Source organism: Hibiscus syriacus, unplaced genomic scaffold, assembly GCF_006381635.1.
Source record: "Hibiscus syriacus cultivar Baekdansim isolate YM2019G1 unplaced genomic scaffold, ASM638163v2 tig00008013_pilon, whole genome shotgun sequence".
NCBI classification, from domain to species: Eukaryota; Viridiplantae; Streptophyta; class Magnoliopsida; order Malvales; family Malvaceae; genus Hibiscus; species Hibiscus syriacus.
In genome coordinates this window covers 1,052,157-1,175,710 of record NW_024062150.1, presented here as the reverse complement: position 1 = coordinate 1,175,710, position 123,554 = coordinate 1,052,157, and the positions used below count along the sequence as shown (strand labels likewise).

Below are 123,554 nucleotides of genomic sequence, written 5' to 3'. Positions count from 1 at the left end.
ACATCACAATTGAAGAGGGAGGAATTCGATCGTTACTACCTGAGTTCGAGGCCTCCATTGCGTGAGATTTGTCGCCGGTTTCGTCTGGCTTTAAGGGAACATCCAACCACCTAAAGGTAATAATTTTAATGTTCATCCGAGGGTTTTGTTAGGTGTCAAGGGTTGTATCTTCGGGGCTAGGTTGGGATATAGGGCTAGATGGTGTCCTGTTGGCTATTTAGGTAAATCTTACACGGATTTAGACCCTCGTCGGAGCTTCTAGGTGGTGGTCGTTCGTTTTGGTTGAGGGCTAGAGAAGGAGAAGACATGGTGGCTTGGGTTCTTCAAGGTGGTCGCGTAGTTTGTTTTGAGTTGGGGTTTTCACTTGTATTTCTTTAGGAACCTTAACTCTTCGTTGGAGCGGTTATAGGGCGGAGGTCACGGTGGCCTTGTGTGGTCGCCGGTTCGAAGAAGTAAAGGGCAAAGGAGAAGAGAGATATGCGGCTGATAGAGATGAAGTAAGCTAGGTTTAGTTTTCACATGAAATTACATATATATTAGCGAATTAAAACAGTGTCGTTTAGGGGATTTAGGGTTTCATGTTTCTGCGTGGTTTATTCTTAATATGGGTCATCTAGATTTTCAATTTCATGTAGTTTCGTCCTTAAATCAATGTTTTCATATTTCTAATTTTATCTCTGTATTTTACTCGTATTTAATTTCAGTCCTAAATGGTAATGTATTTAGTTTCTGCTTGTTTATATATTTGACTTGTACTTTTACGCACGTTATATTTTAGTCCTCAGGCTGTTTTCTTTTGGGTTTCTGTTCGTGTCCTCTAGGTTTATGTATTTCCTTTTTTCGTCCTAGATTAGGTTGTCTTTGATTCTATTTTGCTTTTACATTTAAGCTGTAATTTTGTGAATTTGTATTTTAGTCCTGGAGCAAAGTTATTTTGGGTTGTGTATGAATTTCCGTATTTAACCTTTAGTTTTATTTCTTGTGTATTTTAGTCTTTTGAGCATGACTTGTTGCTGTTTTATAATTTCATTTTTTATTACTCGTTTTTTATATATAGGTTCGTTCTAGCCTTAAATGTTCATAGTTTCTTCTTTTTAATAGTAATGCCTATATTTTTTTAAATAGTTGATTTTAGGCCATAATATTTTGCTTCATTTCATGTTAGTAACCTCTAATTTTTTGTTATGTTTTTTTTAGCCATTACATTGTTTTCTTTAGTTTGTATGTGATTTATCTTGGTTGTATTTTGGTGTGTTAAGCACGATTGTGGCATGTTATTAAATTAATTGGTCTAGGAAGTGTTTATGTAAGCATGCTTGATCATACACATATAGTTAGATGCCATTAATTTTTACATGACATACACTTTTTGCATAATTTGTATGATAGTCTCATTTGCATAACTCGACATATTACATAATTGGATTAAGGGTAATATGCTTTTAATTTAAAATTGTTTTAAGTGGGATGTCATAACTGATTTGAAGTCCGCTTTTAATGATTTTAAATTAAAAGTGTATCCAGAAAGTGAAACAAAAAAATTGATTCGTCACCTAAAATTTGGGAACGAGAGAAAAAGAAATGTTCGTTTATTTAAATATATCGAGAAAAGGTTGTTATATCTTTAAGATCTGGTCTCGATATTTGTAAATAATCGAACATTCTTTATCTTTCTAAAACGACTTGGTAATTTAATTTGTTTGAGTGCTTTTGAATGTTTTTAAATTTACATCATTGTTTTATGAGATAAAAAATTAAATTAAGTTCGAATTTGTAAAGTTCATTGCAAAGACGTTAATTAATCGATTAGGTACCGATCTAGGGCGTTGTGGGGGTGCTAATCCTTCCCCACAAGTAACCGACTCCCGAACTCGGATTTTGGTAACGCAGACCTCAATTTATTATTTTAATTAAAATTAATTTTTATTTAAAATGATAAAGTATTTTTGGGGTACCCAATCACACCCTAATCAAAGATTGGTGGCGACTCTTCGAACCGTATTTTTCGATCTTAAAAGAAATCCAAAAAATTTTTGAAAAGAGAGGTCTTTTAAATCGCATTTGTTTTTAAATTAAAAAGAGATAATTAAGAATTAATGTGGTTTTTAAAATCTCACCTTTTTTTTCACCCTTAAAGGAAAAATCGTTTCGACAGCTTGGCGACTCCACTGGAGACTTTTTTTAGAGAGTCAGGCCGATAGTCAATTAATTAATTGTCTTTGCAATTGAAAATTACAAATTCGTTTTAATTTTATTTTTGATCCATTGTTTGGTTTTTAATAATTTTTGTTTGTTTGTATTTTGATTTCTTTAATTTAATTCGATTGATAATTAAATAGTTGTACTAATCTGTTTGCTAATGGTTTCAGAATAATTGTTTGTTTTAGAAATTGATTTTGAGTGTTTTTATTGTTTGTTTTTTCGCTTTTCCTCACATACTGCACAGCTGCATTATCATAACATGAGCTAAAACCCCGCTCCGTCCTATTTAAGTAGGAGTGAGAGACTATGCCCTCGTGTGGTTTTCACCTCCGCATGGGATAGTGGATCGCTCCTGGAGCTCACGCCTTATGGTCCTCATGATGGTAATCACCTCCGCATGGACATAAGGAGGTGTGTTCCCTCGAAATTGAACTCGATCCCCTAAAGCCTGTGATGGGCCAGGATTGAGGGTTCGGCAGCCCAAGGAGGCACCGGCAAGGACAATTCGAGAACCTATTACTTTAGAACCTAACCCGGCATATAGTGAACGTAGAGCCCGAACTTAGGTTGAGCTAAACCCGAACCTTAAGAATCCCGTGAGGAGGGTACACAAGGAAAAGTTTTTTTGAGTCATTTATTTTCGTTTTTTTTCGAATAAATGCATGCGAACTAGATATCATGCGGTTATGTTTATTTTTTGAACAAGCATACGAATTAGATATCATGCGGTTAGGATTTATTTTTGTGAATAACAAAGCATGGGGGTAGATATCATGTTGGGTAGGATCTGATAAAGCATGATTGGGTAGCCAGCATGTGTGGGTAGGATTATTGAATAAATTATTATCCCGACTTAATTGCTTTATGATTGGGTAACCCAAGTTGGTATCCACATGTGGCTGCTCAGAATAACTTCTTTGCCAACTTTCCTGGCTTGAATTCTCAACAGAAATCACAATCACCAACTCAAATGGGTTTCTCCAATGGCCGGTCCACTTTCAGGACCAAGTGTCCATTGTATGGTTAAGTACCAGTATTATACAGAAATACTTAATAGATCTATTAACTTCCAAAATTGCAAGAAGGCCTTCGTTGCCTTTGATTCAGGTGTTGTTCCACTGGGAAGTAACATGTGTCAGCCAATCTTTCCCCAACAAGGAGTTACTCAGAATCAGGGTGCTTGCAAAGTTGATCAACGGTCTCAAAGGAGTTTTACTACCGAGCATGTTTTACAGCCTTTACTCCAAATGCAGTTCGTGCTTCTGAGGCTGGAACGAGAAAGGTAAATGATAAAAGTGTTGCGGAAGACGGCTATCGGATAGAGCAAAATCGCAACTGATAATTTGAGAAAATAAAAATGAAGATAAAAGAGACACAAAATTTATGTGGAAAATCTCTAAGAAATATAGGGTAAAAACCACGGGCAACGGTAGAAGAATTTCACTATGAGAAAATAGGAATTACAACCTCTCTCGATCTACCAATGAGAAAACAATGATAATTCTCTCTAGATAAAAAGGAGAAAACAACTCTCAAGAAACTCTCTAAAATCTCTCTAGTATTGGAAGAAAGCTAGAATGCTTTGGGATGGTTTTGAAGCTAAATGAGCTAAGGTATTTATAATTGAGGCTTTAAGGACTAATTTGTAAATACCTTAAATTACAATGACTAATTGCATAGTTTTATCATCCAAAATTTTCAACAATTTGGTGGCCAAATTTGACCAATTTTACCACCCCATTAATGCCACCAAATTGCCACCCATAATGTTGACAATTGATGCAATTTAGTGTGCCAATTTTCAACAATCTCCCACTTGAAGATTTGATTGGAACAATCATATTTTCACACTATTCTTTCTATTTTGTACCTTTCATGTTGCTTACGTTTCTGACAGGCCACAGGAGGATCGACACCAGGTAAATTTATCAGCATTGATTGCCTTCGTCATGAAATCTACTATGTTGTCTTTGGTATGGATCTTCTGCATATCTACCGTTCCTTCTTCCACCTTTTCACAAATGAAATGGTACTGAACTCGTATGTGCTTAGTCCTTGAATGAAATGCTGGATTCCTTGCTAGATGCAAGGCGCTTTGACTATCACAAAACAGAGAGACATACTCTTGATTGTGCCCAAGCTCCTCCAATAGCATCTTCAACCAAATTGCTTCTTTACTGGCTTGTGTAGCTGCTACATATTCTGCCTCTGTTGTGGACGTAGCCACAACTGACTGCAATTTTGAAACCCAGCTTACAGCTCCACCAGCAACTTTAAACACATATCCTGTAGTAGATTTGCTTTTATCCAAATCCCATGCATAGTCAAAATCTACATACCCATTGATTAGTAAGTTTGATCCTCCGTAACATAATGCAACATTTGAGGTCCCTTTGATGTATCTTAGGATCCTCTTTACAATATTCCAATGCTTTTTGCCTGGATTCGCCATGTACCGGCTAACCACTCCCACTGCTTGTGCAATGTCTGGTCTTGTGCATATCATAGCGAACATTAAACTTCCCAATGCTGATGCATACGGTACTCGAGACATCTCCATCCTCACTTCTTTACTGCTAGGACTCATACTGGAGGATAATTTGAAGTTAATAGGAAGAGGGGTAAAAATTGGCTTACAATCTTGCATGCTAAATCGTGACAAGATTTTCTTCAAGTAATTCTTTTGTGAAAGCCAAATCTTCCTATTACTTCTGTCTTGGTGAATTTGCATCCCTAGAATCTTGTTTGCTGATCCCAAGTCCTTCATTTCAAATTCCCTAGTCAGTTGTGCCTTCAATTATTCAATATGATCTTTGTTGGGTCCTGCAACCAACATGTCATCCACATACAACATCAATATAACAAAATCGTTATCACCAGACCTCTTGAAATAAGCACAAGGGTCTGCATTAAGTATGTTGTATCCAAGGCACATAATGAAGGAATCAAATCTCTTATACCAACACCTCGGTGCCTGCTTTAGACCGTACAGAGATTTTTTCAACCTGCAAACCAAGTTCTTCTTTTCGTGTTTTTCAAAACCAGGCTGGAGCATATAAATCTCTTCTTCAAGATTTCCATGAAGAAAAACTGTTTTAACATCTAGCTGTTCCAAATGTAAATTCAATGTAGCACACATTGCCAAGACTACTCAAACTGTTGTTAGTCGAACCACAGGAGAAAAAATTTCATTGAAATAAATACCTTCTTTCTGAGCATATCCTTTGACCACCAGTCTTGCACGATACCTTTCCACTTGATCGTCACCATTTCGCTTGATTTTGAAAACCCATTTGTTACCAATTGGCTTCCTTCATTGTGGTAGTGGCACAAGGTCCCATGTATTATTTTTATGAACGGCTTCGATTTCTTCTTTCATCGCCATCATCCACAATGAAGCATCTGAGCTGTTTATTGCCTCCTGGTATGTTGATGGCTCACCGTCCTCTGTTAAAAGGCAATATGCAATATTACCTTCTATAACATAATCTGAGTGCCAATTGGGACGTCTTCTCACACGATCTAATTGACGAGTTGTTGGAGCTTCAGAACTCTCTGGTTCTTGTTCATCATGTGCTGGTCTGCTTCAGAAGAATCTCCTTCTTCAAACTCTTTTTCCACATGTATCTGAGTAGTCTCTGACTTTTCAGCGCTATCATCGTCTTCTTTTCTTTGTAGTTTATCTTCTACAAAGATAACATCCCTGCTAATGATCACTTTGCGGGCAGTGGGATCCCACAAGCGATACCTCTTTACTCCATTAACATACCCCAAGAATTTGCATTTCCTGGATTTTGGATCCAACTTTGAAATTTCTTGGGCGTTGTACATCACGTACACAATACTTCCAAATACATGGAGGTTTGAATAATCAACTGGTTTACCAGTCCACAACTCTATTGGTGTCTTCAGCTCTATTTCAGTTGATGGAGCTCGATTCACCAAATAACAGGCGGTATTAACTGCTTCTGCCCAGAATGATTTTTCTAGGCCTGCGTCCCTCAACATTGCTCTTGTTCTTTCTAACAAGGTTCTGTTCATCCGCTCTGCCACTCTATTTTGTTGAGGAGTGATCGCCACTGTGAACTGTCTTTTGATGCCTTCTTTCTTGCAAAATTCATCAAATTCTTCGCTTGTGTATTCTCCTCCATTATCTGTTCTGAAACACTTGATCTTATTTCCAGAATCAAGTTCCACCCGCGCTTTGATGTTTTTGAAGTTGAAAACACGTCTGACTTCTTCTTAATAGGGTGCACCCAACATCTCCTGGAGTAGTCATCAATAAATGAGACAAAGTATTTTGCTCCACCTAGGGACGTTACTAGTGCTTGCCATACGTCAGAGTGAACCAATTCTAGAACACTTTTGCCTCTAGAATTTGATGTGTTGAATTTCAACCGGTGTTGCTTACTTGTTATGCAATGCTCACACAAAGGAAGTGATACCTTTGTTAAGCTTGGAAGCAGCTTTTCCTCCACAAGGACTTTCATTCCTTGTTCTGACATGTGTCCAAGTTTCTGATGTCATACCATTGCCGAATCTGAACTACATGAGGCAACAGAGGCTTTTGCTTCTACCAAAGTCTCTCCCTTCAGCATGTACAAGTTTGTAGCTATTATTTCGCCTTTTAGTACCACAAGCACTCCACGGAACACTTTCATGATTTCTTTCCGTGTTTCAATCTTGCTTGCATTATTATCCAACAATCCGTAGGATAATAAATTTTTCTTCAGGCCTTTCACGTGCCGCACATCTCGAACAACTTTAATTGTTCCGTCATACATCTTCAATTTGATGGTTCCCACGCCAACGATCTCTAAGGCATGATCATTGCAACTATAAACAGATCCTCCTGAGACAGGTTCATAATGATGGAACCATTCTCTTCTTGAGGTCATGTGATATGTTGCTCCCGAATCAATGAGCCATATATCTGCAAATCGTTTTCTTCCTTCCACGGTAGTTGACGCTTCACAACATAGAGCATCTCCATCATCTGAAGTGTTTGCGATATTGCCTTGTGGATTGGAGATTTTATTTAGACTCCAACAATCCTTCTTCAAATGACCCTTCTTTCCACAGTTGTAACACTTTAAATTCTTCTTGCTCCTCGACTTCGATCTACCATGTTTGTGACTGCTGCTTTGGCCACGTTCTGTTGATCTCTCTCTCATTGTTGTCAACGCTTCTGCTTGTTACAGATTTACTTGTCTGTCTTCCTTGTTCTTGCACCGATTTTCTTCTTGTAGAACAGCAGCAGCAACATCATCAAAGACTACACAAGTGACATTATTGTTTGTCAAGTTGATGATGAGTTGATCATACGAATCCGGTAGACTTTGAAGTAAAAGTTCAACACGTTCTTGTTCTTCTATTTTACAACTTAAGGATGTAAACTGAGAAAATAAAGTATTCAGTGTATTTAAGTGCTCCGTCACTGAAGTGGATTCTGGCATACAGAGAGTGTACAATTTTCTCTTAAGGAAAATTTTATTGTGCAGCGATGTGGCCTCGTACAGTTTGGTGAGATGATCCCATATCTCCTTAGCTGTCTTTTTCTCCTCGATGCTTGACAATACTTTATCTGCTAATGCTAGATGAAAGTTTGCCATAACATTCCTGTCCATTTCGATCCATTTGTTGTCATCTGTGAAATCTACCGGCCTTTCACTGATAGATGCTAGACACCCGTCTTTCCTCAGGATGGCCTTCATCTTCAATTTCCACAATGAGAAATTTCTCCCATTGATTTTTCAATATCAAATTTCGTTGTCATAGCTTCTTTTACGGATAGGTCCCACTATTTCACTATCGTGAATAGTTCTCTGGAACCTTCAAATAATGGGTAATACATTCTTATTTTCTTATGTTGGAGGAGCCACCTTTTGGTGGCAACCACAAAGACAATAACCAGTTATTACACACTCTAATCTAGCTCTAATACCAATTATTGCGGAAGACGGCTATCGGATAGAGCAAAATCGCAACTGATAATTTGAGAAAATAAAAATAAAGATATAAGAGACACAAAATTCACGTGGAAAACCCCTAAAAAATATAAGGTAAAAACCACGGGTAACGGTAGAAGAATTTCACTATGAGAAAATAGGAATTACAACCTCTCTCGATCTACCAAGGAGAAAACAATGATAATTCTCTCTAGATAAAAAGGAGAAAACAACTCTCAAGAAACTCTCTAAAATCTTTTTAGTATTGGAAGAAAGCTAGAATGCTTTGGGATGGTTTTGAAGCTAAATGAACTAGGGTATTTATAGTTGAAGCTTTAAGGACTAATTTGTAAATACCCTAAATTACAATGATTAATTGCATAGTTTTACCATCCAAAATTTTCAACAATTTGGTGGCCAAATTTGACCAATTTTGCCACCACATTAATGCCACCAAATTGCCACCCATAATGTTGACAATTGATGCAATTTGGTGTGCCAATTTTCAACAAAAAGAGGAAGGAAGCAAACTATAGAATCCTGTAAAAGCAGTAACGAGTGTGATGAGGATATTGTTATTGAAGGTAATGGTGATCTTATGGCTAGAAAGAAGTTCAATTCTCAAGTTGAGCAGAATGTGTGGAGATCTGGTTAGCAAAAGCAACATGTTTCATATACAAGGACAATTTAAATGACGAGGAGGACATGGTTAGTCTTCCGAAAAAGGAGAAAATAAGTGGATCACCGTGTGCAAATGATGAGATTGAAGAAATTCCAAATGAAGACGTCTAAACATGAAAGTCGAGCTGGTAAAGTGAAAGAAGATAAGAAAGCAATGAACCATAGAGAAGGTAAAAGTTTTGGGGCAAACTTTGTGAAGGAAAGAGCTGAAGGGGATGTTCTTAAGAAACCTGGGAAAGTTTATGCTGACGGCCTTAAGGAAAACTTAAACCCCATTGTTGATGATTCTGTGTCAGATACGAGCTTCAAAGAAATAAAAGAGCCCCTGCTCTTTGCATACCCAGACCCGGAGTTTTATGACTTTGACAATGCGAAGAAAGAAAGCTATTTTTCAGTCGGTCAGATTTGGGTTTTGTATGATACATTGGATGCCATGCCTAGATTCTATGCTCTGATCAGAAAAATATTCTCTTCTGTTCAAAGTGAACCTATACTACTACTTTGAAAAAAACAAAAGGTGATTTTTGGACAACTTCGAAGCTAAATTTGGTACAGGTTTTTAAGGGAGTATCGATACTACCTAAAAGAATATCGATACTACATGTATGGTATCAGTACTAAGGTTATTTTGGAGACTTTTGAGGTTATTTTTGGTACTGATACTCGGGGAGAGTATCCATACTCTAGAGTAGGTATTGATACTCATGTAAAGGTACCAATACCATCTATGATGATTGTTTAGTCAAATTCGAGACATCGAGTATACTCCAGAGTGAGAAATTTAGTAGCGGTTGAGATCGAACATTTAACTTGAGTGTGAGAAATTACTAAATGCCCTTAGAGGGGATGAAAATACTAAACTGTTCTTATGGGCCTAAGCAAATGAAATAACCCATGCTAGTAAAAGTTAGGGTTGCAAAGTGATTGAATGATAGTACGAGACTTGAGTGAGAAACCTAGAAACATTATGATTAATTAATAACAAGAAGAATAATAATATTTCAACAGCAATACTGATGGCTGTTAATAGAATGGTAAATGATGTGTGATGAGACATTTAATTTCATAACGAGAGTTTGATAATGAAGAATCCATATTTAAAATTTGACGACAGAGAATAATAAATCAAATGATGCGTAAGCCATCGATCAAGTCGATAGTGTTTGGCCTAGGGGCACTAATGTGTGTTGTGGTTGCACTGATGATGATTGTTGGATATTCATGACAATTGACTTGACGATTATTGTGACACCGAGTCAATGTTATGTTATTAAACAAGAATTATATCGAGACTATGGTGAGATCGAGTTCTCCTCCATGATCTATATTTGATGATTATGTTGAAAAAAAAGATCATAATATTGATTTGGTTGGAATTTTATCGAGGTATGTGTGACATCGGATTCCCCCATTTATGATTAGTATTTGAAGACTATAGTGACACCGAGTGTTATCATTGTGTTTGTGTAATGATTGTGTATTGTATATGGTGATGCATCGTTTTATGATATTGTGGTTAGGGATACAATATATTTATGTGTAGATGCTTAATTTGTCTGGGGCCTATATCATTTTCAAATGAAAGCAGTTCTGGGGAGTTAAAAACCAGAAAAAAAACGTGGGGGGGACACACAATCAGATAACAGAAAAAAAGAGACAAAGAAGGGGGAGAAGGGAATTAACCGAGTGGTCAAGGGAGAAAACACAAGGAGGAATTTTCAAAAAAAAAAAGGGAGATCAACCATTATCAAAGGAGAGCATTGTAAACAGGGGTTGGGGATTATTGTAAAAGGAGTTTTTCCTTTCATGGATGAATAAAAAAACAGAAATCATTGAAGAATAATTCCATTGGAAATTCTTTCTCAACACAAACCTCACAGATCAACAAAATAGAGTAAAGTTAACAATCAAACAGAAACAAACAGTAAAAATCATCTTCAGTCATCGACATCACAATTGAAGAGGGAGGAATTCGATCGTTACTACCTGAGTTTGAGGCCTCCATTGCGTGAGATTTGTCGCCGGTTTCGTCTGGCTTTAAGGGAACATCCAACCACCTAAAGGTAATACTTTTAATGTTCAGCCGAGGGTTTTGTTAGGTGTCAAGGGTTGTATCTTCGGGGCTAGGTTGGGATATAGGGCTAGATGGTGTCCTGTTGGCTATTTAGGTAAATCTTACATGGATTTAGACCCTCGTCGGAGCTTCTAGGTGGTGGTCGTTCGTTTTGGTTGAGGGTTAGAGAAGGAGAAGACATGGTGGCTTGGGTTCTTCAAGGTGGTCACGTAGTTTGTTTTGAGTTGGGGTTTTCACTTGTATTTCTTTAGGAACCTTAACTCTTCGTTGGAGCGGCTATAGGGCGGAGGTCACGGTGGCCTTGTGTGGTCGCCGGTTCGAAGAAGTAGAGGGCAAAGGAGAAGAGAGATATGCGGCTGATAGAGATGAAGTAAGCTAGGTTTAGTTTTCATATGAAATTACATATATATTAGCGAATTAAAATGGTGTCGTTTAGGGGATTTAGGGTTTCCTATTTTTGCGTGGTTTATTCTTAATATGGGTCATCTAGATTTTCAATTTCATGTAGTTTCGTCCTTAAATCAATGTTTTCATATTTCTAATTTTGTCTCTGTATTTTATTCGTATTTAATTTCAGTCCTAAATGGTAATGTATTTAGTTTCTGCTTGTTTATATATTTGACTTGTACTTTTATGCACGTTATATTTAGTCCTCAGGCTGTTTTCTTTTGGGTTTCTGTTCGTGTCCTTTAGGTTTATGTATTTCATTTTTTCATCCTAGATTAGGTTGTCTTTGATTCTATTTTGTTTTTACATTTAAGCTGTAATTTTGTGAATTTGTATTTTAGTCATGGAGCAAAGTTATTTTGGGTTGTGTATGAATTTCCGTATTTAACTTTTAGTTTTATTTCTTGTGTATTTTAGTCTTTTGAGCATGACTTGTTGTTGTTTTATAATTTCATTTTTTATTACTCGTTTTTTATATATAGGTTCGTTCTGGCCTTAAATGTTCATAGTTTCTTTTTTTTAAATAGTAATGCCTATATTTTTTAAATAGTTGATTTTAGGCCATAATATTTTGCTTCATTTCATGTTAGTAACCTCTAATTTTTGTTATGTTTTTATTAGCCATTACATTGCTTTCTTTAGTTTGTATGTGATTTATCTTGGTTGTATTTTGGTGTGTTAAGCGCGATTGTGGCATGTTATTAAATTAATTGGTCTAGGAAGTGTTTATGTAAGCATGTTTGATCATACACATATAGTTAGATGCCATTAATTTTTACATGACATACACTTTTTGCATAATTTGTATGATAGTCTCATTTGCATAACTCGACATATTACATAATTGGATTAAGGGTAATATGCTTTTAATTTAAAATTGTTTTAAGTGGGATGTCATAACTGATTTGAAGTCCGCTTTTAATGATTTTAAATTAAAAGTGTATCCCGAAAGTGAAACAAAAAAATTGATTCGTCACCTAAAATTTGGGAACGAGAGAAAAAGAAATGTTCGTTTATTTAAATATATCGAGAAAAGGTTGTTATATCTTTAAGATCTGGTCTCGATATTTGTAAATAATCGAACATTCTTTATCTTTCTAAAACGACTTGGTAATTTAATTTGTTTGAGTGCTTTTGAATGTTTTTAAATTTACATCATTGTTTTATGAGATCAAAAATTAAATTAAGTTCGAATTTGTAAAGTTCATTGCAAAGACGTTAATTAATCGATTAGGTACCGATCTAGGGCGTTGTGGGGGTGCTAATCCTTCCCCACACGTAACCGACTCCCGAACTCGGATTTTGCTAACGCAGACCTCAATTTGTTAATTAAAATTAATTTTTATTTAAAATGAGAAAGCATTTTTGGGGTGCCCAATCACACCCTAATCAAAGATTGGTGGCGACTCTTCGAACCGTATTTTTCGATCGTAAAAGAAATCTAAAAATTTTCGAAAAGAGAGGTTTTTTAAATCGCATTTGTTTTTAAATTAAAAAGAGATAATTAAGAATTAATGTGGTTTTAAAATCTCACATTTTTTTCACCCTTCAAGGAAAAATCGTTTCGACAGCTTGGCGATTTCACTAGGGACTTTTTTTAGAGAGTCAGGCCGATAGTCAATTAATTAATTGTCTTTGCAATTGAAAATTACAAATTCGTTTTAATTTTATTTTTGATCCTTTGTTTGTATTTTGATTTCTTTAATTTAATTCGATTGACAATTAAATAGTTGTACTAATCTGTTTGCTAATGGTTTCAGAATAATTGTTTATTTTAGGAATTGATTTTGAGTGTTTTTATTGTTTGTTTTTTCGCTTTTCCTCACACACTGCACAGCTACATTATCATAACATGAGCTAAAACCCCGCTCCGTCCTATTTAAGTAGGAGTGAGAGACTATGCCCTCGTGTGATTTTCACCTCCGCATGGGATAGTGGATTGCTCCTGGAGCTCACGCCTTATGGTCCTCATGATGGTAATCACCTCCGCATGGACATAAGGAGGTGTGTTCCCTCGAAATTGAACTCGATCCCCTAAAGCCTGTGATGGGCCAGGATTGAGGGTTCGACAGCCCAAGGGGGCACCGGCAAGGACAATTCGAGAACCTATTACTTTAGAACCTAACCCGGCATATAGTGAACGTAGAGCCCGAACTTAGGTTGAGCTAAACCCGAACCTTAAGAATCCCGTGAGGAGGGTACACAAGGAAAAGTTTTTTTGAGTCATTTATTTTCGTTTTTTTTTCGAATAAATGCATGCGAACTAGATATCATGCGGTTAGGTTTATTTTTTGAACAAGCATGCGAATTAGATATCATGCGGTTAGGATTTATTTTTGTGAATAACAAAGCATGGAGGTAGATATCATGTTGGGTAGGATCTGATAAAGCATGATTGGGTAGCCAGTATGTGTGGGTAGGATTCTTGAATAAATTATTATCCCGACTTAATTGCTTTATGATTGGGTAACCCAAGTTGGTATCCACATGTGGCTGCTCAGAATAACTTCTGTGCCAACTTTCCTGGCTTGAATTCTCAACAGAAATCACAATCACAAACTCAAATGGGTTTCTCCAATGGCCGGTCCACTTTCTGGACCAAGTGTCCATTGTATTGTTAAGTACCAGTATTATACAGAAATACTTAATAGATCTATTAACTGCCAAAATTGCAAGAAGGCCTTCGTTGCATGTGATTCAGGTGTTGTTCCACTGGGAAGTAACATGTGTCAGCCAATCTTTCCCCAACAAGGAGTTGCTCAGAATCAGGGTGCTTGCAAAGTTGATCAACGGTCTCAAAGGAGTTTTACTACCGAGCATGTTTTTACAGCCTTTACTCCAAATGCAGTTCGTGCTTCTGAGGCTGGAACGAGAAAGGTAAATGATAAAAGTGTTGCGGAAGACGGCTATCGGATAGAGCAAAATCGCAACTGATAATTTGAGAAAATAAAAATGAAGATAAAAGAGACACAAAATTTACGTGGAAAATCTCTAAGAAATATAGGGTAAAAACCACGGGCAACGGTAGAAGAATTTCACTATGAGAAAATAGGAATTACAACCTCTCTCGATCTACCAAGGAGAAAACAATGATAATTCTCTCTAGATAAAAAGGAGAAAACAACTCACAAGAAACTCTCTAAAATCTCTCTAGTATTGGAAGAAAGCTAGAATGCTTTGGGATGGTTTTGAAGCTAAATGAGCTAGGGTATTTATAGTTGAGGCTTTAAGGACTAATTTGTAAATACCTTAAATTACAATGACTAATTGCATAGTTTTATCATCTAAAATTTTCAACATTTGGTGGCCAAATTTGACCAATTTTACCACCCTATTAATGCCACCAAATTGCCACCCATAATGTTGACAATTGATGCAATTTAGTGTGCCAATTTTCAATAATCTCCCACTTGAAGATTTGATTGGAACAATCATATCTTCACACTATTCTTTTTACTTTGTACCTTTCATGTTGCTTACGTTTCTGACAGGCCACAGGAGGATCGACACCAGGTAAATTTATCAGCATTGATTGCCTTCGTCATGAAATCTGCTATGTTATCTTTGGTATGGATCTTCTGCATATCTACCGTTCATTCTTCCACCTTTTCACGAATGAAATGGTACTGAACTCGTATGTGCTTAGTCCTTGAATGAAATGCTGGATTTCTTGCTAGATGCAAGGCGCTTTGACTATCACAAAACAGAGAGACATACTCTTGATTGTGCCCAAGCTCCTCCAATAGCATCTTCAACCAAATTGCTTCTTTACTGGCTTGTGTAGCTGCTACATATTCTGCCTCTGTTGTGGAAATAGCCACAACTGACTGCAATTTTGAAACCCAGCTTACAGCTCCACCAGCAACTTTGAACACATATCCTGTAGTAGATTTGCTTTTATCCAAATCCCATGCATAGTCAAAATCTACATACCCATTGATTAGTAAGTTTGATCCTCCGTAACATAATGCAATATTTGAGGTCCCTTTGATGTATCTTAGGATCCTCTTTACAATATTCCAATGCTCTTTGCCTGGATTCGTCATGTACCGACTAACCACTCCCATTGCTTGTGCAATGTCTGGTCTTGTGCATATCATAGCGAACATTAAACTTCCCACTGCTGATGCATACGGTACTCGAGACATCTCCATCCTCTCTTCTTTACTGCTAGGACTCATACTGGAGGATAATTTGAAGTTAATACGAAGAGGGGTAGAAATTGGCTTACAATCTTGCATGCTAAATCGTGACAAGATTTTCTTCAAGTAATTCTTTTGTGAAAGCCAAATATTCCTATTACTTCTGTCTCGGTGAATTTGCATCCCTAGAATCTTGTTTGCTGATCCCAAGTCCTTCATTTCAAATTCCCTAGTCAGTTGTGCCTTCAATTATTCAATATGATCTTTGTTGGGTCCTGCAACCAACATGTCATCCACATACAACATCAATATAACAAAATCGTTATCACCAAACCTCTTGAAATAAGCACAAGGGTCTACATTAAGTCTGTTGTATCCAAGGCACATAATGAAGGAATCAAATCTCTTATACCAACACCTCGGTGCCTGCTTTAGACCGTACAGATATTTGTTCAACCTGCAAACCAAGTTCTTCTTTTCGTCTTTTTCAAAACCAGGCTGGAGCATATAAATCTCTTCTTCAAGATTTCCATGAAGAAAAACTGTTTTAACATCTAGCTGTTCCAAATGTAAATTCAATGTAGCACACATTGCCAAGACTACTCAAACTGTTGTTAGTCGAACCACAGGAGAAAAAATTTCATTGAAATAAATACCTTCTTTCTGAGCATATCCTTTGACCACCAGTCTTGCACGATACCTCTCCACTTGATCGTCACAATTTCGCTTGATTTTAAAAACCCATTTGTTACCAATTGGCTTCCTTCATTGTGGTAGTGGCACAAGGTCCCATGTATTATTTTTATGAAGGGCTTCGATTTCTTCTTTCATCGCCATCATCCACAGTGAAGCATCTGAGTTGTTTATTGTCTCCTGGTATGTTGATGGCTCACCGTCCTCTGTTAAAAGGCAGTATTCAATATTACCTTCTATAACATAATCTGAGTGCCAATTGGGACGTCTTCTCACACGATCTGATTGACGAGTTGTTGGAGCTTCAGAACTCTCTGGTTCTTGTTCATCATGTGCTAGTTCTGCTTCAGAAGAATCTCCTTCTTCAAACTCTTTTTCCACATGTATCTGAGTAGTCTCTGACTTTTCAGCGCTATCATCGTCTTCTTTTCTTTGTAGTTTATCTTCTACAAAGATAACATCCCTGCTAATGATCACTTTGCGGGCAGTGGGATCCCACAAGCGATACCCCTTTACTCCATCAACATACCCCAAGAATTTGCATTTCCTGGATTTTGGATCCAACTTTGAAATTTCTTGGGCGTTGTACATCACGTACACAATACTTCCAAATACATGGAGGTTTGAATAATCAACTGGTTTACCAGTCCACATCTCTATTGGTGTCTTCAGCTCTATTGCAGTTGATGGAGCTCGATTCACCAAATAACAGGCGGTATTGACTGCTTCTGCCCAGAATGATTTTTCTAGGCCTGCGTCCCTCAACATTGCTATTGTTCTTTCTAACAAGGTTCGGTTCATCCGCTCTGCCACTCCATTTTGTTGAGGAGTGTTCGCCACTGTGAACTGTCTTTTGATGCCTTATTTCTTGCAAAAGTCATCAAATTCTTCGCTTGTGTATTCTCCTCCATTATCTGTTCTGAAACACTTGATCTTATTTCCAGAATCAAGTTCCACCAGCGCTTTGAAGTTTTTGAAAGTTGAAAACACGTCTGACTTCTTCTTAATAGGGTGCACCCAACATCTCCTGGAGTAGTCATCAATAAATGAGACAAAGTATTTTGCTCCACCTAGGGACGCTACTGGTGCTTGCCATACGTCAGAGTGAACCAATTCTAGAACACTTTTGCCTATAGAATTTGATGTGTTGAATTTCAACCGGTGTTGCTTACTTGTTATGCAATGCTCACACAAAGGAAGTGATACATTTGTTAAGCCTGGAAGTAGCTTTTGCTCCACAAGGACTTTCATTCCTTGTTCTGACATGTATCCAAGTTTCTGATGTCATAGCATTGCTGAATCTGAACTACATGAGGCAACAGAGGTTTCTGCTTCTACCAAAGTCTCTCCCTTCAGCATGTACAAGTTTGCAACTATTATTTCGCCTTTCAGTACCACAAGCACTCCACGGAACACTTTCATGATTTCTTTCCGTGTTTCAATCTTTCTTGCATTATTATCCAACAATCCGTAGGATAATAAATTTTTCTTCAGGCCTTTCACGTGCCGCACATCTCGAACAACTTTTAATTGTTCCGTCAGACATCTTCAATTTGATGGTTCTCACGCCAACGATCTCTAAGGCATGATCATTGCAACTATAAACAGATCCTCCTGAGACAGGTTCATAATGATGGAACCATTCTCTTCTTGAGGTCATGTGATATGTTGCTCCCGAATCAATGAGCCATATATCTGTAAATCGTTTTCTTCCTTCCACGGTGGTTGTCGCTTCACAACATAGAGCATCTCCATCATCTGAAGTGTTTGCAGTATTACCTTATGGATTGGAGATTTTATTTAGACTCCAACAATCCTTCTTCAAATGACCCTTCTTTCCACAGTTGTAACACTTTAAATTCTTCTTGCTCATTGACTTCGATCTACCATGTTTGTGACTGCTGCTTTGGCCACGTTCTGTTGATCTCCCTCTCATCGTTGTCAACGCTTCTGCTTGTTACAGATTTACTTGTCTGTCTTCCTTGTTCTTGCGCCGATTTTCTTCTTGTAGAACAGCAGCTGCAACATCATCAAAGACTAGACTAGTGACATTATTGTTTGTCAAGTTGATGATGAGTTGATCATACGAATCCGGTAGACTTTGAAGTAAAAGTTCAACACGTTCTTGTTCTTCTATTTTACAACTTAAGGATGTAAGCTGAGAAAATAAAGTATTCAGTGTATTTAAGTGCTCCGTCACTGAAGTGGATTCTGGCATACGGAGAGTGTACAATTTTCTCTTAAAGAAAATTTTATTGTGCAGCGATGTGGCCTCGTACAGTTTGGTGAGATGATCCCATATCTCCTTAGCTATCTTTTTTCTCCTCGATGCTTGACAATACTTCATCTGCTAATGCTAGATGAAAGTTTGCTATAGCATTCATGTCCATTTCGATCCATTTGTTGTCATCTGTGAAATCTACCGGCCTTTCACTGATAGATGCTAGACACCCGTCTTTCCTCAGGATGGCCTTCATCTTCAATTTCCACAATGAGAAATTTCTCCCATTGAATTTTTTAATATCAAATTTCGTTGTCATAGCTTCTTTTATGGATAGCTCCCACTATTTCACTATCGTGAATAGTTCTCTGGAACTTTCAAAGAATGAGTAATACATTCTTACTTTCTTATGTTGGAGGATCCACCTTTTGGTGGCAACCACAAAGACAATAACCAGATATTACACACTCTAATCTAGCTCTGATACCAATTATTGCGGAAGACGGCTATCGGATAGAGCAAAATCGCAACTGATAATTTGAGAAAATAAAAATGAAGATAAAAGAGACACAAAATTCACGTGGAAAACCCCTAAAAAATATAAGGTAAAAATCATGGGTAACGGTAGAAGAATTTCACTATGAGAAAATAGGAATTACAACCTCTCTCGATCTACCAAAGAGAAAACAATGATAATTCTCTCTAGATAAAAAGGAGAAAACAACTCTCAAGAAACTCTCTAAAATCTTTTTAGTATTGGAAGAAAGCTAGAATGCTTTGGGATGGTTTTGAAGCTAAATGAGCTAGGGTATTTATAGTTGAAGCTTTAAGGACTAATTTGTAAATACCCTAAATTACAATGATTAATTGCATAGTTTTACCATCCAAAATTTTCAACAATTTGGTGGCCAAATTTGACCAATTTTGCCACCCCATTAATGCCACCAAATTGCCACCCATAATGTTGACAATTGATGCAATTTGGTGTGCCAATTTTCAACAAAAAGAGGAAGGAAGCAAACTGTAGAATCCTGTAAAAGCAGTAACGAGTGTGATGAGGATATTGTTATTGAAGGCAATGGTGATCTTATGGCTAGAAAGAAGTTCAATTCTCAAGTTGAGCAGAATACGTGGAGATCTGGTTAGCAAAAGCAACATGTTTCATATACAAGGACAATTTAAATGATGAGGAGGACATGGTTAGTCTTCCGAAAAAGGAGAAAATAAGTGGATCACTGTGTGCAAATGATGAGATTGAAGAAATGCCAAATGAAGACGTCTAAACATGAAAGTCGAGCTGGTAAAGTGAAAGAAGATAAGAAAGCAATGAACCATAGAGAAGGTAAAAGTTTTGGGGCAAGCTTTGTGAAGGAAAGAGCTGAAGGGGATGTTCTTAAGAAACCTGGGAAAGTTTATGCTGACGGCCTTAAGGAAAACTTAAACCCCATTGTTGATGATTCTGTGTCAAATACGAGCTTCAAAGAAATAAAAGAGCCCCTGCTCTTTGCATACCCAGACCCGGAGTTTTATGACTTTGACAATGCGAAGAAAGAAAGTTGTTTTTCAGTCGGTCAGATTTGGGTTTTGTATGATACATTGGATGCCATGCCTAGATTCTATGCTCTGATCAGAAAAATATTCTCCTGTTCAAAGTGAACCTATACTACTACTTTGAAAAAAACAAAAGGTGATTTTTGGACAACTTCGAAGCTAAATTTGGTACAGGTATTCAAGGGAGTATCGATACTACCTAAAAGAATATCGATACTACATGTATGGTATCAGTACTAAGGTTATTTTGGAGACTTTTGAGGTTATTTTTGGTACTGATACTCGGGGAGAGTATCCATACTCTAGAGTAGGTATTGATACTCATGTAAAGGTACCAATACCATCCATGATGATTGTTTAGTCAAATTCGAGACATCGAGTAGACTCTAGAGTGAGAAATTTAGTAGCGGTTGAGATCGAACATTTAACTTGAGTGTGAGAAATTACTAAATGCCCTTAGAGGGGATGAAAATACTAAAATGTTCTTATGGGCCTAAGCAAATGAAATAACCTATACTAGTAAAAGTTAGGGTTGTAAAGTGATTGAATGATAGTACGAGACTTGAGTGAGAAACCTAGAAACATTATGATTAATTAATAACAAGAAGAATAATAATATTTCAACAGCAATACTGATGACTGTTAATAGAATGGTAAATGATGTGTGATGAGACATTTAATTTCATAACGAGAGTTTGATAATGAAGAATCCATATTTAAAATTTGACGACAGAGAATAATAAATCAAATGATGCGTAAGCCATCGATCAAGTCGATAGTGTTTGGCCTAGGGGCACTAATGTGTGTTGTGATTGCACTGATGATGATTGTTGGATATTCATGACAATTGACTTGACGATTATTGTGACACCGAGTCAATGTTATGTTATTAAGCAAGAATTATATCGAGACTATGGTGAGATCGAGTTCTCCTCCATGATCTATATTTGATGATTATGTTGAAAAAAAAGATCATAATATTGATTTGGCGGAAATTTTATCGAGGTATGTGTGATATCGGATTCCCCCATTTATGATTAGTATTTGAAGACTATAGTGACACCTAGTGCTATCATTGTGTTTGTGTAATGATTGTGTATTGTATATGGTGATGCATCGTTTTATGATATTGTGGTTAGGGATACAATATATTTATGTTCATGGTCAGACCCTTAGTTACGAATTAAGGGAAGCATGATACTTGTATCATTGTGATGGTATATGTACTTGGAATAGATGATTTTAACATTGCTGGTATTGTTAGCCTTGCTTCTTTAATTATATTGATTGACATATTTATGCCATAAATACATATAGTATAGTAGAGTTATTATATGTAAGAGTTTGTGATTTACCCCATTATTGCCGTCGACCATTTCTACTCACCACCGCCGAACATTTATCCGTAAGTCGTCGCTCACCTATTGGTAGGCGTCAACTCCAAACCCCTTAATTCTAAATGCTTAAAGTCTCTAATTTTAAACCAAAATATTATTTACCCCTTGCCTCGCTCGCCGTCCCTCGTTACCGCTCCTTTGCAAATCAAAATCACGGGCTCATGAACTATTGGTGCACATCACAGGAGATGCAAAAAATTGGCGCGCGCATGGACTGGTGGAAGGTGATAGATTTGCACATAGATAGTGAAGGGGGGATTTTGGGTATTTAGTTAAAAAAATTTATGGTTTTAAAATAATTTTTTTAATGTAAAATTTTAAAAAATATATATAAACGCGATACATGCTGGATAACGGTTTTTTAATGGTCATTACGAAGTAAGAACTTAAAATATAACTCTTATAACATTAGACACATATATTGATAGTTTAATTAGATATCAATTTATTTAAAGAATAATTAAAATATCTTTTTGTAAATTATATTAATATTATTACAAATATGGTTTTATTTTTTCTCATACTTCTATATAATCTTTAAAAAATAATTAGAAAATACTTTTAATTTTTTTAAAATAATCTGAGGTAATTATAAGATAATATTAGTTTGTGAAAAAAAATTACATACTAAAAACGCATGCATCCTAAGACCACTTGATAGGTTAAAAAATCTATAAACATTAGATTATTAAATGCATTGTGTAAATTTATTATCACTCTACTTGCATCTTGCAATATTACTTCAGTCCAAATTTGTACTTAAAAAATGAAATCGATTCTCTCAAACCTCGAACCAAAACACAATTGAAAATGGGATGAGAGTTCAAAATTTTAAAACTATTTAAGCGGCTAAGAATGCTTCGATTACACCCCAAAGAAATCGTCAACTTGCAGTTTGCAACCCCAATTCATGGAAGGTAAGGATCTGGACATGTTCCACCACCCGAATCAAGGTGCCGCGTTCGCCTATTATACCATTACACTTGCGTCTGTTTTCTCTCTATGGAAAATCCTACTGTTAATGTCGAAGCACGCCACTAATACGATTTATTATTAATTAAATTAAAACACGATAAACTGCAAATGATCATCAAATTATAATAAAATAGTATTTTTAATCATTCAACTTTTTAAAAGTTATAAAATAGGCATTAAACTTTAGATATTGTTAAAATATAAGCATCGATCTAACCATCATTAAAGGGTAATATGGAATTTTAAAATAATAAAAATATCTTCTTTGACACTTTAATTGTAACTAAAATTTTATTTTTGATATTTTTCAATATTTTTAAGTAAGAATTTCAAAAAAATTGAAAAAAATACATTTTTAAATTTATTAAACAAAGGTTAAATAATTGAATCGCATTGGTTAACAAAAAATGTCTTCGCTTTTTAATAATTTAAATTTGTTTGATCACAAAAATTACAAATAATGAATTTTACAAATTTAATCGTAACTAAGAAAAATTATTTATAAAATAATTTGATGAATTAACCATTCATGAAGTTATAGTTTTAAAAAATATTTATAATTTTAAAATTAAATTGTGAATTTCTATATATTTTTTAAAAAAAATATTTTTTTCAGAGTTATTACTTAGAATTGCTAAAAATTAATAAAAAAGTAAAAAAAAAATATAAGTTGCTGCTGGAAATGCTGATTCTACTCAAGCTTGAATTACGGTTCTAATGTCCCGAACAAAAGAAAATTGATGAGTATGTTATGAACATAAGAATTTTTTTCTCGTTAATAAGGTTTTGGAATTTAACTTTCAAACTTAAAATCATTCTGAAAAATAAGAATAAATTATTCCATTTCGAAATGTAAAAAAATGAAGAGAAAATTTTATGGATTTGTGTTTCATTAACAAAATTATTCAAATTAGATGAGAACCGACTTCAAACTACAACATGGCTATTGTCGATTGGTGGTTTACCCTGAGCATCGGGTAAGGGAGTTAGCTTTGGAATTTGCTACGCTCAAACAGTCCTTAACTTTAATTAGCATTCACGAAATCATCAAGTGATCTTGAAAAAAAAGTATTATTGTTTAGGTTGGAAAAGTTATGTCTGTATGGAATATGCGTCGTCAATAATTGAATTATTTTTAATAAATATTTGTAATCACACCAAACTATTAAAAGGTAACACATAAATTTTAATAATTAATTCGTATAGAGAACTTGTATCTAAAATAAGCCCCAACACTTAATTTATACCCACATAAACTTTCAATAGGAATTTATAAAATTAAAATATATATTTTTGATCGGATACGAAATTAAATATTTATATTTAAGTGCATTGAATCGAGGAAAAAGAAGTGGGAGTTGTTTTCTTCATTCCTGAATATTATATACAAATGCAAATAATTGATTAAAACTAAGATCCAGTTAATCGGTTTATATTTTAATAGAGTAAGATAATCAAGACAATGGGATTGGTCAATGAGGAATAAAAAAAGGTTAGATCTTTGAAAAAACCCTCGTGAAAAGCTTAAGTCGAGGTGATTTTACTATAATTATTGAACTCAAGACTTAGCTTAAACGTATTGATTTCCTTGTCTATATAAAGTCAATTATCTAGGGTTCTTAATCAACCACTGAATCTGCTATCAAAACACCATTGTCTTCTTAATTCTCTTGTTTCATTTTGATTCTGAACGCAGTGATGAAAATTAAGGGTTCTTATAGTATTTTCATTCTCGTTGTGTCTCTTATTTTGTTCGGTATCATCGATGTTTGTAATGCCCAGAACCTGAGCAAAAACTTCTACAAAAAAACTTGTCCCCGAGTTGAGAAGATCGTAAAAGAGATTATCCAGAATCGAACCCGGAGTAATCCGACTTTGGGCGCTAAGCTTATCAGGATGCAGTTTCATGACTGCTTTGTTAGGGTAATCAACTACATATTGACCCTTTTTTAGGTATCTTGGGAGCCAAGTTACACATATATTGATGTTCTTTTGTTGAATTTTATGTCAGGGATGCGATGGATCAGTGCTGGTGGATACAGTTAATAATTCGAAAGCTGAGAAAGAAGCAATACCGAATCTATCCTTGAGCGGTTTCGATGTGATCGACGAAATCAAGACCAGAATAGAAAGGGCTTGCCCTAAAGTCGTTTCATGTTCGGATGTTCTTGCCTTGGCGGCTCGTGATGCCGTTTCTGCACCTGTAAATAACACCATTGAAGCAACAAGTTTTCACTCTTCTCATTTCATATACATTAGAAGAAAACAACGTATTTATAGTTTTGAAATATATAGTTTTGATTGCAGTTTAAGAAGTCGCTGTGGGACGCTCAGCTCGGACGACGAGACGGTAGAGTTTCACTGGCAACTGAGACCAGTGGAAACATCCCTGGACCCTTTACGAACGTCAGTAGTTTGATTCAGTTATTTAACAGGAAAGGCCTTGATGTTAATGATCTTGTTGTTCTTTCAGGTATAACTTCCCTTTTTTTACTTTGGTTTACCGATGCTTGCATGTCATATATGTGATATCTCAATTTCTTTCTTATCTAAATATAGGGTAAAGTATAAAAATGGTATCTCGATTATAGAACATTGTTTTGTTGAGTCATTCGAGTATTAAAACTTACAAAATGATACCCGACTATAGGATATTATTTTGTTGAGCCCGTCGACTATTAAAAGTTACAAAATGATCACTCTACTATTTATATGTTTCAAACTTGTCCTTTGTTGTTAAAAAACTGATCCCAAAATCATTTGTGTTGTATTTGTGGATCGACTATCCATTTACATTTTTCCATCGAGCCAGCGCTTGAGAGCAACGATAGTGTCAATAGACGACATTAAATAATAGTTTTAATATATTTCAATCAGCATGTTAATGTCTAGCTCAGACGACCGCCAATTTTTTAATAGAAAATGATGAATTTAGAACATAGGAAAAGTCGAGGGACCATTTTGTAACTTTTAATAGTCGAAACAAAATAACACCCTATAATCAGGGGACTGTTTTATAAATTTTAATAATCAAGCGACTTAACAAGCGACCTATAGTTGAAGGAACATTTGTGTTCTTTATCTTTAAATATAATATAAAATTAAATATGAACACTTTAAAGAAAATAGAGTGAATACTAAGAAAAATGAAGTGTTTCTTTTCTTACTTCACAATCCTCAAAGATCAACAATTAATGCTTTCATGTGATATCATAGTTCTATATTTATATCCCAATATGTGTGGGATAGAAAACATTATATATGTATGCTCTAGGGGGGGAAACGTAGTTTTATACTTGTTCACAATTCTTTTACATCAATAATAAATGCTTGCACGTGATGTCGGATCAAATGCATGTCTAAATATATATTAGACATGCAATATGAGTAATGCAAATACTAGGACCTAAATTTGAAGAGTGGGTTAGTCATATGTAGGAAGTAGTTGAAGTCGATAGTTATTATTTGATAACTTTATTTCTTTAGTTTATTTCTCTAATTGAAACATACAATTCAATATATTTTTCTTTTCTTTTTCTCAAAAATATATTGCCAAAAGAATAACATAAACGAATTTTACTTTCTCATTTTCGGGTGCATGAAATTAAAAGAATTATGTTAACTTAGGGAACAATATTCACTTTCAAAATTATATCATTAATCCAAATCAAATTGACAAGATTTGAACATCATAATACTTGCATGTAATACTGAATTTTCATATCTATGTCCAAATATACGACAATAAAATTGGAATATACCTAAGATAATAATCGAGTTTAGGTTTGATTATCGGATGCGACAATGTGGCATTGATTTTCCCTGATCAAACAGGTGCGCACACCATTGGAGTTTCTCGATGTGGAGCATTCTCAAGAAGGCTTTACAACTTCACAGGCAAAGGCGATGCGGATCCGAGCTTGGATGGAGCTTACACCGAAACCCTGAGAAAAAAATGCCCGAACCCAGCAACTCCAACGACAACGGTGGAAATGGATCCCCAGAGTTCACTATCATTCGACAATCATTACTACGACATCTTATTACAAAACAAAGGGTTGTTCGTTTCTGATGCTGCACTTCTTACAGACAGGACTTCCAACAGTGCCGTGATCCGGTTACGAAGATCGCCTTCTTCGTTTTTCTCTGCATTCGCAAAATCCATGAAGAAAATGGCTGCCATCGACGTTCTCACTGGAAATGCTGGAGAAATCAGGCAAAACTGTCGTGTTGTTAATCCATTAAAATAAGAACGATTTGCATGCATTTTCTTATCAGAACAAAATAAGGTTTAATTATGCAAATAATGTTAAGTAATTTGAAGAATATTGTAAGCTTTCTCCTGGTTTTTATAATCAAGTTAATCATGCCTTGGATGTAATTGTAATAGATCGTCACTCAAATAAATGTTTACGTTTTTGAGCATTTGGTGAGTTTTATAAATGTTTCTTTCTGTTTTTTTATATTTAATCATCTGTATTAGACTTATGATTGACTAATCCAAATTAAATATATTATAAGGTTCATTATGAGACGGATTTTATCAATCTAATTTTCTTCATTTACAACATCAGTATTCCAATCTTCTTAATTTTGACCAAGTAATCTAACACCTCGTTTCACTAAGTTAAATTATAGTTAATTTTTTCTGCTTTTTACCTCCAAACAAAATTATTTTTTGATTTTGAGTAAAGAAACTAACGTCTCATCCTTATAAAACTAAGTAATAGTTTAAAAAATCTATTTTTTTTTACCACAAACAGTATTATTTATTTATTTATTTATTATTGTTGTTAATTTAAAAAGTAAGATAATATTTGTTCACATTTACATTTCAGGGATGTTTTTGAGAATATATTTTTATGATTAAAAAACTTTGTAGTCTCAGAGAGAATAATGTGGTTTAAACTGTGTCGACACCATTTTTCGCCCAGGTGGGGAAAAACTTAGTACGACTATGGGTTTTTTCTTTGAAAATTTTTTGAAATGTGAGGAGTCGCCATCGACCTTTTGAGTTAGGTAGGTCGAATACTCATAAATCATCTTTTAAAATAATTTTTAAGAAAACATCATTTTAAAAGATTCACCAATCTACGTGTAACCAGATATTCATTCTTTTTTTGTAATAAAAAAAGGGTTCAGAGATCGCTTACGTGTGGGAAAAGATAAGCACCCCCACAACGCCCAAAATTGGTACCCGTCAATTATAAATTGTTTCTAATAGTGAAAATCTAAGAATTAGAATATAAATTTAAGTTACGATCCTATTATTCCAAAATCAACCATTCAATGTTTATTGAAAGAAAAAATTCTAAAGAGGAATAAAAAATATTCAAATATTTCCAATCGAAGAGAAAATAATCTCTAAAATACTGTGGGACGAATATTCCTCTTTCCAACTGAAGTAAAAAAATATAATAATTTCTCCAAAGAATTCGAGATTAAAATAAATTGATTCGGCCAAATAAATAAATTAAGCCAATTAATCCAAATTATATACGATTAGAAAAGATAAGGGACATCCAATTATTTAAAAATATCGATAACTAATCCCTAATAAAATTAGGCGAATTATCTCGATAAGTTTAAATAAGTGAATATTTCATTTTCCCTTCAATCTTGATTAATTTTAGCATACTCAATTTTTAGGTTCTTTTATTAGGGTATTTATTTATTTTAAAATATCAAAATATGACATCTAGTTACTTTAAGACATGCATTTCTTAATATTTTAAAATAAATAAATACTACCTTTAATCCAATTATGAAATCAGTTGAGTTATGCTTTTGAGGCTTTCGTATATATATTCGAAATGTCTAGATCTATATGCACAAACAAATTGACATGGAAAAAGAGGGAAATTAAGTATTAGCAAATTAAATGTAATACTACAATATATCTACTATGAACATAACTAAAGTGAAATCATAATTTCTAAGTTTGATTCGAATGTTAATCTAATTTAAAACTAAAATCTAAGAATTAGAGCTATGGAAAAAACATTTAATAAATAAAATAAAATAATTAAAACAACAAATAAATATGAAAAATAAAAACAGTAAAAATAACATAAAATGAAAAATAAAATAAGTACAAGGACCTAATTGCAATAAAATCTAATTACATTGACTAAAATGCAAGAAAATAAAAGCTATTAGTTAAATCCGAAATTAAAAAGTGACTAAAAATGAATAAATTGTAAATATCACATCCAAATAATAATAAAATAAGAAGCAGAATCAAAACAGTGACTAAAATGAATAAACATAAAATTAGTGACTAAATTCGAAAGTTAATAAAAATCAATATGCATATTCGAAATAAATAACAAAGTACATGACCATAATGCAAAATAAGCTAAAATATGAGGAGCTTGAAGATAATTTTACCCATATAGTGACCAAATCGTAAAACATGTTGAAACTGGAGGATCTGGAATGCGATTTGACCTTGAAACACAAAGCAAAAAGGTTATAGAATCTGGGGACATGGTGAGTGATTTACCCATTTTCCATACACAAAATATCACCCCCCATGTTTACGTAAACTGTAGGAAGCTTACTAAAGCTTCAAACGACTCATACGGCCATCGCTCGCCGACCCTCCCAAGCAGAAAACAGGGACGGAAACCACCCTAAACCACCGGTGACCTCGGCCATGAACGGAGGAGAACCGACCAACTCCTAAAAGGCCGAGACTTCCCCCTCCTAACCTCACTCTCTCTCGTTCTTTCTCTTCCCTTTCTCCTCCCCATTCGGTGGCCGAGAGGGCTTAAAATCGAGCCCCAACGCCGGCCACCACTCTTGTATTCTCAACGTCGAACACTCAAACTCCGAAGCAAAGATCACGATGAAGGAAAAAAGAAAAAGCTAAAATAACAAAGAAGAAAGAAAGCAAAATGGAGAGCAAATACAAAGTCAAAGAAGATATATTTTCATTCCATATTTTTCGGGGAAAAGCCTCGTCCTTTTACAAGGGTTGGTTGGGGTATTAATAACCCCAACAACTACATTTTAATATTGTTTTTTTTTTCATAATAAAATAAAATAGAAATGGGAAAACATGGTGTTTACAAAGTGACAGGAATCCTAATCCATTGTTAAAATCAGATATCATTCTATAGAATCGTTGAAGATTGGAGCGTTTTGATGGTCTTCGGTGAAAATATATCTTAGCCTAAATTTTTTGATAAACTTTGGATGATTATATCCACTCTTGAGGTGGAACACATAATGAAGATGATATGATTAAATGTTGGAAGTGAGAGCTTTGAAGTTAGACCGGCGATGAGAACTCTTCATTGCTTGAAAAAAAATATACTAGGAAACCCTTTTTGGATATAGAGAAGCTTCAAATTGATGAAGCTATTAACGTTATTTAGTATCTACATTAAAAAAAAATCTTAACAATGAAAAATTATTAGATGAATTTGGTTTCACGCCATCTAAGATCCCAACTGAATCTTCACCATTTTTTTGCACGTAAATAAAAAATATATATTTATTTAAAAATTATTTTAAAATTTATAGATCTCATTCACTAAAATTATAAATAATGTAATGAGCCGAATCCAACAAATAATTTCTCCTTAACAACATACTTGGACTGTCAAGGAACACTGACACCTAGGAGAGGAAGAGTTTCGAGGAGGGAGGCTGACGAATGAACGAGTGTCAATCGGGTAGAGTTTTGGCAAAGATGAAATATTCAAAAATGGTAAATTAAAAATGTGTCCCTAAATTGATTTAGATTTACAAAAGACCTACAGTATTTTATCTAGAATTGAAGGGTTAAAAAATTATATAATAATATTTTAGATTTTTATCAGTTTAAATTCAAGTTAGATTAATTTTTGATTTAGATTTACAAAAGACCTACAATATTTTATCTAGAATTGAAGGGTTAAAAAATTATATAATAATATTTTAGATTTTTATCAGTTTAAATTCAAGTTAGATTAATTTTTGAAATTTTAAAATAAATCTTTATTATTTTAAATTTAAACAATTAACTCATCTGATATTCAATATTAATTCTATCCCTTTCTCCTTTCTCTCTTCCCCTAATTTCTATAAACATCGTACCAAATTAGATATTTATATATAGTATAATATTATCAAATTAATATTTATAAACTATCTCCGTAGTTAAAGAATAGATGATTGTTATCCCTAGAGGTCTCAGGTTCGAACACTAGAGACATTAAGGGCAATGAGCTTTCATTGTTAAATTATTGAGAATTTTTATAATTAATATGATTAATAAAAAAAAGGATATCTAAAATTTACAAAGTTAATAAATAGGAATTTGATCTAATTTTAATTGTAACACCCCGAATCTCAGATTAGTAATTCGGGTCAACCCGAGACCCAAAGTTGAGCCCAAAGGACCTTATAAAATTGCTAAACCAGTTTTATGTTAGTGAGCTTGTGTTGGGACCAAAAGATTTGGGTGATAGGTGATTAGTGTTTTATGTAAGAGAAAGTAGATGGGCTAATAGTGCAATTTTCCCTTATTGTTTTAAAGCTGAAAACCCTCCCCTTTTATGTCATGTCTACGTGAACTACCCCACCATTTTCTCACCAAACACTCCTCTCTTCTTCTTCATCATTTTCTCTTTTCTTCTTCCTTTCTTAAGTGCAAAGTTTTAAGGATTCAAACTTAGTTTGTTATAGCTAAGGTAAGAATGTTTCTCTCCATCCTTCAAGATTTGTTTTATGTTTCATTTTGTAAGTTTTAGAAATAGTTTTCAAAATGGGTTTTTCTTGAAGGTAGGGTGAATTCTAGTTGATTCAAGAAGTGTTTTAGCAGCCAAGGCAGTAAGGTAACACACTTATAACTTTCTCATACCATGTGTAGATTATGGAAAGTTAAGATATGTTAGAAAGTTAAGTTTAAAACATGTTTAGAAATTTCCATGGTAGATTGTTCATTTAATGTTATAAGCATAGTATAAAACTTTATTTATGCTCCTTGTGTTCACAAAACTTTAAGCATGTTTGGTGATCTCACTAAGGACTTTGGGATTGAAAAATAGAGTATTTCATACTTGTTTTATGTCTTCTGCAGGTAGAGTATCGATACTATAGGGATAATATAGATACTTGTTCTTCATTTTGGGCAAATTTGTGAGTTTATGGCAAGAGTGTCGATACTCTTTCAAGAGTATCTAAACTTTGGGTCATAGTTTCGAAACTTGGCAGAACATAATGTTTAAAAGTTTCTATATTTATATAAAGTATCGAAACTTTAGCAGGAGTATCGATACTTTCAGTCTTTTTTTAGCAGTAAAGGCATTTTTTTAGCGTTTTATACTCGAGGTACCCTAACACTTTAGTAATTCTTCAGATAAGACTACAATTAAGAACGTTAATGTTATTTTTCAAACGTAGAAACAAGTTAAAGTTAGGAGAAATAAAACTAGACTTGTTTGAATGCTCGGGAAAACGACCAGAACACTCGAGTTCCTTTAGAAAAACTAGCAGAGTCAACAGTGTAGATTCAGTCAGGATATCCTTAGGAATAGTCGATGCCCTTCTGACTAACTATGTTTGACGAGGCCTTAACACTCTTTAGAATAAAGGGTGGGTTAGTCAGGGGGTATGGTTTTTGATGTAGAGAATTATGGGGGCCATATTCAAGGTAGACTAGAGGGGTGTGTAAGCTCCGAGATGCAGAACCCTCAGCCGCACCATGATGTCTATCATAGCTTAGAGAGTGAGTATTCGAGAATACTCACTAAAACAGTTTTAAAGTATACTAGTTTGGGCGCAAGGTCTAACACTTAAGGAGTGAGCTAGTAGAACAGAACATATAGTAGAACATATTGCAGCAGACCTTATACCAGTAGGCATGATAGCTTGAGCTTTTCAGTGATACAGTTGGTATGTTTTAGCCATTAGTGTAGCGCTGAGCTACGGATGTTTCCGTGGGTAGGTTAGTAGATCAAGCAGTTGGGAAGCAGTAGATAGACCAAGGTCCAGACCAATCTAGTGCAAATCAGATGTACGTCTCGGCGTTTTTATTTGAGGATGTATATTTATAAACATTATGGTCTAGTTGAGTCGTATATTCAGTCAAATTGGCCTGTAATATTTTTGAAGTGTGAATATTTTATTTATGAGCTCCTCAGTGAAAAGATTTTTATTATATTTTAGTTTATTTTATAGTCGTTTTAAAGCATGAGAAAGTAATTTAAAGCTAGTTAGCCACTTCGGTGGTTTCATGTAGCACCTTAAATGGGTCGACTACGTGGTTTACCGAAGTAGGGTGTTACATTAATATTGTTTGTGGTATTATTTTTTTCACTAATAATAAATAGTTAATAGTAATATAAAAAAGTACATTTAAATAATTATTTTATTATTTAATTTGAGTATCATTATTATTTTGATTGAAATATGAGATTGAATGTTTAATATTATCTTCAAATGTCTGAGTTCATTAAATTAAATTAATTTTAAATTTTTTATATTTTTTAGTCAATATTACATAATTATCATTAAGATAATAATAAATTTTATATTTATATATTGAGTAAATTATATTTCAATTATAACAATATAAATACATAATTTATACATTTTGTATACATTGAAGAGCTACATTTATTACTAATTCATTAAAATAAATAAATGAATGAAAACTTGATTTTGCCACTTCCTCTTATAAACAATATAAATAAATGAATGAAGTAGGCACTATATAAAGAGATATGCAAAGGTTTCAAGGCTTCAAAGATTTATGATTTTACTTGTAACGTTGTTTGGTTATTACATACCATATATTTATGCTAAAGTTACATCATTTTTGCTTATATAAACTAACGACCATTGATGCGAAATGAAAACCAAAGGAAAAATTCTGTACACGGAATGAAATTCAAGCAGAAGAATTTGTTCAGTTTCTTGAGGACATGATCTGAAGAGCCTCTCTTTTTTGTCCGAGCACATTGAACACCGTTGCAGCGACGTGGGATGGTGTAAGACCGGCTTGTGCAAACTGGTCGGCTGGCGAGCCTTGGTCGATGTACTGATCCGGAAGAACCAATGGTCTCCACTGCAAATTCGAAAAAGAAAATGAATGCAAAGAAACAAGATATTCTATGGCTATATCGACTTTCTATTATGAGCATTCGAATTCATGAATTTCGATTCGCATACCTTTACTTTGCCTTCAAGAAGACCATCAAGAGCTAGGAACTGTGCCACATGAGAACCGAAGCCCCCGATAGATCCTTCTTCGACTGTGATCAGAACTTCATGTGATTTTGCCAGTCCCCGGATGAGGGAGTGATCCAATGGTTTACAAAATCGTGCGTCGGCGACAGTCGGCTTTAAGCCGTTGGATGCCAATAACGAAGCAGCTGCTAAGCAGCTTTGAACTGCAGTTCCATAGCCTAATAGTGCCACTCTTTCCCCTTCAATCAGTACCCTTCCTTTTCCAATCTGTAAGGATATTACACGATTTGTTAGTATGTTTCTTTGTTTCCTTATGAATAAATATGTAGATATTAAGTCGAAAGTTACCTTGAGAGGAACCCCTTTGTTCCCCGGTGGCAACTGAACTCCGATCCCATTTCCTCTCGGGTAACGGAAACAGCTAGGACGGTCGTCTATGGAAGCAGCTGTGGCAACCATATGAAAAAGCTCAGCCTCATCGGAAGGAGCCATCACCACCATGTTAGGTAGGCATGCCATGAAAGTGACATCAAAAGCCCCACAATGCGTCGGACCATCTGCACCAACGAGGCCTGCTCTATCCATTGCAAATCTTACAGGCAGCTTCTGCAGGTCAACATCATGTACGACCTGTTGCAGAAAATCAACGATTTAGTTATGAATTTGAAATGCAGATGCTTAACATACGAAGAACATTGATCTTTTACAATCCATAAAAACGAGTGGCAACTTCAGTAGCTTGCCTGGTCATAAGCCCTTTGCATGAATGATGAGTAGATTGCACAGAAAGGTTTCAAGCCTTCACAGGCCAATCCTGCAGCAAAGGTGACAGCATGTTGTTCGGCAATCCCAACATCGAAACATCTTTGTGGGAAGCGGCGGAGGAAGTGGTTTAATCCGGTTCCACCACCCATTGCAGCATGGATGGCAACAATATTTTTGTCTGCCTCGGCTTCTGCAATCAAAGCCTCAGCAAAATATGTAGTGTAGGACTGGGTAGCAGAACTGCCTTTGAATTGCTTTCCAGTTGCCGGATCGAACTTTACCACTCCTGAGAAAAGAAATCCAGATATGATTCATTCTCTTTTGTTCCCTAAACTAAGGTCATAAATTGAGATCGGTGAATTAAATCATATAAAATGACTTCTCTTCTAAAAATGGCTTATTGTGCAAGTTACCATGGTACTTGTCATCAGCTCTCTCTGCATATGGATAACCTCGCCCTTTCTCGGTGACAACATGGATCAAGACCGGACCCATTGTTTTAGTAGTCTTAACCTCTTTGAGAATAGAAACTAAATCATCGATGTTGTGGCCATCAACAGGTCCAATATAGTACAGTCCAAGTTCTTCAAAAAGTGTTGATCCGGAACCACTTATCATCCCACGAGCATACTCGTCAACTTTGGCGGCCAGTTCGTGCATCGGCCCTCCAATTTGCTTGGTAACTCCCTGCAATAAAACCACATTTAGTTGGAGTTAGTTTCAGTTTCCGTGTAAAATTATATTAGTTTCTCCGGTTCTGTTCCTTCCTATTTACCTTTGCAACGTCTCTAAGTTCTCTAAGAGGCCTGTTTGATTGCAGCCTACTGAGAGCACTGCTCAAAGCTCCCACAGGTGGTATAGGTCCATCAAGAGTGGCAGTTGGCAGAGAAACTTGTTTATTGTCATTAAGAATAACAATCATATCGGAATCCAGGTATCCGGCATTGTTCATTGCTTCGTAAGCTTGTCCGGCGGTCATAGCACCATCGCCTATGACAGCAACTACATGATTCCTTTCACCTTTCAGATCCCTTCCTACAGCCATTCCTGTCCACCCGAAACATAGAGAATTAAATCTCCAATGGGCAAGTGCAACTAGATTTGCACAACAGAACAAAAAAATAGAATTTCACCATACCGAAAGCTAAAAGTTTATCTCATATATACAGCAAAAAATCGCATGTCAGAAGATGAACAAGGTTTATACTAACCAACATCAAAAAGCAACATCAAAGAACTCAATAATGGTCCAATGATGGTTTGATAATAGTTATATTGTTTCAACCTTTTAACCTTACATATACAAGCAAAATGAATGCAAGAGTACTGGATTAATACCCAAGCCAGCAGAGATTGTGGTTGAACTGTGACCAGTCCCAAAGCAATCATATTCACTCTCCGATCGTTTCGAGAATCCGGCCAGTCCATTAGTTTGCCTCATAGTATGCATCTTATCTCTTCTCCCAGTCAAAATTTTGTGAGGGTAAGACTGCAAACCAAAAGAAGAATTATATCGAAACAAGGACCGATTCATATAGGAACACACAAGCACAAGCACATGAGAGCGCCTCCCTCCCCCCCCCCCCCCCCCCCCGGAAAACACACACACACACAAGACACCACGGCAAACAAAGCAAGAACCAAACCTGATGACCAACATCCCATAAAATCTTGTCTGTGGGGGCATTGAAGACATAATGAAGAGCCACAGTGAGTTCAACCACACCAAGACTGGACCCCAAGTGACCCCCAGTTTTTGAAACGTTGAAAATCACATCAGACCGCAGTTCATCAGCCAGTTGTTTCAGTTCCTGCAAGAAAAGTTCCAATATATATATCATATGTATATAAAAGAGATGAAGGTCTCATGATAATTGATAAAAAAGAAAGAGCAAAAACATGTTTTTTTGGACGTTTTTATACCTTGACAGAGAGATTTTTCATATGAATTGGATAGTTTATAGTGTCCAAGAGAGGCGTTTCTGGTCTTTGGGCGTGATATTCACCTCCTCCGGATAGTGATGCATAAACCCCACTTGGCCTTTTCTTCGCCTTCAACAAATCAAAACAAAAACAACAATTTTTTTAATTGTATTCAAATCAAAAGAAAATCCAAAACAAAGACTAAATAATATAAAATGAAAAAAAGGAGAGAAATTTAACAAACAAAGAGCAAATTTAGAATCTAACAAATAATAAACAATACCCAGTTTTTTTTTATTATTCAAATGAACCTGATTGAGCTTAAGCAATGGGTGGAAACCCAGATCCGAACCACCAAGAAAATGGGAAGCAAAAGGAGTCGACTTTTGCGGTTCTGAAGCAGCCCAGCTGATAATGGCAGGAAATGAATATGCACAAAGAGCCATAGCTAAAACACTAAACAATCTACAAAGAGAAATGCAGTGTTCTTTTAAAAAAAACTATTGGGTAAGAGGTCAAAATGAGAAGAACCCAGGAAAAAAAAAACCTCCACCATGAAGGTGCAAGAATGAGGGATGGTGGAACAAATGAAGAAGATTTATAGAGAAATTGGGTATTGACTGTGGCACTTGTCACTGTGTTTAGTGCTTGATGGAAAGTGGAGGACTAAGTTGAAAATCCACCTAAGATTACTAATGCGAATGTAAAATAGTAGGAAATAATATTATTGAGAATGTTGTATTTTTTGTTTGATTGGTTTGGTAAGAATGTAAGATTGTCGTGTTTGGTTAAAGGAATAAATATTTTTTTGAATGTATATTTAATCAAATTATTTTTATTATATATTTGTTTTTTTAATAAATTAAAAAATATTTATATATTTTATTTAAAAAATTAAATTCATAAAATTTATATAATTTTTTTATAAAATTAAAAATATAAAAAGGTTTAATGAAATGGTAAAATTTTATTTTAACCCTTAAATTTCATATAAAATTTTAATTATAGATTTTTTTATAAATCTAAAATAGTTTAAGGATAAATTTATAATTTAATCTTCGTAGAAATTTTATTATTTAATGATAGAAGAATGATATTTTTGAGAAATTTTTTTAAGGGTATTTTAATCTAAAACGCCAGTAATCCAACAATATTTAAAAAATAGATGTAATAACATTCTCGGTAATATATCTTAAAAAATCTACTATTGATAATAAAACATTACTGGAATAAGATTGCCGACCAATCAAATATGAGAACGTGGATTTTATTCACATGAAAATCTTATATTCCTTGAACCAAACATCTCCTACGAATCAAATTTTGGGGGAATAGGGAGACAGCAAGGGAAAAAAAATTCAATCGTTTTTACCAAGAACCCCAAAACAGACAAATCAACTTGTTTTCTGCATTTAAGCCTTTAAGGAACTGTTGCCGACCATCAAATATGAGAACGTGGATTTATTCACATGAAATCTTATATTCCTTGAACCAAACATCTCCTACGAATCAAATTTTGGGGGAATAGGGAGACAGCAAGGGAAAAAAAATTCAATCGTTTTTACCAAGAACCCCAAAACAGACAAATCAACTTGTTTTCTGCATTTAAGCCTTTAAGGAACTGGTTTTGATTATTACAGGCGAGGGGGCTGAAATGTTATAGGATTGAGGTTGAAGTGGCAGACCGTTTTTTTATTGGACCACGTCGATGAAAAATAACAATTGGATAGATGATAGGTTCTGTTAAGAAGATCCTTTCTAGGGTAAGCTACCTATTTGGTCACCACCTATTACTTAGTTTTTGATTTGGTTATTTAATTATTATTTTTTTCAAAAATCATATTTAATATTATATTTTTGTTATATTTTTGTCATTTGACATTAAATAATAATAATGATGTTAATATAATATTTTTTAAAAATAAAATTCAATACTGATATGTTATTATCTTATGGCAATATATCTATATCATCACAATATTTTTTTCTTTGTTTGAGAAAAAAATCTATATAACACGTTTAATCATTGTTGAAAATGTTTCTAATCTTTTTACTTAAAAAAAAAGTCAAATCTAATATATCTAAAACACTTTTGATCGGGCGCGAATAAACTTGCTTTGTTAAAAAAATTATTATTTTTTTTAGAAGTTATAGATTCAAACATAACAATTATAGTAAAATAATTAAACGTTAGTTATTAAATAATTAAAAGTATTTAAAATATATATTATTTTATAATAACTTTAAATTAATAAAAAACACTTTTAAGAATCATTTATTATTAAATTGGCTTAGCCCCATTTTTATTGATTTAAATTAATTCAGTTCATGAATTTTTTTCAATAAAAGCAAATCTTTTCTATAGCGTATTTTTTTATTTTTTTTAATAATCTAAGTTCTAAATTTATATTTGATTAAAATAAATCAAATTCAAATAATAATCATAGTGTCATAACTTTATAAATAAAAGATCGAATCAAACTTAACTAGGAACCAAAACAAAACGGAATTATATTTAGGGTAAACTACACGATTAGTATTCTAATATTTTAAATTTATTTAGTGATTTCATTGATAAAAAGATAATTATTCTCATAGAGATTTTGTATTTGAGTAATTACATGTACATGATGTGTGTGTGTGTCAATAAGTTAATAACATTATGAACATATATTACCTTGTAATCACCTCAGACTTTTTAAAAAAGTATCGCAACTATCACTTTTATTCCATTTTGATCACTCAACTATTTTTTTTTTCAAAATAATACATAACATTACGCTTTGATTTTATTTGGATCATTCGTCGTTAAAAAATCAATAAAATTATTAAAGTGACACTATAAAAAATCAGTAATGATGTGCCATTAGTTTATCGTGACACGTCAGCAACTCCATTGTTTTCTTAACCCAAAATGAAACTAAAACATAACCTTAGATATAGTCTTAAAACAAAAAATAACCGAATGACTTAAATAAAATAAAATAGATAATTGAGATACTAAATATGTAGTTTACTCTCGTATTTATTAATAACTAAATGGAATCAAATTATTTCCCCCCTCTTCGCTGGAAAAAAAAAGCAAACAAATGAAAAAGCAGAGAACCTTGCAAGACTGCAACCCCATAAGTCAAGGATCAGATAAGAATCCTTTTGTCCTTTTCAATCTGCACTTGGTTTTCTACTATTCTAAAGCTTAAGTTAACTATCCATATGATAAAGTTGCGAATTAAGATGATAAATAAAGATAATAGATCATAAATTTATTGAATGATACCTCACTGGTAAATAAAAATATAATACAATTTAGATAATTCGAATTTAAACAATGTATAGACATTAAATATCTTAAATTATTTTAAAATAATAATAAAACACAATTTATTTAAATACACATTGTCAAGTCTAAGCCTTTTAAGTCAAAGCCGACTGCAACCGGTGGGAAGATGGCATTAAAGATGAATTCTTCAACAATCGCCAGTCCATAATAACAATCAATTATACATGACCGGAGTTATTATAGACCAAGACTCTTATATTTGTTCGGGTTTACTTGAGTACTCCATTTTTTCTTACACCATTGTCATAATTCGGTTAAAACTGAATTACCCGACCGAATCGAAATTTCAATCAGTTAATCGGTCAGTTAATTTTGGGTTCGGTTTATTAATGGTTAATAGTTTTTTTTTAAACTTCGGTTTTCAATTAATTCGATTCGAAGTCGGTTAATTAACCGAAATTATTAAATATTTAATGTGTTATCTATATTATTTATACTTTATTTTGCTTTAGGGGTGTCTAAACTTCGGTTTTAACCGAATTAAGCCAAAAATATTTGCTATTTAATATATATTATTTATAAATTTTGATTAATTTGGTTAACCGACCAATTAACCGAATTTAGTTCGGTTCGATTAATTTTTTTTAAAAAAAAATTAAGTTCAGTTAACGGTTAAAGGAAGAAAATTTTGGTTAATGGATTTTGAGTAATCCGGTTCGATATATTAACCAAATTAACCGATTAAACACCCCTACAATTATCTATTTTTTGAACCAGGATTTAATTTTCCCAACATGAGACAAATCAAGTCATCGAGTATATGAAATGATAAAAGACTTGATTGAAGAATTCGATTCCTGGAAAACATAAAGTAAACAACGTATGCAATAAGGTAATTGCAGGCATCGGATTTTGTCCAATTCGTTGTTATTTCGAAATAATTCTTGATCAATTGCAGGGCACAGATAATCGACTGAAACCACCCACTACCTACATACAACAACAACAACAACAAAACCAATTCCCATATGTATGGGGTACATAACCCTAAACCTATACATACATTTGGGGGAAGGCGTACTCAAAAACCAATGGGACCTTTTGACAATGTAATGACCCATTTTCGAACGGACTCTCTTTTTGAAAAACCAACGCCTAAATGAAACACCAAAAAGATGATAATAAAGTCAAATAGTCTAAGCCCAATCACATAAATAAAAAAATCAATGCCAAAATTAATTTGAATATCTCAGGCAATTGAAACAACATGCCTGCTTTCGATCAGGTTGTCCCTAAATTTATCAAAGTCCAAAGACAACAAGAAGTTTAGAAGATCAACAAACCCATTATATACCCTACTGACACTCAAAGCCCTACGTGATATGTCGTTTAAGACCATTATTTTTTTCGATTAATTTGAAATAAATATAAGATAGTATCTGTTCAGAGACAACTCTTAACTATTTGACATTGAACGCTTACACTCCTTACATTCCTAATGGTCAAATCCAAAACTTTAAAAAATAATAACAATTTCTTTATCACCAAGCTCCATTAACCTCTCGCGCATGCAGCACATACACAACCTTTAAGCACATTCACACATGCCGGAGCAAGGGTGTTAGTTGTTACATCACCACACCTGCCACGTCATTAGATGAGAAATGGTCTCCTCGCCGCCTTTGGGATTCCAGCCAAGCCTACACTTGCCAGTCAACCATCAAGTGCCACATCATCACCAGCAACAACGGGACAACTTCTCATTGGTGCATATGCCTATCATGCGTTCATACAAGGGTTGAAGCAAAGCAAATTCCATAATGCATATGGATCTCCATTGACAAAGGATAAAAAGGGTCTTCTTTTTCACTCTGGCTCCCTTGTAGGATCGATCTCTCATTGGATAAGGATAAATATAAAAATCATTAAAGTAAAAAAAAAATTAGTAAAACGAGATATTGAATTAAAAGAAAAAGAGAAAAGATAAAAGCATAATTTTCCCATCTAGAGAAATCAAATCTGATTCCTATTGAATTTATTGCATTTCGACGTGAGATTTTAGGAGTGAAAAGCTTCAGGGTGACCTCATTCACCCCATTCCTTCATCCTTTCTCCCTTCCCATCTCCCTCGTACTTCTCATGAAACTCTAGCCCCCTAAGCTTAGAAGGAAATTATTTTTTCATCTCAATGATCATCAATCTGGGTTGAAGAAGATAGGAGTATGAAAATCTATTTCAAAAGCTTTAAAATGAATCCATTATCTTCCATTGATGATGCAAAATGAGGATAACCTTCAAAAGCTTGAGGGGATAAGAAAGTTGTGCGAGCAAAACAATGAGGTTCCTTTGGTGATTTTAGTAAGGTGGAATACTTAAAACTTGAAATACTTCATGATTTTCATAATATAGTGTCTTGTGTTGGTACGTCGCATGTTGAGTGTTTAGTGTGTTTTTAATAATTTTAGGAACGGTTCGACGTTAAAAATGTTAAAAATTATGTTAGATGACGCCTTAGCAATCAATATGAGCCTTAAGAATCATGTAGGGCTTTAACCCAAGTGTTTAGAAGTGTTTTGGAGTGATTTTTTTTAGTCTTATTCCCAGTTTTTTGTTGTATTATACAATATTGATACCATATGAATTTAGACTTAATATGAGTAGGCCTGTAAATGAACTGAACGTTCAGCGAACCGTTCATGAACCGTGCGGCGGGAAGTTCGTTTATGTGTGTTTATTTATTAAATGAACGAACATGAACAAGATTTTGTGTTTGTTTAATTAAATGAACGACATGAACATAGGTCTCGTTCGTTCATTTACGTTCGTGAATGTTCGGTTATGTTCGTTAATGTTCGTTCAGTTATATTCGTTTATGTTCGTTTATGTTCATTCATTTATGTTTAACCCAATCTTCTTAAATCAATTTTGGTGACCAATTTGTAAGTATCTTAAAAATATTAATTAATCTGATATTCTGATGACCAACTCCATGATTAACCTAATTTTATTTGGAGATTAAATACAATATGTTAACCCGTGAGGCACCTCACACCTATATTCATTTTCCCTTTTTTTCCCAAACCCTAGTGTTCACTAGAGAGTGGAGACGATCGATGAAAGCTTCAAAACAAGTTATATTATAGTACAATCTGAAGTTTTACAGGTCTGTTTTCATCTCTTTCTCTGTTTTATTTGGCTTAATAGTTTATATGTAAAGTTATTGCGAGTATCTTCACGTCTAAAACTCAAGAAAACATCATACTTCTTTCTAGAAATAGATGGGAAGATAAAGGTAACAATCGGAAGTATATGAGCATCAGTAAAGAGAAAAATATATAGAATTTGCCAGAAAACAAAACAAAGGTTTCTATGCAATTTCTGAAAATGAGTGTAATAGCGGAAGTAATGAGTTTTCTAAGAAGAACCCATTAATAAGTAGAAAATACATTTTGATAATGAACTTTTGTTTTCATAGTTTTTGTGCGACCTTTAGTTGTGGAGTAGACTTTAGGTACGTTAAAATTTTGAATGGTGGTTTAGCAATAATATCAGTTACGATATGTAGTATCGAAGGGATTTCGAATATATGTTATTGCATTGTAGTCTAATTTGTACTGTTCGAAATCTTCATGCTGTTAAATTTTCTACTCTGCGAACGGAAATGACCATTATTAACAAACCTCACTAAAGTCTGACATTGATGTCATAAAACTTTTAGCAGGCGAATTTATTAGAATAACGTAGTGGAAAATGATTGTTCATATGTAATCATGGACCACTAAGATAAATGTTATAGCGTTAAATTAAAGTCGTGTGAATCATTTAATATCTTTAAAAGATCGATCTAAATATTTGATATCTTCAAACATTTCATCACTGCTAATTAGCTCTTACGCTATTTATCACTGTAGATTTGGTTGATTTGCATTGTCGACTATTTTTCATGAAAGAACAATAGAAGTTAGGGTCTCCAACGTTTATGTTCGTGTTCGTTTATGTTCGTGTTCGTTTATATTCGTTTATTTATTAAATGAACGAACATGAACAAGTTATATTCCTTAATAAACGAACATGAACAAAAAAATTTTGTTCGTTTATGTTCGTGTTCGTTTATGTTCGTTTATTTTTTAAATAAACGAACATGAACATACCTCCGTTCGTATGCGTTCGGTTCGTTTACAGGCCTAAATCTGAGTATCAAAAAAATAAATAAATTTCAATCATCAAAAATTAAAAAAATTATAAGATCTAATTTAGATGTGTTACAATAAGGAGCATGAAAAACATAAAAAGGAAAAGGATCAAAACATGAAGTATTCATATTTAACTCTACTTGCTCGTTTTCTGGACCCCAAAGCGGTCTAAAGAGGATATATTATAGAAAAATGACAATAGAGGTGGATTTGGAGATTCATTTGGATTTGTGAGGTTTCAAAATTGTGAATATTGTCATAGACGATATCCAAGTAAATATTATAAGAGGATTGATATATATTATAAATACAGATATACGAGGCACCAATTAATTCATAACCTTCTAGTTGAACTCTGACATAGACTCAAAGTTCAATACAAGCACCTTTTGTCACGACTCAAATTCAGGGTCTTGTAATTTTGAGGATCAAATTAAATTTTTTATTTTTTTCTCTTTTATGAACTATGAGAAGTTCAATGACCTTTAAGGTGATTAAACCATTCTTTTTAACCTTACAAAAATAAGAAGAAAAAACGTACGATTGTACAACCAAATGGATTCATTCCCGTGCTAAACCCATCTAATAAAAATAACGAAGGAATTGTTGTAATTCCCATGCTAAACCCATTTAATAATATTAAAAATATTAAACTAAATTATAATATGTTAAACAAAAATAAAGATTAATTTATCTAATATAATAGTCAATATGAATCAATAAATTTTGGTGGTAAAGAAATTGTTATTATTCGTTGAGGTCTCGAGTTTGAGCACTAAAAATGTCAAAGATATAAATGTTCAATATCAAATGGTTGAGAATTATCTTTAAACATATACTATTAGGGGTGAGCGTTCGATCGAATAGAGTTGAGTAAAATTTTTTTGAGTTATTCGAGTTGACGAGTCATATTTTATGACTCGAATTTGATTTGAAATTTTTTCGAGTCGAGTCAATTTTTCGAGTTTCTTTTTAAATTTAATTGTAAATATTTATAAGATTATTTTATTCCAATTTAAGAGATTTCTATAACCATATATATAATACAAATATAGTTTTCAATTTTTTTCACATGTGATATATTTATATCATACAAAGTCTAAAGACTCGACTCAAACTTGAAAATAAATCTACTAATTACTAAAAATTTCGAGTTATTCGAGTTACATTTTACAACTCGATTTGAACTTGAAATTTTTTCGAGACAAGTCAAGTTTTTGAAATTAGAACTCGAAGTCGATTCGAGTTGAGTTTTTTCGAGTCAAATCGAGTCAAAAAATTCAGTTTTTCAAGTCAATTTGAGTTTTACTCACCCCTAGTTACTACCTTTGTACTTACCTTACATTAAGAAAAATAAGATATAATATTTATTAATCTAAGTCATAAAATATTAAATAAAAATAATGATCGATTTCAATATAACTATATCTTTTAGAGACCGAATCCATCACAAATATTATAATACAAAAAATATTCAATTAAGTTATAAAATGTGAACAAAAGTAAGAATCAATTTAGAATTAAATATCAAGAACAGAAGTAGACCTTCAAACATTGCGCTCCCAGTTTACATGGCATACGCGACTGAAATGAATATTATTTCCAAAAATAATGTTATTTTCGTAATTATATTTGAAATGGGTATTATTCCAGTAAAATTACCGTATAAATATCTTGAAAAGTTACTTAAATAATTCATGTTCTTCATGAAGCAACCTCAGAAGGCTTAAACAGATGTAACTAAACACAACAGTCTTCTATTCTATATGCAAAAACAGTACGCACTGGATGCATATTAAAGACAACAGTTTCCCTTATTTCATCTTTTGTTCAGTGAAAAGAACATGGCGATTTACCCGGGGATCGTACTTGCGGAACTCGAGTTTCTCAGCCACTTTCTTAGCACTTTTCCTCTTCACATAGAAGAATCCAGTCCCAGCAGCCGAGACAAGGCGGATAAACATAAAAGTCTTCTTCTTCTTGTCACCCATTTCTAAATATACACGAGAAAACACAATCAAATCAGTAGAGATGAAGGCTTTTTTACAAAATACAAACGATCTTTTCAAAAAAGATGAACAAAACATGGATCCTTCCATTCTGTATATACATATGAATAAAACTGTACTTAATATATTTTGCCCATACAGTTTTTGATGCACACGATTTAAACACGCTTGTTCCAAATACATACCACGAACATCAAATAGGTCCAATGGTGACACCAAAAGCAAAAGAAACCACTACATCATGCAGCACTCAGAACATATAATTAGTCTCTATGAGATTGGTGGCCCCTCAAGGCCAACAAATCCAGTCAATTAGTGCCGGGCCTGAACAATTTCTTTCACTGAGCTCCGCTCACCTTCAATGACTAATAGATTCATAAACAATGAAGTTTCTTAACTTAGAAACTTTGCAGGAATGGGGAAGGCAATGAGATTCTGGTGTTTTTCCCCTCATTAATATCTTAGTTCTTTCTTCAATTTCTACAGTATTACCTTGTAATGAAGGGTCAAACTGCAATACTCGGTAAATTTTTCCCAACAGAGCCTTTAGTTTCCCACGTGTTCCTTCACTGTCGATAATCTTTGGCTCTTATGCCAATTTTTTAGTTTCCTATACATGGATTGAGTCACTGATCGATGCACAATTAAATCACACTGCAATGAGGGTTAGTGCCCTCATTCTACTTTCTTGAGCGACTTATCTTGTAGGAAGCTTCAACTCACCAAAGGCATGTTGATGCCCTAGACCTGATTAAGTGAGAGCTTCAATCTCATAGGTTTTAGAATAATTATTTCTTATTTCATCAATAAGAAATTAGCTCTCTTAAATAGAGGTTTATAATGTTTATACTAAGAAATTACGAAAAATAGGAAATACTACACATTCATAGGGATATTAATACTTAAACTTTAAAGAAGAAACCTTATTTAACTAATATTCTATTTAAGCTAAGTTCCAGCTAATTTCTTCACTTGCCATAGTCTTCCACTAAAAACGTCCATAACATATATATAATTAAGATAATAAACTCCAAAGAGTGAACAAATTTACCTACAAAACATGCAAATTTACCCTTCTCTTTTATTGACAAAACGAAAAAATCCTAATGATCCCATGTTTGATGTTAATACTAAAGTATGAAGAAGCGTATCATCCTTTTCTTACTAGTAACGGCACAACTAATAGAAAGAGTTAAAAGTAAAAACAAAAGAGATAAAAAAAGAACTTCTGCTGCATGGTTCTTAGGCACAATTCCTTGACAACACTGAATCTCGGAGATAAAGTCATAGTGGATAATCACCCTATTGCTAATCAATTATCATTTTGCAAGTTTACTAGCTTCAGCTAATTAAGTCTAGAATGCAAAGGACATTGCTCGATAATCAGGCCTTTACTTCATTATATCCACCCCCACCCCCAACAACTTAAGTGATAGTCAATCCTGACATCCTACCCATTTCAGAACAAAAATGGGTTAACCTATCACCAAATCCTCAGGCTTACTGGCATCGCCTAAATAAGGTGAGGGAGAGCAAAGTACATTGCTTGAAATTCAGGGTTCTCTTTCTTATTTCCAAAACCACCCTAGCCAAACAAATTAAGTGGATTATTGATGCCATACATCGAGGGATTTAAATTGTGGTTGCGGTTCCATTTTTGGATGTGTTTATCGCAATTGTGGACATGGCGGATGCTATTACATCATTGTGGGTATTGTGGTCATGCAATAATGGTTTTGTACAGCTACTTTATCTTATCCATTACAGAAGAAAAAATGGGTCTGCACAGTAATTCTGAACATGAAGCCGAAAACATATACAGTCATATGATTTATCCAAATATATATATATAGTCGTAAGTAGAACAGAGAACGGTCACTCCAATAGGAGTGAATAAAAATGGGGCAAAGGAAAACTTCCTTTACATCAATGAAGTGGAAAAGAAAAATGAAACATTTTTTTCCGAGTTCAAACGCTTGACATGTCCAGTCTAAAATCAATTAGAAGATCTCTAAAAAATTTCAGTAAATTCAACACTATCTCCATAACAAAACCATAAGAAACATATTAAAAAAACTAGTCAAAGAAGTAGCTTTAGTATTAAATCAGAACAAAAAACATTTAACTTACCGCTAAAGTGTCTCGGGAAAAGGCTACTTTGATGTTTGGCTGAAGAGAAAAAGAAAAGAAAGAGCAAAGAAACTGGAGAAAGCAAGGGTTCTGGGGCTAAGGGTAGTTAGGAACATAAAACGTGGAACGACGAAAATACCCTTCAAAGAAAATGGAATTACGAACCTGCACCTGTTTAAGCAAAAAGTCTTCACTGCCACTACAAAATCCCCCATCTCTCTCTCTCCCCCTCTCTCGCACTGTTTAAGCCAAAACCCACTGATTTATTTGGGTACAAGATTAATTCTAATAATTTTTCTCTTTCTTTGTATCTGTAAGTGTTGAAAATTTGATCTTTTTAGTGTTTTCTTTATTGGTACAGAAAGAAGCGATATTTATTCAGAGTTCGGCAGCGGAAAATGGCGACGAAAGTGGTGGATGCGGCGGGGGAACCGATCCCGACATCATCTGTGCTGATGTCAGCCGCGAAGCACATTGAAATCAAATGTATGTCCGAAAACGTGGAGTTCATCAAGTGTAAGAAGAAAGATCCGAACCCTGAGAAATGTCTCGATAAGGGCCGCCAAGCTACTCGATGTGCGCTTAGAGTGTAAGCTTTTTAATTTTCAGCTCCTTTCTTGAGTTTTATAGCTTAATTGTTTCGTATAAGATAATGTTGGAATTGGAAAGGAATTAAACTGGAATATGATGATAATTAGCGTCAGGGTTTCAAATTTCTTCAATGGAAATGTAGCATTGTTAGAGAATTTGGAATTGGTTATCTTTTTGGAGGTTTTATGCTATGCAATTGTGGCTAGAAGTAAGGGGTTCAGTGCTTTTTTTTTTGTAAAAGTATCGATTTCAGACATATATTTGGATGTAGGTACTGGAATATGATTATCCAATACATGAAAATGCATTTTAAAAATTGAGTATATTCGAATCCAGACTCGCACCTGAATACAGGAAACATAGGTCTAAACTCCAGTCTCTTCGGTTGTGGAAATGATCATCACTCATTTAGGTCAAACGGCTAAAATGTGATGCTTTGCTGAATTTAACTTTGGTGTCACGTTGATTGATCTAAATTTGTTTTATGATTAGCAGTCGAAACTTAAAACAAGTCCATGTTAGGCTCCGCGTGATTAAGCAAAATAGTTTCAAGTTTAGCCAAGCCATAGAATCGGATGTTTCTTCTTCCTTTTTATGTTAGTTTGAATCTGATTTAGATCTACTACTCACGGAAAAACATCACAGTTGTATTAGGTTTTGGCCTCTTCTTTGTCTTTGATTATTACAATGGGGCTTCCCAGTTTGTAGGATACCAGCAATTTGCCACTTTCTCTTACTATGGATATCTGCATTTTGTAGCTTAAAACAAAGCCCTGAAAGCTAAATATTTTGCAGTTCTTATTCTATGCCACTCAAACTCGAGTGTGAGCATCGGATATTTGTATTGTCATATGTTCTTCTATGATTTTCAATGTATTTGGAGTAACTTTGGAGGGCTATATCTTTGTACCTTCGTACGAATATGCATCAGAAATAGGTACTTTTAGACAATTGATGCTTCAAGAAAAGCAAAGATTCAAACAAGGTTTTATGGTAAACTACGTTTTCCATATTCACACATGAAACTAGTAGCTACAATTTGTATTACTATAATGATTTTCTATTTTAATTTTAGCTGAGTTATGGAATGTTGGACTGAGTGTGGTGCAGGCTAAAAGATCTGTATGAGAGATGCAAAGATCCCATGGAAGCTTATGTTGGATGCATGTACTACCACACAAATGAGTTTGATTTGTGTCGCAAAGAGCAGCAAGCCTTTGAGAAAGCTTGCCCTTTGGATTGACTTTGGCTGTAGGCGTTCGGCGTAGATCGAACAATCTTGCCTTCCATGGTTGAATAATTAATAAGTCAGGTCCTGTTTGCATCGAACAGAAACTGTCCCATTCAATGCATTCAGCATTGCCTCCCTTTTGTATGGATAAGAGACTGGTTATGTAAAACTTAATTCATGATGAGTTATTAATTCATGCGCTTTTCCTTTCTTCAAAGTTGGTTTTATAATTCAATTTTAGTATATTTAGTAAAATTAATTTATTTATAATGTCATAAATGACCTTCAAAGTTTATCAAATTTGTCAATAATATCTTTACTTTTTGATGTCACATATGAATTTGCCGAGTTCCGATTCTATTCAATACGGTAAAATCGGATTCTTTTGGAATTGGGTTTTAAAAAGAATATGGATGTTGAGGTTAGGGGTGTAGCTCTATATTTGACCCTGTTGGTCAAATGAATGTAGTCCAGTGGACTAAAGTCAATATTTGACTCGAGGCAAATTGGTTATGTTGTTGTTGTAACCGTACCCCATTTGTGTTGCAACCATAGTCCATTCACATGTTACTGCTCTCTGATAAAGGGAAAATGGGCTATAAAAAGGTCTTTCTGATAAGGCCTTTAGTACATTCTCTTTCTCTATAGATGTTCAGAGGTATCCTCCGTAATGTGTCTCGTTTTCTTATGTACATTAATATTCAGTAACTGCCTGCGTTGTTATAATCATTGCATTCTTTACTTTGTTGGGCGATCCCATTGTTATACTTGTTTCCTTCTCTATTTATATTTATCTTCTTCTTCTGGTGTTCAAAGAGTCTACATATGAAAGAAGTAAATCAACATGATATAAGAGCCTTTCCGGTAGATGCTGTTAAGGTGATTTCGATGACCTAGAAGTGACCACAATGTCTCGTGACAATTCTTCAATGGCAGTTTCAGTTTCATCCAAAAGTACGGCAGGGCTTTCACGAATAAAAAAGTGAATATTATTTTCGATGATGACAATTTTAATAGATTTTGTTGTCTATTCATAACCATCGTCTTGGGAAACTTTTTGAAGCCAAGCTTCTTATTCCACCGCTAACGATTGAAATTGAAGCATATGAGCCGCTTTTTGTTTCTCAAGACAGTGCCACAACCTCATGACTCCTCTCTACAATTATCCCTCGCCTACTTGGAAAATGGTCAATAAATTTGTACGAAACCCAATCAACTCAACTCTACACGAATTTCACTTCAAAAAAGTTCAAATACAATTTTATTCATCAAACACAACTTGAATAACTCAATTTTTTATTTTTACTCATCCTTTTTTTAGTTTATGATATTTTTAAATTTTTATTCTAGTTTTACTATTACCGAAACATGTATAAGACATAAGGTCGAGTGCCAGGAACAAACCTATTAACTTTGGATCGTACTAGCTCATGACATAATTTATCATACATGCATCCTAATAGATATAAAATACTTGTGTCGTTATTGATATTTATAAATGTTTTAAATGAAGACAAATTCTATAAAATTACAGAACATACAAAAAGAACAAGGGGAAAGGAAAAGAAAGCAGAAGCCTGAAATACCATCAACCATTACGGCAGTACCGTATTTGTCCATTTTACGCCAGTTATCAATGTATTATCAATGGGAATCCTTTAATATAGAGGAACAGATTAAATATTATTTCTAATATTTAGAATAAAAAAATTCATTTTTAAAAAAAATAATAAACTTGGATTTCTTTAGACCACTGATGGAACAGTCGTTTAAGAAAACACAACCATTGACGATAACTTCTGTTAGATTCTTCAAGCCCTTAGATCAAAACCCAGTAAATAGAAAGAAAAAAAGCATTGAAAAAGATGCGTCAGAAACGGCAACTCCCATCAAGTGCGAATATGCTAAAGAGTATAGATAAATCCTTCCAACATTAAGAGGTAACCGCTAGACTTTGAACATGCCCATAATCTACCCACACTACCTCATAGTACTAATTGTACGGAAATATAAAGCACCAGACAAACACACTTACAATTTCCAGCAGTAACCACGTGCAAGACACCATGAGAAGGCACCATCATTTGCAAAGCTGCTAGCGAGGACTGGAGAAACAAAAAGCATACAAACCCTAACATCAATTGTTGCACAGGGCTTGGATTGAAAGTATCAAATCATATATGGCCTTTAGGCGTTCAAAAAATATGTCAATTTTGGAAAGAACATACCTCAAGGATCTTGAACGAGACCTTGAAGGACTGCAATTGACACGCCTTGGACTCTTTGGGCTGCTGCGCACATGACCTCTCTCATCATGTGGACTCTGGCCATTCTCCCTCGGACTTGGGGACCTCTGCTTGGTTCTGTATTCCCTGTCACCATGTGGAGAATGTGGAGAAAGAGACCGTGAAACAGATCTAGGTCGTCTGGAAGAGCGATAATCATCTTTTGCCCCACGATCCCTTGACATGGATCTGGCCTGACTGGGAGACCGATAGTCATCTCTCACAGCACGATCCTGTGAAACTGATCTAGACTGCCTGGGGGAGCGATGATAATCTCTCCCTCTCTGATCCCTATCTCCAGTTTCATGTGAAAAACAGAATGTGTGAGAAACTAATAATTAACACATGCAATGTGTACCAAGGCAAACAGATATTTCTGTTGACGTAACAAAATTAAAAGGCAAGTATAAAAGGAGTATTTCTTCTATTCTTCCTAAGCAAACCTTCTTCCAAGGACAATTTTTCTAGCATCCTCACACAAATCAACGGATTAAAATATTGACCTTTACCTGCACTGCTGCACATTTCCAGTATTCATGAACAAAATATATCATGGATCCAAAAAATGAGAATTAGGCTTTATAATGCTGTACTTGTTGATCAGCATCTGACAACTTCATAGCTCTCTTTGCCCCAACTTTATATACATCATATTATCTTTTTCTTGTACAATGCCATCAAATCTCTAGAAGTAAATACTTTGTTTGGCTTCCTTTGCTTTCTTTGACCAAATATAAGCTCTAATTTCTTTCTTAACTGGATAGTATATGAAAAGAAGACATCAAACTTAACAAATTTTCTCATGCAAGGAAGAAAAAGAAAAACACTAATTTGAAGCTCATATGCAAAAGAAAAAGATAAGATACTCCTGGGATACTAATCGTCTCACAAGCATTTTAGCTGGTCAGTTCATTCAATGGAACCACGCCTCATAAACCCAAAGTCCAAAAACAAGACCTCATGCAATTTGTGGTCAATATCCAGTGAAGGTGGGATTATAGATAATACTTATGGAGAAGCTTTGATAGAAAATCAAGTGTCCACTTTATGATCTCTTTAATCTTTATTAATCCATAAGTCTTTATCTTTTCACTTTACTATCTGCATAAACAAGGCCACCACAGCATATATTCACTGAAGAGTATCGCATCATGTCCAACTGACAGCTATGATTCGAATCGAAAGCAAGAACAATAGAAATTTATAGTCAACATTTTATGTCATTACATATGTAAATGAGTTGAGTCATGTAACAAGAAGAGCCACTAATTGCGCATTAAAAAGAGCACATAAAAAATCTGATACGTAAAAATTCAAACCTTGAATCATGCCTAGCAGGTGATGGTGAGCGAGAGTAAGCTGTGACCACAAGCAATAATTGATCTCACTTTAAAACAGAGAATTATCCTCCAAAGCCATTACTTAGTAATAGGATCTATTAAAAAGTTAAGATAAACAAAAGCAACATAATTCTTTTACTGACAGCGATATCGGCGTCTTGGGGACCTAGGTGGTGATCTCCTGCTTCCCCTGTCTCGACCACTTTAAACAAAAAAGAAAGAATAAACAATAATTGATCACATCAGCATTTTATTCCGATATTGAGAAAGAAAATAACCAGAGGAATGTATAACAGAGAAATGTGCTGTGGCACCTCACACGGGTAGTGACACGCATTTCTTGGGGTGTTTTCCTATTTTCCTCAGCAAAAACAATTCTTATCTCACGTCCACCAATAACTTGATGGTTCATTCGTTGTTTTGCTTCAGCTGCATCTTCACCATAACGAAACTTCACAAAGCCGAAGCCCCGTGGCTCCCTACATATTCAAATAATTATTACCTATAATTAACAAGTCGGATACCTTTCTATAAAAAAAACAAGTCGGATACCTTTATTGGTACTAAAAACAAAATATCAGCAGGCCATCAAGTGGATAGAAAGACAATTTCAGAAAAGGACATTATAATCTTATTGTGTTATATTCTAAGTAGTACAAACGTCAACAAAGAAACAACCAAAATTGAATGCTGAAACATCAAAGAACAAACACAGACATATGAACATAGTCGCCGAGCAATGGCGTACCCTGTGTAATAATTTTTCGGCAGATAAACATCCTTCACCGGACCATACCGCTCAAACGGAACCCTAAGATCTTCTGGCCTGCGGAAAAAAATAAAACTTTTCTGAATCTATTTCTCAATGAGGAAACTTCATACGACACAAATTTCAGTTAAAAAGACGTGAAAATAAAACAAATTTCAAATTCCCCCTCTTCTAACACGTACTCGTGAGAAAATAATTCGACTAAACAAAACCCTAAACAAAGTTACAGTTAAATAAAATCACTGTCAATAAGAATCAATGGATGGGGCCAGAGATATAAATACCTAGCGTCGAGAGGGAGATTGCGAATGAGCAAGCCGGAAGGAAGAGGGGATCGACGACGGTGATATCGGTGGCGATCGCGAGAGTCATCGTCATACCTCTTCCTTTCACGTGTAGGGGTCCGGCTACGACGGCGAGGACTGCAGCTTCTGCTCGGGCTCCGATGCCTCCCCATTCCTTGAACAATAGATAAAACCCTAGCGCAGCGCAGACAAAAACAAAATATGAAAAAAGAGGGGATTAAGGGCGTGTGTGGCGAATTTTTGGAGGAAGCATAGGAAGGGAGAAATATAAGAGAAAGCGAAGCAAGAGCAATAAATTTGAGGGTAAACTACATGTTTAATACTTAAATTATATCTTCTGTTTCGTTTTTGTACTTTAACTTTATTTTTTTAAATTATGCCTAACATTTAGTTTATATTTTATTTTGATACTCGTCGTTAAAAACTTAAGGCTTAAGGGTCACAGATACCCTTATAGTAGACCAAAATTATCAATTTCGCATCAATTTAGCCCTTGAATTTATTTAATTTAATCAATTTCTACCTTTGGCCGTATTGACTAACAGAAATGTTAGTTTCTGATGACGTGTCTGCTAACTGTTTTCACGTGGGATATCTTTGTTAATGTGTAAATCGATTGACATGACCAAAAAAAATAAAGTAAAGATTTACACTGGCTAAAAAAATAAAACCCTAATTTTATTCCTAGTCCCTAAAAACACGAAGAGAAAAAACAAATTCCCAAAATCACGATTGAATGAAAACTCCATAATCCATCTTCAACCCAAAAAACACAATTGAATACTCTCTCAAAATCATATTGGTACCCTAAAATCGAGAGAGAAAGCAAGACATCTGTTGAAAATATTTTGATATTTCGATATAACAAATTAAGTTAAATGAATTTTAAGATTTTCCAAATGATTTTCTAAGTATATTCGATATAACTATTCGAATATCAAAACATTACTCCAAATCTTTCAAAAATCATTTTTAATCCTTACTCAAGTGTAAAATTAAGTTTTAATCTTAAAACAATTTCAAAATAATTTTACAAAGTATTTCGAACCATTTAAAAGCCAAAAATTCCAGATTGCTCAGAGGGAACTGATTCCCCCCCAAGGGGGTACTGATTCCCCCTGAATGGTTTGGCTCCGAGAATTCCAGTATGCTCGGAGGGAACCGATTCCCCCCAGGGGGTACCGATTCCCCCTTGTATAACGGTCGAAATATTTGAATTTTACACTTAGGGAACCGATTCCCCATAGGGGGTACCGATTCCCCCCACGCTCCAAGTTGTTTTATTAATTGTTTTCACACTAAAACGGCTATATTATCTTCTCTAATCATCCCCAACGTTCAGAAGTGATTCAAGGTGTATTTAAGCAAGCTTAGAAGCCATTGATCAACAACAAGAAACATCAAGCAATTAGAATCAAGAGTGAATCAAAGAGAAAGCATCAAACCTCAAGTTTGAGCATTTTCAAGCCTATTTTTCATTCAATATTCATTTTGCTTTCAAGAACACTTATTGTGCTCAATTGTATTTATTCTTGAGTGTTCTTTCTTTGTTCTAGAATTGTGCAAACATATTTGCCTTGTGAGGTTTTTCCTTGTAAGTTTGCAAATTTGTGTATTTCTCTTTGAAAAAGAGTGTGCTCAAGAATTTGGGGTATAATTCTTGAGGGAGTTGTAAGGTTACTCTTTGTCCTCAAAAGAAAGAACAAATTAGTGAATTTGTTGGAAAATCCTTAGTGTGGATAGCTAAGGTAGTGGACGTAGACTTTGGTTGAGAAAGTCGAACCACTCTAAATCGCTGTGCAATTACTTTCAATTTTCTCCAAAAGCTTCCACCAAAATTTTAATTGCCAATTCACCCCCTATTGGCCATATTCGTCAATCGATTAACTCAACAACATCTTTAACTAAAAGTAAGACATCTGCCAAAAAATTAAAAGCAAGCGAGATATAAGAAGTAGATTTGTGAATAATCAAAAGAGAAAGCTTGAGGGTTGTGTTAGAGCAACCAAGGAACAGTAAGTTTTAAGGTTTTAAGTAGTATTTCATTGTTTTGGATTTAGGTTTTGTTGATTTGAGATAGTTTTATATGTCTGAATTTTTTAATTGAACAGCAACAAAAAAATTTATTTTCTTTTGGTTGATATACACTTTAACATAATTTTCCATGGCCATTTTTTTTCTTTCTTTTTCCTGCCATGGTCCCATGCTTTTGACCCAAAAAGTATTGAAAATGTACTTAGATTCTTGCCATGGTCCCTATGCTTTTCCATTTAAAAAATACAAAGATTCCTTGTTTGTATTTGTTTAATAATTTAATTTAAGATGATTAAAACTTGATGCTATTATTAAATTGTTAATGTGTTTGTTAACATCGGGATTGTTGTGTTACATGATGGATACCGAACCAGAAATTTTTGTGTTACAATATTATAATGGAGGTAAATTTGTAGGTTCACTTAAATTTGAGTATATAAATAAAAAAGTTGAAAAGTTTCAAGTTGATCCCGATATATTGTGTTATTGGGATTTAATTAGGAATATGAAGGATCCAGGGTATGCCTCTGATTCACGGTTGTACTATAAGATACAAGATGTTACATTCAACAATAATGTATTGGTGATAGTGATAAATGATGAATTGATTAGGCAATGTTTAGGGATTCTGAACAGAAATGGTGTATTTAACTCTTATGTGGATCACACACAAAATTAAATGGTATGTGAAGCTTATAAAAGAAGTAAATAGGTAGTTGAGGGTATTGGTTCTTCTAGCCAAAAACAATGATGACATTGTTGAGGGTAATGGTAGAACTGAAGGTGTTGCCACTGTGCACATTAATGAACTTTGTCTTGAAGATGAAAAAGATGTAACTGATGAAGCTATTAACACTGTTGACACTGGTTTTGAAGAAGAAAATGTTGGAATGGAAAATATAAAAAATATGGTATGTAATGAAGTTGTAAACACCGCTGAAATTAAAGATATTATCAATGATGATGATGCAGACCTCTATAAAGTTGGTATTGCTGATGAAGAAACGTCAGAGGAGTCTCATAATTTTTTGTTGAATGTTGAAATAACTTCTGATGTAGATGAAGAAGTTGAATTAATTAGGGAAACATTGAAACACCGTGATAATACAAATAATAATAGTAATAGTGAAGACAATTATTATGATATAGCTGTTAAAAATAACGCAGTAGAAGCATATATAATGAAAGAGACAATTGGTAAATTAGAAGGTCATGAGAGTGATTACTTAGAGTCAGATGATCCAGGGGAGTATAATGATACATATAATGAGGAGGACAGAGTATGTGAAGCATACAATGAAATCATTAGAGTGGGAATGCATATGATGAGGCTTGTAAATTTCCTTTATGGGAAGTTGGACTTAGATTTACATATCACACTCAGTTCAAGAAAACAATGAGAAAATATGCTATTGTAAAGTTTGTTTCTTTAAGATTCATCAAAAGTGAACAAAAAAGAGTGAGAGTGATGTGCATGAAAAGTTTTCCTAGGTTATTATTTGCCAGCTTTAATCTTAGGTTTGATTGTCTTATTATGAAAACATATAATCCTATTCATGAGTGTTTTAAGACAAATAAGAACAAAATGGTAAATTCTAAGTTTATTGAGATGGGATTTCAAGACATGATTTTAGGTGACCCAAAAATAAAAGTTGATACTTTGAGAAAGATGTGTAAGAATGAGTTAGGTGCATATGCTAGCTATAACCAGTGTCAAAGAGCTAGAAAAATGGTGCTTTAAAATAAAAGGGGTTCTTACATTGATAAACATACGAACCTATGGGGGGTATGCTACTGAGTTGGTTCGAAGCAATCCTGAAAGTACAATCTCAATTCAAGTTCATAGAGATAACGAGAACAAGGCAATTTTTCATAGGATGTATATATGTTTTGTTGCTTTCATGAAAGGTATATATGGTTCACATTTACAATGTTAAATTACATTTGGTTCATATTTTTAAAATATATATTAATTTAACTTATTATGCTTTTTAGGTTGGAAAGAAGGGTGTAGACACTTTATTGGAGTTGATGGATGCTTTCTGAAATTAATGACTCAAGGTGAACTTCTTGTTGCAATTGGAAGTGATGATAATAACCAAATGTATCCAGTAACATGGGCAGTTGTGGAAGGTGAATGTAAGGAATCATGATGATTCCTCACCAAGCTAATGGATAACTTAAATCATCCAAATGGCGAAGGTTTGACATTAATGTCAAACCAACAAAAGGTATAACAAACAATTTGTTTTGTTTAATAATAATTATTACATTTGGATTAGATATATACTAATTATCATAATATTTTTGTTATAGGATTTGATTCCAATATTGAATAAGTATTTTCCTCACATGGAGTATAGGATGACAAGACACATTTATGCTAATTGGCATAAAAAATGAAAAGGTGTTAATAGGAAGATCCATTTTTAAAATTGTATTAGAGCTAGTTATTTTGAAGATTTTGATGACCAATTGAAAAAGCTTGAAGAAATGGGTAACAATTCAACTAATGATATTCTGGTTGTTCATGCATGTCATTGGAGTTGTGCATATTTCTCTAGAATGTCCAAGTGTGATACGATCGATAATAACATGAAAAAAGCCTTCAATGGATGGATTGTTGAGGTAATATATTATCCTATTATCAACATGCTTGAAGAAATCAGGAAAATGGTTACACAAAGAATGCATGTCAAGAGAATTTGGAAAGATAAGTGGCCAACAAATATTTCACCCAAGGCTATAGAGAAATTTGAGAGACATATGAACAAATCCACTGAGTATAGTTTGGTTTGGAATAGTGATAGGGATTCGAAGTGACTCATGATGCAGATCAACACACGGTGGATTTGAGAAACCATACATGTACCTACAGGGAATGAGAATTGACTGGAATTCCATGCTGTCATGTTATCTGTGCAATGTACCATTAATAAAAAGACCCTCACACCTACATATCTGAATGATACAACAAGGACAAATACACATAAAGTTACAGTCTAGTTCTACAACCAGTTAGGGGAAGAAAATTATGGCTAACAAGATTGGATGACCTAATTTACCCTCCTAAGTTGAAACCTATGTCAGGAAGATCAAAAAATAAAATGAGAAAGAGTAAGGATGAACCTACTGTAAAGAGAAAATTTGGCAAGTGGAATAGAGTTGGATTGTAAATGACATGTAGCATGTGTATGCAAATAAGCCATAGGAAGGTTAATTGTCCTAAAAAGGACTCTAACCAAACTGTTGGACATGTAGACAATATTTATTTATAATAAACAATCATTCATACATTTAAAATATTTTTCTTCACATTTAGGATACGACTGTCAATGAGGGAGAAAATTCCACTGAAATTGTGATGAGATCATGGCAACTTTCACAACCTCTTCCAGAAAACCGTCAGGTATAAACTAAATCTTAAATTCTTAATTACTTACAATACATATTATCCTCTAATTTATTTTAATTTTAGGATATCATTATCAATGATGGATCAAGTACCATCGAGACTGGAATGAGACTAGTTACACAATCACAACCTTCTCCAACAAACTGTCAGGTTTAAATAATTTTCACATTTAAATTTTTGTACCAATATTGTCATCTTATATTTGTTTAATTTCATATTAGGCTAACGACAATGATCCAATAACTAGAAACGTGAAAACAAATCTGATAAACAAAGATAAACACACTATTGCATACAATAAAAGAAACAAAGTGGTTGGCATATGCCTATTTACAAACTTTAGAACCGGAGAACTGGTGAAGAAATTTTAAATGTAAGTTACTTCATTCTCTGTGTTTCATATTTACATACAATAAACTACATATGATGGTTAATATTTATTTTTACAGCCTGGTTTACCAAATTAAAGAGTGCTTACACCTAGCTCTTTAAGAAAGATTGGGTCATCAACTTCTCAATACCAACATGTTTGGAAAGGTCCTGACTTAAAATGGAAGGGAAAACAAGAAATGACTACAAGACAACTGAAGCAGCAAAAATCTGATGAACTTAGGCAAAAGAAACAAAAGCAAATGGAAACAACAAAACTTCATTTGGGATAAAGCTTCAACATGCATTTGACCAGAAATTGATTATTTTGTTTTGAACTTATTAGTCAAACTTTATATTTTGTTATTGGCAAACTGATATTTTGTTACTGTCAAACACTAATATTAATTATTAGTCAAAACAATGGAAATATTTTATTTACAGTTGACATTTCAATCAATGGATGAAATACTTTTTTAGTGTTTTTAAGTTTTATCTAACTGTTGCATATATATTGTGTTCTTTGTTCAAATAATACTCAGCAACAACAAACTTGTAGAAAATACATTTTTTATTAAATTTCAGTGAAACATAATACATATTACCAACGACACACATACTATCCAAGATACTACCATCCCTTTGAAGTATATATCTATTTTCATCATCTCAATTTGTTTTTGCATTTCTTTTGTTTCTGTTAAACTTACTTCAACTGAATCATATTTATCTTTTCTATTCAACGACCTCTTCAATTCATTATTCTCTTTTTTTCAGCTCATAAATGACAAGCCTAACTATTTCTGGGAGTGGTTCATCACACCATCGAAAAAACCTACAATCATTTGTCCTAAAATTTGGGTAGCTTAAAAATATTCTTCCTATATTCTGATTACTCTTCCAAACAGTCCACATCAAGTATTTTAAACCACACTGACACAAGATATTTGCACGATCGTTCCCCCAATTTGTTGATGAACACACTTTACTCCGACTTCCAAACGACGAGTTACTCCGACAACCTCCACACAATGAGCGTGATGATGATGTCATATTATATGCACGATGACGAGCACAACCTCTTCAACAAACAACAACAATGTCGTTAAAAAGTGAAAATAATGGTGAATGAATGTAATTTAGGGTTTTTGATTTAAAAATATACATTTTCGAATCAGACAAAAAATGTTGAGTAATTAAAGAGTTTTCGAAATAAAAAAATAAAATAAAAAAGAAGAAGCAAAAAAACCCATTCAAGGACCTTTGGTTGCCTGCAGAAGACGATGAAGAAAGGGAGATGAAGGAAAAAAGATTGTCACGATGGAGGGGATCAGTTTTAGGGTTAGCTCTATAGCCGTGTAAATATTTACTTTGTTTTTTTTCTCCATGTCAGCCGGTTTACACATCAGCAAATATATCCCACGTGGAAATAGTTGGTTGCCACGTCATCAGAAGCTAACGGTTATGTTAGTCAAGACGGTGAAAGGTAGACATTGATTAAATTAAACAACTTAAAGGGCTAAATTGATGCGAAAATACGATAGGGGCGAAATTAATAATTTTGGTATACTACAGGGGCATCTATGACCCTTAAGCCAAAACTTAACAGTGAAGATATAGTCACCATAAGGTAATTCCATCTCATCATTGAATTTTTTTTTAAAAAATATCACATAAATTGTTCTGTTAATTTTTTAACGACTGATACCAAACTGAAGCATAAACTAAACGTTAGACATGATTTTGGAAAAAAAACAAAGATTAGGTACCAAAATAAAACAAAAATAATAATTTATATACTAAACATGTAGTTTAACCTAAGTTTAACTGCATTAAAGAAAAGTTAATGACTCGATTTTTGGGCTTGTCTGATATCGTTCCATTATGGCCCCATTTGGTTTTGTTTCTAATATACCTTAATTTTGTTTGGATAAAAGTTGAAGATGAAATTAATTTCGTTCCAGTAAAAAAGGGAATTATTGGACTTCCTTTTATTCAAATTGAACGTTGTTAGACTTGGATTCCCGAAAGTTTGGAAATACTTCTGTTTGGGTTAATTCAATTAGCTTAGCTCTTGGAGAAATGCCAAATGTCCCAACAGTTCAAATATTTACGATACTAAATCATGCTTATCCAATTGAACCTAAACTGGTCCCTTCCAACAAACCCAAATGAAGGTTACGTACACATCCCAAAGGTTCATTTACAAAACTAGACGTAACTCTTTGAGACCATTACATAAAACACAATTAACCCTTAGCTCATAGGCCCAAACACAACATATGGTTTAGCTCAGGAAACTACATGTGATTAAAATCATTGACTTGTATTTTAAAGGATAATCATGGGCAACTATATCTAAATCGGCAACCTTTTCCAATTTTATATATCCATTGTGCTACAACAGTTGTATGTTAAAAGTCTAAGGATGAACTCAGTGATCATATATTAATTAAATAAAAAATAATCAAATATTATGTACACTAATATTCAATGAAAGAAACCGAGAAAGTATGGGCACTTAGGAAAAAACTGGACATTGAAATTGAAGGTGATGAGCCAAAACTTATTTTGGAGCTTGAGCGATTTGATGGTGTTTAGTTTTCGGTCTTCGGACGTAGGGCAATTATTTGGTTTTAGGGTGGATCTCGAGGAGTCTCGATTCGGTTCAGATTTTTAAATTCGGAAGAAAGCGATATTGGAAGTAGCTCTTCAAGCTCGGGAGTTTGTGTAGAAGCTTGGCATTTCTTAATATAATTGCCTGGCCGATAAAAAAAGTGTTGATGAAGATGTTGGAGGAGTTAATGGAATGAGAGACGAGGAAACAAGTTAGCAAAAGAGTGAAAGAAGAAGAAGAAGTTGTGGCTGCAGGGCCGGTCCAATAAGTTTTAATGCCCTGAGCGAGATAATAATTTTATGTCCCTATACTTGTACCTTATAATAGACAAAACATAAATATCTTTTTTAAAACAAAAATATAATAGAAATTATAGTCAAACAATGTCAATACTAAAAAAAATCAACATGAAATAATAACTAAAAGGTCTCTAAGAAGGAGCAAACATTTTTACTTGTTTCTTGAAGCTCTGCAGCAAGAATGAATTCATCGAGTATCATATAAACCTTCATGAATTTCAAAGGAAAAAGGTTAAGTGAAGTGAGGAATATGACAATCAACCGCAATACACGTGTTTAAACCAATGAGTGGAAATAAAGCATTTCACAAGTTAGATAAAGATTGCCAAAAGTAATTTGAAATGGTTTGATGACTTAGAGAGGTTAGAAGGTTATGAAGGAAAGTTCAAGGTCAAGGTGTGGGTAGTGATGCAAGAATTTCCGTTACAAATATGGAATAACAGGGTGTTTATAGATCTTGGAAGTCGGTGGAGAACCGTTCTGAAGGTCGACGAGGACACCATAAATCGTAATAGATTTGATGAAGCAAGACTGCTGATTTCATTAAAAAAAACATATCCCAAATTCCTGAAAAAACAATGCTTAACATTGGCGAAAGTGTATCTACAGTAAAGATGAGAGTCGAGGAGTATGACGAAGATCAGTTGTTTCTTGATGGAAATTCGTCGTTTGAAAGAGGTGATGGCGAAACACATAGGGAGTCTATTGGTCTTCCAAACATTACTGGCACAGATGACGTAGGGGAAAATTTCGAGGAAAATACGCTAAAGGTGGCGCTGGCAGAAATTAATTCGCAACAAGAGCAAGAGATTGCAGGTGATAGCATTTCTAGTTCTGAGGAAAACAATAATCACGTGTCTTTGGAAACTGTTCCTACTGAAGAGTTGCATGAGGTTCCAGTTCTGGTAGTGGAGTGCAGTGTAGTTATGCGGGCTGATATTGGGCCAATTCTAGAGTTGGTGGAAACAAGGGTGGGAAAAGAAACCCAAACTATTTCTAATGAATCCAATTTAATTGAAGTGCCCATTGAAGAGATGCTACTGTGTAAAACCGATGTCCCTACATGTTGCCCTGGGCAGTAACCCATTTGGCTCATGTATTGGGCCGGCCCTGTGTGACTGCACGTGGATTTTTTTAAAAGTTTTTTAGTTGCCACGTAATACTTTCGTTAATGTGTTAACAGACATTAACGACTGAGAGACTTAAACCAACCGGATTGATAACAAAAGGGATCAAACGCGCTTAATTTTTGAATTAGTGACCAAAGTCGATCATACCAAAAATAAGATGACTATTTGCATAGTTTACCCTAAAAATTTCTAACTAGTAAACTTCTGATTTATCATAGCATGCGATTTAATCTCATTCATATAAATTTATATGTTTTTTATTTATTCAATTTCGCTCAAAACTTACGAAATTCTAATTTACCATAATATGTGATTCAATATTATTCAAAAATTGTAAACTTTTGATTTACCATAACATATGTAGTAAAAAAAAAGGAACAATCTTAAAATGTAAGTTTCCTAAAACTTAAGAATAAATTATCCATTCAAACATGAATACATTTAACTCTTATGAAATTTTTAATAAATTTTCTATTACAAAAGTTAATAAAAAATTGTTAGAAGAAACATAACAAATAAATATAAACTATAATAAGTATATAGGAAGGTTTTCATTACAAACACTGAAGCAAATTTTTAGATCAATATCTAACTATTGAAATTTCCTTTGATGAAGCAACCGAAAATCGAGCCGTGTTAAAGCGCTTTTGATAACAACAGTTCATTGATGCAATTTTAAGTAGTCACGGCACAAACTTGCTGTGTTTGAATCAAATTACATACTGCAAAACTCTCTTTTAATGTATACAATTTTTCTCTATTGAATCTTAGTGTAGACATAGGTTAGTTTAGTATTATTTAAAAAAAATATCATGAAAAAATGTTTTTGAAATTAATATTTTAATAATATGTGATGATTATAAACACTCTGCAAACACAATTGCTCGAATTCGGATCTCCGGGGAGAATAACAATTTCTTAACCACGAAAACCATTTTATATTTTTTAATGTCTTTAATATTATTATTTTTAAATATAAATCATTTAATGATACAAATAGAATAAAAATTTAAAATTTTCAAAAGTATTTTAACCAGAAAAACATGTTATAAACATGTCAAATCTTTTCTATTCGCAGGATGTTATCATTCAAGTGGTTTTCTTCAAGGTCTTACAACCCTCGAGAACATCATGTTTGCTTGTCTTAATTTCTTATTCGGATTTAAATGGCGGTATATTATTGGAATCACAATCATTATAGAGAGGTGGTGACGGCATCCGAAACCATTATCGCATAGCTGCTATAACTTCAATGGCAGTAATAGTATTATTATATCCGCGATCGTGATAAACATAACTAAAAACATGACCGCAACTGCAATTTAAATACATGTTCTCAATAGATCTTTCTTTGTTGTTTTTCGACTTTTGATTGATATCGGTGTTAACAATTGTTTTTCAGTTAACTCAAAGTTGTCCTTTGCTCACCGTTTGTCGGGGAGGAACATCAATCGTAGGAGACAGAATGCTGAGGCAGACAAAATCTTGGGTTGCTCTAGTTTTGATTGTACAATTTTTTGGAACAATTTTTAACGTTGTTGAGGCCAAGCCTTTTCGAATTCTTTTGGATACAGATGTGAATACTGATGATTTCTTTGCTCTCCTTTAACTCTTGAAGCTTAATCGATCTGAATTTGAACTTGAGGTGTGCTACTTTATGCTTATCAATGTCATTTTCATGTACAAAAATTCATGTTTTTAACGTTGTTGCTGATGTTGCGGACCTTACGGCGTGATTTATTTCTTAAAAATAGTACAATGTAGCCATTACGTAGCGTTGCGATCGTAATTTAGTATTGTGATTGAGTATACTCGTGACAGGCATGTACTTATAAGCCATATCCGGCACTCACCCATAGTAATTCTGATGCAGGCAATCACAATCAATGCAAATTTATGGTCTGATGCAGGGCATGCTGTGAATCATATATATGACTTGCTTTACTTGATGAACCGCAACGACGTAGCCGTCGGAGTTGGTGGCGAAGGTGGGATCCTTGAAGATGGCACCATATTGCCAAATGCTGGTGGATATCTTCCAATAATTGAACAGGTCAAATTTCGATTTTCAATCCAGTCATTAGAGTTACAATTATCAACATCAGTACGCTATGTTATTTGAGTATCTGTTGATTATGCTTAGATTCTGCAATTTTTATACTAGGGAATGACTGGGTATTGTAGATATAGACAAGCAATTACAGTATGCCATGTAGGACGACTTTGGCCTTCGAAAACGTTTCTTCCACAGGTAACTCTTCGATTAACATCCCAATGGGAGCTGAACTGGTGAGATTCATGTGCATTTATATGCGATTCGAAGCTTCCTTTATCTGTTTTTTTTTCCTTCATGGAATCAGGGCAGTAGGAGATATTCACCTCTTCAACAGCCTACTGCTCAACAAGTTATGATCGAAACGTTATCTACAGGTCTAGTTACGGTGTTCCTAATCGGAGCTCACACGAATCTTACCGTTTTTCTAATGAATAATCCATATCTTAAGAAGAATATTGAGCATATATATGTGATGGGTGGTGGGGTTAGGTCCGAAAATCCGAGCGGTTGCTGTTTTGGGATGGTAGCTCGTCTCGCCAGCCAGGCATGTGTGATTATCCTGGTAATCTGTTCACTGACTTCGACAGTAATCCTTATGCTGAGTTCAATATCTTTGGAGATCCTTTTGCAGCTTATCAGGTAATTCGAGAAACAATCTGTTAATAACATCGAAACTCCATGTCATTGTCGACTGAATGTGTATAGAGATGTTTACGTGTGGCTGATATCGCAGGTGTTTCATTCCGGTATTCCGATCACCATTGTTCCCTTGGATGCAACAAACACAATCCCCATAACCAAGGAGTTTCTCAAGGCATTCGAGGAGAGCCGAGGCACTTACGAGGCAGAATACTGCTTCCGGTTGTTGAAAACAAAACTAGCTCCTCATTCTGCTGATAAATCTGGCACGGTAATATTAATGCATATGTAAGGAATAACACAGTATTTCTGTACTGCTAATGCCATTGCTGTCGCTATTTTCAGTACGTTTCCTTCGTGTGGGATTCCTTCATGGCTGGTGTAGCAGTCTCGATCATGCGTAATTCAGACATGATTAATGGGGAGAATGAATTCGCAGAAATGGAATACATGAATGTCACTGTCGTTACTTCGAATAAACCATATGGAATATCCGATGGTTCTAATCCATTCTTTGACCACCTTGAAGTTCCCAAGTTCAGATTGAAGAAAGATGGAGTGCATAGTGGTCATGTTCAGACGGAACTTAGAGATTCATTTTGTTTTGTAGAGAATGGAAAAGGGAAATGTAAGGTTAGATTTAATCCACCATGAATTCCAAGGTCATTTTCGGCTTAATGATCTAACCGTAACTATACAAGGGATGTCATTGCATTATAATCATATAGGATGGTTACACGATGGAGGCGACCAGTCCCGTTGCACTTCGCATTCTTGTTGCTATTAAGACTAAACCTAATCTGGATGTTGACAGCAAATTCGATCGACAATTTTTCATAAGTTTTTTGGCTGTAAGTTTCACTATTTTAGCTTTAATCAGTCTGATATTCACGATGATCTGTGTAACGATGAATGTTACACACGTTGATCAAACACAGGTTATAAACAGCCTGGAACAAACTGGGAGGTTCAATCTTTCGACGGAATTTCCTTATTACAGAGAAGTTCTTTACAAACCAGATTTCGGAAACAAGAAGCTTGGGAAACCAGTTGTGTTCGATATGGATATGAGTGCTGGAGATTTTCTCTATTTTATCTCCTCAAAGTGCCTGTGGAAGTTCTCAACCTCAAGGTAAATGGTTTCACTTCTAAATGTCACCAGAAAACACATGTTTTAGCTCTCGAAAGAACGGCTGCGAATAGCCTCATACGCTGTGCAAATGATTATCTGAATTTGATGTCCATCATCTCTCTCTTTATCCAGGCAATATTAGTAACTCCAACTGGCTGGGCTAGTGCTGCATCAATAGATATCATCTATGATTTACTGCACATGATGGGCCGAGACGACATTCCGGTTGGCCTCGGAGATGTATTTGCTATGAATCAGTCAGCCAAAGTCTTCCCTCGGGTTGGAGATTGCACGTATGCGAAGGCTATCCCACATGGAAGCAGGGGATTTCTTGATACGGATACTGTTTACGGATTAGCTCGAGACTTACTAAAACAACCTTCGGCATTGGAAATTTGGACTTCAATATTGAAAACCAGGACTTCTGGACCAAAGATTAACATATTGACTAATGGACCTTTGTCTACTTTAGCCAACATTATAACTCAAACAAAAACAGCTTCACTAGTTCAGGTACTTGTATTTCACCAATGCATTTACTCTTCCCACATTATATGTATGTATGCCTGTGTGTATGGAGGTATGCTTTCGTGCATGTATGTACGTAACGTATGTCTGTATGTATGTAATGATACGCATATTCATGCATGCATGTATGTATATATTGACGTATGATTGTATATTGCAGAATGTGTATATTGTTGGAGGACATATCAGCCGAAGTTGTGATAGTAAAGGAAATGTTTTCACCACATCAAACAAGTATGCTGAATTCAATATGTTTCTCAATCTGTTTGCGGCAAAGACGGTCTTCGAACCGGGATTAAACATCACCCTCATTCTGCTCGGAACTCAGCGTAAAGTCGTTCTGTTTACAGAGATGTTAAAGAGGCTGAAGCTGCCAAGGAAGACTTCCAAAGCTCGGTTTCGTCAAGCATCTATTGTCCGGACTCTACAATTTGCAGCAGACTCATCACCGATATCGTCATATGGTAAAACTTTTTGAATCTATGAATAAAATGAAGTTTCTCTGTCGAAGAACCATTAAGATCTTTTCTGTTCGTTTGCAGGAAATATTCTTGGGTGAAATTCTTGGTGCAATATTCGTGGCAGAGGATCTTCACAAACTGAAACCAACAATAGAAGAAATGCCGATCAAAGTGATTGCTGAAGGCGTTGAATCGGTAGATGGACAGATTTTGATAGACGAAGAGCAAGGGGCAACAGTAAAAATATTGAAAAATGTTGAAACTGCTGCTTATTACGATCTATTTGCAGGTAAATTGGGTGCTCAAAACCAGTCTACTGTATTAGGAAGCTATGATGAACAGAGAATAATGTGAATACACCACCAAAACATTTGGACATTTTGAATTGTGTTTTTAATTCCTAGAAAACAGGTAACAGTTTTTAATGAACACGGTATCAACAGGTTTTATATAATTGATAAAGACTCCTTCACACCACTGGTCTACCTGTAGCAGTCTCAACTCTCAAGAATGTGCAATTCAGACATCGATAATGACAACGAATTTCCAGAAATGGAATACATGAACATAATTGTTTTCAATCCATATTCCTACACCACATGCATAAAGTGATAAAACAAGTTTTATATTATTTGAAAAATGTATCATGAACGTCTAACAATCATGGCCGGTCACACTAAGATCCGATGTTTTTCATATTTGAATTGGGCGGCATATAAGAAAAATAGGAGATTTACTTCAGGGTGTCGTATTTTTGTTATATGAAACTTGATTTCAACGAAGAATAAGAGTATCACGGTCAAATTCGGAATAATGGAGCCTATGACCAAGTCTATACGTAAAATCATGAGTATAACAACTTTTCAACGTAGTAGAAATCAAGACTTCAGAATCTACAAAAGTATAATGTGATAATCAATTTACACTTCACGTTGTTTTTAACCGAGTCTTTCATAAACAAACGACATTAAAGTTGATTGTCATTTCATTTTTTAAAACATCTGATATGGTTTGATTAAGATATTTTCACAAAAACTCTTAATGAGATCTAGATTAATTTCTATGCAATAAGTTGATCATGAATAATATTTTATACTTCAATTTGAGAGAGATTGTTACATTTTTTTATAGGCTAAATCTTAAGATTAATATATTGTAATTAATGTAAGATATCGTGTTCCCTATGGCATAAGCTTTATACTTATATATATATAACAATACTAAAGTAATGAAGTGATCTCGATGGTTAAAAATTATTGTTGTTTTTTAAAGTCTCGAGTTTGAGCGCCACCTATGCAAGGAGTGTATATATGAGCATTCAGTTTCAAATAGTTAAAAGAGTCTTTAAACATATATTATCTTGTATTCACCATATATCCTGCTTGGAAACAATAATAATTTCAACAACAAAAAAAACCCTACCAACCAAGTGAAGCATAATATTTTCAAAATTGGCATAATCACCAAAACATCAAGCTTGGAAACAATACAAAAACATACCATTCATTCATCAATCTTGCAAAACCAACTTCCAAAAATACCAAACAATTCCAAACGTACCAAATAGGTTATATTACACATTAAAACACTTATGCAACATCCAAGTCGCGAAGTCATTTTCATGTTACCCTTATGCCACATCATTTAGGAAGTAAAGATACTTACAATCTCTGTAAGTAAAGCCAAGCTAGGTGTCGATGCCACGTCTCTCTGAGATCCTTAACCTCTAATTACCTACACATGAAAAGCCACATGCTAAGGTTACAGAAATTTAATTTGTGTTCAAGGGCAAAACATGCAAAGAATAAGCAACAAACAAGTCATAAGTGCATTGTTCATGTTAAGCTACTTTAACCATCATGCAAGCCTCCATTTACCATATCTACACCCATTTCATTCCACACATGCATGAATCAACACTTGTGGTCTGTTACAAAACATGTTCATTTATCCTATCATATATATTCTACCATATTTATTTAATATAGCTTTTAGTTAAACCATCATGTAAGCATACTTATACAGAAAAAAATCTTTAAATGCCCCCAGTAAAATTTACGGATTTTAGAGGATACACGGATTTCCTACCCCCGCCCTTGTATAAGTCAAGGCTTGGTTTCTTGTTTGAATCAAAGCTCTAATCTATGTATGTTCACGTGCCAAGTAACTCCGAATAGTGTAGCTAAGCTAACACCTGCTAACACTATATATAAATCATGCATCATGTAGCTCCTGGATGACTCAGTCAACCTGTGATCAAGTGTACATGTATAAGATATCTCAAATCTTATGACATGCCAACTATATCCAAAGACTCCAAATACACAAACATATTCATGTGTTGATGTTTAACCAAGTTCATCACCTATCATGTTCATGTTTCATACTCCAACTATAACATGTGAATTCATTTAATATTTACCCTATTGTCGCACATCATATAATCATCAACTATTTCAAACACACCACAACTAACAGCCATGTACGTTTACCTTCTTACCAAGCCAATTGTACATCAACCATCATTCACTTTTAAATCATTAAAAACGGAGACTATATGCCCTCCTGCCAAGAGTAAAGAGACAACCTGTTACTCTTCATTTTTCTTATCGAGAACTAATGGACTTTAGTTTTCCCTTTGTCTCTCGACTTCGATGTTCCAACTTCCTCTGTTTCTTCGATCACAATTAAGAATCACTCATTACTCCTCATTTAAAAGGCAAACAAATGTTTAACAAATGCTTAAAACACCTACACACCGACCTTCCCTTACTAACTCTTCTATGTCTATTTTGATTAAAGGCTTAGGAAACTCATTTCTCTTATTTGGTTTACTAATTAATTATAGTACTCGCGTCTAATAACTTTAAGTGTGTTTGGAATCAAAAGTTCCAAATCCTAATCTCAGATTTTACTATAACCAAGAAAACTTTATTTTCTTTATAAAATCCCTTTCGTTTTCTACAAATCTGATTATGAGTAGATTAAATGTTTTGATCCTCTTTTTCACATTAAAAAGTCACTAAAAATATTTTAAAATCAACAAAAACCTGCTGAAATAAGAAAATATCACCATCAAATGTTTGGCAAGTTGCACATCAAAGAGGAGCTGTCGAAGAGAGGAGTGGCTGGGATTGAGGACCTCTTATGCCCGATGTGTGGGAAGGGGGAGGAGTCGATTTCACATTTGTTTTTGCATTGTGAGGTGGTTTGGGTTCTGTGGTCTAGATTTTTTAGGGGCTGGAATGTTTCTTTTGTGGTTCCTAATAAGGTGATTGACTTCTTAATTTTGTGGGATGAGTTAATTCCGAGATCTACAATTTGGAAATTCATTCCAAGGGCGGTGTTGTGGTCGGTTTGGAAATGTAGGAACGAGATTATTTTCCAAAAAGGGAAAGTGGATTCTGCACTGCTGTTCTTTCTTGCTAGATTCAGAACTGTTTCTTGGTTTGAGGCGAGCTTCAAGGATATTAATATTCCTTTCGATTCTCTAGTTGGGGATTTAAAATTGGCAGACTCGATTGGAAGACAGAATCATAGGAGCGTTGCTACTTCTCGGTGGGTACCTCCGCCAGAAGGTTTCATTAAACTTAATGTTGATGGGGCAATGGTTAAGGGATGGGACAAAGGAGGAATAGGCGGTCTGATTAGGGATGACAGAGGTTTGAAACTAGGAACTTTCTCTGAAAAAATTGGAGGAGGACCTCCTATTCTTGCAGAGTTGTTGGCGATCAAAAGAGGTTTAAGTCTCATTGAAGAGTTGAGATCTTTTCCAACTCAGAGGATTATCTTGGAATCAGACTCGACCACGGCCCTCAAGTGGATTAAAAATCCAGATGTATGTATCCCGTTGTTTCAGTCCTTGGTAAGAGGCGTAGCTACTTATGTGGAAGGAAAGGGTATCATCTCAAGACATATTGTGAGAGCTGCTAACTGGGAAGTAGATGAGTTGGCAAAAGCTGGTATAGGATGATCTGTGGTTATGAGTTATAGTTATTAAGCTGGGGTGTTCATTGTGTTTTTTAAGGGGTTTGGTTTTTAGTTGTGTTTAGGTTGTTAAGTCTTATGTTATAAGCAGGCCATGGTTATGGATTGGTTGTATGTTATGTTCAAGATTAATATAATTCAGAGGCGCTCTTTTCCTCCTTCCTATGTCCTTCATGTTACTTATATAACATGTAGGATATGAAGGGGGTTTTTAATGAGGCCTATACTCTATCAAAAAAAGATTAAAAGTAAATATTAGAAATTATGATGGATTAAATATCAAATAAAAAGAACACAATTACTTGGAATTGAGTTTTGAAAATCAAATTTAGGAGGATTTCTTCAAAAACGAAAATTTAAAAAGTTGAAAATAAGAATAAAATGATAGAAAAGTTCAGAGAAAAGTAAGAGAGATTGAGAGAATTTTCAGATTTAGTAAAATGGAAATGAATAACAACTCAAAAATATAGGATCTAAAAATTCCCTTGTTCTAAACACAATTTAATTGTTTTGTGAAGACACCCTTTTTGCCTACTTTCCAATTTAGTCCATGCCCACACATAAAACTAATTTTTCAATTTCTTTTCAATTTAATCCCTACTTTAAAGTCTGATTTTTATCCTAACTAATCTGAAAACATTTTCCAAGTATTTCTTACCCTTATTACCTTTCATTTTCGGTAATGATAATTTTCAAATTTAATAATTGTCTAATCTACGATAATCCTTTTGGTACTTTATCGGAATTTCATACTTTCGACAACTAATCTCGATTTCGGGATGTGACACCTACTGTCTTCATTGACATATTTCTAGTACCCAAAACCAGCTTTGATACTAAATATCACAGTCAACAATAACCTACAAAGTATTGTCAGCTTCGTCCCATTGTGTCCTGCCTCAAGTTAAAGGTAGAGTGAAAACACTTGTATCTCAATACCAACTCTAACACATAGCTGATATGGAATTCATGACTCCTCTCTAGGATCATAATACAATCAATACTCTCCTTTTAGCCAAACAACAAGGGGAAAAAGAAGAAGAAGAAATTCCATGGTTGAAGAAAGTCTACATCCATTTATTGCTATTTTAAAGCATGAGTACTATGTAGAAAAACTTCAGATTTAAGCTGAAAGGAAAACATTAGCAATCTATAAAGATTATGTATGATGAAAAATTGGAAACTTCCCAAAGGATATGTTAAACCAAGCTATTTGCAAAGCATTAAAATACATGTATTGCAACTGCAGTTGTGAAACTGTAGCATAAGAATGTAAATTTATAATCCCAAAAAAGAAAAACAATAAATAACTCACCACAGAAAATGCAGCAGCAGGTACACTATCATGAAAGCATGTAGTTTACCTTTTAACATACGTTGCAACTTCTCTTACAATAGCCAGGAAGCTCTGCGGTTCCAATCATATATTCTCGGTTCTTGGTACACTCGCCAAGAGCAGCCCATCTCTCACAACTCTCGTTCAAATCCGTGCAGTTGCCACCAACATCTAAATTCTTACTAAATGAATCAACATGAATCCATTTTGTTGCTGACCATTTCTCACCTTCAATCACCGGGCACCCGGCATGGAGACTGCTTGGGTCAGGATAGCAGTTGGGAAGAGACTGAAGAAGAGGAGTGCATCCCCTCTTCGTGGTTTCACTAATTATACAGATACAGAAATATATTAGAAAAACAAACATCAATTCAATAAAAGTATATGATTTTTGAGAAATATATGTCAACTACTTTGTTACTAACCAGCGATTCCCTTCTTTGCACATTCTGAGAGATCATCATCCTTGGCAGGTGTTCTACGACGTGAAGGTTCCTGATAATGAAGTTAAAAGAGATGATAATTGCAGTCATCCCCAGAAATGAGAATGCACCTTGTATATAAGAACTAACTTCACAAAATTCTTTAAATAATCAGAAATCACGAGATTGAAAAAAAAATGTTTGAGCCACCAGAAACACTAGTGCTTTAAGAACATTTTATTGTAAGCATATGAAAGAACAGAAGAAGAGCTCTAATAGAAATAAGGACAATTCAAACAACCTCTGCTTGAGGAAATATTGTTTCACCACCTTTGGTCACATTTGTAAGATACATCAATACAGTTGCAATGCGGTGTCCACCTCTAGCAATATTCACCTTGTCAGAAAAGTAATCATAGTGCGGATCATATTTCTGCCCAAACTCATATCTCAACACCTGTATGTCTTCCCCATTTTCTGTAAATGAGAAAAACTGAATTCATGTTATTATGTGCTTCCTTAATTTAACTACAATTGCTATTTTTTATTCTTCCAACCCTCAAATAAACATGCATTTAACTTAAATTAATGTCTACACATGAGATTTAGCTGCCAAAGAGTATCATGAAGCTCAAGGATGATCATATTGATTTCGATATTAATATACTGACAGGTTATGAAACACGAAAATTAAATTCCAATGGCATAAATTAGCAATCCAGATATATAGTTCCCAAACAAGTAGAAATGTGCAAAAGTAACTCCTTTAATCTTATGTATGATATTTAACATCATGTCTCTATCCCAATTAATAATTACTAGTCAATTTCATTATGAGTAACCAAAGTAACTTATCTTTAGATAATGAAGGTTACATGCATTAAAATAGATGGGTACAGTCACGGTAACAGAATCTAACCAAATTACTTATTTAATTGTGACCTTAACCCTTGACTACTTTTAACATATATGTCAAAATCCCATAACCTATCATTGTGGTTTGCAAGAAATCTTGACATCTAATGTCACGACAAACAAAATAACACGGTCTTGGTAGACTCCTCAATTAAAAGGTTACAATCAAGAAAGAGAAGTTTGGCCAAAGTCTTTTTGTGCATATGGTATAAGCACCTTTTGGAAGAAATGTCCATGTCGAAATCTTGTCCTCTATACCAGAAACAATAGGATCCTACAAAAGAAAAAGGAAGAAAAAAAAGGAACAACCATCATTTGGTTGAAATATCCAATAATCAAATGTAAAACCGTTGCAATGTTACAAGTGCATCTTGTTTCTTTCTTTCTTTCTTTTTCTTTTTTTTTGGGGGGGGGGGGGGAAGACTGATGGCTATACAATTGTAAGATCAAACTCTTTGGACCATCATTAATGTATGTTCCTCATCAAGATATACCCTAGATTCCTAGACTCTAAAATGAATGAGGAATGCATATGCTCAACTTTTCTCCATGTTTTCCCATACATGACAATCATAAATCATCCCCATGTCCTATATTTAAGAGAAAATGAAGAGCTCGGGTAATATAGGATAATATACCATAAAAGCCAAGCCTCTACATAACAACCCTAAAGCATGAAACTATCCATGGCATTATAACATGTAGGTCCAAGGAGCATGAATAACATTTTCATCAAATCCTACCAAAAAGGTTCGACTGCATCTGATGGAGTACGCATAAGCGTTCAGTACAGCTTAAAGCTTTAGAGGCCAACAACTTAGACTTACATAATTGGGGAAAATAAGATCGAGAAGGAAAAAAAACAACTATAATCTACAAGAGAGTGGGATAAGGAGTGAACCTTTTCCTTAGGAATAAACATCCCTGAGCTCGTCCGGACTTCGCTAAGCTTGCTTTTTCCACTAACATTATCAGCAACTGCGGATCTCTTTAGCTCCGATTTCGCCTATAATTAAAAAAGAAAAGAGAAAAAGAACTGATATTAAATAAATTCAAATTTCGAAAAGTAATGATGAAAAGTCGGAATCGAATTTACTAGAGAAATCAAATGATCGCATTCCAGATCCGTCAAGAAGCCTTCATAGACAAAAGCCCTGCAAAAGAAGAGAAATTAAAAGGAAAATCAAACTTTTAGAAAATACTCGGTCCAGTTGAAAAGCGATCGAGAGAGAGAAAGCGACCTAGGTTTCCAGGAAACTTGTTTGACTTTAGAAGGATTGATAATGGAGCTTGGAGGGGTTAAGAAGGAATCACATGATTGGTACAAGATTGAAGCGATTGAGAACAGTATCAGGAATTGCAGAGGAGAACTCCTCGCAGCAGCCATTAATGGTAGAACCTTGTTGGATCGAAAGAAAAAGAGAAAGGAAGATGTTTTCCGGGAAAGAAGTCACAAAATTTTCTAGGGGAAATGATAAAAGTTACTGATCCGAGTCTGACCGAGTTACTTAAAATGTAGTAACTCCTAACTAGTAAGGTGTAATAAGCAGGGAGCCACCATGATTATGCTCCACCTGATTATTTTACATCTGAGGAACCAGACGGTGTCGTTGCAAAAACCTTGTTATAATCTAGATATCTTACTAGTTATATCTGTTAAATAATAAAATAATACAGTGGATATTGTTATTGATATAATAAATAATCGACTATACTTAAGTACTTAATTTCATTTTATCTAAATATAGAAATTGTATCTAATTGTTTAAAAAAAACAAAGGAGGTCGCTATAGTTTATAAGTCGATTATTCAATTCAAAATTTAATAATTCGATAAAGTCAATTAAATTAATTTTAACCAAAAATAATTTGAATATGTAAAAATATAACATATTTGTTTGTCAAAATCATAAACATGTGTTTATATCATGGTTATCAAAATCGGACCGGTCGGTTCAACCGTGAATCGGTGGCTTGTCCGGTCCGGTTATCTCACAAAACCGGTCTGGCAATGAATTGGCTGAAAATCGGTAAAACCGGTTTGAACCGCCGGTTCACTTTTTTTCTTTTAAAAAAAATTAAATCAAACGACGTCATTTGTTAAACGAGCCAAGTCAAATTCGAGTATTGTTGAACACGACTCGAACTCGAAAACTTTAAAAATAAGCTCAACTCGACTCAAAAACTCACGAGCTAAAAATTATCAAGTTCAACTCGAACTCGAAATATAATATTAAAACTTGAACTCGAAAAGGCTCGAACTCAAAAAAAAATTAGAAGTTCGATTGAAGCCTAAAATTTGAGCTCAATTGAAGCGAAAGAATAGTTCGCTCTGTGCTCACCAAAAGACTACATGATTTTAAATGTCAAATTACCTCTATTATTTATAGAAGTAAGTTGGGATGCTCTTCTATGTTTCTTAGCAATATGAGATTGTTTTGTTATCATTTTTTTACTCTTTAAATTTTTGGGATGCTCTTCTATGTTTCTTAGCCATGTGTGATTGTTTTTTTTTTTAAATTAAACCAAATGACATAATTTGTTATGATTTTTTAAGCCCCAATTTTATTTTTTTATTGTAGTTATATAATTATATTTATTATTTAATATGTTTTTCCTTAAATATTATGTTGTAATTGATTTGAATCATTTTGTTTCACTTGATTTTGTGGTTTTTAATTTATATATGTTATGACTTGTGATATTTTTATACCTTTTAATATTGTAAACTTAAAAAAAGTGTTACATATATATTAATATTGCTTTGAATATTATGTAAAATAAAAAAAATATTATTTTATATAAAATCCGGTGTTGAACCCGGTTAAACCAGTAAACCAGTACCTTTACCGGTTCAATGTCCGATTCGGAACCAGTACCTTTACCGGTTCAATGTCCGATTCGATTTTAAAAACATTGGTTTATATTATATTACATTTTCATAATGAACCTTTTCCCTTATTTCAACTGTTCTAATCCCTCAAACTTTGTTAATTTCATGGAAAATAGAACTTGGACTACAATAAATTTACAAAAGAATTATTGCAGAAGAATCAGAATTCAGGATAAAAAAAAAACACTATGAAACTTGGTCAATCTCACTATTTCAATCATTCAAACACTTGGTTGAGTTATATTCTTCTGCATCAAAGATCTCTTCGGAGTACGTCCTCCGATGAGCCGAGCGTTCTTTAAGCATCTCAAGGCAGCTAAGATCGCCTTTCAGAATGGCTAAAGCCTGCAGTGAAATGCAAAGGTCGAATCATTCGAGATTAGAACCTCGTTCTTCCGGTTTCTAAATTACAGACATAAAAGATCTGAACTTTTACTTGGATTGCAAGTAACTTGTGATGAAAAAGGACATGCCTGGCTCATTTGGGGTCGATCTATCGCCGACTGATTTATACACATCGAAGCTGTTGTGATGCAATGTTTTAACTGGTCAGCGTCATAGTCATCCCCGAGCAATGGATCGACCAGCTCGTTGATTTTATTTTCTGCTATCAATGGTTTTGTCTGCAAGGTGAACAATTGGATCACTCAATAAGTGGGTATCTAGTACAAGTATAAATCCAACCCACCCGGATAACAAGACTCCGGTGTGAACTATCGACGGCTTGCCTCCCTGTGATGAGCTCCAACAGCAATACACCGAAAGCATAGACATCCGTTTTTTCGTCGACTATGCCATGCATGAAACACTCGGGAGGAAGGTAACTGCAATGGCATGAATTCCGATTACTATTCACATACAATAAAAATAACTTAGATGTACAGAAACCAAATGAAGTTCAACTATGAACCCGAATGTGCCTTCGACTTTAGAGACGGTATGATGTGTCCATTGATCAGGCAACCACTTTGAAAGGCCAAAATCTGAAATCTGAAATCCAACCATAAGAAAAGGAACATCTTAAGCAAGACCTTTTATCTGCAATTTGACAAAACTGTGAGCGCGAGTTCGAGTTTTACCTGAGCATCAAAATTTTCTGAAAGCAATATGTTCGCCGCCTTGATATCTTTATGGATAATTCTTCGTTGGCAACCTTCATGAAGATAGGCAAGGCCTTCAGCAGTCCCTACGGCGATCTTGAATCTGAGACTCCAATTCAGTTGCTCCCTAGGGCCTGTATATGAACGGCAACGAGTTGAACCACTAAAATTTTGTATATCAACTTATGAAGAAATCAAAATTAAGAAGATTTGCGGAAAACAAACCGTAAAGTATTGATGCCAGGCTTCCATAGGGGGACAATTGAAGAACAAGGAACATTCCGCCTTCAACACCATAGCCGATCATTTTAGCAATGTTGGGATGGTCAACATGAACTATAATTCCAAGCTCAGACAAGAAATCAATTGTCATCTCTTCCGGTGAACCTTTCATTAGCCGCTTAATCGCAACATACTTTCCGGTTGTCAGTCGCCCTTTGTAAACTTCTGCATACCCTCCTTTTCCTATCATATTGTCTTCTCAAAAACAATGGAAACATAAATGTTTGTCAGCCTAGCAGGACAATAAGAGAATGTCATAGGACCATTATTCTTTTTTCCGAGTGGAAATTCGACACTCTAACCAGATTAATTTTTTTTGAAAAAAAATAATGATCAAGTAGGAGGAAATATACCAGGGCTGAAGTTATTGGTTGCCTCCTCAAGCTCCGAGAGTGAAAAGTTCTTCCAGGAAGATTTAAAACAGATTAGTTCTGCATCCAAAGTCGAATCTAGTGGTGGAACCCTGTCGTCTCCACCTTTTTTCCCCTTTTTTATGGCACCCTTAGGCATTAGAGGAGGCAAGACTTGAGAGGGGATTCCCGGGCCTTTTTTCAGTAAACGAAAGAAGCCACGCAGTTGAATGAAACTAGCCAAACTAGAGTGGCTTTCAGACTCTGATATCTCGGATTCTGCAGGTTCTTCTGATGCATCAGTTCTGGGGTCTATTGATTCTGCAGTACTTGTTGAGCAATCCCGACACTCGGCGTTCAGAGACGCTGCACCAATCGTCTTCACTTCAGCTTGTAAAGAATCCAAATCTAACATTATATGGGATCTAACATTAGAATAACTATTGAAGCCTCTCAAACATATCAACTCTGAAGAACATAGAAAAGGATGATTGAATACCAAGAGTTGAAACTGAGTCGGAGAAACCGTTTCGATGAAAATTCCTCATAAAACGAAGAGGCTCCCATTTCTTCTTGTCAGTGGCAATTTTACTGGAATTTTTCCCCTCAATGGATTGTTCACCACTGCAAGAGGGGAAAACAGATTATAATCAAAGATATAGTGAGGGGGAAAAGGCAGTATGGCAATGAGTATAAACTGTGACAACAAATTATCAGTTAAGCATGCTTCGAAGATGAACATAGATTGTGGAAATATAAATCTAAGATCCTTCCAAAAACATGGAAAAATTGTTTTAGAAAATGAACATATCCACGTCGAATGCATATCTGAGTCCGAGTAAGACAAATTCGTCGTCTCCTAGTCATTTGCAGCAAATGTTTGCAAGATAGAGCAAATGTTTTCAAGATGGAATAATTAGCAACATATGAGTTTCTCCTAGTCCGTTTTAAGCATTGTGATTTTGAAGAATAAATCCAATGCAGCCAAGTTATACACACACACACATTATATGCAACAGAGATTTGAATTCAACAAAGCATAAACAGATGAATCTTATAAATTCATTGGAAACATGAGAGACTCAAGGCCATAAAGTCAAAAGATCATTCAAAAAACTATAAACAAGTCATAACCCAATGCTGCAAAAAACACTAAACACATGGAAAGCAACCGGAATAAGAAAATAAAAGCCCAAAAATGATGCATATACAAAGTACTTTGTATTATCAGAAGCTTCCATTGTATCCCCCATGGCTTTTCAGAGATTATCAAACCAGGGAGACCTGAGAAGCCAAAAGAATATGCAAATTTTGACAAAGATAGAGAGAAAGAGAGAGAAGGAAAGAGAGAATGATGAGAAAAATAAGAAATGTAGTAGAGGGTTGCCATTATTCTCTGAGCTGTCTCTAATATCCATATAATTTTTTTTTGACAGATCATCTCCTTGTGCCTAAAAGTAGGCTTTCTCCCATTTCTTCATTCTTAACCCATCCTTTTTTTAGCATAAATTTATTTTTAAAACAACGGAAGTGAAAAGGAGAATAGATTTGGCCCTATGATTATCAAATCTTAAGGAATGTTTTAAGGCTTGTGAGAAAGCACGTCTGGGACTCTCTTCCAAGAACAAGTTTGGGTCTTTGACACGTGGAAGAAACCAGAATGTTTGTTTATGTTCTCCCACTGCCTACTTTTTAAGTTTTTATCAATACATTTTGCTTGTAATTCAACCAGCAAACACACAACTGGGTCAACAAGAAATAACTTGTTTAGTTGAAGAATACAGTTTTTTTTTTACTTCATATGGAGATTCAGCTGGTGTTCTCATAAACTTTGAATTTTCTCACAAGAAATGTTCAACTTATCTCACTCTCGTTTACTCCTTTATTTTTTATCCATACAATGTACGGTACTTATAATGATACAATTCTTACTGCCAAACCCACAAGAGATTATGATCCTTAATAGGGAAATGCAAAGAATATCTTCATAACGGCTAAAAGAAGTTGGCTCGGTTAATTAATACAAGTTATGAGTTCGAATCTCGACATTCGTAACCTCATTTTGATGTATTTTCACCAATGGAACAGTGGATGGAAAAATTTATAGCCAATAGGAAATAAGAGCTTTCGTGAAAGTGTCACAATACATGCTTTATTAGGTAAGTTTACACCCAAAAAATGTATCAAATAAATCAGTGGAAAAATTGATGATTGCTCGGTTGATTTAATGGACATTTTGATTGATCAAACCCTCAAATATTGCATACAGATCTCTATTATCCAGGCCGAAAATATCCTCTGCTTTCCTTAAAGTCTCCTGGATAAGTCAAAGATTAAAAGGGAAATCAAAACACGGCAACGAGAAACAAAGAGAACGTAGAAAACGAGCCAGACAAGATGTTGCGTACTTCTCTCGTTTGTTTGTGGGAGTTTAGTTCTTTAACATTTCTCAGGAATGCACCAAACTGCTCATAAGACAAGCGGCTCCTGATGAAACAAGTTTATGGGTGAGACGAAGCTAGGCAAAACCTCAAAGCTGGTAATATAGTAGATTCTGCATAATAGTAATTCATCATCCACAACAGCTTACTACTGCAGTTATAAGTTTTTGTAATACATATATATTTACCTGACCTGACGGAAAAACTCTTTTCCATCAACCCGAGTGCGACCTGGAACATATCAGTAAAAGATGTCATGAAATTATATATTAAATACCAGACTTGTGGGTTGCAGAATTACGCATCAAGCTCTACAAGTAATTAGATTCTCGATAAGGTCTTATTTTAGAGTCTGATTGCTGTGTGGCTTTGGACTGGATTAAAATCCCTGGTGCTAGCATCCCGTTGTTTGAGTCAGTGGTGAAAGACATTGCTTCTATTGTGGTGGATAGAGGTGTTATTGTTAGGCATGTTAAGAGAGCAGCTAATCGGTAAGCGGATAAATTTGCTAAGTTAGGGATAGGTTAATAGTTTGTGTATGTTTGGTGTAATGGGTTTGTTTCTGTTTTCAGGTTGTTCTGATTGTAATTGGTGTTATTGTACTTTCGGTGTAATTGGTTTCTGGTAATAAAATCTTTGAGGCACTCTTTCCCTCCTTCCAATGTCCGTTGAGTTACTTTGTAGTTCGATGGTTATTAAGGGGTTTTATCGAGGCCTCCTATTTTTATAAAAAAAAAACAATTTCAAAGCTAACCAGCCTGTGATCCGGAATCGGTGCTTGATATTGTGATGACCTATCATCAAATATGCCTCTTGAGGTAGAAAATGAAACTGAATGCCTCCTAGGAGACACTGGCTTAGACGTCCTTGTGGGAGATACAGAGGCAGACACACTTGGTGGGGTACCTGGATGAGTTATCCGACGTGTGCTCATTTGTGATGCTAGCAGGAGGCCATGAGGTATGTCAGGTCTCGAGGCTGACACTGTAATGGTACCCTGTGAGAAACAAACGAAAGGGTTAACGGGAAAAGAATATTTCAGTGCACTTGGCTGCAATCATTTGGATTTTCCCATGATAAGAGACATGCATGAACAAATAGCCATAAGAACCGAAGCAGAAACAAAAGGAACTTCGGGAATACTATTATAGTGGAAATAAACATGTTTATGAACAAATTCTACAGCAATGGTAAAATGAACAGACTGTCATGTACCATCTGAGTCACGATCCTCTGCATACGAATTTCCCGTATCAGAGTACTGGCTGTGCATCGAAGCAGTTCTCGAAATCAAGGCAGCATCATCTTCTGGAAAGTTGAAACAAATCAAGGGTTAACATTAGAAGGAAAGGAAAAAGCCTTGAGCACTGCAAGTAGCTTATGCATCTGACAAAGTTCCGGAAGACAGTTTAAATAATGGACTCAATATTCCATCTAGATAATAGATAAACTGCACACCGTCCAAATGAGCTAGTCTGAATAAGGGGGGGGGGGAAGCCAACCCTGATGGTGTTGTTTTCGCAACAATCGGAGCACCCTATACGGCATGTAGCAGAAACAAAGATTTAGCAAGTCAAAAAACCACAAAGCATTGTCCTAAGAAGAAATCCCCGGAATCAGTAGAGCAGTCCAGTGGGATTACTTACTGGACTTTCTTCGTCGTCTTGAAGTGACTGCATAAGCTTCCTTCTAAAGACCTCCAACTGCACGCTCACAAAATAGTTGAACCTCAGACTACATTTAGCTTAAACCACAAAAGCCCTTGATATTGCAGATGAATCAATTGAAGGCCACATTCAAATTTCCAAAATTCTCATCTTTTTATTACAACACGCATATAATCAACAAGATGAAAACATTCCAAATCATCAAGAAATGCTTATACCTTCCCTTACCAGGAATTTACAAAGGCACTTCGGTAACAAAAAAATTAAAGCCAACCCTCTATTGCGCATGAAAATAAAATTTTCTTCACCATCTCAACAGCACTACAACACAGTATTCTCCACATACTTTACTCCAGTTCCTTTTCCCACTATTTCTCCCCAACTTTTCAATCAGATTGCATTATTTCCTCGAAGTAATTGATTTCATAAACAAAACCCAAATCTTCATCACGATTTCTAACCAACTACTTAACTTTGTTAAATCAAAAACCAATAATTAACCCAGAAATCACCAGCTTTAGTCAATCAATCAACAAAAAACGCAGACATTTAGTGAAAACCCCAATAACCTTTTACCTTGGAAACATCTCTCTGAAGCTTCCTTACAGTATTAGAAAGTGAAACATTATCTTTCAACAAGCTCTCCTAGCAAAGAACAAAAAGAGAGAATTCAATCATTTAATGCATAAAGAAAAAAGGAATAAACTAACCGAAGACAAACCCAGACCGGACTTACCTTTTCCTGGTCGGCCTTAACGAGCTTATCCGAGGTTCGGACAAGGAAGTCTCGAGGGCATCGATCTGCGAAAACAAATCGGCGATGTGTTGGTCTTTCTCGGCGAACTGGTGTTTAAGAGAAGAAGACTCGGCTTCGAGTGAAGAAACGCGCGTGGAGAGAGCAATGGAGGTTATCTTACGGGCCACATCGAGTTGATCGAAAGGATCAGAGGGCAATACTCGAAACACTTCCTCGGGAAGATCGAAAGTCGAACCACCGGATTCTTTCGCCAACATTATTTTTGGTTCTATGATATCTATATTCTATTGGCTTCCTCTTTGAGTCTTTGTTCCCCTTTTTCTCTTTATATTATACTATTATAGTATGAAAAAGGTAGTAATAAGATTAGATAAATGGCATAGATGGTGGGATATGGATTTCGGACATGGGGGGAATGAGAATTGAGAATGTCAGACCGTGTTGGTTGTTTAATAATACATTTGTTTTTTTCATTTCGGACAAAACAACGAACATGTGGCCTGCATATGGATACGCAAAGCACAGAGTGTGTCTAGTGTTTTCAATTTAGCTGATTTCTATCATTTTTGGTTCAGAATCATAGACGAGTTTGGTTTGTCTTAAAATGGAGTCCAGAATCGGCCATTGGAGAGAGCTTTGAAGCTTTTTCTTGGGCTTATGTTGATATGCAATTTCTAGCCTCTTTGGTTCTGTTATTGATGAATGAGCTTCAATTTTTATGTATAACAGCGGCTTTTTGTCCCAATAGCATCGTTCTGAGTGACGGAGCCGAATACAGCTCAGATTTAAAGTGTAATTAATAATAAAAATAGGGATAATATTAAAATAAACTAAAATTAAGGGGGCAGTGGCCAATAACACCCTTGATTTATCATTTATAAAAATGACGCATTTTTTTATGTGGGTATATTTTTCTTGGGTCTGAAAAAATCCATGTCTTAGGGCTCATGCCTTTGTTGGGTTATGAATCCATTCTTTTCCGTACCAAATATTTGGATATTCTGTTATGAATCTCCATAGATTTATTCATAATTCCATTAGTCATTCTAGAAAAGAATTACGTTTAAATATTGATTTAAATATTTTTCTATTATTGATAAGAATAGGTTTATATCATCAATCCAGGGTGGATACTCTCTACTCTCTTTTGATTTGGACATAAAATTTTGATCAATAGAGAATCAATCATTTTGGTCTGTGATTTTTTTAGGCGGGATAAGAGAAATAAGGATGTCCTAGTGATGAAGATGAACCACGCAAGTTTAGAATCTAAATAGAAAAATCTATCATTTATCTATTTTCAGAATATAAATATTTTGATTACATGACAACTGATGTCAATCCTATGAAGGTGATGATTGTCAAGTTTGTCTCTAAAGAATGATGTGGAGTTATCAGAGGTTTAATCTTGAGGTATCGTCTTTTAGGGAGTATGAGGCTCTAGATAAGTATATACTGCCTTCTACCTTCGCACTCGAGGGCCAATATTCGTCCGATCCAAGGAAACTTTACACGCCTCTGTAACCTTTTAGGAGGCCTATACCCCATAGAAACTGTATACCTGAGATTGTTCGTTGGCCCATAGGTCCTGACACAAGGTTAGAATTCTAGCTCTACCAGAGTGGTATCTCACTGATGGCTCGATCCCCCCAGAAGGAGGCCTTCTTCACCTTCCACCTAAGTTGCGCAAACAAGCCCAAAGCCAATCCCAGGGAACAGAAAAGCTTCATAGGGTCTTTTTGTCCAGGTGCGAGTAGCCTACATCTTCACATACATGTCTATTTCACCGAGCTTCTCTCCAAGATAATGCCCAGATTGTTACACCTTTCATGCGGGTTGAAATTTACCAGAAAAAAAATTTCGCTACCTTAGGACTATTATAGTTACGACTATCGTTCATCGGGGCTTCGGTCGCCAGCTCCCTTGTCATAAGGTTACCAACTTCATTGACCTTTCGGCACTGGGTAGGCGTCAGCCTCCATACATGGTCTTACAACTTTGCGGAGACATGTGTTTTTGGTAAACAATCATCCGAGCCTGGTTACTACGACCCCTTTGTGATGAGGCACTTATTTTCCCGAATTTACGTGACTATTTTGTCAAGTTTTTTAGAGAGAGTTGTCTCGTGTCCCTAGGTATTCTCTACCTACCCACCTGTGTTAGTTTCGGGTACATGAACCCTTTTATTGAAGGTCGTTCGAGCTTTTCCTGGGAGTATAGCATGGGCTACTTCAATGCCGTAGCGCCTGGTACTCGAACATTGGTTGGGGGCATTTGCTCTACCCTTCTTACCCTTAAAAAACATGGCACATTTCGTCCTTTAACCGATAACCATGTTTAGGCTAAGCTAGCCTTCTCCGTCCCTCAGGACCAACAAGGGGTAGTATAGGAATATTCACCTGTAATCCATCGACTATGCTTTTCAGACTGATCTTAGGCCCTGACTCACCCTCCGTGGACGAACCTTGCAGAGGAACCCTTGGGTTTTCGAGGTATTGATGAGAGTCTTAGAGATATATCTTCAAAGGTACAACAATTGCCCTATAATCAAGAGATTGTCATAAAATGAATTGACCCAAAATTTATAGGAGATATAGCGTTCGTTTCTTGGTTTTATTTAATAGCAGAGGTATTTTAAAGCTTTCATTCTCGGGATTAAGGCTATTCATTTCTTCGTTTGTGGAGAATTCAAGGACATGCGACATGTTAACCAAAAGTGATGATATGATATATGTTATGTCACCTAAAGTGATAACGAGACATGTATCACATCAACAAATGAATATATCTGAAAATATTATATCAATCATATGTGTTGACTCCTAGTAAATAATGGTTTCCATCAAACAATAATTGATTTAATAAAAAAAATAAAATGTTAGGAACCAAAATGTTGAAAAAAATAGAGAATAAGAGGGTTAATGTTACAAACATCAAAGATGATTTTTATCATTACACTATTTCTAAAACTAAGTCAAATCTATACAGATTTAGATTCCTTCAAAATGAAAACACAAATAATTTGTTTATTTTATAAATAATTGAAGGGTTAAATTATTTTTCTAAATAAATGAAAGAGCATAAAAAAAACGATGGTGGGCGTAGCTGGGTCAAACAATGTGGAATGCACTCCAAATATGACTTGGAATAGTGAACTTTGACCAACCCAGCCACATTATTCAGCTGCAAATTGCGTCTTTTACCGGTTATTATTTTTTATTATCATAGATAGAGTAAAAATTAAATATTGACAGAGACTGAAATATTATATTATTTAAAAAAATATAAAGGCTTATTAGGTGTTTAAATTCGAAATTCAACATTAACAAGTGACCTTCGTGATTAAGGGGTTTATTGTTATTCTTGAAGTCCCAAGTTCAAGCACTGCGTACGAAGGGGTATAAGCGTTTATTGTCAAATAATTAAAAATATTTGTACATATACTACCTTGTATTCACCTTAAATTTATAATAAAAAAAATCAAAATTCACAAACAACGGCAAAATTCTTTAGATAATGAGTTGAAATAAAAAAATTCTTCAGATAATGCAACCCAATAATTATTTGCTCATTTGGGGTGTTTGCTATAGTTCGAGGGTTGGTCGCCATGTCTTCCGGGCGATCTCCATAAGTCGCCATTTCCTCCAAACGCTCAAGCATTGGTTTCCTAGATTTCCCATAAGTTACAGTTATTACCTATATCGGTAATTAGGCTTTTATTCGAAGACCTCCATAGGTCGCCAGGTCCTCCGGACGACCTCCATAAGTCGCCAGGCCTTCTAAACGTTCAAGCATTGGTTTCCTAGATTTCCCATAAGTTACATTGATTACCTACTTCGGTAATTAGTGGTCCATAAGACATTCGACAGGTACTGTAGCATTCACATTATATCAAAAAATAATTTCAATTAGACCTTATTTCAACAAATAATTTTTTAAGACAACTTCTAATTTGTCTAATATTTAAACTTACAATAACCTAGATTGTAATTAGACTAAAAATTTGAGAACACATACTTATCATTATTTAATTTGACCACTACTTGATTAAATATTTAATAAATTTTTATATTTTTAAATTTAAATATTTATTTTACATAAACTACAATACTATTAAATCAAAACTATATTAAATATATCATTTTAATATGGGTTAGATCCTTTGGATCTTAAAGGAACTTCGTCCCTGTTTATTACTATTATTATTTTTTGACCTTCCGTTATTATTTTTCTTGTTTAGAGAACACTCCTTGTTTAAAATCATTTAATCTTTTTTATATATAATAAAATCATTTAATCTTTAATTATATTGTTAAACGTAAACATACAAAATAACATTTATTTAATATGCAAAAATTGACAAATTTATACCTAAATTTTAACACCTCTCAACCCAAAATGAATTTTTCATTAGAGCAAGTATTCCACTGACATTTTAAAAAAAGTTACTCGGGTAGGTAACTATTAGAAAATAATAATAATTAAATTTGAAAAATCTTTAATATAACATAAAATTTTATAATAAAAACCAAATTCCTAAGTTTAAAAATAGTATAAAAATAATGGAATTTTCTCTTAAATTTATTACAATTTTTATAAGTTTATAATTTATGGTTTTTAATTATAATTCTAATTATTTATTCACGTTATGTTTCTAATTATATATGCAATTTAAGAGTGAACTTCCTCTTAAAAAATCATAATTTTTATCTCCACTTCAAACAAAAAGAAACATCTATATATTGCATTAAAACAATATAGGTTAGGCCAACAACCTTAATGGTTTAGTTGTAAAAGACTTAAATATATAAAAGGTGGTAACGTATGTCTTTGGTTTTAGTTTAGTGCCTAACGTTTATTTCGTTCTAGTTTGGTGTCTAACGTTTTATTCCGTAACTCAAATTGGGTCAAGCAGTGACGGATCGCTAAGTTTGGCCATTAAGTGACACGTGTCACAACCTGGTAATTTTAAAATTTTTATTTAAAATTAAAAAGTTATATATATATATATATATATATATATATATATATTAAAAGGAAAACACAGACTTTGAAATAAACCCAAAACTTTAAAAACCTTCATTTCAACCCCTAAACCTAAGCCGGCCACCATTTTTTGCCGTCGACGAAGCTCCACCCGACTTCTCCTTACCCCGACGACCAAAACCCCTATGAAATCGTGATCGATTGATGGTCGATGGGCCGTCAGAATCGCATGGGATCGTAATTTTCATCCTAGGGTTCGCGGGGTATAAAACGTTGATTCGTCATCGATCAACCGTCGATCGTCATGATTTCATATGGGTTTTATTAGCCGAAGAGAGGGGGTCGATGGAGCTTTGTCGACAGTAGAAGGCGGCGGTTGGCGTGGGTTTATGAGTTGAAATAAAGGTTTTCAAAGTTTTGGGTTTATTTCAAAATTTTTGTTTTCTTTTTAAGATATATATATATATATAATTTTTTAATTTTAAATAAAATTTTTAAAATTATCAAGTTGTGACACGTGACACTTAACGACCAAACTTAACGATCAGTCACGACCTAACCTAGTTTGAGTTACGGAATGAAATGTTAGACACCAAACTGGAACGAAATAAACGTTAGACACTAAACTTGAACCAAAGGCATATGTTGGGCACCTTTTGTATATTTAAACTTTTGTAAAAAAAGCACAAACACATGTTAAAATATACTTTTATAAGGATTTTTTTTACTGAACCAACTAATTTTATTAAAAATAAAAAATATAAATTACAATGAAGGTTTATAATCACAAACCGTAAATTAAACATATAATAAGTCTATTTTCCTAAACATAATAAAATTAGTCACTTAAGATGGCACAAGGACCATACAAGGAAAATGTTACAAAACCTAACCAATTAAATTCGAACAAAAGATAAATACATATAGATCTGGCCGCATCAACAAATGGACCACAAAAGAGAATGAAGTTATTAAAAGATCATAATCAAATCCTAAATCAGAATTGAGCGACATCAAAATACTATCCACGAAACACAAATCGTGTATCCAAATCCAATTTGAGAGTCCAAAGCATGAAAGACCAGCATGATAACAAATAAGTGTTATCTTGATCAGTCGTGACAATGTTAAATCCAACCCTGAAAAAAAGATAAACAAAAACGACTGAAAATGTGACATAAAGACAGAAGAAGACATGTTATAAAGGCATAAATACTAAAGGTAAAAAAAAGAAAAAAAAATAAAGATACACTAAAATAAATAAAAATAAATAAATATCGATGATCAACGATCAACATCGTCACATATTATAAAGATGAAAAAAAACTAATAACTACTAAGAAAAAGGAGAAAAAATAGGGCAAACGCTTGTAATTTTAATAAATGGATTGTAATTGCTTTGCTTTTATTTACAATGATTTTAATTAATTCTTCATCTAGTTAACAATACATAATATTGAAAAGACTAACATTGCATTAAAATAACCTATACTTATACTTGAATTGTTTTTATTTGTAGATTATTTAAATATTCATCTAATTAAAAAATATTTTTAATTATAATTATTGGAAAGTCTAACATTTTAAGACTAGCCAATCTTTTTTCTATTAATTTAGAAATGAAAATATTCTCCATTTTGTGGACAACATATTTGACAAAAATACTTGGATAATGTAACACCCTCAACCCGTATCTGACCCGGATCCGAGTCTAAGGTGTCACATTAACTTTTTAAAACTCTGTTCTTCATAAATCCACAAAATCTTAAATTAATTATTTAAGAAAATAAATACTTTACATTAATAAATGCAATCAAATGATTTTATAAAACCGATCAGAGCATATTCAATTCAAATTTTGTAATTACACGCCAACTATATTCTATAAAACAAAATACATATATTCAACATGTTTCTGATCTGATTTTCATAAGGAAGATAATGACCTGTCTTGTTCTTCTTAGCTTCTCTTCTCGCTTTCCGTAACCTACGTGTGAAACATTCACATGCTAAGTTGATGACTTAGTGAGGCATAAAACATATAATAGAACTCTAATTCATAATCAAGCATGAACAAGTTCTGCTAACATGTTATATACAAGCATAACACACACACACACACATATATATATGTATCATTTCCATACTAATTCATAATATGCACGTTTCATATATTCATTCTAAATTATCTAACACATTATTCATCGAAAAATAAATATATACATATACATTCCGTACCAACTCATATATTCTTATATGAAACCATTACCCATATGCACACATATCATCAATTACATTTATAACTTTATCATCTTATTATCATACTTTCACATACGTACACATCCTATTACCAAATAAACATATAGCATCACATAACATTTTTCTCATATTATATATTTTCTATTGGCTCATGCACACATGTGAGAACTGCAGATATGTGAGTCTATTGAGGTTGTGCACTATGCTATCACTACAGCTCGTATGGGGTCCCACTAGAGGCATATGAATTTGTCCCGAATGACCACTATGTCCCGAAAGACCACGTAGAACCCTCGACACTTGGCATGCCAACTATACCTCTAGCCCTCATGACATATAACATGGGCATTATTATTTATCATTTCATATATTCGCATATATATATATCACTGTTCATATGATTTCATATTCATATGTCACTTATCTTATAATATTTCCCATGTGTTCATATAACATGTATATCATTTTCATCTCTTTTTCACATATGCTTCCCATATATCATATATATCACATATACAGAGAGATCATTTTCATATTCACATATCACATGACTTATTTCTTATTCTCATATTTTCTCATATACATATTAACATTTATTTTCTCATCTTATAACTTATATTACATATGCATGTAATTTCATGACTTATTATCAAGTAGCTCAGGTAACATTCTTGTAATGTTTCCTAGATCATTATCATATACTAAATATCATATAAATACATATCACATAATATGTAATTCAAACAAATCATATTCACATAGTACACAATCCTAATCATGCTTTGAATCATACTATCATCTATTCAAAATATTGAAACAGACTTATCACAAGTCTAGTTTCCATGTAGAAATACATATATTCTAAGAGTATGCACTCACCTGACCTCACTAGTCAATACCAATTCCTTATCTTTTCCTCGATGATTATTACTTGACACTTTACCCCGAAATTGCTCTCGATTGATATCTACACAATCATACATATAATATACATATCAGAATTCCACTTGGCATACTCTAATTTTCATTTCTTAAACTAAAAGAAATATATATTTCCATTTTCCCCTTTGAAGTGTATCGGTACACACTATAGTGTATGGATACATTCCTTAATGTGTGTATTGATACACTACCTATGTATCGATACACAAATTACATTCGATGTTTTCGTGTTCAAGGGAGTATCGATACACTCCCTAATGTATCGGTACACTTTGAACGTCTTCCCAGATTTTACTCTTGATGTATCGGTACCTAATGAATGTGTATCGATACACCCTTGCCCAGAAATCAATTTTAAGCATGAAATTCACCTCAAATCCATTTAAACATTTCATGTTTCATCCCCTTATATATACTAAACTCAAACACATATACTTAAGACCATTTGTACTCATTTATCCCATCTTAAATCTCAAAATCTTATCTTCCATATAGAATTCAAGAATCATACTAAATTTTCTACTTATTCTAAATTCAATTTCATCACTTCATATCTCTTAATTCTACTATTGACAAGTCAAATTAAACTTCCAAATTCATTTAAACATTCTTATTCAAAATTTCATTTAAAAACTCTATTTACTCAATATCTCTTAGCATATTCATCTTTGAGCTTTTACTTATCTTTAGACTTCCTCAAGCTTTTCTATCACTCCAAGAATCAAAATAAACTTTAAAACGAAAGAATTAACCATATTGAAACTAACTTACCTTATCAATGGAGCCACGAGAAGAAGAAGGCTGAACCAAAGTCTCCAAACTTTTCTATTTTCTTTCCTCCCTTTCCACGTGTCATCTCCTATATAAAGGAGAAATAAAAATATTTCTTATGAAATTACCATTATACCCTTCAAACTTTCCAATATTACCATTTAATCTAACACTAAAATATTTCTATTTAAGTCCTCAAACTTTTAACTTATTTCGAAATTGAGCACAAAGTTTCCAAAATTTATATTTTAGTTATTAGCTCTGATTTTGGAATGTTACAAATCTTCCCTCCTTTTAATAAAATTCATCCCCGAATTTTCATTGCACACATTGATAAGAACATATCTTATAATGCTCTCATGTTGCCTCCTTTACTTAATATTTCCTTCCTCTAGTTCTTCAATTACATTTTTCCTTTATACATTCATCTACTGTCGCTTGTCATATAAACAGTAACCAAAACCTCAATCCATTTCTATATTTTCTCTCGTTCGATTCTGCATTTTCCTTTGACCTTTCTAAAATCCATATAATGTCACTAATCACGTAGATAGTAACATTCATTTTCATCACTCAACATCATAAATTCATATCTAATTACCTTATAACAATAGCCAAACTCTTATTCCATCATCATTTGACCAAAAACACAACCTTAAATCTTCTTCAGCTGTGATTAAACATATACTTTACGGAATCAAATAATCTTTTCACATCACCTTGCACATTTTTCTTACTTCTATACCGAGCTTATCATCTACACTTCCATATAACATTTATCATATTTGATCCTTTGAACTCATTCCTTTTTATTTATTTATTTCATTATTTCTTTATTCATTCAAAAATCAAAATATCCTTATACACAAATCATATATTTTATTTCATGTTCACATACTCTTTTCCTATCACTTATGCTCATATATGATCACTGATCTTTATCACCTCTTCATAACTTTGATAATCAACTTACTCATATAGAACCTCATTCTTTACATTCTCTTGTACTTGTATTTCCTTCTTTAAAGCCCCCTTTTAAAACATACCAATACTTATTTCCTTGCCTATATCATATCTATATGATCAAAATACAAAACCACATCCAGATCCACATCATACTTGATTAACTTAACTTTATCTTTTCTTCAAACATACAAATTCTTATCTTCTTTACTACCTCACCATTCTATGACCATAATATAAAAACATATCCCAAATTCACTTCATATTCAATTAACTTAACCTGATATTATCTTTAAATTTTTTTAACTCCAATATGCTTCCCATCACATAACTTTAACTAACGCCAACTCTTTCAATCTATGATGCAAACCCTTATCATATTCACATTCTCACTTATACCCAATACTATTCTCTTACTTCAAACTAATAAACTCGGGTTTCATTTATCTTATAAACTTGTCACTAAGGCACTTGTTTTTGAATTCTTCTACAAATTCTATCCCCATCGCTTACTCTTTAAACGTTCTTATAGTGACACTTGACCACCATACTCCATCTTATCCTCACCATACTTGGTTGACTTAACTTATCAATTTCACATCCTTTTCTATACACCATGCAATTTCCTTTGTTCACTCTCAACATTCCAACTTCATCTGAACCATATATACATCATTTTCTTTCAAATTAGCTGACTATTATTCATTCAACTTATCAAACCACGCTCTTATCCATACACGTAACAATTTCCCCCGTTTCAAATTCATGAACTCTGGCTTCATATATCTGATAAACTTATCACTGAATACTTATTCTCGAACTTTTCTAGACTAATAACCACATCATTGAGTCTTCTATCATTCTCGTGATAATATTTGTGCACTATAGTTTAACTCATCCGCATAGTAACTAAACTACTTCATCTGAATTCTCTACTTTGAAATAGTGAAGATCCTCTAACACTATTCGATTGCACTTTCAATCTTCTGAACATAATCTTTAATTTTTACAAAGGTGTTCCTTGAGGTATCCGCTCTTCATCCTGCCTGGCCAGGGCAAGTGAATTGCTATCACCATCATGTTCACCTCTCACTTTTCTTCAGAAATTCTCATAATCGAATTTCTACTATATTATACTAATCTTATTCTATTAGCAAGACAACATACTCCTTACACAATCAGATCAGAAATTTTCACTTTGAGTTGGCATGTACACATTTTAAAACTTATTTAAATTCAGTTTAAGCCTAAAATCGCCCCAACCTGTATCCGACCCGGATCTGAGTCCGAGGTGTCACATTGACTTTTCAAAACTTTGTTCTTCATAAATCCACAAAATCTTAAATTCATCATTTAAGAAAATAAATACTTTACATTAATAAATACAATCAAATGATTTTATAAAACCGATAAGAGCATATTCAATTCAAATTTTGTAATTATATGCCAACTATATTCTATAAAATAAAATACATATATTCAACATGTTTCTGATCTGATTTTCATAAGGAAGATAATGACCTGTCTTGTTCTTCTTAGCTTTTATTCTCGCTTTCCGTAACCTATGTGTGCAACATTCACATGCTAAGTTGATGACTTAGTGAGGCATAAAATATATAATAGAACTCTAATTCATAATCAAGCATGAGCAAGTTCTACTAACATGTTATATACAAGCATAACACACACACACACACATATATATGTATCATTTCCATACTAATTCCTAATATGCACGTTTCATATATTCATTCTAAATTATCTAACACATTATTCATCGAAACATAAATATATACATATCCGTTTCATACCAAATCATATATTCTTATATGAAACCATTACCCATATGCACACATATCATCAATTACATTCATAACTTTACCATCTTATTATCATACTTTCACATACATACACATCATATTACCAAACAAACATATAACATTACATATCATTTTTCTCATATTATATATTTTCTATTGGCCCATGTACACATGTGAGAACTATAGATATGTAAGCCTATTGAGGTTGTGCACTATACTGTCACCACAGCTCGTATGGGGTCCCACTAGAGGCATATGAATTTGTCCCGAAGTACCACTATGAAATGTCCCGAAGGACCACGTAAAACCCTCGACTCTTGGCATGCCAACTATACCTCTAGCCCTCATAGCATATAACATGGGCATTATTATTTATCATTTTATATATTCACATATGCATATCACTATTTATATGATTTCATATTCATATGGCACTTATCTTATAACACTTCCTATGTGTTCATATAACATGTATATCATTTTCATCTCTTGTTCACATATGTTTCCCATATATCATATATATCACATATACACATAGATCATTTTCATATTCACATATCACATGACTTATTTCTTATTCTCATATTTTCTCATATACATATCAACACCTATTTTCTCATCTTATAACTTATATTACATATGCATGTAATTTCATGACTTATTATCAAGTAGCTCATGTAACATTCTTGTAATGTTTCCTAGATCATTATCATATACTACATAACATATAAATGCATATCACATAACATGTAATACAAGCAAAGTATATTTACATAGTACACAATCCTAATCATGCTTTGAATCATACTATCATCTATTCAAAATATTGAAACAAACTTATCACAAGTCTAGTTTCCATGTAGAAATACATATATTCTAAGAGTATGAACTCACCTGACCTCACTAGTCAATACCAATTCCTTGTCTTTTCCTCGATGACTATTACTTGACACCTTGTCCAAACATTGCTCTCGATTGATATCTACACAATCATACATATCGGAATTCCACTTGGCATACTCTAATTTTCATTTCTTAAACCAAAAGAAAGATATATTTCCATTTTCCCCTTTGAAGTGTATCGATACACTCTATAGTGTATCGATACATTCCTTAACATTTGTATCGATACACTACCTATGTATCGATACACAAATTACATTCGATGTTGTCCTGTTCAATGGGGTATCGATACACTCTCTAATGTATCGGTACACTTTGATTTTCTTCCCAGATTTTACTCTTGATGTATCGGTACCTAATGAATGTGTACCGATACACCCTTGCCCATAAATCAATTTTAAGCACGAAATTCACCTCAAATCCATTTAAACACTTCATGTTTCATCCCCTTATATATACTAAACTCAAACATACATACTTAAGACCATTTGTACTCATTTATCCCATCTTAAATCTCAAAATCCTATCTTCCATATAGAATTCAAGAATCATACTAAATTTTCTACTTATTCTAAATTCAATTTCATCACTTCATATCTCTTAATTTCACTATTGACAATTCAAATTCAACTTCCAAATTCATTTAAACCTTCATATTCAAAATTTCATTTAAAAACTCTATTTACTCAATCTCTCTTAACATATCCATCTTTGAGTTTTTACTTATCTTTAGACTTCCTTAAGCTTTTGTATCACTCCAAGAATCAAAATAAACTTTAAAACGAAAGAATTAACCAGCTTGAAACCAACTTACCTTATCAATGGAGCCACAGGAAGAGGAGAAGAAGAAGACTGAACCAAAGTCTCCAGACTTTTCTATTTTCTTTACTCCCTTTCCACGTGCCATCTCCTATATAAAGGAGAAATAAAAATCTTTCTTATAAAATTACCATTATACCCTTCAAACTTTCCACAATTACCATTTAATCTAACTCTGAAATATTTTTATTTAAGTCCTTGAACTTTTAACTTGTTTCGAAATTGAGCACAAAGTTTCCAAAATTTACATTTTAGTCACTAGCTCTGATTTTGGAATGTTAACGATAATGTATTAGAAAAATATTGACTCATTTAGAATATTAGAAAATTTATTTTATGAGATAAAGTGTTTGTTATAGTGTCTATAGAAATATGTACGAATTATTTAACATATTTGGAAAACATGTCTTCTAATTTATTATTATATTAGACTTGACATTCTAATTATATACAATTTAAAGAAACGTTAAATAGTCTATATGCCTTTTTATTTTTATTGTAAAAAATACCTTATATTAAATATTTTTAATACCCTAAATGAATTAAAACAATTATATAAATATATATTTTTAAAAAAGGCAAGAAATTGATTTTTGAGCCCACAGTAAAAAGAAAACCAGGCACCGTTTCACCGCACAAATAAGAGAACGACATTATCATCCAATGTGGTCCCTTCACCTAAAATAATCATAATTATTATTTAAAATGAAAAAGAGAAAAAAATCTTACAACCCGACAACTAACCATTCCGTTACCCCTTCAGAAAAGTAGGGAGTCTTGAAAATAATTCAGTTAATCGTTAAGCGGTATAATCACTAAAGTTTATAGGTTAATTAATTAAATTATTAAAAATAAATCATTTTAATTAGCTAAACTGCTAAAATTGTTAGTTAATGATTACAATTGTAGTTATTAATTTTGATAAATGGTTAATCATTGATTAATCGTTAATAAATTATAATAAATTATTATTTTTAAAGAGAATAAAATTATAAAAATTAAATTAATTTCCCCCTATTTCTTAGTTATCATATTAGGGCACATTAAGTGAAACATAAATGAAAAAAATATAATTTAAATTTAATCTCAGTAAGTATATTCATAGGCAAATATGCACATAAGATTTTAAATTGAATAAGAAAGCTAGTATACCTCCTAAAATATGTTTCTATAAAAATAAAATATATCTATAAATACATAAAAAATTTACAAATATATATGTTCAGATCATTGTAAATTTTATGAAACTTTAAATTTTTTGTGTTGTTTCAACAAAAAGAATTTATGTTGTGTTATCTTTGAAAAATTTATAATAGATTAATTTGTAACCGAACAATTAATAACAATTAATGATAATAATAGATTAATTTGTAACCGAACAATTAATAACAATTAATGATTAATAATTAATTATTTCTTAATAACTAAATTATAATTAATAATTTTTAATAACCATTATAATGATTAATGGAGCATTTAGATTAAACAATATAATTAACCGCCATGAACAACCCTATAAATAAGAAAAAGATAAAAGAACTTCACATCACTTAACGGTTACCGTCACAGCAACCCAACCTCTTTTTAGTTGGGCCCCACCTGACCCAAGCCACTCGGTATTGCGGGACCCATCTGACGCGTCAACACATATAAAATGAAGAAGACCAAAGAAACTAACCCGAAAACCCGATTCGGACCCACCTCCCCCTCTTTTTCCTCGCCATTTCTTGAATTTCCTCCTATATATTTCCATTTCCCTGTCTATTTTTTCGGCAGATTCAAGTATCAGCAGAGCAGAAAAAATATAACAAAAAAAAGGAAGCGATTTTTTTAGTGTTTAAATTAAGAGAAAAAAAAATTCAAAAATCCTTCCTTTTCTCCTTCGATTCCCCTTATGAAGAGATCGTAAAATTTCCCAGGCTCATCTTTCGTTTTTCTCTTTCTGTAAATTTATTTTAGGTTGATTTTGATTTTATCGGTGGTGTTTGGGATTAATTAAAATGGGGACTGAAGTTTTACGGCCTCAGGATTGTTTGATCGACCGAATCCGCGTACCACCGATGGCATGTCCTCGCCGGAGATACGGAAACGGTAGCTTTATTCCCTGTAGTCATTATTGTAACCATAACAATAACAACGGAAACGGTAGATTCAACCGGAAATCCGCTCAGAGGAAGCGGGTAGGATCGGAGCAGCCGATTTCGAAGAAATACAGCTCTGCCGATGACCTGAAGACGGTGAGGAACAGTGTTACGATGGACAAGGTTACGATCTTGAGACGAGGTGAGTCGTTGGATTCGAAGATCAAGAGCAAAAGTTTGGTTGTTACGGGTACGGATCGGTTAGGTCCGGATCCGAAGATGGTACCGAAAGAGATCAGAATAGTGGATATCAAGTCTTCTGTGATGGGAAAATCAGACGTGTATGCCGGATCTGCTTTCTTCGTTTCTCCGGCGCCGAGTTCTCTTCCTTTGCCTTCTTTCTCGAAGAAGAAAGAGGTTCCGGTTGATGATTCAGCTACCAGGGATCTACGGCGGTTGCTCCGGTTGGATCTCTGAGATCAGAGGCCTTACCCGAATTAGATTTGAATCCGAATAAGCCTTCGCCTCTTTCTCTCTTATTTCTCTCCTGGCCATCTCGCCTCTGTTTAGCTATCCCCGAAATTTTCAAGATCCGAGACCCTCCGTGATATTTTTTCAAGATGTTGGACGGATTTGAAAATATGGGAAAATATTAGAGGCGATTGGGTAACATTTCAACATATATCAGGCCACGCGTTAAAAGAGTACGGGGCTTTGTTTTATATAAATGAAAATGAAGGGTGGACTTATGTAATATTAGGGGAATAGTGGGCGTGGGTTGAGTTTTTAAATGTTGGGATGTAAAAAATGCTTTTTTCTGCTCCGCTGTGACGAAAGTCTGTAAGATATTTGCAATTTAGTCCCTTTGATGTAAAATTAGGGTGAAATATGAGCAGATTTCTATAATTATTATTATTATAAAGTTTTTTTAATAATGAGATAAAAACAAATTAGAAAATCAAGGGCTTAAATATAAAAAAATTCTCTAATGTATGTCTTTGGTTTCAGTCTAATATTAATTTTGTTATAATTTAGTGTCTAACATTTTATTCGGAACTCAGTTTGAATCAGGCTTATGATGAACCGTTAATTTTAGCTGTTAAATATTCTTTAATATTTAAAAATGATTTTTGAAAATAAAAATTAATTAAAATAAAAAAAGATTTCTTTCCCTCTCTTCCCCTTTCTCTTCACCGAAGACAGCATTTCCGAAGCTTAAGCTGGAAATCGAAGCGGCATTTTATCCCCGTCGATCACTTTTACAATGAGGGTGGCATTGTTGCAACCTCTAAGGTTCTAAGGTGCAACAGAGGAAGACCTGGCCAAGGTTTTCGGTATCCAAATGGCGAATGAGCTTGAGGTGATGGAGGTGGAGGTTTCCATCGGAAGAGAGGTTAGTGCCTGCTTTAATGGAAGACCAACGCGGATCTCATTTGCAGTGTGGAGGGGTGTGATATTGGCGGTGGAGGAGGAAAGACGAGATTCATTGAAACTAAGACACTAGACCTTGCTGAACTGAAACGACCAAAGCTACGACCCCCTAAGTGTTGCTTGTGAGGCGGTCTTTGGTTCACAGAATCGCAACCATCTGGAAGGACTTCCTTCACAGTTGTACACACGGGATTCCTCTTATAACCCTCATTTCATTCTCTTCCCAAAACTACGACCCCCTAAGTGTTGCTTGTTCTTCCTCTCTAGGCCTTTCTGTTTCCATTCCATTTACTAGGATATGCGACTTGTTCTTCCTCTCTGAACTTAAGATTGGCCGCAACAGAGTTTTGTCTGCCTCGAAACTTCTTTTAATTCACAAAGCAGTATACTTTTTGTTCTAGTTCTCAGTTTTGTCTTGCTTAAATGGATATGGTATCTTAGGGTGTGTTTGGTTGGAGGAATGTGAGATTTCCTGAGAATGAAATCCACATTCCCCGTTTGGTTGGTCGGGAATGGTTAAATTATAAATTTATCCTTAAAATATTTTAGATTTATAAAAAAATCTATAATTAAAATTTTATATGAAGTTCAGGGATAAAATAAAATTTTATCCTTTTATTAAACTTTTTTATATTTCAATTTTGTAAAAAATTATATAAATTTTATGAATTTAATATTTTTAAAGAAAATATATAAATATTTTTAAACTTGTTAAAAAAATATATAATAAAGATAATTTGGTCAAATATACATTCCAATAATTTTGTATTCTTTTAACCAAACACTGTAATCTTATATTCATGCTAAACCAACCAAACACAAAATACAACATTCTCAGTAATCTTATTCCCTGATAATCTTTTATTCTCACTGGTAATCTTACATTCTGTGAACCAAACGCACTTTTAGATTGTTCAAAATTGATAATATAAATGATTGTGAGCATAGGGTGTGAGAAACGTCTGTTGCCCTTGGGAATTTAGGTGATGGATCTTATTTTGCTTCTCTGATGAGTGCTAGTGGGGTTTGATACAATGTTGTTCATGTTTAGATGGCATGGAAGCTTCAGGTTTTTGGTCGACTGTAATCTTTCCAATCTTGTTATGCTTTGCTGTATTTTTAAGGGGATTGACTATTCATGCGATGGGGCTCGAACTCTCTCCTTGTTTGATGGTCTCTATATTTGGTTGGCGTCGAACTTTTGCTGCCAACTGTGTGTGCGCGGTACCAGTGAGAAGGCTCGAGTCAGGTTTTGGAAGATTTTGTCAGCATATCGGTAGGAGAAACAGAGGGAAGATGAGAGGGAAAATCAATTTTTGTTTTCGTTTGGAGAAGATGAGAAGATGAGCTGGAAGAGGAGAAACAGAGGGAATATGAGAGGGAAAATATTTTTTTAATATTAAAATATATGTCACCGGATATTTTTAATAAGATAAAAGTTGAAATTAATGATATGTCATGGTCTGATTAGCCAATCCATTAATTTGATCTAAAAGTTTATATATCTGATTTGTTTTTACATTTTTTGATATTTGAATTTTTTGTTCAGAAAATATTTGATATCTAAAAATGTACACTCTTATCGTCCACTCATCCCGGGAAGGCAAAAGTGTCAATGCCAGAATGTTTAATTCCCAAATTAATGCACTCATCTCATTAATTTCTCATCTAGTGTATTTTCTACAGTATCTCCTAAAGTTTTCAGGATATCTCGGCGTCTTCAAGTTAAAATTTTACTCTATGGGATTACCAGACGTCTTTAGTTAAATTCTTTATGATTATTGTGTATTTTTGGAGATTTTCTCAAAAAATTACTTTTTCCTTAAATATTTACGTGTCAGACACCCTTTGAGATAATATTCCTTAATATCACCCACTCTTATCTTTGATTCAGAAGTTCGTTCGATCTTTCGTTGTAAGGTAATTTTTTTAATATATAATATTTTTTATAATTATATATGATTATTTGAAAAAAATATATTATAGTAATTATTTTCAATTAATTTTTGTAGTTGTAAAATTGAAAAGCGAGATTATAAGCCGAAATATTTTTGCCGATACGGTAATAATATAAAATTATATTATTTAAATTATTTACGTTTATGTGTAAGAATAAAGCGAATTTCAGCTATTGTTTATTATGATAGATAAATTCAGGAAGAAGGAACCAGCGTTGTTTTCGTAATAAATCATTATGTTAAAATATCCTTCAAGAGAAACATAACTCTTGAGGAGGTGATAATGAAGATTTCAAGGAATGTTCATGTTAGAAGTACTAGAAGAATGACGTCGCTCCAGTACATATTTTAACATAATGATTTAAGGGAAAAATAAAATACTAAAAAAATTAAATAATACAAAGGGTGTTAGATCGGAAATATTATTTCAAATGGTGTCTGATACGTAAATATTTAAGGAAAAAATGATTTTTATGGGAAAATCTCCAAAAAAGCACAGTAATCAGGAAAAAATTAACTAAAGACGTCTGGTAATCTATGGAGCAAAATTTTAAGCCTGAAGACGCCGAGATATCTTGGGAACTTTAGGAGGTACTGTAGAAAATACACTAGATAGAAAATTAATCGGATGAGTGCATTAGTTTGGGAATTAAACATTCCCGCATGCCTTATTTGGGCACTTTTGTCATCCCGGGACATCCTCATACAAAACATCCGCAATCGCTACGTCGGGGCATCCTCGTGCATAATACTGGCAATCGCTAAGAACGACTCATGATAACACCGAAAGAGAGGTTTCACGCCAATTCTACTATTTCATCTGCCACTCTATTATACTCACGAGACGCATATTGAAATGATAAACTCTAGTCATGTTAAAAGCAATAATGTGTGAAGGCATCGATGAAACATCCCTTAAATCCGAACCTCTATCAAGCATAAAATCTTTTTATCATTCGTCTGGATCATAACCTCTCATGTCTCCAGACCTCACCCTTCATAGACACTCCATTATTCAGCATCTAGGACCGAGCAACGATCGATGACCTTTGAAAAACATAAGATTAATCGCCCGAATGATCTCGAAGAATGCCACCACCACAAATAGGTCAACAGGGACTCCACCCTACTAGCATCATAATTACTAAATATAGCCTTACGAATTATTTAAGTTCAATTTATTGTTGTTGTGGAAAAATAATTTGAAAATAAATTAAAAAAAATCAAAATGAAGCACAATGCAAAGTGTTGAACTTCAAGTTATACATACATAAAATCCGACTCAATGAATGTTACCTTTTACATATAATTTAGGGTAAACTACATCATATACTACCGAACTTTAGACATTGTATCGTTTATACCATTGAATTTTCAATTTTGCCAATTATAATGTTAGACTTTGAGTTTCGTTTCAATTATATCACAAAACCGTTAAATCGTTATCGACACGATGATGTGGCTAACGATTGCCGACGTGGCTGACGACTTTCAAGGTAGGCACTTCACCAAAACAACGTCGTTTTGATATAGTTGTTAATGATTTAATGACCCAATGGTATAATTGAAACGAAAACTAAAATTTAGTGCTATAATTAACAAAATTAAAAGTTTAGTGGTATAAATTATACATCGCCTAAAGTTCAATGATATTTGATATAGTTTACCCTATAATTTATATCTATCAACTTACTTTCTCCAAAACAACTTCTCAATTTTTTTTATTAAACTACACATTTAATATCTAAACTTTCATTTTTTTTCAAAATCATACTTAATGTTTAGTTTTTTTTCTTCAGTTTAGTACCATACCATTAAAAACTTAACGGATGGACTTACATGACATAGCTCCGATAGACGAATGACCAATTCGAACGGTGAACCACGAGAGAATAATGAGTCGATCAACATAGTCCAGTTTCAAGTCCATCAGACAGTGAACCATAAAGATCGCAGGATGAAGAAATCGAAGAGTCTATCATCGATTAGAGGAGATTGAAGCATTTTCCAGTGGAAAGTTTAGACTTCATCGACTGACAGATGCGAAGATCAGTGACTGTAGATATGGTGGTGGGCAAGCCCGTCAGTTAAGCTTTTAACGGTAAGGTACTAAAATGAAACAAAAACTATATGTTATGTATGATTTTGAAAAAAAAAATGAAAATTTAAATACTGAAATAAATCAAAATTGATAGTTTTGGTATTAAAAACGTATTACCCCTTATTTTTTTTATTAAAGACTTTTTCAATTTTAAGCTACACGCAAAATGTTACATCTCTAACTATTATATTATCATCTTTGTTCGATCTCTTTGAACATTTCATTGAATTTCACTTGGATGCAATCCTTCCAATCTTGGCCTTAAGTTATGAATTTTTCAAAGGGTCGAAAAGTAAATTATAGAATTTAAAGGTTAAAATATAATTTTATCATTCCTTTAATTTTAAATTAAATTATAATTTTATCTTTTATATAATATATAAATTTATCATAATTTAAATTTTGAAGGAACTAAAGTCTATATTTTATTTGAAATAAGAAATATCTCAAATTACTCGAAATATGAAATATCCCAAATTACAATCATAATCGTAAATTAAACATATGATTAAGACAATTTCCTATAATCATTGAAACAAAATTAACAACTTAAGATCACATAAGGATCATACAAGGAAAAATTAAAAATCTAACCAAGAAACTCGAACAAAGATAGATACAAACATATCTGATCGCATCAGCAAACAAACCATAAAATGAGATCAAGCCATTGAAAGACTACCGAAAAACCTTAAATCAGACCCAAGCGAAGTGAAAAGCTATCCATGAGTGCAAATTGAGTATTCAAATCCAATCCGAGGATCTAAAGCAGGGAAGATCAACAAGATATCATAAAAAATGCCATTTTGATCAGTAGTGACGATGTCAAATTAACCCTTAGAAAAAGATAAATGAAAAAACAGTCAAACGACCCAAAAACATGTCAAAAGACATAAGAAAACGTGTCATAAAGGCGATTGTAAATGCATCATATATACAAACATATTGAAAAATAAATAAATAAAGATATGATATAAGAAAAGAAAATGACAATAAAAAATACCGACGATCAACTATCAATATTAAAGTTGGTGTCACTGTTAATTAACAAAGATAAAAAAATAGATAAACAACATACCAATGAGAGAAAACTAGGTTTTTTAAATAACAAGTTAGCTTTATTCTCCGTAAGTATCTTAATATAACTTTTAATCCAATTCTTCGTGTGTGTGTGTAATTTATTTTTTATTTGTATTTATTCAATTCTTCCTACATATGTTTAAGGGTGATGAATGTTATAAATCGCTAATATTTGCTCGTTAATTCTTTGGTCTTATGGATTTATTACTACTGATTTGGTTGTATTGTGCTTATTTTCGTACATGATCTTATTTTCCAAAATTAGCAGTAAAGATGACACATTCTGTATTTTTATTATTATTTGGTCACAGCTGAAGACGTGGACACGACTCTGGGCATGATATGATTTGACATGGTAGTTTCTAGAAGGTCCAGTCAACAACAGTTTTCTAGAAGGTTCAGTCAGCAGCAGTTTTCTAGAAGATCTAGTTAACACCTTCTGGAAGGTGGACGAACATAGATATCTTAGGACATTTGTTTTTAAATATTAGAGTTTGAATTTGAAAAACATTTGGAATTATCTTTATGATTTTAGTTTAAATATTTTAATAGTTGTTTTTTATCTTGTCCATATTTTTAGGATTTTATAGTTTAAGAATTACCTTTAGGATTTATTTCTTATTTATTTTAGGAATTATATTTTTCTTTGTTTTTAGGGTTTTTAGAACGCTATAAATACCCCTTGGGATAAGCCTAATAGAATCATCATTTCATCCTTTATTTAGTTTAATAAAAATTATTTTCTTCTATTTTTGTTTTCTTTAATTTTCTTTCAAGCCGAGGGCTAAAGCGATGACTCAATTCCAACATGAGAATTGAAAAGCACTTGAATAACTTCGGAATATCTCTCTCAATCTCTATGCTTATTTTCAAAATCAAAATAGTTTTCAAAATCAAAGATTGACTTTGGTCAAGATGTTGTTGCGATTAAATGTGGGATGAAGGATCGACTTATTGAAAGCACTTTGATTTCTTGGGAACACACTTGGCAAGATTGTCTTGCTAAGAGGGAATTAAGATCGAAATTAGTAGTTATTGAAACAACAATCCAAGTCGGTCTTCACGAATTTAAACGGTTATTGATCTACGACAATTGATGTTGATCAGATCAATTTCCAAAGCAAGAATCAAAGATTTCCTTTGGCATTCGGTATACAAAGAAGAGTCACAAGGATTGCCCTTGTAGACAAAGTAACTGACATGAATCCCGAAAGAAAAATCTAATTCGATGATCCGAAGGAAATTGAGTCAAAGCGAAAGCCTAAGGTTTATTTTACCAAATTGAATTTTCTTTTAAACTTTCTTTTTAATTTTCTTTGAAATCTTTATATATTTCTTTCTTATATTTTATTTCTCTTCATCTATAAATCTTCATCATTACTCAAATTTTAATCCATCAACTTCTTGGCTCAAAGATCAAACAAAGCATTAATAAATCATGAAGTTTTCTTAGTCTCTATGGGATCGACCCTTACTTTTTTTTTACTACGTTAAATTTCCTTTTATTTATTAATTAAGAAGAATGAATTATTTTGACGCAAAAAAAGGGTAAAGTGCACAAATCATCTCCAAATCATAGGGTTTTATTTTTTTTGAGTCACTCGACTACTAAAAGCTATAAATTGGTCTCTTAACTATATGATATTGTTTTGTTGAGTCCATCGACTATTAAAAGTTACAAAATGATCACTTGACTATTCATACATTCCAAACTCGTCTCTTTTTTGTTAAAAAATTGACGGTCTTTTGAGTTAGACATTAACTTGTTGACTCAACAAAACATCGCCCTAGTTGGGAGACCAATTTTTATCATATCACACTCAACAGATTAACGTTCAGCTAGTGTGTGCAAAAAAGATTCGATGCAATTGATCTGATCCGATGATCCAATCTGAAAATTTGAATATCTGATCCTTTTTTATTTTTGGATAATTCGAATCAAATATCCGAAAAGTTTCGAATAATTGGATCAGATATAGATCGGATAAGTTCCAATTTCGGATTATTCAAAAATCCAGAAAATGAGATTTTAGATTTTAGATACTCTTTAACCCAATAAATGAGTAACTAACTCATTAAAGCTCTAATCCAACAAAAATTATGATATTTATTTATTTAGTTATTGTATGTGAGTAAATTATATATATATATATATATATATATATATATATAATATAAGTTACATTAAATCATAAAATATAAAATATAATTTTTTTATCAAATTAAATTTTATATCCCTTTTATAATAAAGGTAGCAGATACGAATCACTATTTTAGGTATCTAAATTTTTTTGGATATTCAAATTTTCGAATCGGATCCGATATCCGAATTTTCACACCCCCTACGTCCAACTCAGACAACATTGAATTTTTTAACGGAAAATGATGAGTTTGGAACATATGAATAGCCAGATGATCATTTTATAACTTTTAATAATTGAGAAACTCAACAAAATGATGTCATATAATTGGAGGACCATTTTTTATCACATCAAAATCAATAGGTTAATGTCTAAACTGAGACAACCACTAATTTTTTTTAACAAAAAATGACGAGTTTGGAAATATGAATTGTCGAATGATCATTTTGTAACTTTTAATAGTTGATGGACTCAACAAAATAATATCCTATCTTTGGAGACCATTTTGCAAGGGACTATTTGTATACTTTACCCTCTTTTTAATCGGATACCTAATCTTGATTACATATGTAATATGATACATAAATTTTATTTTGATACAAAAATTTGACCCGACCCGATCCGAACCCAATTTTTTTAAAAAAATCGACCCTATCAAGTCAGATCGAGTTGAAACCCATCAGATTCATATTAAATTGTCATCCATAGTGATAAGAGACATAATATTAATAAAATCTAGATTTCTATAAAATTTGTTTAATTCATTCATAATCTTAAATATTTTCTTCGATAAGTGGAATATGAAAATGAATTCAATTGTTTCATTGTAAAATACAAACCACTCATATTCAACATCAATTTATAATGAGACCTCCACCATATATCATATGGTTTATCTAATTCAAGCTATTGATTTAAACTTTTTTTTTTCAATTACAATTTTACTATTTTCAAAAGTTTTAGCAACTTTTTAGTTTGATTTTCTTTAAGTAAATCTTTTCGCTTATAAGATGTTCTAACAATATTCAACAAAAATTAATTGAAGTTGGCGAGCAAAACTACGTAGAATGTAGATTATGCTTTTGTAATGATTAGAATTTCGAGACCATTAAGCTTACCCTTTATATTGCCAGTCTCATCAAACTCTTACTCACAAAAACTCGTGACAAATTTAAAAATTACTCATTAAACAAAGAAAAAAATAGTTTCTTTAGGATACAAAGTTATGATATCTCCCACATGAATGATTCTAGGGAATTATTTCTTTATTATTCTTATCAACATAGGACACACATAAAGTCATTTATTTTTTAGATTCATTACTACACTCGGATATTAATATTCTAAGATAATATCCTTACCAAGATCTTCCATAATTGCCTTGTAGTTTCTTTTATACAACAATTTATAAGCTCTTTTTAAATTGAATTGAAGGTAGAATCATTTAATTACTTTTAGATGCATTTTTCAAAATAATATTTTCTACATTATCATTCTTCTTTGCAAACCAATTTAAAAGTTAAATTTTCTCTTATTATTTAATTTATCACATTCATCATGATTACGAAATGACAATCTTTGAAGCAAAAGAAATCTAAAGCAGTGAAGAGAAGGAGTCAAACAGATTTGACAATCGCTTTTAACTCACTCAGTTTGTTGACTTAAAGAAGATTCAAAGAATGACTTAAAATTCTTTAAATTCTCAAACTTTAGAAATGTCATTGTTAATCTCACCAATATGTTTTCTAAACCTAAAAGACATATTCAAATCTCTAAACATAATAATAAAAATGTATTTCCTCATGCAAATTTAGGATCTGTATGTTTAGCAGTAATTAGTTTTCTGGAAATTGAATTCTGGAAAATGAATTACATTATCTGGAAAACGTTTTACGATGTTTGGAATATGTTGTTTAAACATTTTTTCCACTAGTTGATGAGTTTTTTAAAAATTATTTATTACAAATATTAAATACAATAAATAATATTATTTATCATAAAACTTAATATAATTTTTTTTTAAAATATTAAAATAATTTATTTATTATTAAATATTATTTTTATAATTTTATTAATAAAAATATTAATATGGGTATATTTTATTGAAATAAAAATATTCTAAATTATATTAATTATTTATTAAAGTAATAGTGTTATATTATATTTTAAAATTATTAATTAATATATTTTAAATATTTTTATTAAAATATTATTATATTATTATTAAATATATAAATAATATTATTCATTATTAATAATTTAATAATATTATTTCTATAAAATTAATAAATAATATAAATTTATTAATAATTAATTATATATTATTAAAATAAAAATATAATATCTTATATTATTATAATATAATTGATTATTTTATTATAATATTAAAAATATAATATTATATTATTAGAAATATTAATAAATATATTTTAAATATTTTAATAATTAATATTTTGATTGAAATAATATTAAAATATTTTTATTAATATTAAATTTATAAAATAAAATTATTTTGAGTGTTTATTCTTTGAAGTGAAAAATTCAGAAAATAACTTACGGAAAATCAGACCGTAATTCATTTTCCAGAAAACACAAAAAAATTCTGTTGGCCAAAAAAACGAATTACGTTGACCAACCCGTTTTTCTCCAACCAAACACTAAAAAATATTTTTTAAAAAACAAATTACATTAAATACACACGAGATTTCGTAAAAAATCAATTTCATAATTGGTTTTACCCAAACAAACAGACCCTCACTCATTTTCTCAAAGCCATATCATCAACAGATAGTAATAAAACAGATTCAATATGAGCTTCTTCAAGAAATTCTGGTCAAGCACAAAGAGAGATGTTATAAAAAAAATTTCAAAGATTTCTTTTAAGGGTAAAAAGTGTGAAGAAGGAGTGAACTATTCCTTTTGAACGCTTATTCCAGAAAAAGCTAATATGGGGTGTTTAGAAGATTATAGACCAATCAGTTTGGTTTGGGGAGTGTATAAGATTTTGTCAAAAGTTATGGCTAGAAGGTTAAGATGGTGTGTGGATTCTATTATCGGGCCCTCTCAGTTTGCTTTTATATCGGGAAGATAAATTTGTTTATTGCTAATGAAGGAATAGACTACTTAAGGAAGAAAGGGTTAAAGGAGTGGTGTTCAAAATAGATTTTAAAAGGACCTACGATATGGTCGATTGGAGGATGCTTCTAAAGATTATGGAGGAAATGGGTTTGGGGGAACGGTTGTATTCATGGATTTCTAGATATATTTCCTCAGCCTCGATTTCAGTTTTAGTGAATGGTGTCCCCACAGAGAACTTCCTGACGGCTGGAGGTCTTTAGCAAGGTTGTTCACTATCTCCCTTATTGTTCAATTTGATCGGCGAGATGTTGAATATAATGTTATCAAAGGTGGTAAAGTTAGGATTGTTCATGGGTTCTCAGTTGGAAAAATCCACAAGTCATTCATGCTCTCTGACTTACAGTTCGTAGATGGCTTGATCATTTTTTGTAATGCGTCGCTCGGGCAAGTTACGAATATTAAAAGAGTATTGCGTATCTTTGAGGTGGCTTCTGGGCTTCAATTAAATCTCTTCTAGAGCAGGTTATTTGGAATTAACGTAGAAGTCCTTGCAGGTTGGGCTTCGGTTATTGGCTTCGGTTATTGGCTGTTCGGTGGGGTATTTCCCATCCGAGTACTTCGGTCTTCGTTGTCTCAGCGGGAAGATTAGTGCTTATAAAATCAGTTTTGAATTCTCTGTCCATTTACTTCCTTTCCATTTTCAGGTTGCCTTTAGGGGTTTACATAAAGCAAAATTCAATCATGGCAAGGTTTCTATTGGGGGGACTTGGCGGACAAAAACCGAATCCATTGGATCAAATGGTCGACCATTTGTCTGCCAAAGGTAAATAGAGGCTTGGGTCATTGATCTTTATCTCATAAATTAGGCTCTACTGGGAAAATGGATATGAAAATTTGCTAACGAGAAGGATACTTGGTGGAAGAAGTTGTTATGCAACAAGTACAACTTAGATGCCAGGACCTTGGTGGTTAATAATTCAAAGATTCCTCGAACTCCATGGATATGGAGAGATGTTGTCAAAAGCTGTCACAAGGAAGATGAGATTGGGGTCTGTTTTCGTAATCATTTACAAGTTCAAGTTGGGAATCGGGATTCAATTTTCTTTTGGTTAGACTCATGGCTATGTGAAGTGCCATTGAAAATCAAGTTTCCAAGGCTGTTTGCCCTTTCGGTTAACAAGGAAGGGAGAATAAGTGAGTTCAGCTCAAGAGGTGATTCAGAATATATTTGTAATTTTCCATTGCGTATAAGATTATTAGATTAGGAGTTGTTACAATGGGACAGACTCATGTCTTTACTGAATTCTTTCAGATTCGAAGAAACAGAAGGCAATTGGTTATCGTGGATTGAAAATGGGAGGGGTCCTTTTCAGTAAAGTCCTTTGTTAAAATCTGTTTAAACTCGGCGGGGGCAGATTCATTATGGAGGAAGAATATATGACTGGGACTGGCTCCACCCAGAGTGAAAGCATTTGTTTGGCAAGTGACTCACCATAGAGTGTTCGTCATAGTCGAGTTGTTTAAGCGGGGAGTCGCAGCGGTGGTGAATTCCTTATGTCCCTTGTGCAGCCTTGAACCAGAATCTGTGATTCACTTTTCTTTTTTGTAAGGTAGCGTGAGATCTTTGGAATCGTTTCTAGAACTTACGGAAGCTTTCTGCTACCTTTCCAGGTAATATTCCAGCCTTTTTAATCACCTGGGTGGATTTGCTACCTCATTCTCTCATTTGGAAATTTATTCATTGTGTAGTATTTTGGTCGATTTGGAAGAGCAGGAATGACAGTCTTTGCTAGTGGGAAGCTAGATACCACTCAATGATTTTTTTAGCGAGATACAGGCTAGCGTCGTGGTTCTTGGCTAAAAATCTTCTGTTTTGATTTCGTTGGATATTCTTGATGGGGATCCGTCTTTGGCAGATTCGCGTTTGGTTAAAAGGAAGACGAGCTCTTCTTTCGCGTCGTGGACACCACCTCCTGTTGGCTTTATGAAAATTAATGTAGATGGGGCGATGAACCGAGACTGTGGAATTGGCGGGTTAATTCGTGACTCTAGCAGCAAACGTCTGGGTTCGTTCTCTGAACCTATCGGTCGAGTCCTCCTGCCTTGGCTGAACTGTTGGCTATAGAGCAGAGCTATATTTCTCTTTCAATTAGGAGTGGAGGTCAAAAGGGCGAATGATCCTCGAGTGTGACTGTAAGAATGCCTTAGAGTGGATAGATAATCCGGCTTCCTGCTCAGCTCACTTTGTGCCTATTGTGAGGGATATCGTATCAATGGTTATGGATCGAGCTGTTATTACAAGACTCGTTCATCGAAGCGCAAATTCAGAGGCAGGTGTACTTGCAAAGGAAAGAATTGGGCGATGATGTTTTATTTTATTTTATGACATAGGGGTTGTTGTGTTCTGTAATGGTGCTTTTTTGTCTTTAAAGTATGTGTTTTGTTGGTTGTACAGAACTTTTATCCTTATGAAGGTACTCTTTTTCTCATTTCGTTATTTGTTGATATATTTTTTTTTGTACGTGTGAAGATGATTTTTAATGAGATCTTCATCTTTTATAAAAAAAAAATTCAATTTTTTTTTTGTTGACAATGACCTTTTTATGTGTTCTTTCTTCATTGTTTCTTGGTGTGTTAGATACTAAACAACATTTTCTTTAGTTGGATCATATGAAAGAGAACTAACATCAACTTGGCTCTCTATCTCTCTTAATACAAATGTTATGTTATCAACATGTATCGTATATGCCGATTCCATGACAGTTTATTTCTTGAGTTTGGAGCATATTAGTGAAGAGAAAAAAAATTCTTGTCCAACTTGAATTGTTGAAGGTTGAACCAGTGATAAGGTACATGTTGACATTTGGTAAGAACTTGTATAATTATTTTTGGACAAATCAATCTAAAGTTTTATTCTTCTTTCGTGAAGGGTTAATCTTATTATCATTCCGATTCTCATTACTATAATTATAATTTACAAATTGTAATAATTATTAATTAGAATTCACTGCTTAATAATTATATCTATTATAAAAAAAAGTAATATCTTAATTACTAATTAATTTTAATTGCTTTAACTTATAAATTAAGTATACAAAATTATTAAAATTGAATCAGAATACTTTACATAAGTGTAAAATAATTTTTTTCTATTTCAAAAAATATATATTCATAATTTCGTATATCACAATTCAACACTCAAATATTCTTTACAAAATCATCCAAATATAGCAAATTGAACTCTTTCAATCTCTTAATATTAACTCACTCATATTAGAATTTTTTCAAGAATTTAAAAATTATAAAATCTTCTCACTCGTTCATCACTCAACTATATTTTCACTCATATTTTGATCATTAAATTTATTTTTTTAATTTAATCACTAAAATTTTAATTAGCTAATGTTTTGGTCACTCATATTGTAAAATTTTAGGTTTGTTTCACATAGAAGGAATAAAATGGGAGAGGAAAAGTTGTAATGCAGCACTAGTATTAATATGAATGATGATTGCAGCATAACGTTATATGATAATAATGCTGTATTTGTGAAGTTTGGATTGCTTTCGATTAAACAAACAAGGGATTCAGGTTTAGAAAGGTGAGATGAGTTTTGTGGAATGATTCATTGGCTTCTAACGACGGTGGCTAAAATGATGATTAGCACAATGTTTGGGTTGGTTTAGATAGAGAGAAAAGAGAAATAGAGAAGAGAACAAAGAAAGAAAAATGAGAGAAAGATAAATGTTGTGTTGGATTAAATTTAATTTTATGTGAAAATAAAAAACGATATCGTTTTGGTATATGTTGAGATGTCATAACGTCATTAGTTATTTAAAAATCTAGTGGTTATATTGAAAATATTTAAATTTAAATGACCAAAATAGAAATAAAAAGATAGTTGAGTGATAAATATTACAATTTACTCTAAGGGGAAAAATGGACAACTTTTTATTATTTTCAACTTTGAGGGGAGCCAAAAGAAAGAGTGAAAAGGATACCCGGCAAATAAAAATGGACAACGCAACACCGATGCCAAAATCTCCGTCTCTGTCGCCACCACAGGAAGCGGCGCTCCACCAAGACGACGCCGCTGTTGACGATGAGAATGTAAAGCAACTGAAGGAATGCTCTTCTCTGTACTTATCCTTGCAAGTTAATAGAATCTCCCTTCTCTTTTTTATTCTTTGAACCATACTCTAAACCTTAGTAAACTCCTGCAATGTTTTTTTTTTTGCAGGATTGTCTTGTTAAGAGCAACAGAAATTGGAAATCTTGTCAAATGGGTACGCTTTGAATCCTTTGATTCTCTCGTTTCTGTTAAAACCCAATTAATTAACTTGTCTCTTTGACCAAATTTCTGTTTTTCTCTCCTTAATTTGTTATTTTGTAGAGGTTCAGGCTTTGAAGGCATGCAATGAGAAGAGAAAGAATAGCAATGAGAAGAGAAAGAATAGCAATGGGAAGTGAAGTTTTTATGTTGTAAGGATGATGAAAATTACCTCAACAATTCACAAATTATGAACAATTTTCTATTTGTTTTTGTTTTAAATTTGATTTGGCCGAGTAATTTAATGCAAGAACCATTAGTAGACTTAAAGTTTTCTTGATCTTGAACAAAAGTCTCTACTGAATAATGCTTAATTCTTCCACGGTAATTGTCTTGCTTTAAGATCTTCAGAATTTTCAGTGGAAATCAACACTTCAAAGATACTAGCGATGATGAATATATGCACAACATGATCTCTATGTATCCATCATTAGTGGAATTATTTCACATGTGTAAGTGAGACTACTAGGGCATATACCGCATTATCTCAAATTTTCTATGTACAAACTTATCTTTTTGTTTAATTGTGATTCTTCTTTTTCCCTGTATAAGAGTTTTATCATAGAAAAGTAGTCTACATCAATGGAGCAAACCTCATCCTTGCTCCAAAGAAAAATCATCTTCTCTTCCAGCAGTTAAAAGATGCAACAACTCTAGCCAGTGTGGAAATATTCTTCTTGCCAATCTCTCATGTTGCAATCCTTTGTATACGAAAAGGTTGAATTACAAGTGATCTAATGATCAATGAGAAAAAGGTTGTCATACTAGGATGGGTCTTTTATTGAATGGACAACATAAAGAGGGACAGTTATCGCCTTGTTCTATGAAGAAATGCAAGGAACTATTCATGAAGCATAACGCCTTGCAGCGTGATAAATAGACCAATGGTTTGCATCAGACGCCCAAAAATCAGGGCCAATTGACCTTCCTTTCATAGTCAAGCGAAACATGGGAATCTCCTGATTTCCAATTCTAGAAATGTAATGGCTGCTAATGTTCATTTGCTGCATACGGATGGTCGAACAGCAGGGGATGACGTGAGCCTGCAGAAACATGAAGAAATGGCTTATGTTACTGAAAGAAAAATTACTACGTTATTGTAAACTTGTATACTTCATGAGTGAATGTCGCAAACCAATGTCTTTATTGTTGCCTAGACCTAGTCCAGTTATTAACTTCATTAACACCCTCTGCTCTGAATCTGTAAGTTATTTTTGCTGATCTTCTATTTGCTTCAGTTTAAAGCTGTTGGGTGATGAGGTTTACTGATGTTGTTACTTGATGTGACTGAAACAGTATGGTTTATCATTAAGGTAACCTTCTTCATTGATATTTTTCATTAATTTGCTACTTATTTAAAGCTTAAAATAATTATTAGTATGAACACTGTCATTTTTCTTTTTCTAGCTTCTTTGGCATTAGATGTTGTTTTACTGTTTTCAGAGAGTTGTTTGCTTTTTATGTTATTAGCAGCAGTTAGTATAGTCAGATATTATGGAACATTAGACTACTGGTTTTGAAAAAATTACACTGTTTATTTTCTAGATTGTTCAAAATATCTTTTTACGTTCTAATTCTACTTTAGAACACCTCATAATCTGCCATATTTTGACGGTACATGGAGTAAGAACTCCTGATGATGTTTGTTCGTTCATGATGAAAGTTGCCTAGGGGTTGGTTGAATTGGTTAGTCCTCTTTCACATCTATTTTTAAATTCGGTTTTACAGTTGATCCAGCTCGAACTAGTTGAATTGCCATAGTGGTTTGGACTGCCATTCTCTATAGTATTCTTATGTTGTTGTCGTAAGGTGCATTCATGAACTATCTTACTTGAATTTGGGTGTGAGTTTCATAAATGGGTTGAGTCCAATTCGTCTATGTTTGATTTATTTAGGTATTCCGATGTATTTGGAGGGTAATTGGAGAGTCACATCCCTGCGCACATATGAGACAAATGAAGAACCAAAGCAGCATAGTTCATGAATGTGGTTTTAGATTGATATATTTTGAAAATTTGTAGATGCAAGCAGTATCAAGACGTGTACATGCCCATTTAGGGCTGTGCTCGTATTGTGGATCGCTCGCGTTCATAAGAAAAAGATCAGAAGTTTGGAATTAAAGCAGTAAGCTCGAATTCATGCAACTAAGGTGAGTGCACCTTGAACTCCAAAATGTTTCACGATTTTATAATTTTGATGTTTTGCATTTCATGTTTGGACGTTTGGTCAATATCCAAATAAAAATAAGAAAATGACCCTACATATGAATAATGATTATTAATGATCATAATCGAATACGAAAATATATGATCTTAAGAGAATGTCGTAAAATTTTAGTATTTATGAGTTAAGCCTTAGCAAAGGTGTCATAAAAGTGTGAATTGCGAGAAAAAAGTTCTAACACTCTAACAGTTAATTAAATACACTATTCATAAACTATAGAATGTAGGATACACTCTTGAGTGTGAAAATTAAAACAAAGGCCACACTATCATTTCATTAATTATTTAGCTTCTAATTAACATACAATTAAAATTTTTAAAAATTGGTCAAATAAATGATCATAAAAAATTAAATTTTGATTGCCTTTTTTACTTCTTTTATTTTTCTTACCGAATTTTAAAAGTTTTCAATTTATTTATTGAATTTTAAGGATAGATTTTTTTTTCTGATCATCCTATCGTTAAATAATAAAAGATATCATGACATAACAATTTACATCAAAATAACGTCATTTTGAATCATTGAAAAAATAAATAAATTTAAACGAAAATAACATTATTTCGATTGCTTAAAAAATCTATTTTTTCTCATTTTCCGTTCATTCTCCATTCCTTGGTCTCTTTTCACTCTGTTTTCTCCTCCCTCATTTTCTCTCATTAGTTTAAACGCATTTTTGTGTTTCTCATTTTCTTCTTCTTTTCCTCTCCTCGATCCGAATGGATCTAAATTCGGACCATCACGTTGAATTTTGACTTTTGGGTAAGATATATTTGGGTCAAATGGGATGTGGGTTGAGGCTAGCCAAGGTTTGTTGTTAATTTCTAATTTTGATTTTTATTTTAGACTTACTTGGTTGTTGAGATTTGGTTTGAAATGTCTTTTTGGATTATATAATCTTGTAGGAAGACTGTATGATTAGAAAGAAATTTGGGTTGAACGACTACAGTAGAAGTATTCAAAACGATGGTTGAACGTGTGATGCTGGTGCTTGGATGTTCGCTGGGGAGGATAATTGGTTGAACGAGGAAGATACGCATCAAATTTATGCAGTTTGAAGTGTTCAAAACAATGGCAAAAATGATGGTTGAACGTGTGATGATGGTGATTAGAAAAAAAGTTAAGTGATGATTTATGTAATTTATGCAGTTTGAAAATTCAATTTTTTATTAGTTGATTTAATTTTTTTTATTTCTTTCTCTTTTTTTTAACCCATAGAATTCATATTTTTTATTATTCTATACAGAAACATATCATTCATTATTCATGAGGATTTAATAGTGTAATTTTATTTTAAAATTTTTGTTTTGGTCTTTGTAATTTTTTTTCTTCAAGTTGTCCTTGTGATACAAAATAAAATCACAACTAAATCAAACTCACTTGTTAGCTACCTTTGACTCCAACAATATCGACAACAAGTTAAAAATACAGAGACATTATGTTAAACTAAACGCATGATTGTATTATAAATTTTATATAAAAAAATTATTTTAAGCTATTGTAATTATGTACTTTCAAATATTTACAATATTATTTATTGTTTAAACTCACAATTTCTTTAATTATTTTAGGTCCCAATAATTATTATTAATTTCCTTAAATTCGTAATTTTACTTAAAGGGGAAAATTTCAAAACAAAATATTTTACTCCTCTTACTTTCATCTTATTATATTTTGATCCTAAAATTGCAAAATATGAGAGCGAAATTGTCGACAGCTACCGGTAATGTTGCCTAATTGTGCTCATGCCGACAACATTACTAATTGATATAACATTCACCCTGTTTCGCTAAATAATGTCTTGTTTCTGTATTTTTTTAGCATCATAATCTCATTAATTTAACCTTCTTAAACTTTTCTTGGAATTTTCATAGCTTTTTTCCATGGCTAAAAATGAAGATATTAATGATTTTATGAGTGAATGGGAATATCAATTTGAAATACCATAGTTTCAGAGGCATTACTGCCATCATAAAAAATAGCTTGGGCAGTTTCCCATATTTTAAGATAATTTAATAACTATTTTTTAACTTTACTCTTTCTAATGAGATAGGAAAGTACAATTGTGGTATATTTTAGGTATTAAAATGAAGAAATAAATTTAAATATCAAAAGTATGATATACATGACCTTTTTATCTCAATGATTATATATCTCGAGATTATTACTTAGGAGTAAACAAACTTAAAATACATTGGAATTATTATTAAAATTAAAAGTTAATCTTAGAAAATAAGATATTAAATAATAGAAATATATTAAAAATATAAATAAATAGAAAAATAATTAAAGAAACTAGCCGCTTTCTTCCACCTCTCTCTCCCTTTTTTTTCTTCTTCACAATTTGTGTAAATTTTATTGATCAATCCAACTTTTTCTTCTTTAATTTTGTTTAACCGTTGGTGACACCGATTTTGATGCTGGTTGCCGCCCTTCGGTTATCTTTTTCTTTTTTTTTTTAAATTTTTTTAATAAGAATATTTATGTCTTTGTGACATGTTGTACTCCTTTATGACATGTTTATCTTTGCCTTTGTGACACGTTTTTCTCTACCTTTTGGTAGTTTATGATTTTTTTTCATTGTTTTCATTTATCTTTTTTCTCAAGGTTAGATTTGACATCACCACGACTAATCAAAATGTTGCTTATTTGTTATCATGTTGATATTCTATGCTTTGGAGTCACGATTGATTTGGATACATGCTTTGCATTCGTAGATAGTTTTTTCACGTCGATTGACTCTGATTTGAGATTTGTCGATGGTTTTCAGTAGCTTCATCCCCTTTTGTGGTTTGTAACACCCATAAACCATATACATCTCTAAATGCGAGTTAAAGATGTTACGTCAACTTTACAGATATACATTGATCATAAACACTTAAAATTTGGTTTCATTTAAAAAACTTTCATTTTTCAACTTTAAACTATTTCATCAATAATGAAAAATCATAAAATAATATTTAAACGTTCAAAACAAATCCATTTTTAGGAAATAATTAGGCAGTTTAATGCTATATTCATAAACTATTTAAAAACATGCCTAAATATTGCTTAATTAGAAAACCATTTTAAAAACATAAACGTACCTATATATATACTATTCAATTATAAATATGAATATAACTAGACTAATAAAAAATAAATGGTCCTAGTTTAGAGACCATTTAAAACAATTCTAATAAAGCAACATACATATATAATATACATGGCACTAATAAGCCAAATGTAAGATGTCTTACTGATACTGATTTTATGTATGGTTTTCTGAAAAGATGTTCAAGAGGCTCCTCGCTTCACGTTCCTTTCTCTATTTGAACCTACGCATAAAAATCATCACGCGCTAAGTAAAATTTAGTAAGGCAGTAACATAGCTAAGGTAAGAAAAAAACATTAATATCATAATGTAATATAAACATAAAACTGTAATTTAAAAAAACATTAAAACTTTCAAACCGAGCTATTCAAGTCGTTTTCCTCTTGAAAACCTGAAAATCATTATTTCATGATTTTATCAAAAATCATGTAAGTCAACATTAAATGTAACAAATAATTCTTATTCTTTTCATTGATACATATTTCAAAACTTTCATTCCATTTCCATATTCTTTTCTTTCATATACTTGTAATAAGTTTCACATTTATTTTTATAACGCAATGTATATGTAAGAGAATACAAGGTACGTGGTCAGACGAGTGTGCGCAATAAGCACTTCAGTGCTAACATCGAAATCAGAATATGCACTCCAAGTGCATTCATATTATTTGCACCAACGGTGCTATACATAATGTACACAAACGTTTCTGATCATAATCACTCAACCTCATGGCATGCTAATTGTACTTATGACTTTCAATGCAACAAACAATGGCTTTCAGAACATATTTTATTTGTGTCATAATCAATGTTTCAAATTCAAAATTATTATTATTTTATAATTGTCAAAATAAGACTTCGGAAATTCATACCCTAAGTCATCCATAAAACATTTATATAAACATTATGGGAAAAATACATAATTAAAGTAGAAAACATACTTGAAAAATAATATGAGGTTGAATTATCGCAAGCCGTATTCGTTCAAAATAATTAAATAAAAAAATTTACTCATTTTGACACTTTATAAATCTACATTATAAGTCTCACTAAGTTTTAAGTTTAATCCCTTGCTTTCGATTACTTCGACCATAAAATTTATCAAAATTTCATACTTTGGCAGTTTTCACAACCTTCAAATAAGTATTATTATGTATTAATCTAAATACTTAAAAACTATTCCATTTATACCTATGGAAACTAGACTCGAATATGAATCTAACCATATAAGACACTTCTCTTAGTTTAACTTGTACAATTTATAGCGAATTTTCAAAGCTAACTTACGGAAACTGTTTTTAGCAGAAGCTGCTGCCCTGTTTTCTGACCTATCATCGATTAAAAATTCATATATTTTGTATACACCTCGAAATCAGTAGCCGTTTATTTTAAACGAAACTAGACTGATACGAGAATC

At 33.4% G+C, this 123,554-nt stretch overlaps 10 protein-coding genes, 2 long non-coding RNA genes and 3 pseudogenes across 12 annotated transcripts; 8 read left to right on the top strand and 7 right to left on the bottom strand.

The window, feature by feature from the left end:
• Positions 1-13,836: 13,836 nt before the first annotated feature.
• LOC120201942 lies at positions 13,837-19,554 on the top strand. The gene is made up of 2 exons (XM_039202454.1): positions 13,837-14,242; positions 19,415-19,554. Exons 1-2 carry the CDS (start codon positions 13,930-13,932, stop codon positions 19,552-19,554), a joined length of 453 nt encoding a protein of 150 aa, XP_039058385.1. The 5' UTR covers positions 13,837-13,929.
• A 4,419-nt stretch (positions 19,555-23,973) lies between these two features.
• On the top strand, positions 23,974-26,611 carry LOC120201868 (peroxidase 3-like). Its single transcript, XM_039202396.1, has 4 exons — positions 23,974-24,254; positions 24,343-24,534; positions 24,666-24,804; positions 26,166-26,611. Exons 1-4 carry the CDS (start codon positions 24,030-24,032, stop codon positions 26,579-26,581), a joined length of 972 nt encoding a protein of 323 aa, XP_039058327.1. The 5' UTR covers positions 23,974-24,029; the 3' UTR covers positions 26,582-26,611.
• Positions 26,612-33,120: 6,509 nt separating this feature from the next.
• LOC120201867 (probable 1-deoxy-D-xylulose-5-phosphate synthase, chloroplastic) lies at positions 33,121-36,646 on the bottom strand. The gene is made up of 10 exons (XM_039202395.1): positions 36,512-36,646; positions 36,201-36,329; positions 35,924-36,088; positions 35,616-35,766; positions 35,053-35,324; positions 34,691-34,964; positions 34,256-34,563; positions 33,861-34,142; positions 33,495-33,779; positions 33,121-33,390 (listed from the first exon to the last, which is right to left on the bottom strand). The coding sequence occupies exons 1-10, from the start codon at positions 36,644-36,646 to the stop codon at positions 33,232-33,234; spliced, it is 2,160 nt and encodes a 719-aa protein (XP_039058326.1). The 3' UTR covers positions 33,121-33,231.
• Positions 36,647-45,468: 8,822 nt separating this feature from the next.
• On the bottom strand, positions 45,469-47,893 carry LOC120201870 (50S ribosomal protein L33-like). Its single transcript, XM_039202398.1, has 2 exons — positions 47,813-47,893; positions 45,469-45,666 (listed from the first exon to the last, which is right to left on the bottom strand). Exon 2 carries the CDS (start codon positions 45,662-45,664, stop codon positions 45,488-45,490), a length of 177 nt encoding a protein of 58 aa, XP_039058329.1. The 5' UTR covers positions 45,665-45,666; positions 47,813-47,893; the 3' UTR covers positions 45,469-45,487.
• A 136-nt stretch (positions 47,894-48,029) lies between these two features.
• LOC120201869 (NADH dehydrogenase [ubiquinone] 1 alpha subcomplex subunit 8-B-like) lies at positions 48,030-49,833 on the top strand. The gene is made up of 3 exons (XM_039202397.1): positions 48,030-48,083; positions 48,174-48,401; positions 49,514-49,833. The coding sequence occupies exons 2-3, from the start codon at positions 48,211-48,213 to the stop codon at positions 49,644-49,646; spliced, it is 324 nt and encodes a 107-aa protein (XP_039058328.1). The 5' UTR covers positions 48,030-48,083; positions 48,174-48,210; the 3' UTR covers positions 49,647-49,833.
• A 1,671-nt stretch (positions 49,834-51,504) lies between these two features.
• LOC120201866 (serine/arginine-rich SC35-like splicing factor SCL28) lies at positions 51,505-54,560 on the bottom strand. The gene is made up of 7 exons (XM_039202394.1): positions 54,313-54,560; positions 54,008-54,085; positions 53,574-53,738; positions 53,403-53,461; positions 53,239-53,278; positions 51,863-52,210; positions 51,505-51,739 (listed from the first exon to the last, which is right to left on the bottom strand). Exons 1-7 carry the CDS (start codon positions 54,483-54,485, stop codon positions 51,730-51,732), a joined length of 873 nt encoding a protein of 290 aa, XP_039058325.1. The 5' UTR covers positions 54,486-54,560; the 3' UTR covers positions 51,505-51,729.
• An 11,804-nt stretch (positions 54,561-66,364) lies between these two features.
• Positions 66,365-69,433, top strand: LOC120201941 (annotated as a pseudogene).
• Positions 69,434-70,561: 1,128 nt separating this feature from the next.
• On the bottom strand, positions 70,562-77,150 carry LOC120201865 (annotated as a pseudogene).
• Positions 72,093-72,986, top strand: LOC120201940. Its single transcript, XM_039202453.1, has one exon. It carries the CDS (start codon positions 72,093-72,095, stop codon positions 72,984-72,986), a length of 894 nt encoding a protein of 297 aa, XP_039058384.1.
• A 1,488-nt stretch (positions 77,151-78,638) lies between the features above and the next one.
• LOC120201864 (receptor-like cytosolic serine/threonine-protein kinase RBK2) lies at positions 78,639-81,859 on the bottom strand. The gene is made up of 10 exons (XM_039202393.1): positions 81,516-81,859; positions 80,797-80,921; positions 80,301-80,705; positions 79,891-80,142; positions 79,645-79,799; positions 79,476-79,555; positions 79,254-79,389; positions 79,039-79,188; positions 78,764-78,910; positions 78,639-78,661 (listed from the first exon to the last, which is right to left on the bottom strand). Exons 1-9 carry the CDS (start codon positions 81,548-81,550, stop codon positions 78,779-78,781), a joined length of 1,470 nt encoding a protein of 489 aa, XP_039058324.1. The 5' UTR covers positions 81,551-81,859; the 3' UTR covers positions 78,639-78,661; positions 78,764-78,778.
• A 520-nt stretch (positions 81,860-82,379) lies between these two features.
• On the bottom strand, positions 82,380-85,482 carry LOC120201860 (annotated as a pseudogene).
• On the top strand, positions 82,713-92,226 carry LOC120201863. The gene is made up of 3 exons (XR_005523685.1): positions 82,713-82,844; positions 85,583-85,592; positions 92,217-92,226. It is a non-coding gene; the product is annotated as an uncharacterized LOC120201863 (long non-coding RNA).
• LOC120201862 lies at positions 86,792-116,193 on the bottom strand. The gene is made up of 3 exons (XR_005523684.1): positions 116,161-116,193; positions 105,085-105,090; positions 86,792-87,668 (listed from the first exon to the last, which is right to left on the bottom strand). It is a non-coding gene; the product is annotated as an uncharacterized LOC120201862 (long non-coding RNA).
• LOC120201859 lies at positions 100,450-101,537 on the top strand. Its single transcript, XM_039202392.1, has one exon. It carries the CDS (start codon positions 100,626-100,628, stop codon positions 101,181-101,183), a length of 558 nt encoding a protein of 185 aa, XP_039058323.1. The 5' UTR covers positions 100,450-100,625; the 3' UTR covers positions 101,184-101,537.
• Positions 116,194-116,486: 293 nt separating the features above from the next.
• Positions 116,487-117,065, top strand: LOC120201775. Its single transcript, XM_039202317.1, has 3 exons — positions 116,487-116,648; positions 116,734-116,779; positions 116,887-117,065. The coding sequence occupies exons 1-3, from the start codon at positions 116,508-116,510 to the stop codon at positions 116,961-116,963; spliced, it is 264 nt and encodes an 87-aa protein (XP_039058248.1). The 5' UTR covers positions 116,487-116,507; the 3' UTR covers positions 116,964-117,065.
• The last annotated feature ends 6,489 nt before the right edge of the window (positions 117,066-123,554 follow it).

Excerpts from the sequence above, each read along its gene's own strand:
- LOC120201859 (XM_039202392.1), top strand. The coding sequence starts at position 100,626 with ATGGGGACTGAAGTTTTACGGCCTCAGGATTGTTTGATCGACCGAATC.
- LOC120201867 (XM_039202395.1), bottom strand. The coding sequence starts at position 36,646 with ATGGCTCTTTGTGCATATTCATTTCCTGCCATTATCAGCTGGGCTGCT. Across the intron at positions 35,767-35,923 it reads TATGGGATGTTGGTCATCAG|TCTTACCCTCACAAAATTTT; the intron begins GTTTGGTTCTTG and ends TTTGGTTTGCAG. Across the intron at positions 34,564-34,690 it reads AGCTGATGACAAGTACCATG|GAGTGGTAAAGTTCGATCCG; the intron begins GTAACTTGCACA and ends TTCTTTTCTCAG.
- LOC120201866 (XM_039202394.1), bottom strand. The coding sequence starts at position 54,485 with ATGGGGAGGCATCGGAGCCCGAGCAGAAGCTGCAGTCCTCGCCGTCGT. Across the intron at positions 53,739-54,007 it reads CCGAAAAATTATTACACAGG|GGAGCCACGGGGCTTCGGCT; the intron begins GTACGCCATTGC and ends TTGAATATGTAG. Across the intron at positions 53,462-53,573 it reads CGTGTCACTACCCGTGTGAG|TGGTCGAGACAGGGGAAGCA; the intron begins GTGCCACAGCAC and ends TTTTGTTTAAAG.
- LOC120201864 (XM_039202393.1), bottom strand. The coding sequence starts at position 81,550 with ATGGGGGATACAATGGAAGCTTCTGATAATACAAA. Across the intron at positions 80,922-81,515 it reads GAAGCTTCTGATAATACAAA|TGGTGAACAATCCATTGAGG; the intron begins GTACTTTGTATA and ends CCCCTCTTGCAG. Across the intron at positions 79,189-79,253 it reads ACCGGAGTCTTGTTATCCGG|ACAAAACCATTGATAGCAGA; the intron begins GTGGGTTGGATT and ends TTCACCTTGCAG.
- LOC120201942 (XM_039202454.1), top strand. The coding sequence starts at position 13,930 with ATGGCCGGTCCACTTTCTGGACCAAGTGTCCATTGTATTGTTAAGTAC. Across the intron at positions 14,243-19,414 it reads GAGAAAGGTAAATGATAAAA|GAGGAAGGAAGCAAACTGTA; the intron begins GTGTTGCGGAAG and ends TTTCAACAAAAA.
- LOC120201868 (XM_039202396.1), top strand. The coding sequence starts at position 24,030 with ATGAAAATTAAGGGTTCTTATAGTATTTTCATTCTCGTTGTGTCTCTT. Across the intron at positions 24,255-24,342 it reads TTCATGACTGCTTTGTTAGG|GGATGCGATGGATCAGTGCT; the intron begins GTAATCAACTAC and ends ATTTTATGTCAG. Across the intron at positions 24,535-24,665 it reads GTGATGCCGTTTCTGCACCT|CTCGGACGACGAGACGGTAG; the intron begins GTAAATAACACC and ends TGGGACGCTCAG.
- LOC120201775 (XM_039202317.1), top strand. The coding sequence starts at position 116,508 with ATGGACAACGCAACACCGATGCCAAAATCTCCGTCTCTGTCGCCACCA. Across the intron at positions 116,649-116,733 it reads CTCTGTACTTATCCTTGCAA|GATTGTCTTGTTAAGAGCAA; the intron begins GTTAATAGAATC and ends TTTTTTTTGCAG. Across the intron at positions 116,780-116,886 it reads TTGGAAATCTTGTCAAATGG|AGGTTCAGGCTTTGAAGGCA; the intron begins GTACGCTTTGAA and ends GTTATTTTGTAG.
- LOC120201940 (XM_039202453.1), top strand. The coding sequence starts at position 72,093 with ATGTTTGGCAAGTTGCACATCAAAGAGGAGCTGTCGAAGAGAGGAGTG.
- LOC120201870 (XM_039202398.1), bottom strand. The coding sequence starts at position 45,664 with ATGGGTGACAAGAAGAAGAAGACTTTTATGTTTATCCGCCTTGTCTCG.
- LOC120201869 (XM_039202397.1), top strand. The coding sequence starts at position 48,211 with ATGGCGACGAAAGTGGTGGATGCGGCGGGGGAACCGATCCCGACATCA. Across the intron at positions 48,402-49,513 it reads ACTCGATGTGCGCTTAGAGT|GCTAAAAGATCTGTATGAGA; the intron begins GTAAGCTTTTTA and ends AGTGTGGTGCAG.